The 144,179-nt window shown below is 39.1% G+C and overlaps 2 protein-coding genes and 1 long non-coding RNA gene across 6 annotated transcripts; all 3 read left to right on the forward strand.

The window, feature by feature from the left end:
• Positions 1–477: 477 nt before the first annotated feature.
• On the forward strand, positions 478–31,354 carry dicer1 (dicer 1, ribonuclease type III). Of its 2 annotated transcripts, none has more exons than XM_064322031.1 (29): positions 478–617; positions 7,245–7,301; positions 7,994–8,093; positions 8,739–8,923; positions 9,829–9,991; positions 10,471–10,601; positions 10,826–10,960; positions 11,335–11,495; positions 12,012–12,180; positions 12,560–13,032; positions 13,441–13,573; positions 13,684–13,926; positions 14,024–14,178; positions 15,694–15,826; positions 16,166–16,241; positions 16,408–16,547; positions 16,671–16,850; positions 17,141–17,354; positions 17,610–17,763; positions 17,906–18,088; positions 18,199–18,304; positions 18,471–18,646; positions 19,041–19,782; positions 20,637–20,786; positions 22,306–23,134; positions 23,382–23,650; positions 24,608–24,770; positions 24,950–25,025; positions 26,716–31,354. In XM_064322031.1, the coding sequence occupies exons 4-29, from the start codon at positions 8,810–8,812 to the stop codon at positions 26,879–26,881; spliced, it is 5,634 nt and encodes a 1,877-aa protein (XP_064178101.1). In that variant the 5' UTR covers positions 478–617; positions 7,245–7,301; positions 7,994–8,093; positions 8,739–8,809; the 3' UTR covers positions 26,882–31,354. The 2 variants fall into 2 exon arrangements, with proteins under 2 accessions (XP_064178101.1, XP_064178093.1); XM_064322023.1 differs by having other exon boundaries at positions 481–629.
• A 5,019-nt stretch (positions 31,355–36,373) lies between these two features.
• LOC135248002 (uncharacterized) lies at positions 36,374–66,097 on the forward strand. Of its 3 annotated transcripts, none has more exons than XR_010328345.1 (4): positions 36,405–37,224; positions 62,495–62,641; positions 64,033–64,105; positions 64,799–66,097. It is a non-coding gene; the product is annotated as an uncharacterized LOC135248002 (long non-coding RNA). The 3 variants fall into 3 exon arrangements; XR_010328344.1 differs by having other exon boundaries at positions 62,495–62,632; positions 64,799–66,095; XR_010328343.1 differs by lacking the exons at positions 62,495–62,641; positions 64,033–64,105; positions 64,799–66,097 and adding an exon at positions 52,210–53,244 and having other exon boundaries at positions 36,374–37,224.
• A 5,070-nt stretch (positions 66,098–71,167) lies between these two features.
• Positions 71,168–73,678, forward strand: gsc (goosecoid). Its single transcript, XM_064322044.1, has 3 exons — positions 71,168–72,045; positions 72,371–72,630; positions 72,983–73,678. Exons 1-3 carry the CDS (start codon positions 71,733–71,735, stop codon positions 73,130–73,132), a joined length of 723 nt encoding a protein of 240 aa, XP_064178114.1. The 5' UTR covers positions 71,168–71,732; the 3' UTR covers positions 73,133–73,678.
• Positions 73,679–144,179: the final 70,501 nt, after the last annotated feature.

Here is a 144,179-nt window from a genome sequence, read left to right on the forward strand (position 1 = left end):
TGTGTGTGTGTGTGTGCGCGCGTGGTACTTATTTGGTACTTCAACAAGAATAACATATTTGGGCGACATAAGAAAACGCATAAGAGTAAATAAACATCAGTAATACCGATAAATAATAAACCTTAGAATGTTTCTACTAATGACAATGGCATATTTACAGTAGTGTATTAGAAACTTAAGATGGATCGAGTGTGCCCATTAACTAGGGTACTGATACGCAAATATATAACGTCCTGAAGTAATTTATTTTGCACTCACAACTGCGCAAAATACTGATACAGTGTGTCAGCAACACGCTCTGAGATTAGTTTAAATCTTACTATTGAACTTTACCCCCATAGAAACGACCAATCGAAATCTTCGTTACATTTGCGTCAAACTAACAGTTACGACAGTTATTTATATTCTAGAAACGTTATACGTATGCTTCTGGCACTCCACGTGGTGTACATGCAGCGAAAACGGAAATCTTACGAATAGTGCGCAATGCGAAACGCATTCTCAGGCCCAGGTGAAACGAAGTATTGAGGATTAGTCTGACAGCAGCTAGAGGGAATGGAGAGAGGGGTATCAGGCGGACTTAAAAATATATATTCCTGCAAGACGGCCAATTAAAGGTAATTTATTAGGTAAGGCTATTTTTTTGTAAATCACTTGAAATGTGAGCTGCCTGAACTCGGTAGCTAGCTAGCTTGCTACCAGTCGATAGAAAGAAGATGAAGCGTGTTTTCTCTTTCCCACCATCTGCTAGCTGGATAGCCAGGTTGTGAAATAAACCATTTAAATTGACTATGAGGCTTAACTTAAAAATTAATCGATTACGTAGTCGCTGTGGCTATCTCATTGTGGTTATTATTGTATTGCCTTTGATTAATTTGGCCCTGAGATTAACGAGAAAATATAGTAATTTTTTATGTCGACATTGCCCCCCGACAAACACACGGCCATTATTCCGATCATGCTGGCTAACGCATGGTTTCAGATAGCTAACGTTAGCTATCGTAATGTTCCGTTAGTAGATATCTGGTTAGCTACGTACCCAGCTTGCTAGCTAGGAAGCGATCTAGCAACACAATAACAGCTTTCAATGCGGTCACAGAAAATCAATTTGACAGTGTTGTACTCATTTTGCACATGCGATTGTTTAATGGATATTAATAGGCTATCGCGAACTAATTTTTGCCATTATTGGTGTCAGTTTTCTACCAAACCAGCCAACGTTATATAGATGCATAGCAATTTGTTCGCTGAGTTGCACTAAACACGTTCATTTAGCTAGCTAACGTTCCAGAAATGAAGGCCAAGGTCGAAGCCACTGAGGCCTAGTTAGCTGTTTGGTAGGTATAACATAGCTAACGTTTCAACATATCTGGCTAGGTAACGTTGACAATTCTAACGTTGTTTCAGTTGTGTTCATTCTTTCTTATTGTCTGTGTCTAAGGGAGTAGTCATGTTATTTAGTGTCATTGCACATTCTGCCTTACGAACTGATCGAAGTTACTTGAATGTTATCTAGCTAGCAATGTAATATCTTGATATTCAGTGTTTGCTAGGTGGCTAACTTTTTACTTGGCAGCAGCCGCTGCACGCTTTCTTTCTGTGCAGAATCTCATCAGCATATTCTGGACATTGCGTTCTTGATTTTTTAGGGAGCTGGTAGTGTATTTGAATGGCTGTTAACGTTGTGTTAAGTAGCGCCTTGGTGGGGCATGTCACATTCAATTTTTTCCCTATACATACACATCACCGCGTTTGGCACTTCTTATGTTATTTTACATTACAACTAACATTATTTTGTCCAAGCGAGGTGCATTAGCAGAATTCGGTTGTAGACGGCAAAGTGGGACACGGGCGATGAATCGGTAGTCTTGTCTTTCATATAACCGAAAAGGTTGTGAACATGTATTTAATTCGCAAGATTCAGACAGACTGAGACATTTTATCCCGTGTAGTTTAGGAATAAATCAAATAGATAAAAGTCTCCGTGGGAAGTTATTCAAGCATGAAAGCGCAGGTCATATTCGAAGCACGGTGGAAAAATGTAGTTTCTGCAGGTTAGCTGTGAGTATGAATCAATGGACAGCCGGTAAATTGCAAGTTATGTTGATAGTATTGAAAAATGAGATAACAAACACATTACGCAGAGTCTAATAAAACATGCTATATTTTTATGCTTGTGTGTTATAATTGTTGCAGTTTTGTGGTAGGCCTCAGTGCTCTGCTGAAGATGCACAATCTGCAGTTTTTACAAACGTAATTCAGTAGTGGATAGCTTAGATCACGGCTGCACTTACATAAACATATGTACGGTAACAATGATTTTTTTAGTTTTGAAGACTACTTTGGATTTGATAGGTAACTGTTCTTCTCAATTGCATCAATTCTGAATTGGAGATCTTTCAGTACCAATACAAAAAAGACTAAGAATCTAACCCAAAAGACCGGAACAGGATATCGCAACATATGGTACCTTAAGGGGGGGGGGGGGGGGGTTGGTAGTGCACTGAAGTAGTTGCCAAAACCCAGAGAGCACCAGCACAGATTGGTTTCAGCAGCAACAACAACATATGGCCGTTGCTCAATATGTTTTTGGGACCAAGTCCATTGTACCACACGTGCTTTCCTTGCAAACTTGTGATTTTGTCTTTAAAGTGGATAGTACTCTGGTGCTCCCAAGGGAACCTGCTCGGCATGAACTCCCCCAGAGAAAAGCCTTTTTTTGTTGTTGTTGCAGTTTTCTGTTCCACGTTAACTTTTGAGGGTAAATAAAATGACACTTACTAAAATAAACCATTGTGGGATAGGAACGTTACTTTCAAGAGAACCTTTAAAAATGTTGATTTTTGTTTAAATTCTTTTTCTTCTTTGTGGTGTTAATAGAATGCCCATTTCCTGGAATGTACAGGTTTAATTGTGTTACTGCTAGATCCAGAAGACATTGCAAAATGAAATATACGTGGCCAAAAGTATGTGGGCATCCGTTCTAATTAGTGTATTCGGCTACTTCAGCCACACCCATTGATAACAGGTGCATAAAATCAAGCATACAGCCATGCAATCTCCCTAGACAAACATTGGCAGTAGAATGGGTCATACAGAGGAGCTCAGTGACTTTCAATGTGCCGCTGTCAGGATGCCACCTTTCCAATGAGTCAGTTAATCAAATTTATGACCCGCTAGATCTGCCTCGGTCAACTATAAGTGCTGTTATCATGAAGTGGAAACATCTAGGAGCAACAGCAGCTCTGCCACAAAACTGTTGGTCACACAAGCTGACTGAACCAGGCCGCCAAGTGCTGAAGCATGTCGCACATAAAAATTGTCTGTCCTCGGTTGCAACACTCGCTACCGAGTTCCAGACAGCCTGTGGAAGCAACGTTGAAGATCTGTTTGTCGGGAGCTTCATGAAATGCGTTTCCATGGCCGAGCAGCCGCACACAAGCCTAAGATCATGCGCAGTGCCAGGCGTCAGCTGCAGTGGTGTAAAGCACACCACCATTGGACTCTGGAGCAGTGGAAACATGTTGCATTCTGATGAATCACGCTTTACTATCTGGCAGTCAGACGAATAAATCTGGGTTTGGCGAATGCCAGGAGAACACCAGCTGGTCGAATGCATAGTGCCAACTGTAAAGTTTGGTGGAGGATGAATAATAGTCTAATAGGGCTCCTTTTCATGGTTTGGGCTAGGCCACTTAGTTCTAGTGAAGGGAAATCTTAATGCTGTAGCATACAGTGACATTCTATAGACTTGTGTGATTCCAACTCGTGGCAACAGTTTGGGGTAGGCCCTTTCCTGTTTCAGCATGACAATGCCCCCGTGCACTTGAAATGGTTTGCCAAGTTGTGTGTGGAAGATCTTGACTGGCCTGCACAGAGCCCTGACCTCAACCACATCAAATACCTTTGAGATTAATTGGAACACCGACTTCTAGCCTAGCCTTATCGCCCTACATCAGTACCCAACTTCACTAGTGCTCTTGTGGCTGAATAGAAGCGATTCCTGGCTGCCATGTTCCAAAATTTGGTGGAAAGCCCTCCCAGCAGAGTGAAGCATGTTATAACAGCAAGGGGGGGACCAACTCCATATTAATGCCCATGGTTTTGGAATGAGATGTTCAACAAGCGCACGTGTGTGATGTTTGGGTGTCCACATACTTTTTGCCATGTAGTGTTCAGTCAGTGGTCACTTTATTAGGAACACCTATCCACACACACATTCACGCACATTCTGAAATGCCCTTATGCACACCACTGTTGTAAATGGATGTTATTTGAGCATGCGTGGCCTTTTTGTTGACTCGAACAAGTCTGCCCGTTCTTCTCTGGCCTCTCTCATTAACAAGGTGTTTTTACCCACTAGATGCTTTTTATTGTACCTTGGCTTTCTCTAAAATCTAGAGGCCGTAGTATGTGAAAATCCCAGACAGGCAGTTGTTTCTGAGGGGCTGGAATGGCTACGTCTGGCACTAACAGTCATACCACAGTCAAAGTCGCATAGATTATAATGCCTCGAGAACAACATGATAAAAAGTAATAAAAGCCTGTAATAGCCAAACAACAGTAGGTTTATAATGTGCAAAAAATGAGAACACAACTATTGATTGATTGCATACAATTATAATGTCATACTTGAAGTAGGTCTAGGCTATGTGAAAGTCATCTGTGTCTTGTTGGAATGTTAGAACACAGTTTGAATGTCTTGATGTCCATTAGAACATTGCGAGCTTGCTGTATGTGTAGAGTATGGCCATAGGATAGTCTCTGGAGACCATCTTATTCAGAACATGCATGTATGGCTCCACTCAAAGGGTCGCTGCAGTGTCAAAATTATATATTTTTTCAAGATGGTTTCAAGATCTGTAATAGTATATTTTTAACAAAATGAGGGACATTGGTTCATTCTTCATACTTGTGGAGCTGGTTGCTTTATGGGCCCAGAACTCAATTTTCCTAGGGGTAATGAGGATACATTTTTGAATACAACTTGTGCTCGACTAGTTTTGCAGGTAAAAAACTGTAAATTGATACATGTATATGAGATGGTCGGTGCACAGCATGAGTGTATTTGCCTAAATCAGACATAAAAGCAAAACGGGGAGTAGGCCTGCGTACTGGATTTCTCATTATTGTAAGATGCTGAGTTTCGGTACGTGCGCGAGCCCCACAGTCTGTTATGGAATCCTGGCTGTGCCAACTCCCAGGAGCTCCCAGGAGCATTGCTCAGAATGGGGGGGTTCGCCCATGGTGTCATGCTGACATTGTGTGATAGGAGTACAACCAGAGGAGTAGCTCTTGTGTAGTGACACAGGGACCGCCTTGTAAACTGGTCCTCTCCCTTCCTGGGAGACAGTATGGCCAGAGACCCTATGTGCTGCCCAGTCGGGGCAGCTGACCACAGTCGGCACAGGCACATGATTGCACTGCGCACTGATGCCCAGCGATTTAACGAAGAGGGCCTCTGGGGAGCCCAGCATTTTTGGACGCTCTGTCGACTGTGTTTGAAATGTGAAGTGTGATCATGTGTGGAGCAGAAATTAGTTGTGTTCTTGGACTTATGTCTGTCTGTTTCTAATGGTAACCGTTTGCATTTTCTGGGATTGATTAGTGGTCATATTGGTCACTACACCACGAAAGTACCCTTTTCCATATGGAATTTAATTGTAAACAGCCAAGCTGTTTTAATTTTTAGAGGGAATTGTTTACACAGTGGCTTTTGAGCTTTATTTAGCGTTGGCATTATGGGATTCCTTGAGAGCCACTGGTATATTCTTGAGAGAAGACATCAGAAAGTTTACTGAGTGGGCACTTCACCTATTTCTCATAATAGATGCAGCCTAACGAGTCGTCAAATAGGCTATGTTACTCGGTTTTTAGTAAACTTGCTAAATCTCCAGCTGCAGTTGCATTTGAGGCTAATTGGTGTTCTGGATCTCCTGAGTTGCCTGTGCTAGGTGTAAAAGCATACTGTATGTAAATTGTTGTACCTTCTGAAAGTCTGTCAGGTCAACCCGCCCCCCCAGTGCTGAATGCGGTCTGTTGCCTCTTTTGGATTGTTGGGGCCTTGCATGCAGCTTCATGCTGTTTGTGTGCTTTCACACTCTGCTGTACATGTGTGTGTATGTTGTGTCACCAGCAGGGATGGTTAAATTATAAAAGCCGTTAAATTATTCTGGAACCTTCACTGAAGGGCCACATTTATCGCAGCACTAACCCTTTATCTGTGAGCACGGACGGGCAGATGAAGCTCGCTGCAAAGTCACAAATGCCTTCGGCCTCCAAATCCTCAGAACCGCTGGGCCGTGAGGCTGAAAGCCTTTGTCTGTCGCCGCACTCGTAACCATTGACATGCTAATACGGGTCGTGCTCCCTGCTTTGTTCTAGAACTTGCCTTGGTCTCTGGTATGTGGCTGTCTGGACTGAAGTGCTCCTAACGCTTCCAGACCGTCGTGTTTTCAGCCCGGGGAAAGGAAGGCAGGTGTCTGGAGCTCGTGTTTTTCGTCCCGAGACTCTGACCGAGCCTGAGGCTCGCGCCGGTCCCTCTCCCCGTGCGTTATCGCTGACGGCCGCACGCGCGCACACCCGTGTCCGAGACCGGGGACGCGCTCGGCCGGTCATTAGCGCTGCGTCGGTTTCTCGGACATTGAAACGCGGAGCCACAATGGCGTCTCTGTTGCAGCAGAGACCGAGACCGAGCGATGATCAAAGCCTCGCGCAGAAGATCACAGGCATGTGTGCTTCCGCACCCTGACGCAGGATTGCAAAACCGCGACCAGAACAGAAACTAAATCTGCATGCGTGCGTTTGCTTCTGTTGACTACCAGTTAGGCTAAATTGCGCGTATGGAATTCTCAAAACCCATCTGTCATTATACCATGCAGAAACATTCTACCGTAGCAGAAATTGGGCATGGAATTAAATTAATATTAAAATATTGTTTCCCTAAACAAAGTCAGTGATGTGTTAAAAATAAATTTTATGTATTTTAAATTGAGTTTGACAATATTACTTTCTATTTTTCATTCACAGATTTTTAACTTTGGACTGCAAGTTTGTAAAGTTTTAGGTTTACCTAAATATGTAATCTCATCTTTAAAATGACTGCTTTGCCTGTCATGCTTCAGTTCTGTATTGTGGACTTAAAGTTGATAACGAAGGAAGTTGCCACAACTAAATACCGATGCATCTGTAACATAACAGAAGAAAACTTACTATATTGCCTATGATTTTTTTTTGTCTTGCAGCGTAGGAAGAATTCACCAGTTTCTCAGGCCACAACCACGCCCAACAACTGCTTAAAGGTAAGAGCTGTACCCTTTTCTGTGGGGTTACCACTCTTACTGCACCTGTACCTTTAAACATTATTTCCCTTTCTTTAAATGGGGATTACAATTTTTTCCCCAAAATGAATGGTCATGTTTTTAATGTTCAAATATTAGAATATATTTAACTTAAGTTTGGAAACTGTTATTCAAAACCTCCACACGCCTCTAGTTTGACTTACAAGCACTGGAACACTGCCGTAACCAATCCATTTGTAATTCCAAACATTCCAAAAATCAAATATCTAATGCCTGAATCTTTCATTTGCATTCAACATGTAAGTGTCCACAATGGCTATGATGGGTATCGCTATGATCCCTAGACTCTGACTGCCTCCTTTCCAAGCCTGGCTGGGGAAACGTGAATATTTCACGTTTTTTGGATTAGACAAACTTATTCACTCAGCAGATATGTCCAGATTACCCTTTTAAACTTTAGAAGGCCATTTTCTCTCCAGAAATCACATCTGCCACTTGAACTTTGGCTTCCCAGTCTGTCCGCTTTGATGCTTGAAAGGCACTCTTTTGTGTCACTACTCCTTTAAGGCACACTAATGTTATTTTCAACATTTAATCCTTGCAAAGTGATCCAAGATATCAGTTCCTTGTAAGAGACCCAAGGTCGGCCTGCTTTCCGTGCTAATCGCCTTCTTTTCTTTGGCTCTTTTCAGAGTGATGCTGAAGAATAACGTGAGCTGAACGGGGCCCCTGAAGATGAAGACCAGAAACAGCGCTACCTGGTCACACAGCAAAGTTTCCAAAACTCAAACTGTGAGCTGACATCCACTCTGGTCTATGCTGTGTGCACAAAGCTGTGCAATTAGACAAACCGAAAATATCTTCAGACTAAAAGTATTCCCCATCTCTGTATTCTATCTCTAATTATAATTTTGTGACGTGAGAATTACAGGGTTCTATGTGAAATTCTGACGAAAATTAGTTAAATAATGCTGTATTTATCATTCTTAGTGTTTAAAAATTATAAAACCCTGTAACTCTTAAGTCTCGATTTAGCTCTGTTTGTCTGATTAATTTTGGGTTATAATGTATTCCTTAAAATTATTTCACTTAAATTTCCTAATGAACTACAAGTGCATCTACAGGATGATGAAATGCCAGCTGGGTATTTTTGTAGTTTTAATGCAGGTCTTCCTGTTATTATCATTCTTCCATTTCAGAGATTAGCAGCAGTTCAAGACAATATAATTTCTCTTATTACAAGCATCATGCACATTGTTTAGCTGGCAACATCGCATTTCAATTATTTGTTCTCTGTTATGAGACTGATTGTAGCTTTTATCACGGAACGCTATTGAAATTTCAGTGTATTTTGGATTATGTGTTTGTGTGGCTGCCCTGGACTAGGACCTCTGTAATTTAATGATAAAATGGAGACTGTTTCCCCCCCCCGTGCAGTAATCTTGCGAACAGGATGAAATGAGATAAACGCTCGAAGAGTGGAGGCCCCTGCTTTACGATCCCTAAGCATGGCAGGACTGCAGCTCGTGACCCCCGCTTCCTCGCCCATGGGACCCTTCTTTGGTCTCCCGTGGCAACAGGAGGCCATCCACGACAATATTTACACACCAAGGAAATATCAGGCAAGTTGCCATTCGTTCCGCCGCGCCCCGGAGCGATGCGTTTCATTCCGGTAAACGCGCCGACGTCGAAGTCTGAAACCGATACGCGTTTGAATGTGAATAACATCCCGCCAAATACACGCGTGTATAAGGGGGCTCAAACACGAGCGACATGTTCCAGGCAGATCAGTGTCTGGCTATTTAGCGTCCTGGTGTTGAACCAAATTAGCCTGTGCAAGTTTAAATGTGTAACAGCTAAAGCGATAAACAAGCCCACATGAGAAAATGAATTCTTCTGATTAAGTTGATGAAACGGGTCTCATGCCTTGCTTTAATAGAAGCCATAGCCTTCATTGCACACAATGTACGGAGAGAGGTCTCCTATTTACAGACTTATTAAATTCAGCACACACACACAGGGTATTATTTTTTATTAAGCATGCCTCCTGTTAAGTCTCTACTATAATTGAATTTGATTGAGTTAGTCGTGTAGATTAGTTTATAATACTGCTTGAGTGAATCTATTGATAGAAATATCAACTCCTCTGTCCATGTTACTTCTTCAGTGATACTCATTATTTTGACTGTATTTTTCAGTTTATTATGGTTTTATCAATATTTTACAGTTCTTCTAAAAGCATGATAAAACTCCAGCCCACAATATTTTATTGGGTGTGAAATAGTAGCTGTGTGTATGATATTAAAGTTACATTATTCCTTTTTTTGTACTTGTAAAAGCTATACTGTTGGTGTCATGGGAACTTTACTGAGATGTAATATCACTGTTTTATCAATTCATTATAGATTCCTTTAGTACCATGTGGGTGCAATTTCAGATTCAGCTTCTCCTTTTAGCAGATTCAACTGTCGGCTGTAGCTACAGCTTGCTTGACGCCCCATTTAAACCCATTCTTATTGCTTGACAGGTTGAACTTCTTGAAGCAGCTCTGGAACACAATACTATCGTTTGTTTAAATACTGGCTCAGGGAAGACCTTTATTGCAGTACTCCTTACAAAAGAGCTCTCCCATCAAATCCGGGGAGACTTCAGAGAATGTGGGAGGAGGACCATTTTCTTGGTGAATGCAGGTATGCTGCTTTTGATTTCTTCAGAACCGGAGATGTGTTTAGCAGTTATTTTTTGTGGGTTAAAATTTCTCTGTTGCTTAAATTCTTTAGCTGGCAATTGCCATTTAGAGGGCAGGAGAATGCACTTAGTTGGTCTCGTGCGTAAGTCTGTTAGTACAAACTTGAACTTCACCACAATATGAAATTATGTTTATTTTTCATGGTGAGTTAGCATAGGGAACCGAGGCTGAATAAGCTGACTGGAACTGTGATCAGAGGATGAGTACTACAGTATGTTGTGCTTGGGACCAGCTTGTTTCAGGGTGAAATGAATGCTTCTGTACAGCTACTCATCTGATTTACTATACTGGTTAGTTTAAGCATACGAAAGCCTTGTGGGTCTAGTTTACATGATACTGTTAGATCATGGCTGTGGTTGTGGTTTTGAATTGCTCTAAATTCAACCTTGCTTATTTAAAATAATAATAATTCTTTTCAAGCATCGTCTGTGATCCAGCAAGCAGCTACTGTTCGGACCCATTCGGACCTTCAGGTGGGAGAATATGTCAGCCTTGAGAACACACTGTCATGGACCGAAGAGAAGTGGAACCAGGAAATGATCGAGAACCAGGTGCGATTATGAGAATTCCAAAGGTCCCCAGTCAACACTGTGAAGCGTATAAAATATTCAGAAGGGGTCGGTGGGCTTTATAGTTTCATTTGCATTTCAAGCAAATATAGATGGAATCGGTCTGCGAATGTCATCTTGCAATTTTTAGGGTATATTGCTACCGTGCTGCACTTATTCTTTTTTTAATTATTATTATTTTTTAACAATCATGTCCTCTCTCACAGGTGCTTGTTATGACATGCCACCTCTTCCTGCACGTTCTGAGGAACGGAGTCTTGCCACTATCGAAAATCAACCTGCTGGTGTTTGATGAGTGTCACCTTGCAATCATGGATCATCCCTATCGGGAAATAATGAAGGTGAAATTACAGCCTATGCATTTAACTGAAATTCGATGGCCGTGTCCTTCATGGTATAGAAGTTGAAATGCATAATTTTGCTGACATATTTTTAAAATTAAAGTGTCAACCGATCTGATGGAAAGGTGTCTTAACTGTTTCTCAAATCGAATGTGCTTGTGCTAGTTGACATTGCTGCACTGAAGTGAAGGGTGATTCCATAAATGCTGATATCCCAGTGCTGCATATGATATCACTATTGGGGTGTTGTTCTGTTTCAGGATGCTTGACTCTTGAGTCGGGGGTTTAAATTTGGGGACACTGCTGCTCTGACTCTCAGTCCATGCGTTGTGCGTTGTCTGGAAGGCTGAGCTCGTCGTGTTAAACGCTTGCAGATATGCGAGGGGCGCCCGTGCAGTCCTCGAATCCTGGGTCTGACCGCTTCCATTTTAAATGGCAAATGTGACCCGTCAGAGCTGGAGGAGAAGATTCAGAACCTGGAGAGGATCTTGAAAAGCACCGCAGAAACTGCTACTGACCTCGTCGTCCTGGATAGGTACATGTGCTGCTCTTTAGAGCAGCTTCCTTTTAATGAGGGGGAAAAAATCATTCTGTGCAGTAAATCATACTGTGCAGTAATGTAATTATACGAGATGTGCATTTCAGTTTAACTTCCTGCAAGGTCACTTTGTGTGATTTTTGTCTTCTTCCAAGGCCTCTTTGTTTGCTCAGTTAAGTTTTAAAGATACAGGTTCAAGACCTATGACCTCTACAGAAATCACACTGCATTTTGGGAAATTCATCCATTTAAATGTTAAGAGCTAATTGTCTAATTAGACCAGTGCAGTAAGTGTAACTGATTGGGTCAAACCGCAGAATACACAAAACCCTTTATGAGTTTAATTTGACTGTGAAAAAGGCCTGATATAGGCCAAAAATGAACTGAACATGACCTGAAGATTTCAACAGCCAACTTGCTTGCATTAGTTAGATTAAGAGTGTGTTAGTGGGCAGGTTAAAGCGGTGTTGAGTGCGGAGGAGGAGCGCTCAGTTGTGCTCGTCTCGTGCTCAGGTACGCCTCTCAGCCCCGGGAGGTGGTGCTGGACTGCGGGCCCTACCTGGATAAGAGCGGCCTGTGCGAGCGGCTCCTGAACGAGCTGGACGAAGCGCTCGGCTTCCTCAACGACTGCAACGTATCGGCCCAGCGCGAGGACCGCGACCCCACCTTCATCTCCAAACAGGTCCGCCGCCCCCGCTTTCACTCACCTCTGCTTTCACTCGCCGGGGAAGTTCGTGTCACGGCACCTCAGAAAAGGGTGTTTCTGATTATACTTTTTTTTTAAATGTGTAATGGCAGGTTTAGCCTTTTACCACCTTCCCCATCATCCACTTATTTTTATCTGCTCCTGTTCGCAGTTTTCTTGTACTGCAACGTTGGCTTAGTAGCATGTTACTGGAGCTGATTGCAGTGAACACGAGAAACTGCCTTCGAAATGAAGTGTCCTTGCACACAGGGCACATCATTGTAATTTGTGGTCAGTTTACGGTTTAGCACAGAGAACTTAATGCGTGTGTGTGTGTGTGTGTGTTTTTCATCGGTGCTTGCTGTCCCACTGGCAGGTGCTGAGCGACTGCAGAGCGGTCCTCACCGTGCTGGGGCCCTGGTGCGCAGACAAGGTGGCGGGCATCATGGTGAGGGAGCTGCAGAAGTACATCAAGCACGAGCAGGAGGACCTGAACCGCAAGTTCCTGCTGTTCACCGACACCATCCTGCGCAAGATCCACGCGCTCTGCGAGGAGCACTTCTCCCCGGCCTCCCTGGACCTCAAGTTCGTGACGCCCAAGGTGATCCGGCTGCTGGAGATCCTGCACGAGTACAAGCCCTTCGAGAGGCAGCAGTTTGAGAGCGTGGAGTGGTACAACAACCGCAACCAAGACAACTACGTCTCCTGGAGCGACTCGGAGGACGACGACGAGGACGAGGAGATCGAGGTGAAGGAGAAGCCCGAGGCCAACTTCCCGTCGCCGTTCACGAACATACTGTGCGGGATCATTTTCGTCGAGAGACGCTACACGGCGGTCGTCTTAAACAGGTGGGACCACAAGCCACTTGGATTTTCCTCCTGTTGTGCTGTTGTACAGTTTTTTGAAATTAACTGTCTGTCAGGTAATGGCTAATTTGCTGATGGCTGCAGGCTACGCTTTTATTTTGAGAAGTCCTATCTCTTTGTAAGTTGGATTTCTGCTATTTTATGGGCGACACTGTTACCTGTGTGTAACCTGTGACCTTTAGTCACCTAAAGGTTGCAGGTTAAATTCCCCCGAAGGACACTGCTGCTGTACCCTTGAGCAAGGTACTTAACCTGCATTGCTTCAGTATATATCCAGCAATGTAAATGCTATGTAAACGTTGTGTAAGTAGCTCTGGATAAGAGCGTCTCCTAAATGCCTGTAATGTAATGTTTTTTCCTGGTCAAATTTTTTATTGTCATTTGTCTCAGGCTTATAAAGGAGGCAGGAAAACAGGACCCTGAACTTGCCTACATAAGCAGCAACTTCATTACCGGGCACAGCATTGGCAAGAACCAGCCTCGAAACAAACAGATGGAGGTTGAGTTTCGCAAACAGGAGGAGGTGAGCAAGTTTCGGCAGGTTCTGTCCCCTCACGCTGCGTACATTAGCACTGCATTCGTTCAGATTCAGCCTAGATTCGCTCCTTGACCGACCTCCCGAATCTCTCCCAGGTCCTTCGGAAGTTTCGCGCGCACGAGACCAACTTGCTGATTGCAACCAGTATTGTGGAGGAGGGAGTCGATATTCCAAAGTGCAATTTGGTGGTTCGATTTGACTTGCCAACGGAGTACCGCTCGTACGTTCAGTCCAAAGGGAGGGCTCGAGCGCCAGTGTCCAATTACATTATGCTGGCCGACACGGAGAGAACAAAAGCGTTCGAAGAGGACCTGAAAACGTACAAGGCAATCGAAAAGGTAATTCGGCTGGTTAAAAGCGCGGCGGTCGGTGATTTGGCGGAGCGGAAAGGAGTAAATGTTTTTGTTAACGCGCCGCTGTTTCTCCCGCCGTCAGATCCTGAGGAACAAATGCTCCAAGTCGCCGGAGAGCAGCGAGTTCGAGGTGGAGCCCGTGCTGGACGACGACAACATTTTACCTCCCTACGTGCTGCGCTCGGAAGACGGGGGCCCCAGGGTCACCATCAACACGGCGATTGGCCATGTCAACAGGTAACCGCCTCACTTTTTACGGCAAAGGGAGAAAACAGGCACAGCTGCCGCCTTGCTGAACAACCTCAGTGGAACCGCTGCCTGCCGGTAGTGCTTAAATATTCACAGCCAGCTATCAAACGAGCGACCAGCACAACAAGTCAAGGGTCTTTGCATTAAAAAGCAGTTTGTGGTCCCTTTGAACTTCCTTCGAGATAATATCTTACTGAAAGTATAGCCAATGAATAAAAAAGTGCATTTAAGGGACAAATTGACCCGAAAACTAAAAAAAGATATATTTTCTACTATCTGTAGATGATCCAAAAGCTCAGTGCATGTAATGCCCTGCTTTTATGATGGGGGCAGTTGGCCCGTTGTCTCCTGATAGTGTATTTGGGAAGAACTCCCTGTTTACAAAAAGTGTATTTATATTGGCATCCATCTCTCTGCTGCTTAGGATTAATTCAGATTTCCAAATCAATTATATAAACATCTGAGGGTGCCTGTCTTTATTAGTTGTGCTGGTGGAATCGTCGGTGCAGTGATCCCATCTTTTTAACAGTTGTTTGGATAAAGCATGTGCGCAGCCATTTTAGTTTCCCTGGCCTCACGCTTCCATACATACACTGCAAAGCCTTCGCCTGTGATGTCTGAGAAGTTGTTGAAAGGCTTGATGACATGTGTATGAAAATGCCAGATCAGAAGAGCAGTTTTACGTTACATGGCAGAATTGTGAAAGCATTGGATTTGACACTCATGAAAATGTATAGACTTAGTATATACTGTAGTACCACCACAGTAAACATTAGCATCTTTAGCTTTTTACGAAATGGGGTGAATGTTTCCTTTTATGCCCAGCTTTAAGCCGTTTCCAGTTTATACATGCATTGTTGTCATAAAAAGGTTTCTTTTAATGCCTTGTGGGTGTTAAACCATGTCAGTCAGCTGCTCTGATGTTTAAATGGTTGAAATGGGATCGAGTCTGTCCTCATCCTCGTGACCCAGGCCCCAGAGGGTTGAGCAGTGGTGAGGAGCTGAGCTCAAACAGTGTCAGACATTTTAGCCTAGTAGTTTTAATTTGGGTTGAAGTCATCCAGCTGTAGTTTAGTGTCGAGCGACTACATTTAAGGATGCTGTGAATTAGCGTGTCTTTTTTCAGTTAGAAAGTTTAACTTCCTTTGTCAGTCTTTGTTTTTAAGGTTGGCTATCCACTTTACTTTGGGCATTGTGGTTTGGTGGTGGTGTTTACCTCCAGATTCTTGCTAAGCAAATTAAGATGGGGCCTAAACGGAAACACATTGCGTGGAAGGCCTCATTGCGGATGTTTCATTTGAATCTAAGCGTATAATTGACGCAGATGTGTGTTCTGTAAATCTCCGTTTGAGTTCCAGACGGCTAGGGGTTAGCCGTGGCCGCCCGGGGTTTCCAGCACGCCGAATCAGGCTTGTTTACGCGTAAAAAGTCCTCTTCAGACGGCCGAGCGGCTTCAAGCGTTGCCAGACCGCGAGTGAGTGCCTTCTGCCGTTTCCATTGCAGATACTGCGCGAGACTGCCCAGCGACCCTTTCACGCACCTGGCCCCCAAGTGCAAGACTGCGCAGCTGCCGGACGGAGCTTACCGATCCACGCTCTATCTCCCCATTAACTCCCCTCTCAGGGTCCCCGTCACTGTGAGTGCCTGAGTTCATGCAGGCTGTCTGACGACAGACACTCTTTCAGTCAGAGAGCTGCAGTGTGGATGCAAAATCCGCCATTTCCTTGAAATGCGCATTTGTCTCCACACTGATGGCATTGTGTTAACAGGGCAAATGTAGCAACGTGCAACATGTAGAAGCAAAATTGTACTCGCTGCTCTTAACATTGCATTATAATATTTTCACATAATCTGTATAGGTCAGGCTGTATGTTTTCCATTTCCTTTATGCATGTTTTGTTGTTCAGGCGGCATACATAGTCGAGATGAACCTTACAGTTTGTGCTGTTGTAATGTGAGATTTCTTTCATTGCAGGGGCCCACAATGAACTGTGCAAGACTTGCTGAGAAAGCAGTTGCTCTTCTTTGCTGTGAAAAGCTACACAAAATAGGTAAAACTGTGGTGTATTTGACAATGTTAGCTGAGCAAGAATTTAGTTGGTATTAATGTTGCTACTCTCAACTACTTGAGCCTTCAACCACTGGGGGGGGGGCAGCAATAACCTGCTAAATCTTGACCAAAATCCTGCGACTAAGCACGGGCCTCTTCTTCATCAGGTGAATTAGATGATCACTTGATGCCGGTGGGGAAGGAGACTGTGAAATACGAGGAGGAGCTGGACTTGCACGACGAGGAGGAGACCAGCGTCCCGGGCAGACCAGGATCAACCAAGAGGAGGCAGTGCTACCCGAAAGCGGTGAGTACTGTCCCCTGACACGCTGGAGCCGTTTCGCTCTTCACTGCCTGCTGGGGTGTTACAACATGGCTACCCGCTGTTGTAACGTGTCGTTAAAGCCAGTTTCCTTCGTTCTCGGGACAGATCCCAGAATGTCTTCGGAACAGTTACCCTGTGCCAGAGCAGTCCTACTACCTGTATGTGATCGGGATGGTCCTGACGACCCCTCTGCCCGACGAGCTCAACTTCCGCAGGAGGAAGCTCTACCCTCCCGAAGACACCACCAGATGCTTCGGCATTCTGACGGCAAAACCAATACCTCGGGTAAGGGTCTTCGGTCTGGCATAGCGTTCTCCAACTCAGAGGTTGCAGGTTCCAATCCCAGGTGCGGGTAGTTGCCTCGAGCGAGGTGCTAAGCCTGAATAGCTGCACCCAGCTGTATTAATGAATTGTATGTTAAAAATGTAAACCAGATAAGAGCATTCGCTAGTCCAGTAAATAATGATGTGATGTCACCACCTCCACCTTCATACGAGTGGGGGTTCTATGGCTCCACTGCAGTGAGAGCGCTTCACGTGTTGCTTACGGTTCCTCTGCCATCTCTCCCCCCTCAGATTCCCCACTTCCCGGTGTACACGCGCTCGGGGGAGGTGACCATCTCCATCGAGCTGCAGAAGTCGGGGTTCACCCTGAGCGCCCCCCAGCTGGAGCTGATCACGCGCCTGCACCAGTACATCTTCTCCCACATCCTCCGCCTGGAGAAACCCGCCCTGGAGTTCAAACCCACCGAGGCCGACTCCGCCTACTGCGTTCTACCTCTTAACGTGGGTGAGTGAACCCCCCACCCCCCACAGGCTTCCGCTTTGGCCTCTCATCTCAAAAAGTAATGCGCTGTCTTATTTGGCACTTTGACTGCCAACAGCCATCGCCATTTCAGAATGTCAAAATGACAATAAAAGTTTGGCACTCTCGATTGCTTTGCTTTTAGTTTTTTTTTTTTCCTCCCTGTGATTTTATAACCCTCATTTTAAGATGACAACTTTATTGTTCCATTAACGTTGCCATGCATACCTTATATTTCAGTTGAGGATTCCAACACTTTAGACTTGGACTTTAAATTCATGGAAGATATTGAAAAATCTGAAGCACGCATAGGCATTCCGAACACCCAGTACACCAAACAGAACCCATTCACTTTCAAATTGGAGGACTACCAGGATGCAGTCATCATTCCAAGGTATGTGAAATTACAATGAAACATTTGAAGCGCACAGAAATAAAACATGGGCAGGTTTATCCTCAACATCTGCATGTATCAGTATATGGGATATGATGAACCAAAACAGATAAACCTTATTTTGGGTGCTCATTGCTTGCAGGTATCGCAACTTTGACCAGCCTCACCGCTTCTACGTAGCGGACGTCTACACTGATCTCACACCACTGAGCAAGTTCCCTTCGCCAGAATATGAAACCTTCGCCGAATACTACAAGACCAAGTACAACCTCGACCTGTCCAACCTGAACCAGCCACTGCTGGATGTGGACCACACATCCTCACGGTATGCCTTCTGCCAGTGACTTCACTGGGAAATGTTAAAGTAATTAAAAACGTAATTATGATTCAGTGGATTTATGAGTATTAGTCACAGTCCTGTTCTCCTCCCTGCAGACTGAATCTTCTGACTCCTCGACACCTTAATCAGAAAGGCAAAGCCCTTCCGCTCAGCAGTGCTGAGAAGAGGAAGGCCAAGTGGGAGAGTCTGCAAAACAAACAGGTAAGGAAAAGGATCTCACTCTCTCTAAACCGTTTTACTGCTGGTGGCTGCTGTTAAGCTTGTGCAGTGAACTCATCTTAAAAGAGAAGTGAAACCTCAGTTCTCTTTGTAAATTTTGTAATCCTCAGTGCTAACACTCCCCATTATTCCTTTGCCTCCACCTAAGATTTTGGTTCCTGAACTGTGTGCCATCCACCCGATCCCTGCCTCCTTGTGGAGAAAAGCGGTCTGCCTTCCCAGCATCCTCTACCGACTTCACTGCCTTCTGACGGCCGAGGAACTCCGGGCTCAGACAGCCATCGACGCCGGTGTGGGGGTCCGAACCCTGCCGCCAGACTTCAGGTCTGTCCGCTGATTCGCCGGTCTGCGTTCTGCCTTCAGAACCAAGAGCTGAGGGCGGGGCTTAGCCTCAAGGCTTTACTGTAAAATAGAGTTTGTCTTCTGGGGAAATTCTGGTGCCTGTGTCCTTCAGGATTTGAAGTCTGCTACCTCATTTTCTGGAGGTCTGCCTAAGTTTGCTTCCTTTCTGGAGTAACAACTGCCATTAAGCAATTTAGAGTTGAGATAAAGAAAGCCAGAAGCCCTTTTCAGCACTTAAAAACTGCTGTTCCCCACCATGTTGCAAGCACGCACTGTGCTCTAAGTTCTCCAGGCTTCTATTTCGATTTGTACTGTTTATCATTTTTAATGTCTCATTAAACAAATACGTTTTTTCCATCATATTCACGTGCATCAGATACCCAAACTTGGATTTCGGGTGGAAGAAATCCATCGACAGCAAGGCCTTCATCTCAAGCCCCAGCGCCTGCACGGAAGACGATTACTGTAAGCACAGCCCAACTGTAGCCCCTGACGATGCTGCCCATCAAGGTGTTCATCCTGAAGCCTCCTCGCCACACGGGGGCGCCATCGCGCCCGCCGAAAATCCAGAGCCCGCCCCGCCGCAGGACGAAGAGAAGCGCGACTGCGTCTGTGCCGGGAACCTCGCCAACGGCACGGCGGAGGACGGCGACGGCGGCGGCCTCGGCGGACGCCACGATTGCCAACGTTCCCCGCCAGACTCGCCCGAGGGCGAAATACCTGTACAAAGCACTACCTCAGCTCACGTGCAACACTCTCAGAGCACTGAGAGCCAGCCCCAGCCCGGCGTTGAATGTACTCCAGGGAGTAACTCAGACTTTGACGGACACACGACGATACCTACCTCAGACCGTCGCCAGGTGGTCGATGTGACAGCCGGTTCCGCAGCACCTTCGGACGCCCCCCCCTCGGCCGGCAGCGACTCCCCGAAAACCCTGGGGCCCAACCCCGGCCTCATCCTGCAGGCCTTGACCCTCTCCAACGCCAGCGACGGCTTTAACCTGGAGAGGCTGGAGATGCTGGGCGACTCCTTCCTGAAGCACGCCATCACCACCTACCTGTTCTGCACGTACCCCGATGCCCACGAGGGACGCCTCTCCTACATGCGCAGCAAGAAGGTGAGCAGCACCACAGCTATAATAAAAAAAACAACATGCACGTTTCTGATGCACGTTGAGGGCTTTTCTTTTGAGACGGTTCAGTGGGAGCCTAATTCAAACCAGACGGCCATACTAACCTGATTTCTGTTAAAGCGAACAGAAATGCTCCATTAAAGCTCCAATTAGCATTAAATGTTACGCTAGCACACACCCCATTTTATTTTGTGGCTGTAGGGCATTGTCCAATTGAGGTTTCTTTATACTGGAGAGTATAAGGTCAACAAGAATGTACTTAAAACCTGTTGCCATCTAATTAGCTATTACATTAATGCATTCACAGTCAAGTGCTTCCTGCTAATACAAGAAGCAGTTTTTCTTTTAAATGAACGGTTGAGAAATATATCCTGATGGAAGACTTTCTGATCAAAACAAATGTTCTTCTTGCCTGCTGTCTCTTCCAAATTTACATTTTTATCTTTAATCACCGACGGCCACTCAGCTGTTCTGTGCCTGTCTCATATTATATTTCATAAGCGCCATAAAGATAAGGAATGTTTCCCCTTGACGGATTGTGGGTGTGTGTCAGTCGAGGCAGAGTAATTTTTTTCTCATTAATTCTTTCCATTGCAGATCATGTTACATCCTGTGCAGTATCGTTCCCTAATAATTTATATGTAAAACCGTATGTCCATGATTTGTAAAATATTTCAGACAGTAAAAAGCCACAGAGATTAATTGTGTATTCACAGCATGTACGTGAATTGTAGATGCCTGGTTAATGTCGACGTGTTTTATTGCGGTGGTCATTCAAGTCCAGTTTTCTGTCCGGGAAACTAATGAATTGGTGTTTTTTTTACCGCCTCCCATGTCAGGTTAGCAACTGTAACCTGTATCGTCTGGGGAAGAAGAAAGGCCTGCCAAGTCGAATGGTGGTCTCCATTTTTGATCCACCCGTGAACTGGCTGCCCCCGGGGTATGTAGTTAACCAGGACAAAAGCAGTATGGACAAGTGGGACTCCGAGGTATGTAACTTTAAGCAGAGTTTTTTTTTCTTTTCCCTTTGCCATTTTGAAAATACATACTGCTATTATTTCAGCATTCACTGCGTACTGCACTCTGCAAGTGTTGTCAGATCTTCAAGTTCACCACTAGAGGGGGTGATCACCCCTTTTTGACACATTTAGCCCTGAGTTCTCATATTGTTACTGGGATACGAGCCCCCCCCCCATATAAATGAAGTAAATGCACAGTCTTCTGTGCAGATGAAATGCTTAAGACCTGTATTTTCCTGTATAAGTATTTGCGAAGTGTCCACACCATACAGCGGCTTGGACTTTGACACACCACACAGCCCCCCTCGCCCCCAATGACATTTAACATGGAAGAATCAGAGTTCGGACAAGTGATCTCAGCTTGCTGAAGTGTACTTACAGTAATATTTACCCGATTGCAGTTTTTCATTCCTCATCTCAGCATTGGGAGGGGTCGTTCCATTAACACTGCAGTAAAACTGCATTGTATTCTGATTCACGTCCTCCAAGACCTTATTTATTCTTGACCCAAAGCAGCACTGTGTATTCCACTGCACATTATAGATGTAATCAGATTGTACAGGTCAAATTGTCCTTGTGTTTGCAGGTTTGTACGGGCTAATTATGCCATGACATGCAGCAGCTCTATAGCCATTTGTTTCATAGACCATGAATTTGTAGTTGATTCTAATCAGGGTACTCACTGGTCCTATTCATTAGAAATTGCATCAGGCTGTTGAATCTCACTAGTCCTGTTCAACTCTCATTCCCCCGCACTCTCTGACATTTGAATTAATAGAAGGGTAGCAGTAATCAAATACAGACTACAAACGTTAGCAAACGCACTGCAAGACTCAGTCTACCGCCTGCTCTTTAAGATTAGACCCTGTATTACTCCATTGCTTCAGAGGTAAGGATGACCATCCAGTGTCCTCTGGAATTAATACAGTTAATTCAGCTTAAACCTTCCATACTTCAGTTTGCAAGGTGCAAAATGTATTATGGATCAGATATGAACTGCTAATTTCTGTTTCTCTGAGCTTATGATATCATTTGCTGACATTTTAATTGGGACTATGGCAGTAATTTTCTTTATCATGATCATATAATGGCTTTTATGCACACTTCCTGTGGCTTCACTCGAGTCTTTCCTTTAAGTCTCTTTATATACACTTATAGGACAGTGCAGTGGAAATGTAAGGAGAGTAATATTTAGCTTAAAAGATTTGCTTTATTTAACTAGCCATCGTAAAAGCTGATACCATACATGCTCTCATCAGTGATATTAAATTTGTAGATTTATTGTCGTCTGCATTTATCTGTGCGTGTACTTATGTATATCTCGCTTACACTGGTGATGAGGTGAAATTATGAGGCTGTTGGGTTTGTTTGAGGAATTGTCTGAAATGATATTTATTTTAAAAAAGAAAATGTATATATATATATTTTTTTTTTTTCAAGATAGTGTGCATCTTTTTCACGTTATCTTTTTTTTTTTTTGACTTTTCAGATGAAAGGGGATCCCCTGGCCAACGGAAGAGCCGAGGAGGACTACGACGAGGACGAAGACGAGGGCGACGAGGTGGAGGAGGACGAGGAGCTGATGTGGAAGGAGCCGAAGGACGAGGTGAGCGTGGAGGACGACCTGGAGTACTACCAGGAGCACATCAAGTTCATCGACAACATGCTGATCGGCTCGGGAGCCTTCGGCAAGAAGATCTCCCTGAGCAGCTTCCCTCCGGCCGAGCCCAGCTACGAGTGGAAGGCCCCCAAGAAGCCCCACCTGCCCAACGCCCACCTCGCCCCGGACGGCGACGAGTTCGACTACAGCTCCTGGGACGCCATGTGCTACCTGGACCCCAGCAAGGCGGGCGAGGAGGACGACTTCGTGGTGGGCTTCTGGAACCCGTCGGAGGAGAACTGCGGGACGGACACGGGCAAGCAGTCCATCTCCTACGACCTGCACACGGAGCAGTGCATCGCCGACAAGAGCATCGCCGACTGCGTGGAGGCCCTGCTGGGCTGCTACCTGACCAGCTGCGGGGAGCGCGCCGCCCAGATGTTCCTCTGCTCGCTGGGGCTCAAGGTGCTGCCGGCGGTGAAGAGGGGCCCTGGCGACGGCGGCGGTGGGGCCGGCGAGCGCTCCAAAGAGCTGCAGTACGGCTGGCTCAAGATCCCGCCGCGCTGCATGTTCGACCACCCGGACGCCGAGCGCACGCTCAACCACCTGATCTCCGGCTTCGAGAACTTCGAAGAGAAGATCAGCTACACTTTCCAGAACAAGGCCTACCTGCTGCAGGCTTTCACTCACGCCTCATACCATTACAACACCATAACAGGTAAACTCCTGCCTCACACACACACACCAACCAACCACTGAGAAGTCAATCAGATGCATTTTGTATTTGTATATATTTTTTGTGTGTGTGAATATTATGTTTTGGTGAAGACTTTGGTGTTTACAGAATTACAGATGTAGGTGGCTGTAAAGGTGCAGAACCTTTTTTTACATTCTTAAACTGCATGACAGCCCATTCCTCTGTGTTACTGTATGACTCAACGTACCTGCTGCTTTCTGTCTCGCAGATTGTTACCAACGGTTGGAGTTTCTCGGCGATGCAATTTTAGACTACCTCATAACAAAGCACCTTTATGAAGACCCTCGACAGCATTCGCCCGGTGTGCTGACCGACCTGCGGTCCGCCCTGGTCAACAACACCATATTCGCCTCTCTGGCCGTCAAGTACGACTACCACAAGTACTTCAAGGCGGTCTCGCCCGAGCTGTTCCACGTGATCGACGACTTTGTGCAATTTCAACTGGAAAAGAACGAAATGCAAGGGATGGACTCGGAGGTCAGTACCCTACACCACCTGGCAGCAGGACACCGGCAGCCCCGGCCAGTCGGAAATGTACCTATTCATAACATGATTTTAGGATGCCGGATCTTTGCTAATCAAGGAACCATTGCGGAGATATTATATCTCCTGCTTATTATTAACATTAAACCCGGTGCTCGAGAAATGGGCAGGGAAATATTAGGAATCTGGTTTGTATTTTTGTCATTTCGAGCACTAAACATACAGTTGGATTTAATTTATTTGAATTGGCTATCTTGGCAACGAATCGCCGTTTTTGACTGGAAAGGTTTTGTTATGCCTAAGGGATACCATTGGATACAGTAAGGGGGGAAAAACAACAAATTTGGTCAAATCAGTAAATATTTCCTATTAATGGAAAGCTGATTTGAATTTGCTTTCCTTACCTACAGACATATACTACTGAAGGCAGGCCCTTACAGTCATTTAGAACGACATGAAATCGCACAGTATAGAGATGCCCACAATCTGTCACTACAATGTTTGCATGTCCTGTGGTCAGAACAGTGGTGCCCAATAAGTCTCAAGTGGAACCTCCCCACCACCCACTGTGCATTTAAGACTCCTTACTTGAATGCATGATATAGGACAACATAGCAGCGGTGATGGACTTTCTCATTGCCCAATATGCGGTACCTGAGTAGAATGTTTGGGGGGGAGAGTATCACAGCCCAGATGTACTCATAATACATTTTTTTTTGTGGGTTTATGCTTGAAGTGAAATTTCTCTGTGATTGTATAATCTTGCTCCTAAGTAATGATATGGAAGCGTTGCTTTGTACTGCACGAGTGTGTACTTTTAAACTAGATTGTTAAATTATTTAGAGTATTGAGTACACATCGGGAAAGTAAATCACCTTTTTTTTGTCTTGAGAAAATGATTGCACGCTATTTAGTGCTAACAAAAACTTGGATTGCTTTCTATAATTTCAGCTTCGCCGCTCTGAAGAAGATGAAGAGAAAGAAGAGGACATTGAAGTTCCCAAAGCAATGGGAGATATCTTTGAATCACTTGCTGGTGCAATTTACATGGATAGCAGGATGTCACTGGAGACTGTTTGGCAAGTGTATTATCCAATGATGAGGCCACTTATAGGTAAGATACAGAGATGGGGAGAAATGATTCCACATTTTACTTTCTCTGATTGTTTGTCAGTTCATGCAGGAAAGATTTTACATTCCATAATTTTTGGATGTTCTGAATGATTTGTCCTCATGAATTTCATATTGAAAAGTTTCTGTCTCCATCTCCCCCCTCCCCCACAACCCCCCCAGAAAAATTCTCTGCTAATGTCCCTCGCTCTCCCGTTCGTGAATTGCTGGAAATGGAGCCGGAGACGGCCAAGTTCAGGTTGGTTGTGTGCTTGTTTGTTTGTTTGTGTTTGTGTGTCCGTGTGTGTGTGTGCGTCTGTCTGTCTGTGTGTGTGTGTGTGTGTGGGAGGGGGGCTGAAATACAGGCCTAACTGGAGACTTATTTTAGGTTTTATTCAATGAGATAATTCAAACGCATTAAGAATCCCATAATAAGACTAGGATCTGTCAGATATCTGTAAATATTATAACATTGTTGAGAGTTGTAATTAAGTACTTTGTATATACAGTGAGCTCCATGATGTTTGGAACAAAGGCATATTTTTTTCTTTGGCTCTATACTCCACAATTTTAGATTTGTAATCAAACAATTCACATCTGGTTGAAGTGAATAATCCCAGTTTTCAGGGCAGCATAATGTTTGGGACATATTGATGTTATTTAAATGAAAGTAGTCATGTTTAGCACTTCATTGCATATCCTTTGCATTCTGCTGAAAGTCTGTGAATGACTTGCACTGAGTATCTTCTCTGGTCATGCTCTGCCAGACCTGTACTGTAGCCATCTTCAGCTCCTGCTTTTTTGGGGGGCAGCCACATGAAACCCATGCTGAATTGGATTCAGATTGGTTGAATGACTAGCCTGGTTAAGAATATTCCTGTTTCGGGCTTTGAAAAACTCCTTTGTTGCTTTAACTGTATTTTCGGGATCATTGTCTTGCTGTAGGATGAAGCGCCTTCCAATGAGTTTGGAGGCATTCGGTTGAACTTGAGTCGATAAGATGCTTTTGTACTCAGAATTCAGAATTCATTGTGCTGCTGCTATGAGAGGGTACATCATTGGTGAAGACATGTGACACAGCACCTGTAGTAGCTATACATGCCCAAACCTTAACACCCCCATCACCATGTTTCACAGATGAGGGGATCTTGGGCAGTTTCTTTTGGCCTCCACACTTTGCTTTTGCCATCACGCTCTTGCCACACAAGTGAATCTTGGTGTCATCTGTCCACAAGACCCTTTTCCAGAACTCTGCAGGGTCTTTTAGTCTGTGGTTGCACTTCATTATTATAATGGGTTATTGCACAACAATGACTTTAATGTTTTAATATCACTACAATAGGAGTGTCACTGACAAAAAAACTAAGAAGTTTTTACTTTTTTCCTGTGAAGTCATGCCTACTTTGTTGATAGGACGCCCACTCCTTTTTGTCCGAATACAAATAATTTTGCTTTGTCAACAAATAGCGATACAAATACAGGTAGTGGCCTCTCTGAACACCCTTAATATTTTTATTTTATTTTTGTTTTGCTGCTTTTCCTCTGGATTTCTGCACTTGGCAAGATTTGGCAGTAATTGCTTGCTGTGGGTCTCCAGAAAACCTACTTAAACATGAAGGCAATAAAATGTATGCAGCAAAGCTGTTGATTTGAACTTCAGGGTATCATGACTACATGGGAGCTCTGTTGTTTCTCTCCTGACTAAGGTTGAGTCTTCATTCACCAGTATAGCATCAGCCTACTTAATGTGCTGGGCCTGCATAGTATAATGTATTCGTTTTCTTGCTTTCTTTTTTTGGCTCATGAAGCATACTGTATAATCATGATATATCTTTCAGGTGCAAAGCATCTCCAAAAAATCATGACCATAAAACAGTTGAGCGATAGCTCAAACGGAACCTGGCGATGAATCAAAATCTGACGTTTGTGTTTTTCCCGATTTCCCCCAGCCCGGCGGAGAGGACGTACGATGGCAAAGTGCGGGTGACGGTTGAGGTCGTGGGCAAGGGCAAGTTCAAAGGCGTGGGCCGCAGCTACAGGATCGCCAAGTCCGCCGCAGCACGGCGGGCCCTGCGTAGCCTCAAAGCGAATCAACCTCAGGTCCAGAACAGCTGAGCTGCACACGCCTCGGCCTGCTGCCAGGACCAGCCATCAAAGGTGACAACGTCCTAAACAACCGGAAAAACAAACCATTAAAAAAGTTTATCGCTTGAATAATGGGGGAAAAAAAAGATTGGCAAATGTTAGTAAAGTTTAAAAAAAAAAAAATAACAAAAAAAAACTTCACTTTGGGTTTTACTTTTGCGCAAACACAATCTTTTCTTCATTTCCTTCCCGGCTTTGTTTAATCACGAGAGTGCTTTATTAACATTAGCAAGTGTTACGAACGAAAGGTCAGGTCCCGCTTTGTTTTTTTCTTTTTGTTTTGATTTCTAATGAAGCTCTTTGTCGTGTTAGTGGGTAAAGAGGTTTATGCTTAAGTAGATTTAGATTGTACATAGTTAAAACAAAGGTATAAACTGAATAATAAAAACGCTAAATTCCTCAGTCTGTGCACTAGTGCCAGGTTTAAAGCAGTTTAAAACGCTGTGGCAGACGAGCTAGGAGGAGACCGGGGAGAGAGCCAGTGTTGTCCTCCATTTGACATCTGTTGTCTTGAAATGGCAAACTTAATCATTATTGCACTTGTTTTATTAGGGTCCGTTTTGTTTAGACTTGATTAGATTATGTGAGCGGTGAACATTTTGTCATATGCACACCAAATCATAAATATATATATAAATAAATAAATATATGAATATATACGTAACCAACTACTACAGGAAATGCGTTTAAACACAAAATGTGGGGTTTTTTGGCCTTAAAGAGAAAAACCCTTCTTCATATATCTCCTGTAAAATGGATTTCAACATTCCCATTCACTGTAGTGAAAATTGTTTTTACAGCACTCGAGGATGCATGTTTGTGTAGCTGTGTATTATAAGCCAACTGGATGGATTATAACTGCGTTATAGAGCTACCATATGGACAGAGAGAAAGAGATATTAAATGTCTATTATGACTTTACGTTGACACTTGGGTTTCAGTAAATGTCTTTTGATACCAAGAACAGTTGTGTTTTCAATTAATGGTCATAAAAGAGCATTAAATGTCTCCATTGACTGAACTATTTAGTTTTGATAAAATAACAATAGAAGACATATCACCTGGGAAATATGCTGCAGATTTTGTAAGAATTGGATACTTCTATAGGAAAACGGAGCACCTTTACACTCTAGTATACGCAAGATTCTTATTAATGTTCTCTGATTGCATTCATACTTCACTTACCAAAGTTGCCACCATTGCAGTGCTATAGGGTTGCATATGTGAAGTAAACTGTAAGAATTCTGATTTGTGGATCTGAAAACCAGCCTTTGTTTTAGTTCGGGCTCATTTTTGTCAGCTTCTTTTTTTTTTAGCCTAAATGTTTTTGTTTTTTTAATTTAGTATGATTAGGCTCTCTTCACTTGAATACCTCAGTTATTTGCATGCATATTCTTTTTTTTTTTTTTTTTTTGGTGCTATGTGTTATGTATTAAGCTTGAATTTCTCATCTTTTTTGCACTGTAACTATAATACCTCTTTATTTTACCTTTAAATCTGTTGGTTTGGCTGTCCTTCCCATCAGCAATCAGTCTGTAGAGGTTAGCTGCAATTATTATTATTTTTATTTTGTTTCATTTTCTGTTTGATTTATTATGCTTGAAGTTTTGGGGGAAAGCTGTGAAAGGCATTCCCTGCACATAAACCTGAGCTAGGCGCTTCTGTTCTGCTTATTTTCTCTTGCAAAGTTGTCTGTGTGATGGAAAAGGGTCGCTTAACGCTAATCTAGGAAAGCCAATTGCTCGCTGCATCTCACGAGGGCGTGTCCACGTTGAAGAAAAGCCCGACCTTCTTCTGCCACCCAAAAAGACTTAATGTTTTGCTACTTTTAAGTTCTTCCCAGATAAACACAGGGCAACACCACCCATTGCCTCAAACAAATGTGTAATTTATTGCTTCCAGAGCCAAATTGATATAAACAAGATATTGTCCTGCCATGCTCAAAATAATGACTTACAACTTTTAAGGGGCATTTTTTTTTCCTGGTGAGCTTCTTATACCTGGTATCATATTAATGCCTGGTAGGACTTTATTCTTGTCAGATATATGGCAAAGTCTAGATGTTCAAGGGTGCTGCTACCTCAGAACACACTGCACTCTGTTCATTGACTCATACTATGTCTTATTATTTAGATGTATTAATAAAATTGTGCGTATTCCTGGACAAGACTGCAAGCTGACAAATATTTATGGCAGTGTCTCAAAATACTGTAGTTTTTTTACTGTGATATCCATATTTTGACGCATTTATTACACTTTGCACTAAATCAACATTCCCACACGAGTAATTGTAATGCACTTATCGATGACATATTTTTGACAGTAGAACATAAAAAATAAAAAACAGTGCCTTTTGTCTTACTAATTCCAAGTAAAATCTCACAGCTGATGATTCTTAACGTTTTTCAGCAGTCCGTAAAGAGCCAATCAGTGTGTGTGCGCACGCGTGTGTGCGTGCGTGCACGTCTGCGAGGGCACATGGGCGAGAGCCTGTGTGTGCAAGGGAACTAATTGTTCCGGTGCCATACAAATTATTGCGTATTGGACGGCAATGTAAATAATCGCATACTAAAATGCCTGAAAAACCGATTCAGCCGATTCCCTCATTTATTTTTTTCAACCAATTATTCTTGAAAAAATAAAGCATATAAACTCAACCATGTGTGGATCATTGTTCAGGTGATCTCAGGTTGTCATTTGGCCTGTGACAAGAATTTCAGCTACTGTTTATTGAAATAAAAATAAAATAAAAAAATGAATCAAATTTTTAATCCTCAAATATCGTTGCAATCTGGTTCTGTTTCCTGGGTGTGAGTTCAGCGACCCTTCTTGCATTGTTACATGGAATCTTGTGCATTTACAACAAGGAACTATTGCTTATAACTGTGTTTGGGTTTCACTTTTCCGCTCGGTAACAGCTGATGAAATGATCCCATGTGATGACCTCAAGTCAGTGTGTGATGGAAACATCGGGAATGAATTGTTCAAACCTTGATATTCACACCATCTGTATCTGTACACTTTACCCTCAAATATAACATCAGTTTAACATTAATTTAAAAAATTTTATTTCCTTTTCCAAATCTCTCCGCTGGGAAAAAAACCCATCTTCGTGTTTATTATTTTCAGTAATAATTTTTTTTGAGGATTACGTTAAAAGAATGTGAAATCACTTTATGGTGCCACACATGCATACACGTAGTGATTTTTTTATTTTCTTTTTTTGTTCTTTTTTGTGAGAAAGAATGAAAGGACTGTATCACATTAAATTGACATTCAAGCCAGACTGAAATCCCTTGGAATGAACCTCCTCCAACATTGTTTGATAAATAACCATGATTTATCATTGTTTGATTTTAGATGTAAGGTAGTCCTCTTGTACTTGCTGCAGACTCAATTTAACAGTTTCGTACTGGCGGATAATTGTTTTGTTCTTGTTTTGTTTGCTTTTGTTTGTACATGTAGCACAAATAAGCATTGCACTTGGGCACCATGCTTTACCTCATTTCAAAAGAAAAATTATATATATGATGCCGTTACGTTTAGAGGAATGACTTGTGGTGTTGGACTTGCTGCTGTTTCAATTGCTGGTATTTTACAATTGTGTTTTTTTTTCTTTTTAAGAAAAGGTGATTGAAAAGATACAATGTGCCTGCAGGTTCTCATCTGTTGTTAAATACACTGTAGAACAGAAGTAGGTGATCTCAATAATCTGGGTCAAAATATACGCATTGTGTATTCAATGATATCCTGCCTTAATGTGATACTTTGAATATTAAATTGTAAAAAAATTCCCTCAAAATAGTCAATCCTGCCATATTAACGACGTGGATTCTGTTAAGTCATCTTCCTTTTGTCAGTGAGGGTGGGGCGTCGATTGAACTTGACTTCCACAAGTGTTAATAGAGGGTTTTTGTAGAATTCCTCCACCCTCACCCCCCCCCTCTTTTTTTGTCCTTTTTTTAGTGAAGCCATTTGTCAGCCACTACAGTTTAAAAAAAAAAAGGGCTGGTACATCAGAAAAGTGTCACCTTTTTCCTTTAGGTAAAGAACATAAGCTGAATTAGGAAGAGAAAAAAAAAGCCTCGGATCTCAGAAAATACCTTAAAAAACAAATGCACTCGTATCAGCAGCAAGTTGCTCTTTGGGGAAGCGGGTTGAAAATGTGCTTTCGGCAGCGAGTTTGTGAGAACTTTGGTCCCAGCTGATGGCGTTCCAGCAGAATGGAATGAGTTATGTGTTGATATAAATGGGGAATTGTGGGCCATCATATCCTGCAGCAATTTTTAAGGGACATGAAATTCTTCTCATTCATACTGTAACTGTGCTGCAGAGGTTTGCGGTCTGCACCTTATGGATCACAAATACCTTTAATATTCTTTTTCTTTTTTGTAACAATTGTAGCTGAATATATCTACAATAAAGTTATGGTATGGTCGTTCATCTCTGGCTCTACACGTTTTTGTGTTCATTAACTCCATTGTGTTTTAGATCTTGTACGGTGCTCTGTGATCTTTGCAACTGTTGTGGCCTGATCACTGATCAAACTCATGACCCGTGAAGTTACAGTTAAGTCAGCAGTTCAGAACTAACTGTCCCCCAGCCAGCCATTTCACTGCACGGCAGACCCAGCTGTACTCTTAACCAGGGTTTCATTTGTATTCATTCAAAATGGACGCATTATCCTGTGATCGGGTTACAAATTACTGTACGTCTTGAATTTAATATAACCCATCAAATGTTAACGACCGGGATTAACTAGGGATTGTTGGGTAAGTAGCAGATTGTTACGTCAGTGTTTTCCTAATATTATGAATTAACTAGCCACAGTTCATGAGTGTTTTGGGGCTGTAATGAGACTTTCTCTGAAAGCATGGTACACATTTGAGTCACATTACAACACAGGTCTATATAATAATATGAAGTTGGTATTAAAATATATATGTGTATATTTTTACTCTCACAGAACTTTTACGATGTGTGTGTGTGCAATTTTATGTTTGCACAATTAGTCTAGATTTCAGTTTGGCAGGCAGAAGGGGAGTAAGGAATAGGAGTGGAGTTCCTCTGAGTTGAAAAATAAATGCTGGTCTTTCTGATTTATTTTGAAATGTTGCATTTGTTCACCAATTGTGGTATAACTGTATCTCTTATAATTCTGTAAACAATAGAATACAATAAAACCAGTGGCATTAAATGGGTTTAAAGATATTCAGTGATTTGGGATAATCCCCACAATTGTCGTTCAGACTTAAATTACTAACGAAATGGAAGGTAGATGTTCTCTGGATTGCACTAATGTTATCTAAACTACAATGCATCAACCATTTCCATATGGTGCAACAGTCCATTAAAGATTCAATACTGACCCGCCTACATATGACAAACTACATGGTTGCGAATCATTTTTAGAATTTCTTGTAGCAGTTTAGTATATGCAATATATGGCCCTCTTGAATGGGACTGCGATATGCTGAAATGTGTTTTGAGTTCGTTTTTCGCACATACTGCTTTTTTTTCCTAATTTAAATTGTGTTTATCTGAATCAAAAAGATCGAGCAACTTGGATTAGCTGCTCAAAGTTAAGGACACATTGCATTAGGATCCAATTTATTCAAAGCTGTTATTGCATGAAGTTAACTCTGATTGAACCAGTCTTTATCATTGAAATTTATGGTGCACTCCTTCTGGACCTTACATTGCAAATTATTAATATGTATTTATGTACGTTGGGGCCACTCGGGGACAATAGACCAATTTATTCATATACTGATGCCAACCAGCAGACAATTCTCTATTTATAGTCACCTTCTGAACCCTGATGGTGCACAACGTGTTTAAACCTACGGCGTAAGATGAAGTAGGCAGTTTCAAGATCTTTTTCAAACGTGTTCGTTTTGAAGTTTGTCAGTGGCACCATGCGTATTGCACCGGGCATGCCTTGAAGTTTCTCCAGAGATGTCGTGTAGAAATATTTATTAGGCCCACCATTTTTTTAAGAGGAGAAAAAAAAAAGTCCTTGCTGTGCTTATGTAGGCCTATATAAAGAGAGAGAAGGTAAACGCAATTGTAGACATTGTCAGAGTAATCTTATTTAAAAGTAATAGGCCTCCCTTGATTAAATGCGCAGGGAGAACCACCTGGGATGGTTTAGAGGGATTGGGTTCTAGGAACAGCAGACACTAACCTTTACAAAGCTTTGTAAATGTGGATAACTGGCAAAGAAGTACTATTGTGGGTTAAGTTTATGTAAGTGAGGGGAAGTCGTAGGAAAGAGGATTTGATTTTTCTGACAAGCGGAATGCAAATAACGGTTCCTCTCTTTACCTTCGACTAGGTTAGTCTGATTTGTTGATGGGGCGAGTGTGGGAATGGGGGGTAATAATGACTTATTACCTGTGTTGACAATGTGCAGGCTTGCCCGGCGTCATTCAAGTCATTTATTCTCCTCGCTGTAAAAACAAAGAGATGACGAATAAATATGCAGTGGGCTCATTGTTTCTCTGCTGTTCGTTGCCAAAGCTTTTCACTGACCTTTCAAGCACGGGTCCCTTGCTAGCACTAAACTGTCTGTCACTCAGCGCACACGCTTACTCAACTTGCCCTTTTAGCCTCCGCATCTTGTTTTTCTCTCTTTCGACCCAGGGGTTGCGCACGGTGCTCGAATGGGAGCGCAGCCGCTCCCCGCCTTTCCTCTCCTCCGTTTTTCATTGGAGGATTACAGTAAATTGCAGTCTGACAATTACAATGTACAGCACACAGATGGGTTATTAATGCGCGGGTTTACTGATGGCCTTTCAGCACGAGAGAGGGTCTGCGGTTCTTCACTCGTAATTAGATCCAGTTCCGCGCCCTGACGTGGACGATACTGGGGCAGCCAAAGAAACGGCCCCATCGAAAGGAAAGAAAGTTATCGGCCGATCGGGAAAAGTCTTCTGCCCCCACGTCTGTGTTTAAATCCGCAGTCACCCAAAGAACCCGTGGTAAAGACCGACACGCCTGTGTTCACCTTAGACCGCCTTTTAGCAGACGATCAGTGACTGTACATCTGGTTTTCCTTTTTAATTGTGGAAAATTTGTTTGCTTTAACCAAAAAATAATAATATACACGTTGGTATATAACTATATATATATAATTTCTGGTCATTAGGTTTATTGCTGCATCTGAAAGGCGTATTGTAAAAAAGAAAGATTATTACCACTCCATTAAAACATTAATGGGCTGTTACAGCATTAAATCCTGTTGTCTTTACGAACTGTCTCAACAGGAAATAAATCCTGATATGCTGATAAACATCCCAGTTCCTCTCCATTTATGAAGAGATTTATGATAATCGGTTGTTTGGAGAGGTGTGTGTTTATTTGTGTTGCATGTGATAAGAATGGAGTTTAGGGTCTTCTACATGATATTGTGGTTACTGATATTATATTGATACAATAACTAATGATAGAAGCCTGCGATGGCCTATCAATAAGTGTTCACTGACATTACCTTTTACAGAGGCTAAGTAGATAAGAGCGAGAGGAAGACGTACGGGTGCAAGCGGGAAAAGTCGGGGTTTTGTTGCAGCGGGCAGTGGTGGTAGGTAAGTGAGACCCATATAAACACGTTTTGATTGTGTTTTAATAGTCACGTGTAACAACCAGTCGAAATCCTTGTGGCACAAAGTTGAGACAAACGTATTAAATGGTTGGTTGAGCATTGTGCCAAGATTATGTGTCAAATACCATTTTCCTCCCGAGTTGAGAAATGAATCGCCATACTAGGTGCAAATATACCTACGCAGTTGTACACGTCGCCCGGTATTTATACACCATGCCCTGATTAAAAGAGAGGCGATACTAGAAACGACACCGGTATAGATCACAATGTATTTAACATGAATTACTAAAATAATTATAAATACAATGACCTCATATCCCACATTCCTGTCATTGCAGAGTCTGTTGTTGTGTGGAATGTAAATGCAGTCGCACTGAAAATTTCTGTGTTTGGACAAAGGAAAAAGGAAAAGAGAGAAATCTGCAAATGAAACGGGTGTCATGTCATATTAATTTACGGTGTCATATGTCATTATTTTATCGCGCAATAGCCTACAGGCCGTCACTGTAGCCTGGCATTCCTATATGATCACACTGAAAAACTGTAAGATTATCTACAGACTCACAACCTTATTTACCTTGAAATTCGACAAATAAAATAAGTAGCCTAGATACTTTTGTACACGCATACACAAGAAGCAATTGTCTCTTTAGTTATAGTGGGCCTAATTGATCACCAGTCTAAAGGTTTCCGCAACCAGCCTCTCTTTCCCCCTGATTTCGATGTACTTTATATAAGCAACACTGGAAATATTAAAATTAATTTTGGGCAGTGGGACTTCAAACAGCGTGACAACTCGAGAACCGAGGAACCCAATAATTAAAGGGAAAAAAACATTTTGGTTTCTCTATTTTGTCCGTTTGGGGGAAGTGATTGTCTTCTGAACTGTGCCTTAACTGGCACCCACTGTTTTCGGGTCTGAATAATGACAGCGGCTTAGGGCAGTAGTCATGCCCTGCTCATTTGCCTTAAATGAGAAATATGTTGTCTGTGTGGAACTCATATACAGCCTTTAATGACAATACGCACGGGAGAACTGTAGCTCTTGAATAGAATAGAAGCAATGAAGTCGAGTAGGCCTATAGGGGGATTATTTATAACCCGAGTGATCTACATTGATTGGAGTCTCCCGCATAGCTGTGTGTTCCGCACTATGCGTGTCTTCTCGTAGGCTAATGGAAACAGACTTCTCATAAATGCTACCAACTCGTTTTTAGAGGTGCATCCACTTTAGTCAGTAGACTATGCATAAAGATTTGTAGCTTTCAAAATCTCCGGTTTGTTGCCCTAAAATTTGACCCTAAAATTGTTGCCTATGTGATTTCCTTTATTGCTTATGCTATTTTTTTTATGTATTTGAGTGCATGTCAGTATTGTGCGGGCACTTTTTTCTGTTTGCGTTTGGTTTTGTGAGTAGGCTATAGCCTACTTCGTGAACGTTTTCATTCAGACTATAAATGTCGCCTCGGGAACTATTGCTGTTTAAAATCTTCATGTGGTTAATGCATTGCTAACGTTATGTTGGTAAACGAAAAACGCTTTTGTTTTTCCAGAGAATTCAGTTTTTTTTTTTTGCATGGCACGAACGTCTTTTTCACATGCACACACACCAACTGCAAAAATATATACGTAAAGTAAACAGGTGAAACAGACAGGAAAATATAATAAGGTTCTAAAAATAATGTGCAGGTGAGGAGGAAACCCCTAGGGGCTAATAAAAACTCACCGTATATGTAGGCTACATTAGGTGACAAGTGCATATATAAACAAAATGTGCTGATGCATACTGGGAAATTGCGTAGTATATAGTGTAACTGATGTACATTCGCTTCAGCCTTTTAGAGGTTTTTTCTCTTTCTTTTCCCAGAGTTTATACTTTGGGTTGCTGAGACCCATATTGCTGATTGAATTGTGTGGGAGAACAGGAAATGAAACAGAGAAATCACTGAGGAATTAACCCACGCTGGAAACAAAAATGTATATGCATACCGGATAGTCGGTTTTCATCACACTCAAATGATAATTTAAGAAACACCGAAGGGAAATGCATTGGTTTTTCGCATCATGAGCATGCACTAGGTTGGATAAAAAGTTCCAGCCGTATGATTCATGGTTCAAAAGCTCACATCATTGACAATCGGCTGTGGAATTTAGCCTCCTATCCTATAGGCCTTCTCTCACTCTGAATTTTTATGTGACGTGCTCCTCAAACTTGGCCACACTAGTTGAGATTGTTCGGAGTATAACTTTGTCAACTGGCCTTCCTCCCTTCTCCTGTCACACTCAGTGAATATTGTTTATCTGTCTCTAACTAACTATGAGATAAACCGTGGAATTAAATATTCCCCTTTGGGTGATTCCCCATGTAGCATACGTCGGACTCGATACATAACCAGGAACAATGTGTTAGTGGAGGAGTGATACTAAGCAGCTGTGCTTGCCCCTGCCCCTGCCCAGTGTTGGCTAGCTAATTACGACGGAAAATGCCTGGAGAAGCCGTGGACGGACAGGTCCACCCAGCCTGACCGCGTGCCGGGTATTTCTCAGACAGCCTTATTTCCAGTGCGTGTTGGTTTCATTATTTCTGCCAAGTCAGACTGCAATTAAGAGATTAAAGCGCGACGACTAACGCAAAAGGAGGCAGCAGCTCAAGGCCGGAGACGGAGCATAAAGACTGACGCAATCCAGCGCGCCTGCGGCAAGCTTGAAGGTAAAAGTCTACCCCTTGGCTAGTACCAAGGGGCTTAGTCCCTCGTGGCTACTTTTACAACGGCTACGTTACACTTTTATCCCTAGTATGTGTTAAGGGACTTGTTAAATACAACATTATAAGCAGAAGACGCTTTCGTCAATTAGCGTGTGTAAAATAGGTTATTTGCGGTGAAGATAACGGCAAAAAGCGTAATCTAACAGTCTCTAAAGGACAGCTGATGTAGGCTAGTGGAGTAGAATATGTTTGTCAAAAATCAGCCCCAGTCATATTTGGTCACGGGGAGGTTGTAAAAACAAAAGCGACAACGGCATGGTTGTGCTTACAGCTGTCAACTATGGCAGAAGTGTTGATCCCCGCTTCATTTGGACCAGATGTGGTGGGTAGGGATAAAATGGAAGGACATGATTTGTTTGTGTTTAAATAAGACGTCGTGATCCTTCCTGCCTGAAAGCGTCCTCTAAGTGAGGGATGCTCTGTGGCCTTGAACTGCGTGCAAACACCACATTACCCTCAGGGGATTCCACAAACCCTGCTATCCAGAAATTACACACTGCTAAATGGACAAATGCCCCAAACTGTGGGCCCTTTACTGCATGTAGAGAAATTTGGTGACTTGGCACACATTTGGGATCTGTTTTATGTTTTTGACAATGGAACCTATTACAAAATGCATATGCCGAAGTGAAATTAGGACAAAGTAATCAAATTATTAATGAAAAGCTCATATCACTTCAACAAACTCCTTAGAGTACAACAAACAACTTGTTTAACCATTCAAGAAAATACTTTTGACATACCATCAGTGAGCAATAACGTAAATAAAAACTTGATTGTGCATATAATTATGTGCAGGCAAAACCGACATACAAAACTTTCAAAATACTGTGCAGTCAGATATGCATGATTTAAAAAAAAAAAAAAAAAATGAAATAATTGTGCACTTCAGAGATTAGGCTACAGCAATTGTGGTGTCTGTTTCAATTAAGAATTGATAACTTCACATTTTTCTGTTGCCGTATCATGTTTGCAGTGTAAATGGCGGAGAACCACAGGACTGACTATGGCAACAAGATGTCTGTGACTCTTGATTATGGGCTGTGGGGTGGGGGTGTAAATCACTGCTAGTAGTGAATCTGCAAATATGTTAATCATTAAATAAGTTGCTCTTTTATGTACTTACGCAGTCAGCAATAACAGGACAGAACTCTGCATTAACATTCAAGACAAGATGATAAAATAACTGTTTTGTTTTCTTACTGGTAATATAAATACGCAAGTCTTTGAAACTGTTCTTCTGGAATGCTTCGTGGAGCAGGACTTAGCTGTGCACTGTGTCGATGACATCAATATCTTGAAGATAAGCCACAACATCCCTTCCCTATCCTTAAAAAAAACCCACAGCTTTCTATGTATAGTTGCTGTGATTGGTAACACAATACAGCCGTGACCATGAAATCAGGACTTAGCGTAATTAGCTACTTTGAAGCAGAGATTTAATACCAAAATCTTTTGCAAAATATGGGGATCTTGCACTACTTGATGATAATCTGATATTCAAGTCTTTCATCCAAGTTACATATTTTTTATTATTTTTTTTAAAAAAACCTTTGAGGGGGAGCAGATCTGTGAGCCTGGGACAGATTTTCAATGTCTGTTCTCAGTCCAGACGTGGGTACACATTCAAATACCCCGACTCGCCATTTGTAAGGGGCACTTTACATGACACATGCGTTATTTGAAAGAAAAATAAGCCATTGTATAATATTACAGTATTATTATAGAGCTTTTTTGTAGTGTATTAAAGGAGCTCCATTTCAGTGCTGCCGAATCCAAATATTGGATTGATTTGCAACGCGTGCTGTTGTGTGAGGCCCACATATGTTGGTAGGCAGGTTAAATAAATGGACAGGCCTACAGCTAGCCAGATCATTTATCCTTCTGTAGAGATGGAGGTATGCTCAAGGTTTACCGGTTGAGATGGCTCTGGTGAAAACATGCAATAAAATGCAGTCTGACAGATGGACATCTAACAGTGTTGCTCAACAGTCACTTCATTTTTTATGTATATTTCTGAACTAACAGCATTCAAAAGTCATAATTATGCCCAAAAGAAATAAAAAGAAAATTATATGATTTTTGTCCCTGTCCTCAGCGCTAAAAAAAAAGAACCTTTTTGGACAGCTGGCCTTATTTGGATATATTTTGATCCTGAATTAATTTAGATACCTTAATCCTTCTTAGATCACAAGTGGTTGTTTATAGAATGCCCCAAAAGCACCAATGTTAATTATGGCAACCACATCTCTCGGACAACACTGTAAGCTGAACCCACAACAACTTACTGGTGATTTGAGCTGTTTAAAGTCTGAAAGGCTGCAATTTTGGGACCTCTAATAAAGTGGTTTCAGCTGCAAGGTCATCCAGACAATACTTTAAGTCCCAAAACTCCTTCATTGGTCTGACGGTCTTGAGAAAGACCGTTTAGCAAGCTTGATTTTTACAGATATGTTTCTTTGTGTGTAATTGGACAAACGTATCTGTTTTGTGGTGTGTGTTACTGTGCTGTGGGTATTTAATGAAACTGTGGGATATTTATGACCGGCCAAATCCCAGTCTAATCCCACCCTTGATAATAACTACTGAGCATTAAGCTCAGTATCTGTTTTGTTAAACATGCCTCATAGGCCAGGTTAGGACCCATGGGCCATTACACTGTATATATTACTGAATAACCCAATTTGCACCTGGTATGTAATGTATATCTATAAATAGAGAGTGGGAGTTCATTCTCCCTCCTGGTCACTGGCGAAGGAGGCTTAACAGAGTGTCACTGGGAAAAGTGAGTTTAGTTTGCGTCATGAAATGGGCACCATGGGTTTAGGGTGAGGGGGGCAACTGTGGATTATAATGAGGTGTTTTTGGACCCGCGACAAGAGTCAAATTGCACCGAGCCTCTAAACTGAATCTGGAAGGTCACAGTAAGCATGATTAATTGACATACTTTTAAGTAAGTAAGTATGACTCCTGGCTGATGTGTGGAACTTAACATGAACGTTTTTGAATATATTGTTGTTTGACCCATAGTGTAGGCAATAACATAGCATAACAAAATCCTAGGTAACCATGTAGCTGTATTAGTGCAATCACTACAAACAAGGGCTAAAGAGAATGTAGCATGGATGTTATTCTTGATGATGTGCAGGGAGTGTTTAACTAACCTTGCAGTGCACACAGTATAATAACCCTTTATTTTAGCGTACTTCCCTTAGCGTGCATTTGTGAATAATCTCTTCAAACTGTGCACGCTTGGAGGACTGTTAAAAGGGCCTGCTTTGAGCAGGAGCGAGGGTAACTTTTCCCCAAAGGTGAACCATTCACACCTGGCTTCACGAAAGAGGCCGACTCACACAGCCACACTGTTGGGAGTCGCGGGTCTGAGAAACTGCAGAGCACTCCCTGCGAATTGTTGATGCTGGTCCAGGCATGCTGTTTATTTTCACCATTTCACGCAAGAATTTTAATTTATCGAGCGTTTCTTCTCTTCTTTTTTTATTTTTATAAATCGGCAAAGGCAAAAGGATATCTTTAGATTCAGTGCTCACTCCCCTTGGCAATTATTGCGTCAGAATATTCAAGTTTAAGCATCTGCAGCTGACTGAGTCGTAGTGATTCACATCTTTAAAGATTCCCAGTTGTACACTGGGCCATGTCATCAACAGTCAACAAACCTTCTATTTAATATACAAAATTTGGGGGTGGGGGGGAGCGGAGGGGTTAACAATTTTTTTTGGACTGTTCAATCTATGAAATACTGTATAGTATTATTTATTTATTCATTTAAATTGTCAAAAAATATTAATTACGTATGTTTTTTGTTTCAGCCATGTCTCATAATTTTTCTCCTTTGATTTTCATTTATAAAAATTTTCCTATTATAAACTAAACACTAAACTTTTTTTGTATAAAAAAACAATGTTAAACAGACACAAGTTTAGTTTCTAGGTTGCACAACAATAGAAGAACCATTTTTATGGCTTTCACCCTTTGCTCAAGCACAACATAAAAACAGCTTTCTTAAATTTGGCTAAGTATATGCTTTCTATCTGAAACCGACTAAAATATTCCATTGGCTTTATTTGCAAGTAAAAGTAGAAGGGAAAATGTGGATTAGCATTCTTAGACAAGAAATGCATCTCTATTAGCCTATTATACTTTGACTATTTGGGGTAGGTCTTTGGAGTATGTCTTTGTTTAAGCTGTGTGCCGTCTATAAGACCAAGTCCGCTAAATGTATATGGCTAGTGTCAGGCATAATTAGCTTTGACAGGGGCATTTAGTGGTTGTAATTCAAATCTAATTCAGAACATCTTAACTCTCAGTCTGTCAGAGACTTGAAATGCACTGCAACAGCGAGAAGTCAAGTTATGGTCCCAATCACTGTTCTGTGTGGCAGCACACTGATGTGTCAACAAGCGTGGTTATAAAAACAGGTCTCTTCAACCATAGAAAATGAATTTACAGTACAGAGTAAAAGGCATGAAATAAGCCTTGAATGGGCAAAGAAAGTCTCAGGCTTGTAATTGCACAATACTGTTTAAAGTCACAGAAAATAACATAAATACTCGAAATCTGCTTCAGATTTGGTGTTACCCGTGTGATTACCTTTAATGTAGGATTCCCATCACTTTGTACTTGTCGTTTTAGTTACTTCTACCTTTTTGAACTGCCTTCCAATTAAAATAACATCACCTAGAATTGTGGATATAGTTATCGGAAAGAAAACACACGAAATATCCTGAAAAATAGCATGTAGCAGGTTCAAAAAGGGGCAAAGTGAATAAATCACATTGGTAATTGCCTCTAGCATAGATGACCACAAGTTGGCAAACTTGGCAGTCTTCTGCTGGTAGGCCTCTAAAGCTGTTCAGGATTATTTGAGTCTCTTTGAAATATGGATCTGTTGCTATCTATTAATTCCTTTAATATTTCTAATGAGTCACAGAGGAACATTTAATTGTCTAATTTGATTTGTGAACACAAGTCAAATACAATTGTGAATACAATTCAGCACTTTGGGTTTAAAAAAAGCACTAGGGCTTCTAATCTTGCCTTTTATCTAGTTTATATGCTTTTGGCAAGGCATATCGTGAGCATTTTACTATTTATTTAAGCTTTATGTTTCTCTTTGGAAATATCACAGATGGCTTCTTTTTAGAGGCAAGTGGTGGAATGTCACTTTTTGTTCAGGGTATTTTTGGCAACACATTTTTTGGTTTGATTCCTAAATTGGTTTGATTCCCGGGTAGGACACTGCTGTTGTACCCTTGAGCAAGGTGCTTAACCGACATTGCTTCAGTACATATCCAGCTGTAAAAATGGATGCAAATGTAAATGCTATGTAAAATTTGTGTAAGTCACTCTGGATAAGTTTCTGCTAAATTCCTGTAATGTCAGTCTTTTGAAAATGATGCAAAATGCACCCATTTTAGCAATTTAATTTTTTCATTGGTTGGAGTTTTTACTTATGTTACTGCAGCCTGCATTTCTTAAATAGGCTGCTCTTGTTTGTGATCTCCTTTTCAGTGGTCTGCTATCTTTGGCCTCTATTGCACCACTGCACTTGCCTACAAGACAGAAACACTTTTTCCTGAATAAAGGCTGACTTCAACACTAGCACCTACTGGAGGATTGGAGGACAGTAGTATCTCAGTGAGGATAATCCAGTTGTGTTTCACTGCTATGGACTCAAAGAACTGACCATGGCACATACAATCCTTTAATTGTACCTCAGCAGTAGATAGCGGTGTTTCAGGAGAGTGCTACAAATAGGAAATTTATTATATGCATACAAAAAAGGTTGGCAAATAAAAATGTATCTGTGTCTTTGTTACACAAGTGTTGCACAGGTTTCAAACTTCAAGAGCTTTTTTATACATCCAGAGTCAGGCTGTGTTCTTGGCTTGATGACACCATGCAGTGTGATTGTTGTGATTGAGCTTAGCCATTGGACTATAGCCTATATTCTGATCAGTAATGCCATGACCGTGAGACTTTTCTTTTTAGTTTTTCTGACACGTGAGAGAGAATGTCCTATTCTGCAATCGACAACCTTTCTTCATGTCTTTTTTGTTTGTCAAAATAGTACTTTCTAAGCTGGAGGAGAATTAGTGTTACTTTAAGCTACGTATTCCTAACAGATAGCAATAGTCTTGATCTACAGTATTTTCTTACTCTGTCTGTCACATTTCAGCTTTACTGCATATAAAATTCTGCATTGCATAGATATAAAAATACCCTAAGTGCAACTTTGTTTCCTTTAGAATAAAAACATAAGGGAGTCACAATGCTTGTCCTTAACGATGACATCGTCCTTTTCAATGACATTCAGTGTGAATATTATGTAATAACTTTTGTATACCACACAAATTACATCCATCATTTAATATGACAAGTCATGTGTCATAGTCCAAAGTGAGGACTACTTGTAATATCTTGCAGCGAAAAACCATTTAAAAAACTCTGAGGGAGAGAGGAAGAGCAAACAGTGAGACTGCATTCATATGAACCAGCATGTTTTTATTCCTAACATAATATAACGCTTCTGTTAAGTGACAGATGATTGATGATGCTGAGCTGAATGGCTTTTCTAACCTTTTAAGTGCTTTAAAAACAAATTAAACCTTTCATCATCGTAACATGTCTGTTACAAGATGTGGCAATAGCTCTTGTTGTATCAAATTTAGTTGCGTGTCTAAATAATTTAGAAAAATTAAACTATTAATCATGCCAGCGAAAAACTGGCACAAGAACGCACATTAAGGCCGTAAAAACGTGCTCTGCCCATTAACAACACACTTAGACTGTTTCTAGCTGATTCTGAAATAGTTTTAATTAGTTAATTGTTCTGTTGGCAGTTCCCAATTTGTGGTGAAAGTTATCAATTTCTTGGGTTTCACTTGAAATTTGCAAAAGTAATACCAAATGCTCTCTGCAGTCTGTAAGTAATCAGATTATTTGACACCCTTCTATGTTTAAGCACGTTGTTTAGTTACTGGTCTAAGCTCAGTCCTCCTGTAGGAATGGACTGGGAAAAGTCATAAAAATAAGGATAAACACGTGTGGACGTGCTTGGTTACTTTTGTTGATATTGGATCAGTGTCTAACTTCACAACCCTCCCTGTGAACGCAGTGAAATTCTGAATTAATGTTCTGTAAACCTTGTGGGTAGTCCAGTCGTGGGACACACACGTGAGAGGTTGTTCAGCTATCATAGAGAAGGTGTTCAGCAGATACCCAGCTGAAAAGAGGACCAGCCTGAGGTGTTGCATAAAAAAAAAAGAAAAAAGGAAAGTTCACACATGGAGGTAAGTTTAGGTGTCAACGGCCTGCACTATATAAACCCTCGAAACGTCCAGAGAGAAAGCACCACCCACTCGCCTATTCTTTGTTATTAAGCAGGTCCAATAAAAACACAAAGGGATACTGTTTTTTATATGAGTAATGCATTAACCTGCTAGGAAAAGTTCATGTTAAAAGTATAGACTCAGACAGCATAAGATTTATGGCGATGGCTGCAGAAATTATGCTTTTCCCCCACTAGCGCTTTAATTATGTAATTATTCCCAGCTGCTTTTAATTTGCGGTGGGTTGTTAATTAGGGCAGGGTCCCCAGTTCAAGTGCTCTGACTCTTGCGATAAGTTGAGAATTGGCTCAGGGTCTACGGACTCCAGCCCTAGGGTGATTAGCCAAATCCGCAGCAAACTCATTTGTTATTCAAGCTTATCCAGCAGCCTCCTGCTGGGCCCAGAGAAAGGCCTTGAAACACACAATTTCCTCCGAGGGTCCGTCTTTATCTCCCCCTCATCAGCAACAATTGTCCTTAAATAGGGAGCAGTGGTATCTGTGTTTGCTTTCCCTATTAGGAGCAAATGCAGTGTAAACAGATAAGAACATGGCCCAGGCACTGATAATCTTAATTAATCTTCGCATCTCGGGTTATGGAATTCCTTCAGCGTAACAGCGGGAACACCAGAGAGCAATTGCCTCTCTTAATTGTCAGATTGTGATTCAAGTCAAGGGCACACTGCCTCCACAAATCAGGAGCCGGCACATTAACCACCGTTTTCCATAATGCCTCATTTTTGATCGGCTTCAGTCAAGGCTGTGGTCCCCTAAAAAAGAAAACACATTATGGCTGAAAGGCCAGCAAATTAGCAACTTAGCACTTTGTCTGTTTGTATTGTTTTCTGCACTAATACATTACAAACCTTAAGTATGGCACGCTGCTTTATGGTCCTACTATTTGGAAGTGATAACCCAGAACAGTGCATATGGGGTTAGATGAACAATGAAAAGAAGGACATGCTGCAGAAGATACCATTAAACACATGTAAAATGTACTAAGGAAGCCCATGCCTTTTTCATGGTATTTAGCAATGACTTTTGCTCATAGGCTAGGACTGTATCTATCAACATCAATTATGAACTTAAGGCAGTTTCAGTCTGGTAGAGAGTCAAAACATCTATGAAGTTGGTATTTAAGTGAAAAATGATTGGGGACAGAATACATTTTTTAACAAACATCTGCCCCATTTGTTTTTACATAATTGTTTTGCACAAATGCTTTAGATTTATTCATAAATTCCCCTAGTGAGGTTAAGAGGGGAGCTCAGCGCTTCACAATGCATTAAACGAGTATCGTCACGTAACTGCAATGGTAATGTAATAAATTGCACCCAGACACTAGCATTACAGTTGAGGCTTTTTGAAAACTGACATCTTGTGAAATACAATCAGAGGCCATTTACCCGACTGACATGAGAGAGTTATTACAAGATTAGCTGTGTTGTCTCCCTTGTATTTCTCCAGAAATTGGTCTGGCAGCATTGTAACAGCAGCACATCTTGCTGTATTGTCTCCATAATAAAAACAAATTGAATAAAAAGAATGGAAATTTGTTTGCATGAGAGCTGGATTCCCATATGCTATACATCAATAGTAATTGCTTCCAGTGCATGTTACATTGCAACACCTTGTGAGTGAGGTGAAATTGACCATGTTTTTTCACGCCTCAAGTTCATTAAGACCTATATTGACAAATGCTGAGCTCATTATTTAGTTTGTTTGTACATAATGGACAGACGTCTTTCTATTCTCTAAAAACACCCTCCCCATGTAGTCATGCATGCATAAATACAGTACTTCTGATGCTCTGAACATTTCTACAGCAATTCCTAGGCATTAATTCATCCACAGTCAATAGATACTGCAAAATGAACACTGCCTTATTCTGGTGACAAAGCAAATGCAGCTGCTTCTTTGAGAAAACCTGTATGAAAGCCGACTCGTTGAAACATTTATCTATTATACATTTTACTGGTCCCTGTGGAAATTTCCTTTTTACTTGGAACTATGCTATGCAAATCAAAACTTTTCCATAGCTCAAAGCATGCTGAGAGCCTTTCAGAACCTCACAACAAGCTCTGAAAATCACACGTAAAAGAGCTTTGACTACAAATGGAAATTATACTGCCAGTCTGGCATATCTGTGTCACAATATTGTATCATTGAGACTTTCACCTTCCAAATTACATAGCCAGAAAGGAAAAAATAAAATATGGGGATTGTGGAAGTTTGGAGCACCTAGACCATTTAGCTGTCAATCCTCAGGTGCCAAAACGGACACGTGTCACTGCATGAACACACACATAGACACACACACACACACACACACACACACAAATATAAATTCCTTGGGAACACAGTTGTTGCAAAGCTTCACTGTTGGTGAGATCAGGTCACTTTCCAGTACAAGTGGAAAACCAAACAAGAACAACAAAGGGAAATAAAAATATGTTACCAGAAATATTTGTCTGCCCCTATCCAAATACCTGCGACCAGCCAGGTCACAGGTCACTTGATGTAGAAAATGAAGCGAGTTACGATGAAAGCCGTAGCATTGTGACCGTGGTGAAAGGTATGCTTTTATCTGGCACTTCACCGGAAAGCCCCTGCCAATCATCCCCATGCTCAGTCGGCTTTTACACCCGCAGCAGTGAACTGCAGATGGCATAAAATGGTTTGTTGTCACCGTTTACTGAGGTGCACTGGGTGTACAAAGCCCCAGTACAGTTACCAATTGGAACATCTGGTAAACAAATCATAATGCTCAATGAAAAAACACATTAGAACCAGCAACATGACCTGTGTCTGAAAATATATTGTATGTGGTGTATTTTTGTATGTCACCTTGGCTATTCCTGCAAAGAATAGTATTTATAGCAGTCCTGCAAAAAATGACAATTTATAACATGCATACACACATGGCACATATGAACAAAAAGAAAACAATAATTGTGCAAACATAATGCAAATATAAATTCCAAGGTGGTTATCATTATTATTATTATTATTATTATTATTATTGGTCAAATGAACATCATAATATATATATTATGACCCTGATGTTTAAGCATTAGTGTGAATATGTAAGGAAAAACAGAAGAGCAACACTTCCTCAGGTGACTGAGAATGTCAATGCAGGACATGATCAGACTGTCAGTAAGAACAGTCCCACGACAACTACATTGAGAGGGATATTATAGTAGGGTTACAGTACATAAACCCCTCATTACAAAGCAAATGCATATTTGGGAGTTAAGTGGTGCAAAAACCTTAGGCGCTGGTCTACAGAGATTTGAAAAAAGTGATATGGTCTGATGAGTCATCCTTCACCATATTTGCGACAAGTGGGCGAGTGCATGTGAGGTGTACACCAAGAGATCGGTACAGGCCTGAATGCTTGACCCCTACAGCGAGGCAGTCTGGTGGCTCTGTTATACTGTGGGGGGCATTTTCCTGGCATGGTTTAGGTCCACTTAGAGTGAAGGGTCACTGCAAATCAATACAAAGTTATTCTGAGTGATCACTTTTATCCTATGATGAAACATTTCTATCCTGATGGGAATGGTCTCTTCCAAGATGGTAATGCCCCCATCCACAGGGCACAATGGGTCACTGAATGGTTTTATAAGTATGAAAATGGTGTGAATCATAAGCTATGACCTTTGCAGTCACCAGATCTCAAGGCAATTGAACTCCTATGGGAGATTTTGGACCAACAAGTTCTCTCTACCACCACTATCAAAATACCAAATGAGGGAATATATTTTTGACGAATGGTGTTCCATCCCTCTAGCAGAGTTCCAGAGACATGTAGAATCTATGCCAAGGGGTATTGAAGCTGTTCTGGTGGCTTGTGGTGGCCCAGCACCTTCTTAAGACACTTTTATGTTGGTTTTTCCTGTAATTTGTCACCCGTCTGTGTGTGTGTGTGTGTGTGTGTGTGTATATACATAGTGTCTTTGAACAAGATACTATATACTAAATAAATCATAGGAAAATGTAAGCTGTATAGATCTGCCTTGGATATGTGACTGCCATCAAAATAAAATAAAAACATGATAACTGGCCAGAATGTTTTGGAGAAAGAAGGCCTTAGGTGCCTGCTACTGATACTGTTATTTCAATTGTGGCACTTTTATAATAAAATAGAACTAGTGTTGAGCCTTATGAAATCAACATATAATTGTCATATAGACAAGGCCATTGCTTTACTCACCTTCATTAGAAGCTGCCATCAAATAAAATGGGTATTTAGATATTTCATTTTGCAGTTTTGCTTTCAGTGGCAGCCAAAACTAGTTTCTGCCCGAAGGTCAATTTACTTTTACCTGTCATTATGTAGTTGTTATTATTTTTCTTGCTTTCATTTGTATCACTACACCTCAATAAACTATTTGGAAATAAATAGAAATGGAAAAATCACAGCGGTGTATTTCATTTCATCCTTGGTGAGAATTCATCTTGGCACTTTTCCTGACCTCACCCACCAAGTTTCAGACATTTGACATGAGAAAGTAAAAAGGTGGGAGGTAATTTCCCATGGACAATCCCATGGAAAATTATGATTAAGTATGTGGATAATTAAAATATTTACCCTTATATTAATTCTGAATTAAAATGTATGTTGTAGACATTTGATATAACTACACAGGCCTCCTTCTGCCCACTTAACGTGAGCATAACAAAGTTTAGTGGCTAATGGACATTATATGGTCTGTTATATCTCTTGATTATTATACTGTGAACCTGAGCTTTAAAAAAACCATTAGCTATGAACATTAATCAAATTTATGTTGACTGGTGTATGAGGGCCTTTTCCAGATACCTCATAGTGTTTCCTGGTTTTATAAATAACTTTGACTTATTCACATATGCTTTTTAAATTAGAAGGCTCTCTTGTTTTTCTTTTTAACCGCACTGTTGGTTGGAGTTTTAATTATATTTTGTTAAAAGGGGGATTCACTGAATGAAATAGTGCAAATGTGCCCATGTATGTGTTGGAGGTAGAGTTTTGAGGCAAACCTCATATACCATTATGAGTCTATATATTTAGATAAAACTCGCTTTTGCACTGTGGAATAGGGAGATTTGAATTTACAAAAAACATTTTGTGCTTATAGCATGCAAACAATGTTATAACAGGTTGTTTTGTTGATATATGTAGAGAGTTGAAATTAATTTGGAAAATTTGAGAGGTAACATGGCTTCAATATTATTTTTTATCTATTTTAGTTCTTTGAGGTTTTAAAAGTGCATAATTTTGGTATTAATGCTGCAAAGTTTAAGCCGGTGGAAAAACCTTTTCACATAGTATATTAAGGTAGTGACACATACCCATGCATTATATCCATTAGCAGGTCATCCTTCCCATTCCATTCTCAGCAGCATTACCTAATTTATACAGTGGACCAATGTCTCTGTGTGCTTCTCTGTTCATTTCCAACTCTGCTCTCACTCATATGAAAAGTACCATTGTTGGAAATTAGTGTGCAAAAACTGTACAGGGGAACCAGATCTTGATTTTTACAAAATCCAGGCACCAGAGTCAAACGTTAGGAGAAATACCCTTGATACTTAATTTTACATGTGTTTGAAGTCCCTCGTAGTATAATAACGTATAATACCTGCCTCGGTTTTCTGCAGTGAAGCCACAGCCATGACCCAGGCTATTACAGACAGGCATCAAAAAGCCCTCTTTTTAAGTAGGATTCTGGCTGAATTCTCCTGACAGTGCATATTATTCTGCTGTCAGGGCAAAGCAACCATAGGTTTAAGCCAAAGCCTATAACTTGCTAACCCTTGGCTCTTAGGGAAACTGTGAAGCCTTATAAATCTTAGCTGGAGAAACACTTCAGCTTTAAATTGTGGTATGCCTCTATTGCGCCCACTATTTAGAGTGGATTGTGGATTGGGGTTGCGTGAAGGTGTGCTTAGTAGTCTGAAATGATAACGAATACTTGGTTGTTTACGGGTGAATTTAAGTGTGCTGTTCCAATTTGTTAATTTTGGCGAACACTTCCATAGAGTGCAGTTATACTCGCATCGTGTTTTGCCGAAGGCATTGGCAACGGCCATTTTCTTAGCTATCAAAACTAGATAAATTCTCGACTTTGCATTTCTGAAATTGGAGCAGTTAAGCTTTGATATGGATCAAGGTACAGATTTCTTTTTGACGGCCAAAATGCATTACTTTCCTCTCTGCATTGCTGTCAGCTTGCGTAATACCTGCTATTCGCCAGCTATCAAAAGCGATAGCAAATGGAACTTCCTATTCAGTTTGACAGTGCTTTTTATTCTAATTCCTCTCCTTTTTAATCCAGCCATTATCCAGTGTTTATCTTCTTGCTCTTATTTCCATGTTCTTAATCACCCTGGCAGGGTCCCTTAAAGTCTTTATGGGCTTCAGCAGCTGTTTACTGCTAACAGCTGCCAGACTCTAAATAGTTTTATTACACTGTCAGAATCGTCCTCCGCAGCCTTCTTATGGGCCGAGACCAGTAATCACTTATCTGCTAAAGGTTATGCAACAGCTAATCCAAGGCAGTAACTTGTCAAATTCTATCAATTTTGCAAGACAGCATTTTTAGGATTTGTTTTACCACTTCTGAACCCATAATTTTCTACTGAAAAATGTTTCAACGCAAGGAAAGTTATTACATTTTTGACACTGCAGTGATTCATTTCAAACCCCTTACATATTATACATGTGCTCTGTAAAGGACGTTCAAATTTGAAATGCTCACTAAGCTTTCAGTCAAAGCAGTGGGGTGTAGGCAGGTAATATTGTTTAGGGAGCATGATTTTCACAAAAAAGTTGTTTGTTTCCAATTCAATTCTGAATGAGGCCCTGTTTAACAAGGATATTTAAGCTGAATTTGTTTGGTACATCTCCAGCTGTGTAATCATAATATGTAAAATGTTTGTCGCACTGAATGGGGTGTGTGATTTGCATATGCAGGATGTGGAGGCAAGTTCTCTTGTATCTGGTTTTCTTTGAGCAAAACATGTGTTTGTGTAGTTCTTTTTTCATTTTTATACCTATGCTATTGCTATATTTTTATGGTCGATGGAATTTCACGCTTAGTTTCATAGTTATGCATTGACTGCAGCTGACCAGAAAATGTTGTTTGGGTTGTGAGTGGGTAGCCCTGGTATACAATTAACTCAGCTTATTAAACCAGTATGCCTGGGGTGTCTTTTTAAATCGCGGTTAAAGTGAGAGTGCTTGTGGTTGTGTGTGAGTGCTCCAGTATTCAGCGACAAGCTAAAGATCCCCCCCAGCCCTCAGAACTGATACACACCGCCCAGCCCCTGCCGCTAACGAGAGTGCTTTTTTTCGCATAGAAATGTTTAACATGTGACACCTCCACCCCTGCCACCCCCCTCCCTCCACCCCACTGCTAAAAGAAGTCGAATCAAAGTGTTCCATTTTGAGCTTATCCTTGCTCAGGCTCCTCCCACCCCCATCCTACTGATTTGTAAGTAAATCATGGCTGTCAGTATAGTAGCAACCCTGATTAAAGTTCAGGGGTTTAATAGATCATTTTAAATAACCCCAAATTACTCCCTCTCCCCAGCCGATCCACCTGGACCCCTGCCCTGGGTGCATGGCAGTTTTCAGCCGACGCAGTCCGAGCCAAGTCCAGGCTCGTGGTTCCTGCCTATTCCCAGAGGGTCCTGCGCTGCGGGCCTACACCAACATTCTCAGCTGTATTTAATCTGCTCTGAGACAAGCTGGCTATGAGAAAATGCAAAGGAAAAGGCACATATGCGCAGACATGGAAAATCCTGGACAGTTGGTCCGCTTTGTTCACTTGGTGAGCTGGAGTGCGTCCAGGAACAGCTCCGGGCTCCCCTGACGATACGAGTCCGTTCCAATTAATCGTGTTTAACCATTCTAATCACACTTTAGCACATTAATCCTATTTTCAATCCAAAACACATCTAAAAGGAGCGGCATGTGGACCCTTTTTTATTGCCACCGCAAATCAGATGAAACCCAGAGACACCAGGTCCCAGTTTAGCTTGCACTCTCACTGAACTTGGACTTCATAAAATACGGGCCCTCGCTTGTGGCTGAATTTATTGCATGATGTTGATGCTTTGACTAAAGAAAATGGATCCCCAAAGAAACTCTAAAAATGCAACTGATGAGGGGCAGAAGAAAATGTAATTATGAAAAAGGATATAGGATTTGCGCTGACAATGTTTCATGATTGTACAATACGCAGATATCTCTTCCAGTGACAGAATATCTTATCGGCTCTACATCCTGCCCCCAAGTCACACAGTCTGCTATTGGCCGTAAACCCAATTAATCTGGAACACCCCGAGGCAGGTTATGAGATCAGCGCATTTGTACGCGTTGGCGGAAAAAAAAAAATTGGGAACTGTACCTTTTCACTAACCTCCCTCCCTAAGGGATGTGTTCTCTGAGGGACAAGAGGACTGAATGTTTCTTCAGGAGTTCAGTGCTGGCTTAAGTGAAGTGTCAAGCTTCCCCCCAGGCTTTTACTTGGAAAAATGAAAAGATTGTAGATTTTCTTGGAGCCTCTTGGTGCTTTTAAAGTTTACAACCAGGAGTCTAATAAAAGGTGGTTGTGTATTGTTAATTAAGTTCTGCAAAGCAAACAGCCAGTCAAAACGGCTGCTTAATTGCCGCTTTGAATGACTTGACAGCCATGTAATGGCACCATTACGTCTTGGTCCAAGGTTGAGTCAGAGTGAAACATGGGAACTAATTAGATGTGAGGGAGGCTTGTAAGTGGAGTTTAGCAAAATTCTGAATTAGGTAAACAAACGAAAGAACAACTCAAACAATAACATGCCGCTTTGGACGGCTTGGATGCAGAACGAAGCATTTACATCATTAGCTCGGCACATAACCTGAAAGTACAGCTCAGGATGAGGTAATGGGAATTAGAGAATAAATCAGAGCAGCATGCTGTCTGTGACTTTTTAACCCCAAGGTAGCCCTGGAATACCTTCAATGGTTTTGATGAGTTTTTGTGGGACTATAATTGCCCCTGAATTTACTTGCATTGAGTTCTTTAAAACTGTTAGGCATGTGAAAACTGCTACGATGGGATGGCACTAGGAAGGTGTTGCCACGGAGAGTTCATGCTGTGGCACTAATTGGTACTTAGCATAATGAGGTTAACAAACAGACATTAATCTGTATAAGGCTTCATGGGGAGAAGGAGAGGTGGGGTCTCACATCATTTCTGTGAAATCCTTTCCTTTCCCTTCCCCGCAGTCCAGAACATTCCCAAAGCTCTTGAACTGTGAAGTGGGGTGGGGGTGGGTTGTCAGTCTGTAATCTTTTAAGCGCTTGGTCGCTGAAGACAGGACTGCTCAGTTTTAGAAGCCAATTTCTTTATTTCTTTTTTGATATGTTCCCACAGTATTATATGAGAGAACATTCCAGAAGCAACATGTATATCCCTTTTCTTGTTGTTTTTTTTTTTTGACTCATTAGAACAACGATGAAGCCCCTCATCTATTCTAAATTGGGCTGCTTCGCTCTTTTCCAGGGTGGCTCTCTGGAGAGGACTCCAGAGGTTCTCTGGCTTTGTGGTTATGGAATCTCAGTGACCCGTTCCTACTTGAGCTTTGACTTATTATGTGATAGCGTACGAGCGACCTTGTCTCCTTGGAAGAGACATTTTCCAGCTGGTGGAGTGGTTACACACAGAAGCCTGTCGGTAATGCGACAAGACCTCTCAGAGAGGATTACCTCTCTGATGTATACCAAATTACATATTTTTCCAAAATTGTGATATATAAGTATGTTTGACTTGACCTTCGTTTAGGCAAACAGCCTATTTTTTACTTTGTGTTTCGGTTCATCAGGAATCACTTTGAGAGACCTGTGTCACATTTCATACTTTAAGCGTTTGGTTAGATGACCATTAGAAGGAAAAGGAATAAAATATAAATATACTATATCATATTAATCCAACTCAGTTTTTGTAGCTGCACTGAGCAAAAAGGAAGGCTGTTATTTGTTTGTGTCGTAGCCGACACTTTCAGATGTTCAACTTTTTACACTGATTATATGCTGGCAAAATATGACTGCCTGCTCTCTGGTTATGTTCATTTTTTAATCGATGATGTAAAATGCTCTGCATTTTCTCAAGTCCAGCTCTGAAGGAAATATGAGTTTGCTGAAAGAAAAAAAAAAGCTTTTACTCTTGACAGCGGTACACTGCTAAAAAAATATATTAACTCTACACATGGTTTCAGAATGACTCTTTGTTTCACTTTGATCCAAAGCCACCACTTAAACTGTGAAAAATAAATACGTTGGCAACACGAGGAAATATTGCGAGACAGAAAATGTATTCTTTGGAGGTGATCCACAGCCTGGTTGCCGATGTGTTCGTAAGTAGGCCGCAAGTGTGAGCAATCAGTGGAAATTATATGCTTTTAGAGGGATTTGATATAAAATATTAAGCCAGTCTAGGATGTTTGGCAGCATTTATCATGGAGAATTAGATTGAGAGCCATGATGTTCACCACAAGCATAGTTTTTGTTGGTCACATTATGGCACATTTTTTCCAGCTCTTTGTAGAGATGAATTGGATCCTGGTGGATCGAAGTAATAGGATAAATGCAGCCAGGGAGTGGGGTTACCCGGAGTGGATATCACTTGGTAGGTGGGATGGAAACTTTGCTCCTCAGCTGTCTGCTCTGAAAGGCTCCAGTAAATGCCTTGAGAAGTTTTGTCAATTCAAATTCAGATTGAAGGAATCATGGTGTATTAAAATTCCAGTGAAACTGCCGGGGACTGCGGGTGGGGGTAGTCATCCATTTTGACCGAGAGATGCTCGGCTTTAGTCGAACGCATCAACTTTAAAACTTTCATGTGCGCTACTGCAGGGGAAATTATGAGCAGGATAAATATATTCAGACGAATGATGAATGATGTCTTCTGTATTTAGCCTATAGAATGTTGCTCATTCTACCATCAACTTGTAGTGGGCCGAATTACAGTGGGCACATTGCCATACAATCAGGTCTGGACTTCAGGCCTGGTTTATTCTGATATCTGACATGGTTTCAAAGCAAACATTTAGATTATACCAGATATATATATATATATATATATATATATATATATATATATATATATAGGTTTGCTTTATCATGTGGTGATATGGACAATCAAACTGATGAAAGAAGTATGTACAGAGCAGCTGCAACTGTATCCAGCTCCATACTGCATATACTGTAAACCTCCAACGTGTGCCTGAAAATTGGATGCAGTTTTGTTTTTCACTTGATTTTTCCATCCATTAACATGTTACAGTATTCATCTTTTTTTTATTTTTAATTCATGCATTTACATTCAAGTTGTTTCTAGATCTCTTTCTTTAACACAATGCAGTTATGGAAGAAAGTATAGGAGTTAAACTGAATCCATCATCTTATCCCAAAACCCTAGCTTAAGTACCGGGCTGAAATGTACTGTAGAACAGAATGTTTTTTGTTTATCCTAGCAACATATACTGTATTTTTTTCTGGGTTATCAGAAAAAGAATTTGACATTGAAAAGATCAGTGTTGATTGCAATATATGCAAACGCATGATTCTCACACCGTTCAATTAGTGAATGTGTTACTCATGTAAATGTGTTCAGTACTGTTACAGTCTGTAACCAAATTTGAGCATTCGTAGCCCTAAAGAATTTTTGCGTAGCATTGCAGTTAAAAAGGTTAAAAAGTTTGAGGCTATGAAAATAATGAACAGAAAAAAATGGGAATAACTAAGAACATATGCGATGAGTATGAAACAAATTAGACTAGATGGCATGAGGCTACGCATTGCATTTCTATCTTCAGTATATCTTTGCGATCAATATAATCTAATCTGAGGTAAATTCTGCCAAGAATAACAGAAATAAGAAAAGCAGTTTCAAGTTTGGAAGGACAACTGCATTTGCAATTTATGGTTAATGAATTGAGTCTGAAGTTATGCATTTACTAACAAGTCATTATGATTACATTCTAATACATATTTCCAATGTGAGGCTGCTGCTAGAATATTAAAAGCAATGTATTTCTGGGGATACAGGGGATATTTTGTATATTATGTATAGATTGGGTATTGGCAATGTGCACCTTTCCACTTTTAATTAAGGATTTTAATTCACGGACCATTAATATAAAAGTTTGGCACTACCAAATACAAGTATGCTACTCTGTTTATACTTATTTATCTTATTTTTAAAAATAATATTAGTAAAAAAAAGTGTGTAGGTATTCATTTAAGGTCCAAAATGGTTAGCTCTTGGTATGTCTGCCTTTTGCCTTGATTACCTTCTTCACATTGCTTGGCACTGATTCCACCAGCTTTTGCAACACCTCATCTTCCATTTCATCTAGACACTTTCTCAGCACTTCCTATGGATGATCTGCTGATGTTTTTGATGTTTGGCCTTTTTCCTCTTCAACTGCTCCCACAGATTTTTGATTGGGATCAGTCCCAATGAATAACAATAATAGTAATAACAGTATAATTGGAGGATCGTTCATATATATATATATATATATATATATATATATATATATATATAATACACTTTCCCTTTTGAACATTTTAAAGTAGATTAGTAAATTTAATTTGCTGTTCTTTTTAAATCAAAACAACAACACATGGCCTTTGACTTTATTTATTAAAGGTTTTACTTTGCCATGGCTACGAGTGCACGTTAAAGCGAAGCTAGTGTACGCATACTCAAATTCATCAAAAACAGACAAGGGCTGACCGAATGCTGAACATCTTGAATAATCATCTCCATAGTTATTGCTATTCTCTAATCTTTTTTTCATCTCACAAACCATGATGCGCACATTCAGAATAATAGCACAAGACAGGGCCAGTGGACAATTTTCATCAACTTGTAATCTGTCATGTAAGAGTAATGGAATGGTATTTATTATATGCAGGTACACTTATACACCTTGTTGAAGCACGTGCATTAGCTGGGTTCACTGAAAGGTGATCCCTCCATCCTGTATCCCAAGATTGGATTCATCCTTTGAGTCTGTTTTTAAATTATATTGGGACCCACATCTGATAAGAAGAGTCCTTTTTTGGGGGTTCTTATACGTTTCATTCTAACAAACAGACTGTAAACTATTAAAGGGATTTGGCATCTTAGTGTTACCTTATGTTGATTTTAATCTTCAGTTTGTTCAAATGTTATGTCTATGCAACGTGGTTCTGTCTTTAATGAGGAGAAAGCATGTGCAAATTGTATATTTTTGTTGTTTTAATGTATTACTCGCTAAGGAGAAAAAAAATCCTGGACTGCACATTAGGAATATTGTCGACCCATTCTAACCACTTGTATTTCCTTTCCCCAAAAAATAATTCCAATCGTGCTTCACTGTTACGGGATCCACAATCCAAGTGTGGTGTAAAGAAGATTTCCAGATCTCTGAAACTCTGAAAAAAGGGACCACCCATCTTGATCAGATAAGCATGGGCCAAGCCTGGCCTGAATCACATTGGCATTAGAAATTACACTGATGTTTGCAAAAAAAAAAAGAAAAAAAAAGTTCCCTTTCACTCGTCCCATAACCACACTGTTCCTGGTAATAGATTTCAGCAGGTTGCTCTCATCCACGCTTGTTTATTATTGTTCCAAATGACAGAGTGCAGAGTCGCGGGGGGACATTGGAAACAATCATCGTCAAACTCGAATGGGCTGACTGTCACTCAACAGGCATGGTCTCTGGAAATGCCAGAGAAACAGCGAGAGAACATGGAGATTTATGGTGTCTTAAAAGCCACATTTGGAAGCCACAATCCATTCTGCAACCGTAGTACACTTTATTAACTGAAAACATGTTTATGAAAGGTCTGCGTTCGATGTGCTGGGATCGTTTTAGAGGACTGCACCGGTAGTTAGATTATTTACTGCAAGGGGTGGGCGAAAGGGTATCACTGCTCCATCTCCCTTGTGACATCGTGCACCTCATAGCTCTCAACAGCAACGGTTCAATAGCGTTAGCATCCATATGTACATGATTACCCTACCCTTACAGCTGGCCCCTGTCCTCAATATGAAATACTGAGCTGCTAAAGAAATAAAAAGGCTTATTATTATTATTATTATTATTATTATTATTATTATTATTAATAATAATAATAATAATAATAATAATAATAATGGTCTGTTCAGCTGTGCTGGACTGAAACACAGGTAGACAGAGCTGCAACCTTGTATGCAATCTTATGCTGACTTTTTTGTTTAATTCTGGAGGTACTTACTATTTCATGACAAAATCTAGATATTAGCATGTGCATGTGTAAATGTACATATGTGTCCTGTTTGGTGTATCGATATAAAAATAAAACTGGAAAACAACGTATAACAAAAATACTTACCATACTATGGCCATGGGCAAACATTGGATAGTTTGTGCTGTATATTCCGATCAAGTGCATAACTGCACAAATTGAAAAAACCTGATTGATTGTTTTGATAAGGAATAAAATGCAACCTTATATGCTGACTTTAGTAACAATTAAAGTTTTAAAATAGAATCACTCACCGCTATGAAGTAGATGAAGTCTCTTTAGCTAAGTACAGAAACATTATACAAAGCCCCCCCACCACCCCCCACCTCCTTAAGTAGACCTGGTGGTTGAATTTCACTGCTGATTTAATAGAAATGAAACAGGATGGATTTGGGGATATTTCATTAATCTTCCTTTCCTTTCAGTGCAGAGGAAATTAAACCAAATGGAGTTCAAAACTTTGCTCCACAATTGTGCTCTGGGCTGCCAATGACTATTCTCTCTCTGGCAAGTTAAAACCAAATTAGTCTCACAAATTCCTCCCCTTGACTTACTCACTGTAGGAAATACGTATCCTACTGTAGAGGGCAGCTTCTACCCCTGCAGGTGCAAAGATCACCGAGGCTGTGCTTTATAATAATCCTCCTTTTTTACCCTACAAAATGCTGAATATTCAGATGTTTGTTTGTTTATGTTTTTGTTTTTGCCTGATGGATTAATGTGGGTCGTTACTGGAGTCAATTTTTCATAAACATTTACTCAAAAATACCTGTTTTCCTCATGCATTTTTTTTTGTTTCATCCTAGCTCTGAATTTGCAACATTGAAGGATATTTGGAGCAGTCATTCCTGATGAATCTTCAGGAGTGTTGAGGCATAGGCCAGTAAAGCAGTTGAGCTTGCACAGACTTAATTCAGATGTACTTAATGAGCAGCTTGAGCAAGCAGACTGTGGGTCTTCAATGGCTTCTGACTGACCAGAAGTCATTGAAGAGGGATGAGGCATGGTCATCATGGCCAACTGAATCCCTTCTTCCCCGAACACTTCAGACAGTTATGCAGGCTGCCCGCTACATTTGGCACTGGCCCAATCTGTATTTGATACTCTGGGGCGCGTCCCCACACTGGAACGTGCCTTTAACCGGATGGGTTACCCCATGTGCATTTTAGAAAAACATATGAAAAGCTTGGTGAGCCTAATTCACTTATGCACAGTGTACATATCAGGGCCTCAGCCGTTCAGCATCCTATTATCTCTGCCTGTTTTAGGTGTTTCCCATCTTAAGACTTAGGTCATCATCAGCGTTTTCCCTCTGTTCATTGCGTTATATTTCTGACATTCTTAACCACACCAAGTGATTGGTGAGCACATTTTGGCTGTATTTAAGTCATGCATGGTACAGTTCCATCTTGAAAAAGCCAAGGCCCTCTTATTTGAAAAAAAAAAAAAATGATGTATGCAGAACCTCTGTGGCTTTCTTCTCCATTGATACAACATAAACAGGTAAAACAAAAATGGTTATATCCAAAATTCCGTAGTTTTTATTTGATTATTGCTGATAAAATCAAGAGGATTGTAATGCCAATAACAACATGCTGGAAGCCATCTTAATTCAATAGCTTGTGGTTCAGGGGTTATGTAAAGGTTGCTAACATTTTTATACATAATATGACTGTTTGAATAAAATGTTCCTTTCAGTTTAGGTATGGACTGACTATCAAGTAAACATGCTGGATTTCATCAACAGTAAAACAAAGAAGAGGGACCAATGTAAATGTAAGGAAATCTATAAATAAGTAAATACATTGAGCCAAGACCACATCAGTAATACTCCAGCATGACAAGGATGCAAATCTTATCTGATCATTTGGATTATCCTTAAACTTAAAACACAGCATTTTGCATGGATTCTCAAAAGCAGCCTCTCCCTTTTAAATGAATCCAAAGGAAAACAAACCGGGGAATATGACCTCCGCAGCTATAAGCTTCAGATATTCCTTTGTGCCAGGGGCGAAACGCTGACAGTTTAGGGGTACGGGGCGAATGTTAATATGTATTTCCAGGATTATTAAATTATGTGTACGATAAACCTTCCTCGGAATGTACAGTATTAGTGAAGGTTTAAAGCCGAATCCATCCCCTCCGCGCTCCAGTTACGCCTAATGAGGGTAATTATTACATGGCTTAACTGTAATACTGTATTGATTCTCAGGCTCCTGAATAGCCCTCTAGCTGGCAGGCAGCACCGCGCAGCTCAGACAAAGGGCATCTGAGCTGCTGTAAATACAGCCTGCCCAGGGTCCCGGAGCCAGCCCCTCTCCAGCCCGCGCGTGAGCACTCCCCTGGAGTTAATACACCAAACATATAAAGACCGGATTAGAAGCTGGCTTACACCACCATGGGGAAAATTGAATGTTTGGGTAGAAATATGCAGCTAATTCCATTCTGTCAACGGTGGATATTAAAGATTATTACTTGGCACATTCGGGTTATTTGTAAATCACAATGGCCGCACTGTTCGATTTCCCTTTAATTTCCACGGAGGCAAGTGGAACCAAGGTATCATCTGATATCAATGCCACATAATATCTCCATGTTTTCGTGAAGATTTATCCTCCTTTGTGTTAGGATAATATCTTAAGTATTGGCATACATCATTTTCCTTTTCAAAAAGTTAATCCTGAATTTTGTCAGATTCCTTTGATACTGACATGCCATATTATTATTATTATTATTATGTAAATAATGATCTATTTACAGCAGTCTTATCAAATTCTAGCTATAGAGAATATTTATGTAAAGGTGAAACCCAAACAATTACCGTCCTTCCCCCATAAAGTTATTTACTTGGATTGGCATAACAATTAAATCTGTTCTTGTGCATCGGTTGTACTAACAGAGTATGCTCAGGCCTAAACTATTGAAACTATTTCATACACAAGTCAGCCAATTACAGTTAAGGCATGTAAGCATATACACTAACACACACATTGAAAAAAAAATTGAGGCTTTGTTAAATTACTGTGTGTTTTGAAGTGTAATGACATTGGTGCACTCAGGTTCACTTTTCAAAATTTGCCAAATAATTTTATTTAATATGTGCAATTGAATGAAAGACATTCATTTTTGGAAACAACATTTATCAAACAATAAAACATCCTGTACAATAATCCCCCCTTTTAACCTTTGTCTACAAACCATTGTTCATCATGTAAATGCTTACAAGATACTACTGCCAGTACCTAACTAACAAATTAATTAAGAGAAATCGTTTTAAAAACAATACACTTAAGTACTTGGGTCAACAAGAGACTAAGACAGAACAAAACAGAACCAAACTGACAAAAACTCATCATGGCTGGTCTTCAGCTGGGCACAGTCTTTGGCACCTGCGAAGGATTAATGAAGACCACCAGTAGCAGAGGGAGATAATCTCTTATATTGAGTTACTGAAGGGGTTGCCCAAGTCAGGCCAGGTGTTCTGCGTAATACTTCCCAGATTACAACAATATGTTTCTGTTTTAAGGTTCCTTCCCCTCCCTCGCTTGCAGGTCCAGTGTGTTTCGCATTGTGCGCTGTTCAGAGGTTGTCCATGGCAGCCTGTCCAGGTGCCCATCTGATTGCGCTGTCCCTTGGAGGAATTCATAGAGGTCCCTCCATCTGCATAGTTTTCCCTTCACGAGATTTAAGTAAATATGGTCTGTCTAACCTCATAACCTTTCAGTAAATTCATTATTCTGCACTTCCTAATTCAATCAATTATTCATATTTGCTGAAATCTACATTTATGCTACAGCTGCAAACTCTTGATTTTTTTTTTTTTTTTGACATTCTTATTTTATAGTTAGGCTGGATTTTATTTTTATGCTAAATACTACTTGGAGAACATTGAAAAAACATTGAAAGACAGCTGGAGTTCATTTTCCCTGTATAATATGATAAGGAGGTGTTTGTTTTGAGCATATTTGTGTCCTTGTGGTACAAGTAATAAGTGTTTAACAATGTCTCAGGTGCATGAGAACACAATTGCTTAATTGGAGACGTCTTTTTAGATGACCTTTGATCTGGGCTCACTAGCCCCCTCCAATGGCAGACAAGCCAGATATGACACACCGTTGCTGTCCATGGTATTGGTAGAACTGTTGGTCAGTGAAACAATACACTCGCAAAAGTCTCACTTAACATGGTGACATGAAAAATGTCTATTTTCATTGTTTGGTATCATATGTAGCATTGTTATTGGCAAATAATAAACTGCACTTTTTTGTCATGCTATTTGTCATATCACATGCAGCATGTGTGTACATATACACAATAAAATGTATAACTTGGACAAATGACACCTAAGACACGACAGACATTCTAACAGATGACATTAATGTAAATGTATAATTTTCTTAAGGGCTTATGTGCCAATCTGGATGTAAGAACTTTAATAAAGATGCCAAAATGCTTCGATCATATATATATATATATATATATATATATAATTTCTGAATATTAAAGAAGCTGTGTTAAAATTCTAATATGCCCCTTTGGCGTCAGGGCAATTCATCTTTGAGATGTCTCCTCTGAATGTTTTGATATCATAATTTTAGGTTCCATTATGATTCTGCCATTTCATCTGCCACTGCTTTGCAATTCTTGTGATTTTAAAGTGTATTAAGTAGCACCTTTCCATAACCCTTGAAAGAGGGAGAAATGCATTTAATTCTGAAACATGTAAATGTGTCTCTGATTCATGACATGATGCATGGTCAGATAGCTGTGTCCTGTGTGCAATTCTGCCTCTCTGAAATAGCCACAAGACTAGCTGCTTTTAATCAGTAATTACTAGGATAGGTTGATGGATTCATACAATAATGAATGATTGATAACCTCTTGTATGGAGAGCAATTCCCTTGTGTCGCCTGACAGGCATTCTGGGTAAAATCTTAGAAAATTTGATGTTAGAAGTAAATGAAACCATTTAAGCAGAAAATTAGCAGAGTCCAAGCCCTCACCATTTTGAGTAACCTGAAATGTCCAGAACTTACACAAGATTCTCAGTATGCGAGATCTTTTTTTTTGCTTTGTTCTTGTTTTTCAGTCAAGGATCCTTTCACCCTGCTTTGTTCTTCTTGGAGAGAAACACTCAAAGACAAGTTTATGTTTCTGACCAGGTATTTAGTCGAGCATGAATTTAAATGCACACTGTGTCACTGTGGCCAGATTCTGTATGTGCCTTCTGCTACTTCCAAGTACACCTCAGTCTGAAAGCAAGTGCTCTCAGAACTCTTTCTGACATGAATCTCGACGTGACCAATTCCTGCAGACCAGAAGTGCGATGGAAGTCACTGCGTTGATTGAGATCATGTAGAATGAGGAACCTGAACATCTTTGTCCCGGCACTCCTACCAAATATAAGTTGTGCAGCTAAACAAATGGTTTTCTCTATTTTTAATGCATCACTCTGGGCAATATCAAAAAGTGTGGAGCAGTGCTTAAACTGCTCTGCCTGTTATCCCTAGGTAATGGTAACCTGACATTTCTTCAAGTGCATGAGAATACACAGCACTGTCGTAACTAGCAGCATTAGCACTGGGGGAGGTGCTGATTTCTGTTGTGCTCCTCAAGGGGCTACAGTCAAGGAGACTCAATGTGCAAACAGGTTTTATGCAGGCAGTTTGTGCTGTATTTCTGAATGTATTCCCGGCTAACACAAAATGTTCTCACAATGTTACTGGAATGTTTTGTCACCGTTATAACATTGCCACTATATTAAAGCGACATTGTGGTGATGTTTTGTGTTAGCTGGGTTGATATCTTTAAGGTATTGATATTACTTAACATTGTGTACTTCATTTCCTCAACAGATATAACCACACTACAATATTCTGGCAGAGCAACAGTCATATTGTCCGTTACTCAATGTGTGTCTCAGCACGTACAATGAACTGAAATTAATTATTTCATATTTAAAATAATTTCTGAAGTATTCCTGAAGTAAACCGTAAAGTAACTCTGAAGGAAATGCATAGGCTAGCGGTTGGCAGCACAGAAAGATGCTCTTCTGTTGTACTCAGTTCTGTACTCCTATGTGGCCATTAATGTGGAAAATAGTCACTGGCCCACAGGTGGGCAGGTCAAAGCGCCACACAACACATACCACAACTGCAGTGCTCCCTGCAATCCCAGCACTCCAATTCAAAATGGTGCAGTCACACAATGTGGACAAAAAGTCTGATAATAATAACAACAAGGACAACAATAATTATTATTATTATTGTTATTATTATTACTATTATTATTATTTACATTGCCCATCAATTACTTTTTTTTTTCAATTACAGTTATGTTTTTCATTATTTTAAAAAACTCAATTTGTTTGTTGTATTACTAGATAGTTTTTTGTTGTGGTTTCGCAAATGAGAAAAGTAAAGATGCTTTTACTTTCCACATGTGATTTCGCTTTCTGTCAGTTTGGTTTTTAAGCCAATTATAACAATGGCCAGATTGTGTTAAACATTAAAATGCACTTATTTTACAATACATGCCATAAATGCTTAAATCTGCTCCCACTATCATATCCCTTAGTTAAGCAAATCACAAGATTTTATCTGTAATTATTATTCTATCACAATATTGTGTGATGCATATCGACAAAAACAGCCTCAGGGGACCTTCCGGGTTACTTAGTAAGCAGAGAAATTCACCACGAGTTATAGTTGAGCCTGATAACCTCGACATTTCAAGATGAAGTCTGGAATATATCCTTAGCTGGTTTTGATTTGGAGTCCACAGCGGTAGAACACAGCTTCTTTCTTCGGCCAAGGTACGGTTAGCATAAGTCCGCTTGGGCTCCTCTTATTGCCATTGTGCCTGTTCCGGCTGGCTGCTCACCACGAGCTTGCATCTTACCAGTCGTTACCAGCGTTATCAGCGATTGCTCCTAGCCAAAATAATCACTGGCTGACAGAGCATACTGGATACGTGCATACACTTCCAGTGCTTAGCTCTCTGTGGTGGGTATGCATTGTGTAGCAGTGGCTCCAGAGCAAAGCACAATTTCTAATTCTAAAAATGTGATGATCTTAGGATAAATTACAATGTAAAAAATAGCATTTCCAAAATGGAATGTTGGTATGATGGAATGGAAAGGCTGTCTCCGCAATGACAGCTGATGTTAATGTGTTGTCTGGCTCCCGCGCTCGAAATGTGTGTTCAATCCACATTTGTAATAGGAGCTAGGAGTCAGGCAACAAATAATATACCCTTAAATCTATTTAATTCGCTTTTTCTGGTTTTAAACCAAGCACACTTTGAATGTCTGCACTTTACTATTCTGTAATTGGTCTTTAATTGAACCTACATTCAACAACAAAATTAAGTAAATATAGCCCCAAAATGCAATGGCATTCATACCACACATATGCAATAATCACTTACCTAAGAAATGTATTACTTTCTCATATATGAGATAGTAAGCATTTGTCAAAATATACAGTAGTCACATACCTGATGAAAAAAGAAACTATATTATGTCAAAAGATAATGGTGGTGGTGGTGGTCTCACCTGTCTAAGTCATATATTGCTGTAACAGTCAAACACACTTGGTTCTTTTGTTTCACAAAGTTCACCAAAAAAAAAAAAAAATAGAATTTATTTTTCAGGACACAATTGCTTTCTAAAAAGCCATGGTATTTTTATTTGGACATGGACTTTTGATTTAAATTTGGGAAAATTTTCAATTTGTGCCCATTTATGAAAAGTAAAAATATTACATTTTGAGCAGACCCCACAGCCTGAGTACAAACATGCACGCACACACACACACGCACACACACACACAGGAAGCACGTTTATACCAAAAGTAATAAGTAATTCCGAATAGGTAAATTTCTCTTTGAGTGTCATATGCATGAAAAGGTCAAATAAAATCAAAAATATTCATCTCAAAGTTAAGAACTGAGCACCCTGGAGTTACACTGAATCTAGGCCACTGTCTCTCAAAAACGTCTTGTTGCGGCCATTTACATCACTTTATTCATTTTATTGGCAATTCAGTTATATAACACTTCCAAAAACATAACTGAATAAAATGTTCTCTGTGTAATTACTCCATCTGTAATATGGGAGGCAGACAGACAATGACACATACAATAGTTTGCCAAGAAACCACTTGACAAACAAACAAAAAAAAATGTCATTGTCCCATTACATAAGGGTAATTGTTTTTCTTTTTTTTTTTTCTTTTTTTTAATGACACTTATTGTAGGGATGGTATTTTGTGTGGGGAAGTATATAATTGAGGGCCGATATTACATTTGTGGTCTGTACACGTCTCTGACTGGTAAGGATATCCTTGAACTGCTGAACTGTTCTCGCAAACACATGGATTTCATCGCTATCAAACAGGGCTTATGCGATTTAACAAAAGGCACACTGTAAAACAGGCACCCGGTATATGACAGCCTGACATGTACAATAAATACGAATTTCTCCGAGGCAGCACTCAAAAATGTTAGATTCAATTTTTAAAAGGTCTCTATCCCTGTCCCCTTTTCCATGTCCCTGCTGAAATACACAGGATATACACAGGCGGTCCGGTCTGGCACCGGGCGATACTGTGGGTCTGCCTTCGTCTGGCACCTCTCAAACAGAACTGACGTGCACTCCGGGCCAGATCACGTCTATTAAAGGCATTAGACACTTGGGACAAAGAGACAGCTAGGCAGGACGTCCTCTTGTCATTTTCACAAACTCTGACCAGAATGCTTTTGGGACAGATTGGCTTAACTGCGTTCCAACACTTACCAATCAGCGGCACCACACACTGCCCCTATTTGTATATTGAATTACTGTGGAAAGATTTGCATTAATTCACTGGTTTAAAACTTAAGTTGTCTGAGGATGCATGTGGTATATGTGCTTATGCTTTGTTACTGCTGACAAAATGGAGAATGGGATTGGCTGGACGTGATGTACATATGTAGTTTTAATATAGTTTTTTTTTTTTTTCTGTGACCAATGAGCTTTTATGCAAGAGAAAATGATTCTCTTAGTGACAATTACAAAGTTCTCAAAAGATCACTTATCCAGTAACACACACACATACACACAAATGCATGCACACACGGGTGCATGCACGCACACACACACACACACATGGATATTCGTGTCTGTATATATACAAATTGATATGCATGTATGTGTTGGTACTGCTGTTTTGTAACTGCTGACACAATGGAATATGGGATTGTATAAATGTGGTGTACATACATAGTTTAATATAGTTTTTAAAAAAAATTTCTGTAACTATTGAGCTTTCATTCGAGAGAAAATGATTCTCACTGTGGCAATGACAAAGTTCTCAAAAGATCACTTATTCAATAACACACACACACGGGTGCATGTGTGCACACACACATATACACACATACACACACACGGATATTTCTGTCCGTATATAAACAAATGGAAAATAAGGAAGAGGAAAACTATGTAAAATATGGCATTTACCCTTAAATGACATCCTCCCTTTTCTGGTACTGTTTATTCCAACTAGTATGTGGTTGCATTACAAAGTCTGTCTTTAGAGTGCTGTATTTAAACAGGTTTTACAGATCAGGCCCTTGGTATACACATAGCAGTATAAAGATGCCTCCCAGTGTGGTTTCTATTGTGGATGCCTGTCTAGGCCTGTCTGCCGAACGACCATTTACTGTCCATGATTGATGCCATCTATTCAGATTATAAGTGGCGCCTTCACACCTCTTTCGCGGCTTTTAATTCCAAATGGCCATCTCATTTTTGCAATCCTTTTTACTCTCTCCTTTTACTGCCACTTGGAAGTTGAAATGAAAAAAAAAATGCTAGGTGCCAGTTTTTTGAATTATGGTGTGACTGGAGAGCAAAGCCCAAAGTGCAAGTGCCTTTTCATAATGCATAAAAGGCTGAAATGTTTACATATCAAAAGGCTATAGGCCAATTTCTGTCAAAATTATACATGAAGTTAAGCAGTGCTAGCAATTTATTTAAACACTAGTCATTGTAGAAAAATTCAAGACCATATGCTCTTTTTGCATTTTTTCCACAAATGTATTTGACCCATAACTTGGCAAGACATGCATACTACATAATTTGCTATTCAAAATTCAAATCCTCTTGACTTTGAAATAAACGGTCTTCATCAATAAAAAATCACATTAATTGGAACACAAGTTGTTATTGTTGATGGTAAGGAGACAATATATCAATTCCCAATTTAGCCTACTTAACGCAATCCTATAATTATTATAATGTGAACATCATCAGTGAAAGAAAATTAATTGATGTATTATGACAAAAATGATTTAAGAACGATTCTTAATTTAAAAGTGGAATTAAAATCATTGTTGCAGTCTCCGGGCAGTTCAGTATGATATGAGGGTGGCAGGGGCTGACCCCTACCCGTTTGGATGCCATGAAAAATTCGTGTTATCACCATTATTAATACATATGCACGAAGAACGGTCGTGCTTATAACTGAAGCACTGAAGCGCTAATGTCCAATAATCAGATTAAAGCCTTGCTCTACCCAAATTAAAATCCTCAATCACATTTCGAATGTCGCTATAGTTGACTATGCAGCTTCATAGGACCGCACTCATTCATAAAATTCTGCATTTCTTCGCATCCTTTTATTGTCGTCACCAATGTATTCCATATTTTCTGTTCTTTCCCATAGTAATTTACAAAAAGAAAATTAAGTGTTCTTGATATTTGAAACGACACACGCAATGGCAAACGGTGCTGATATAGGTAATACATGAGAAAGTCGTGTTATTTATTTATTCACATTGTTTTTGCTCAATGTACAGGCTACCTACGTTAACTATCCTGAGTGCGTGTGTGGCGCTCGCGCGCACGCGTGCGCCTGAGTATACATTTAATAGCATTTAACAAATTGCTTACTAAAGCATCCCAGATAAGAAAAGCAAATTATTTTTTTTAAAAATTCTTCTAACAATTAGGCCAAAAGCAACTATCTGAAAAATAATCCATCTAGATTATTATTAGGCCTATTATTTATTTTTATTTATTATTATTATTATTATTATTATTATTATTAATTATTTGTTTTTTTTTCATTTTAATTCAAGCTTAAAATGAAAAATCAGAAAGTCGCACACTCAGGTTCCTCCTTGCCGTGTTTAACAACCAACGTTTCGGCAAAAGATGGTTTCGTCAGGTTGACACATTATACATATTGTGTAATTAGATCATTTTAACAGTATGGTCGGTATATTCACAATTGGTTTGCCGTTCATAACTTTATATTTTAAGTCTCAGTTGCTAACAACTTACTAACACTAAAACTGTATCTTATAATGTCAACGAATAAACGTGTCACCTAAATGTACCACAATACATGCCTCTAAACAATATTAGGCCTATAGCTTAACTGAAAATGTCATCAAGAAGCATTCTCACATTAGGCTACTGTCTTTCATTCGTAAATTTCATTTGTTCAGTCGAGTAATTGCAATACGCATTTCTTAGCATTCGAAATAGGAGCGTAAATGACTGTTATCTTATCAAAACCAGGATAACATGTTTCTTGAACACTGTCGTTAATGGAGGTGTTTAAAGTTAATACGTACAATTTCCTACCCACCGGGACGGCTTTGTTGATGGAGTAAATACACTAATCTCCTCATGTTTATCTCCCGTGGATAGTATGTGACAGTCGTGTCAGACCGCGTATTCTGCAAATAACATGTGACTCCAACAACTGGAAGATTGTTCAATCATAATACCATTAGGTCACACACGGTCCGTACAGAAATTGCATATAAACTCACTTGTTAAATGTTCAATTTGAATGACGGCGGCATCGATTCAGGGAAAATAATATTTTTGCGGCGTTCATCAGTACAATATCCGACTCGATTCAAGCTTTCTGTGAATACAATCAGAAACACCAAAATGTTTTATGGGTTGTTTGCTTATAGGCGCATAGAGCAGGAGAGCAACATTTCATCTAGGAATGGAACCTACAACCACCCGATTTAAAGTCTAGGTCCTAAATGCTTAAGGTCCTTAAGGTCCAGGCTGTACCCTGTAGTTTTTATTTTATTTTTTTATTTCCTTGACTATCGATTTATAAATATATATATATATATATATATATTGTGTACTTACTGAATGCATACGGAATATTAAAGTGCATTTCCGTATAGTTTATGCATAGAAACTGCTTAGAGCGTATGGTCAAAATAAACTATTCAAGTGAAAGACAACTTGTAAGTTATCACACTGAGAACTCATATCCCCCATCAAACAAGAAATAGCATCTCCCTTAATGAGTTAACACAGGGCTTGCCTAAAATTCCTATCTGCAATAGAATTAAATCAGATTAACACGCACAATTACCTTCTACGGCTGACATAGCATTGAGGTTGGTGATTTGTTCAAAAGTCTGCAAATAGTAAGGATTAACTTAATTGAATTAATTCTCAATACACAGATCCGTACTTTTCACACCATTGTGCGCTAACCCCTAGAAACAGCCAATCTCTGGTTTGGATTGTCATCTGCATTTTTAGACGAGGCAAAATCTCCAATGACGTCAGTCGAGTATAAAACATGGGAGAAGTTCAGATTGACCACAAACAGAAGTTCCTGTAGCTGTCGATTGTGCTGGAGGTTGGGCTGAAGACATACACCAGTAGATTCATGGTTTTCACGACTACTTCCGTTATTTAAACGGGCCTTTTTGTATTTAAGAATCGAGAAAATACATTTTATCCTTCTTTTACTTGTGATGCCCGCTGGCATGTTCAGCATCGACAGTATTTTGGCTGGGAGACCCAGTTGTAAGGACTCCGTTCTATTGCATCGGAACGCCCCGGTTGTGTTCTCTAATTTAACGGATTCTCTGTACACCGCTGATTATAACGGACTGTATTCACACCCAACTGGACCATCTACATCAAATATCCAGTCAGTAAATGGAACTAGAATTGGATATAATAATTATTATTACGGGCAACTTCATGTACAGGGGCCAACAGGTCCAGCATGTTGCGGCGCAATACCAACGTTGGGCTCGCAACAGTGTCCATGCATTCCTGCAGGTAGGCATGCACTTTACTTCTACTGATTCCTCTCTTTTACGTTTGTTTTGTTTTTTACACGATTGGTTAATGACGAATATCATTTGGAAAGTATATTCTTCATTTATTCTTTTAGTTCATAGTCGATTTAAACATTATCAAGAGTGATTTTTTTTTGTGTTATATCCAGTTTATTTATTTATTTTCTGCGTATTTTCCCGGGTGAATAATACATTATGTAACTAAATGATAGTGTGGAATTTACTGACTCACGTTGGTGTATCTCAGAGAAACCATAGGTACCCTTTTGCACTATGGTGCCCTGACAGAATTTTTTTCATTCCAGGCTACGAAAGTGCTGGCTCGATGCTTCTCTCCCCCGTCCCGCACCAGATGATGTCTTACATGAATGTGGGTACCTTGTCCAGGACGGAGCTTCAGTTGTTAAACCAATTACACTGCCGACGTAAACGGAGACACCGAACAATCTTCACCGATGAACAACTGGAGGCTTTGGAGAACCTTTTTCAGGAAACGAAATACCCAGATGTTGGCACGAGGGAACAGCTGGCAAGAAAAGTTCACCTACGTGAAGAAAAAGTCGAGGTGAATATATTAGCCGCTTTTGGGGTATAAAGACATGCTCATTTTAATTAAATGTAAAGGTTATTAATACACGTTCTCTTTTTCTTTTAAATGCATATATGTGTGTTAAATATATTTTGTTTTACTTGAATCTATTTGAATAAATAACTCCACAGTTAACCGTAGAAAACTTTGGTAATTTCACTGGGAAAATGGCGGTTGTTTGCCAAATGTTGCATTGCGGAATTTTAAAAAAAAGGTTTAACCATTTCATCGTTTGTCACTCGCTGAAAGTTTATTACACACATATCACCTTCCAAAAAACTATTTAGCCTGGCGATTTTAAGCGAATGTGTCCTTTATTTCCGCATAGGTGTGGTTCAAAAACAGACGAGCGAAGTGGCGAAGGCAGAAAAGATCCTCCTCCGAAGAATCAGAAAACTCTCAGAAATGGAACAAATCTACTAAAACAACGACAGAGAAAACAGAGGAAGGGAAAAGTGACGTGGATTCAGACAGCTGATATTTCTAACTGATCGTATGTGGATGCGCACGTCTTGCGCACGCCATACCCATATGATTTGGACAGATTGTAAATAGTGTACATTCTATGTGGAATTAAGTAATAAAACGTGTTGCCATGGTGTTGCACAGTTGTATAGTAAATATTACTTGTTATTAGTATTTGTATTTATATTTAATTTAAGACTGTTGTAATGCACACAAACTATTTGGTGTTACAACAGAATGCGTTACAAGTTTTTTTCAATTGAACATCTCTTTTAACTATTAAATGTTGAACTTGATAAATAGCTATGTTTTAACATAATTGAAACCTGTATGCTTGCGTCCCCCAGAGTTCAATATAGTGTTTTTAGTTTCCAACTAAAATAATGCAGAAGTGAACAGACGTATGTACATGATTAATGAGCTTAGAAGCATACAGACCGCGGGATAGCCTACATATATTTTTTCCTTTCACGTATTGTATTTTATTGGACGCATCTAGTCTACATCTCTTAAAACAACCCATGAACAGTGAATATACATTAAACGGAAACTGATCATAGTTATCCATGTCCATTGTTTTTCTTGCTCCGTTGATAAGAAATAATGCGATAACACTCCACTGAAATCCATGGATACTGAACACCTGCATTCGCTAATTTAAAACTGTGGGTCCAGATGTAGTTAAATGTCAAATATAGTGATTATGATAGTCTCGTTGACAATGAATCATATTGATTTTATTTGAGTAATAGACTATATTAGCCATTGAGATGGCACACAAAACAAAATAAATATTTATTTGAAGCTAAAATATGAAAATATATATTTTAAAGAGATGTATGAATATAAACTCGCTACACGCAGCATACATTCAAAACAATAAGTTGTTCACATCTAAAGCTGGCTTTTTTACCACGGGTTATGTTTGTATACTCCTGCCTTGGTGGCGCTCATGTAATACAGCCTACCTTTGAGGAATTAATAAAACTGATTATCTGACAACTGCATTCTATACCTTGTTTCAGTTATTCTCGATTAGTCAATTTACACAAGAAATGCATGTAAATTCCCGTCGTAGGCCTAAAAATTAAAATATTCAAAACGCATGCACTTGAAATGTAGGCCTTCTGCGTTGAATTTGCTGAATTAATCTCGCACACTTAAAAATTTTGAACAAACCTAACACGTTTTTGGAAAAAGGGAAAAAGGCCAGACCAACTCACAACCCGCTCTCTCGTTAACGCGTTTTTAAATAGGCCTCCTCGGTGTAAATAGGAGTGTGCTGCATACACTTCGCAGCGTAAATAACATTGGTTATTAAGTTATGTGCTTAGATTTAATACACGGCATGATGTCGTTGGAAAGTTAAGCGAACCAAAAAAGGACAGCATTTCGGAAGATTCCAGGAGTACGAAGGATTCAAGGTATCTCTGTTTTCTAGAGGTGACAGTTATCCTACTGAAGTAGCAGCGTTTAAAACGCGAGATCTCCAGTGGTTCAATTTCAAATGCAAGAACTGTTATTTATTTAATTATTTATTTAAGGAGGCTGTCAAAGCAAAATTAGACGGTGGAGTTAATTTTAACGATTTTCGACAATTATAATTGCATGCATTAAATAATCTTTTACATTAAGGCCTACTTTCCGATTTTTTTTATTTTTATTTGTATATTTATTTATTTATAAATCGCTTTTCAGGAATTATCCTCACTGGTTAACACAGGTGTCAAACAATGGAAGCAGTTCATACAGTAACATGGCTAAAGGAAGCAACAGGTTTAGCGTCTGGTCTGAATGATTACCATTCACTAATACTCCCAAATGAACAACCATTATTATGTACCATCGACCTACAAGCAGCCGATTGTCAGAACATTTGACATAGACCTAGCCAAATCATCATTATCAAACTGTTCATATCGCAGATCACAGACAAAAAATAGACGCTAGCCTGGAACCTTGCACTGTAACCACAAGATATGCCAAAGTATAAGCTGATTGGAACAATTTTGGGCTGGAGAGTGGATTTAAGTCAGTCTCACTAGTTATGTTTTTCTTCGGTTACTAAGTCAAATTCAATGACAATCCAAATGATTAAATGCCATCTGGCGAGTAAAGCAGTGGTAAATTGTGGGTGTAAAATGTGTTGTCTTTATTATGTCAAAGCCTTAACACCTTTCTGTGAGACAGTTATAACAACACCAACAGCAATAATAACAACAACAACAACAACAACAACAACCACAATAAGAATAATAATAATAACAATAATAATAATAATAATGATGAATAAAGGAATAAAGCTATATCAGTTGTTTTTTATCAATGTGAGAGAAGACTCCTTTTCATTACAGTACTATGGAACTAAACAATCTCCATGTGCCTCAATACCACTGTTATCATTCTCCTTCTCATTCTCAAATTAAATGCATACTTTCTGAATACATATTTATATAACCCATGTTTTGTAAAAAGTAATGAAATACTTAAAATTACATGTTTGTTCATACATTGGATTATGGCATGGACATTCCAGCTGCATTTTGCCATAAAATGGCAATCACAGTTTTACCTTCACTGAAACTTTGTCCTTCATTAATTTGGTTTGCCTGATAGACAATATAGTTATGACTGAATTTTCTATAAAATATAGAAACATCTTTTAATAAGTAAAATATTTGTAATGCTATCTCAAATAATGAACTAAATACTACATACTTAATACAAATGTAATATTTATGGAGAACAAGAGAATGCATTATGAATATATACAAAAAATGACATGTGTTTGTGCACAAAACAAATGTATAATGTATGATAAATATTTTGGGCGAAAAGATGCTGTAGGCTGCTTTCATGGAATATATCATCAGCTTGGCTTTAATTAACCCATAATACAGATTTATCATGTGTTGGAGTTTGGACCTTCTGTCCGAAATAGAAGATATTTTGAGAGGTATCAGCCTATATGCATTTCCTGTATGTGCAGAGACATATAGACAGAGAGATGCTGACATCCCGTTCTTTATTACTAGTAGAATGGTTTTGTTTCACAATAAATAACAAGTGATATGTTGTAGTCAGCCATGTTCTCCTATTAAAACAAGTATTCAGGATTCAAAAGCAAAACAAAACACTGATCTTCAAATATCTGAAATACAAAACTACAAAGAGCATCCTTGTCACTTATATTGATGTCACTTTTATTCAGTTGGGACGACATGCTTTGACCAATGTCTTTGCAAAACAATTATCATATGCCTCACTCTCTTACTCTTGCTTCATTCCCTCAAATAATCAAGGCGGAACAAATGAATACGCAGTTTCTTTAAATATTGCGAGTGCCCCCATGCTTCAATAGTTTTCACAGGAAATTTACATTCATTTTCTACTGAAACAAAAGCAGTGCCCAGTTTTCGGAGGACCCGGTTTTCATGCTGAGAGGAATGCCATCTCATAAATGTTTCCTTATTTCAGTTTGCAAATAAACCATTAGTTGGTAAAATGAGAAATAAGGGCAATTTTGTGGAAAGTGGCTCTGAATTTATGAATAATAATACTGTACGCGAATGTCTCCTGCCTTGGAGTATGCTAAGTCCCCAAGCATCCAAAGTTTACAGTGCTGATTGAGTGGCCATATTTGTGTATGTCAGTTTATCTCTCAGGTTGCTTTCATTTTGTGTCACTCTCCGGGGCTGCTAAGAGCAAGCACATATTTTCCCATTATATTTACATATTTAAGATATGTATGTGTGTGAGAAACCATAGAGACACAATATAACTTTCCTTTGTTAAACATAAGATGCACAATGATAACAATCACGCATGTCTTTTTACACCAATGGTGACAAATCTTTAGTCTTTTCCTTTAAATAAGTTTGTATTTGTGCCGTTTCTGAAGAATATAAATGCTATTATCAACTCTGATATTTGAACATAATCTGTTTTGTTAGCTAAGGCAAATAATGCTCATGTGATTCAAGTACAATGTACCCAAATATATAATATACTATATTTGACTTAATAATGACTTTCAATTAATCTTAAACATAATTATTATTATTATTATAACAGCTTTGCTAATGCCCATTTTAGATAGTAAAAACTGACATGTACCATATGGTATTTATAAATTAATGTGAGGGGCACTGATTGTTCAGGATTTCCCTATAACCGTGATATCAAATTAATTTTTAACATATCTAGTACTGATATTCTTAAGAATGTAAAAAATAATAATAATGATACAAAGACACTAAGGTGGCTTTGTACAAACAGATTAGAAAGGGGTGGTGCAAATGCTTTAAGATTTGGCCGTAATACAAAACACGAGAAAAAAAAACATATTACTAACAATTCTTTCTAGCTATGATATATGCAGTGTTTCAGGACTGAGGGCAAGTGATACACATAATACAGAGCCAGGAATATTAATCTTTATTTTATTTATTATTATTAATATTTTTAATATTATTTCAAATTTTTTGTCTGACCCACATTTTTTATTTCACAAATTAAATACAAAACTTATCCCTTTAACGTTTTTTCATGCATGGTTCCAGGCACTTGGAAAAACATAGGTGGAGTCCAAGAAAAATTAAGTATTGCATGAACTTCAAAAAGAGATAAATCTTTGGTCTTTGCAGCCATGGCAAGACAAGTTTGTTCATCATTCAAAGTGTCACTGTATTTGTAATACAAGGCTTTCTGGCTGTTTGTGTGCATTTCATTATTAGCTAAGTTTCCTTGCAGTTTGGTTCAGATTTATTTCAGTTTTTGCACAATATAACACAGCCACTCCAGTGCCACAGACCTCTAAATTATTTTTTATTAGAACACAGGTCCCAATGCTTAGCTTCTTGGAGGTTTGGCTTCAGGAGTGACAGCACTTGGGCGTGTTCCGGCTTCTAAAGATAGACAAGGGTGTTGGCTTGTTTGTGGTCCATTTCAAGAAATGCATAAAATGGCCTCTTCATGTAGGGAGGACATCTGAAGGAAAGCAAGGCAAATAATGCATATTTTTACAGAAGTAAACTTCCTGCTGTATTATTACCATTTCTCTCGGATGACATGTGGTTTGGTGTTTGTTTTCTTTTGTTCCATAATGACTCTCAGTAAAGACAAATTCCTTTCAAACTTTACAGCCACATTAGCCTGGTTGTATCCACCTTCACTACTGCTTGTGGTGCTAAATAATGTGTTGGGATTCATTGGTAGCTGGGTTCACCTTGGGGGATGACTACGCAACCTTAATTATTATTTTTTTTTATTTTTTTATCCCCCTCATAATTACAGTCTCCACAAAACTGTAGTGCACTAGTCATAAACTGACTTCAAATATCACTTGTCTTCCATCTGAATCATTGAAGTCTTAAAACACAAAGCTGGCAGGACACAATAATGCTACTGTCAGTGTTCGCCTACGTCAGGAAACAGGGAGGGACCATAATAAGTCAGACCAATCAGCACAGATTATATGCATTAACCATCACATCAACGAGCGTTGGCCCTTCATGGTTTGACCTGCTTCAGTGGTCCTTTTGTCCTTACGTCTTCACCTTACAGAAATAAAATGCCACTGATGTGAATAAGCCATTACTGTATGGCAAGTTTTACTGCCAGATGCTGTGTCATCAATCAGTATCTGCCGTTGGGGTGAGATTGCCTGGAGATAGGAATAAAAAAACCCGACATTACGCCTCGGACGGATTTTCACATCTGACAAATTTCGGCCTGTTTGAGGCCGGTGTTGAGAGCGCGGACCCAGGGCAGAACGTTTGGCCCCGGTTCAGCAGTGCCCTCGAGGGAGCGCCGAGTCCGGGGGACGTGGGTCTGAGGTGGGGTGAAGTGGGGGGTTGAGTAGATGCAGGGCTGCCCCCCCCCCTGGCGGATTAGCAGCCCCTCCCGTTCCTGGCCTGACGGAGTGCGTAACCCACAACGCGATGCAGAAAGCTGTGAGCCTCCGAACGCAGGCACTTAATATGTCTGTAACGAGGCCCAGATGAATATTTATGTTACTTCACAATGTAAAACATTTTCTCAAACCCGCTGGTGTAGGCCTGTTGTTGAAACCCACTGTTTCTGACCCGTAGCGCAACCCCTCACATTTAAAACTGCTGAATTCTTAATGTAAACAAAACTATGTGTGGATTAATGATTAAATCAATTGTGTTTTATTTTCTTCCAAGAACACTGAAATCATTACTCATAAACAATAAATCAAATGAATGTGCTGTGTCAACAACAAAACTATGCCACTGAAAAATGTGAAGGATAAATCATTTCCAAAAAGCAAAACCCCCAAAAGCACAGAGTCTCCACTGTCTACTTTTTAAGTCAGTGGTATTTTTATTCTTTATTTTTTTGGATTATGGTCTTTCCTGTGCTAAAATACACTAAGCACATCTCTATTTAAGCCTGTCTTCCCTGAGAGCTTTCGAGATGCATAAATAAATGCAGATAATGCCTAACATGTGTCACAACGAAATAACAATTCTAACTATAAAAGATGAATATATACAATCAAAGTATTTCTCTGCAAGATTACATAAAATTATGCAGTTTGAAAATAATAGGCTACATCCTTTGTAGAACATTTGCAGGCAATGCAACACCAGAATATTAATGATATAGAGCACTTTTACACCTTCAGGTTTTAAATGTTTTAAAATTCAATGTAGACATATCATGTCTAATGCCCTTTGACTGCTAAGTCAGCTATTATTATTATTATTATTATTATTATTCAGATTGCATTTAAAAATAAGAACAGTAGAAGTATCACATTAAAAGTTATATCCAGAACATAATTTGCAATGTGAGAGGTGCCCTCTTGTGGGCCTCATGTGTAATAGAACTAAAAAGAGAATGACCTCTCTTGTTTGTCAACCCATAACAATAATAATAATAATAATAATAATAATAATAATAATCATTATTATTATTATTGTTATTATTATAAGAAGAAGAATAAGAAGGGAACAAAACTATATCTTGAGTTTAACAACAATAATACTTTCACTATGAATACTAATACAAGTACTACTATACTAAACATAGTAATAATAAGAAGGAGGAGGAGAGCAAGAAGAAAAAGAAGAAGAAGATGCACAAAGTTCCCACATTAGTGTAGATGAAGAGAGAGAGAGAGAGAGAGAGAGAGGTGTGTATCTAAGCTGTGGGTTGGTTAGATGGCCAGATAAGCAGGCAGTACATCAGGGAACCTCTTCCTACACTTTGTTATGTGGAATTGTGGGGAAATAATTTTAATGACAGCGTGGACCACTGTTCTCAGAGAGAGAGGGAAATTGAAAAAAATAAATTGAGAGAGAGAGAGAGAGAGAGAGAGGGGTGAGTGATTGATGATTCCCAAACAAGATTCCTGCGCTGTAGAATAATATAAAAGAATATGAGTGCGACTTGTCGCTGTTCTGAATGTGAATGGTCACTGCCCTGGTGTGCAGAGCTTTGACGTTGAAGTAGTCATTTATATGCAAATCATTTCTTTCTTTATTCATCCCTCCACCGGCATACATACATACATATAAACCTACAATCAAGCCAGCGGCAGCGTTTGAGGAGTAAAGGTTCCCTTCTTGGCTGGGCCGGAGCACAGGATCGCGTGAATCATAACAAATCTCAGAACAGAACTCCTGACAGACAGTTAGTTTACAGCCTGTGTCAGGCATTAACAGATTTGATCCGTATTGGAAAATGAGGCCAGAGAGCTATGGGGAGATGTGGGTGGCTGGGGTCTCCAGCCAGGGCCTCCGGGTGATTCATGGCTTGGGACGGTTCCCGTTCTCACATTCGCTGATTTAGTGCTGCGCGCGCGGAGAGAGGGCCAAGCAGGCAATGTGGCGCGATGTGCCGGAGCGTTGAGGATGGCTTAACGCTCTCCTCGCTGCGTGCTTCTGCAACACCTCACCGGCACCGCGAGGAAAGGAAAATGTTATTTTTTGTTTTAAAACAGGATGTTTGGTGTTTAACTGAAACGCTGGATTTAGATTAAACGAGACCTTGGTTGTGGGTTTTGAAATACTTTTTTTTTGCGCAGGTTTAGAGGGCAGAGTTAGCGGTTAGCGGACTTTCAGAAGGTCGCGGTCATTGAAAAACGGTTAGGAGATGCATCGGTGGAAATGAGAAGGCTGCGGAAACTGATACAGCGCGAGCTCCGAACCCATCTGATTACAGTGATTTCAGTTGACCTCAGGAAGGCCGCAGCGTTGGCAGCCGCCGCAAACTAATCTCCCGTTGCTAAGTGAGTAATTGAATGTGAGCGCTTATGTATTTTTGTAATGAGCTGACAGCATATTTCCACTCCCTGCCCAAAAGGTTACCCTAATCAAGATGGTCACGCTGTTTCTCTTAGAATGACAGCTCCTCTGGAACGGCATGACAGAACGCTGAACTGGAAAGGCTTTTGCAGATGTCAGGATTGAGAGCTCTGTCTGTTTTGCGCTGAGGGACCCCAGCGCTGAATCAATGTCAGCACTGAGCATGTCTGTGGAAACAGAAATTAATAGTTTGTTCAAAAGCCCCCCGTTAGTCCACATGGTTTGGGGTCATTGCCAGCCTCTGCGTATCATGTGACAATGGAGCTACGTGTGCGCTTCAAGGCAAAAGAGGGACACTTTTCACTATGACAGTAATACGAGAGGGTTGTTATTACTTGTGGGATTATAGATGCTAAAACCTCAAAATGTAGCATAAAGAAAACAGATGAGTTAATGTGATTCTGTCCTTTTAATCTGAAACACAATCTGATGGCCGTGTGAGGGGTAACTCTGAGCTAAAGGCCTGGTTTAATACCTCTATCTACAGTCAATCTTCCTTTTGGTGGACTAAAACCAAAAGTTCTTCACATCAACTATTTACAGAAGAGTGCATAATAATAATAATAATAATAATAATAGAAAACAAAGTATGCCCTGTACTGTTAAAAATAAGATTAGGAAATGTTTCATTATTTTTTCCCTACACTCACAAAACTATTTCAAGAATTATTTCAACTACAGTTAATCTCAGACATGTCCAAGATATTTTATACACTGTATTATGTTGAAGAGAGAGTGATATGGTCTAACAGGGTGACTTCATATAATGGGAATAGGCTTTATTAATCAAAGCAGAACATGAGGTAAAGGAGATACTTGGTAGGGCAATGTTCCAGAACACAAAGCAATCAAATTACAATGATTGTTTTGATATCCAATATGACCTTGTAGAAAGTCATCCTTATGCGCGAAGAACATTCCGAGGTACCTCGGCTATCTGTAATGCATGATCCACACATAACACATGTAATATAATCAAAGTGTGTGCCGTGTTTTATACAACCAATCAGTCCCAATAAATCTGAGAGTGCTGGCGAAGGTCTAGAAGTGTGTTAGTCATCAGGCTCAATGTATTCAGTGTTTGGATTGCTCTGTTTGTATAAACCAGATTGGTTTGCACTTAACCCTGTAATATATGCACAACAATTCTCCAGATAATACTCTAAGCTTTACCAGTTACCATTCTGGCAGCTGCAATAAACTCGGCCTCGAAAGAAAAATGTCATGTAATAAATTATGACATGAACCAGCAGCATGTCACATGGGCACTCTGGCCTTCTCCAGGATTGACAGTCAGGATATTAAAAATGGCACCGAAATTTACAGGCACGGGTCACGGGGTCAAGGTTTTGTAAAATGAGCAGCGTCTGAAACCTTATAAAAGAGAATTTAAATAAACAGGGGTGGCCAGAGGTCCCAGCATCAGAAGTTCACTTTCTCTTGCACCCTCAGAAACAGCAACTGGGAAAAGAAAGGCTTCGGTGATGCAATTAGGCAGGTATAAAAGGGGGGAAATGTAAATGTTCCCTCATTGGTGCGATGCAAAAGGAGTAACACTGCTATTTAAATGAGCTTGAAATTACCATTTTTTTTTTGCTGTGATTGACAACTCAAAAAACTGAGGACTTTTCCTCTCTTTCTTCTTTTAGGGGTGACATTTTTTTCACCCCTAACTACTTTTCTGCATACCATTATGGTGATCTAACAACTGCAAAACAAAGGAGCTTTTTTATATTACTCTCGGACCACAGCTTGTGCTTATGCATTTGCTGTATCAATATATTATCATAATTTAAGTTCTTATGAGATCTTTCTCATTAAAAACGAGCACTGTGCAGCTATCAGCGCACCGCCGTCAGGAAGTCTCGGATTCCCTTGTGGTACCCCTGCAGATGCTCCCTTGGAACCTAGAACCATTTAAAGACTGGAAATCCATGCAAGGGAATTCATAATAAAAAGTTCAAATGTGCCTTGAAGGTAGCGCTATCAATAGCCTCAGAGTAAATTTAAAACTATTCATGTTCACACCCTGAGACTGTAATTAAGTTTTCCCCAAACTTTAGCTGACTTTATAGTTAGCTATTTCCACAGTATAACAGTTTCCTAAGAAGGGGGATGGTTGAAAGGTTGAAAATAATTGCTATAGAACAGGGCAGGTTGTTTTCAAGATAAGACTAGAATATATAACGGGTCATATGCCAATTTTCTTCCATTAATTTTTTTTAACTTGCCTTGGTAGGCAATTTAAAGGGATAGTCCACATACAATTGTTTTTTTTTTTGTTTTTTTTACTTATATGCTACATATATTTCAGTATGTGTTTTTCATTGTACTAGGTGGTTTTTGTGTACAATGATGAATATTTCTGATACTTACTGATACTTACAGAAGTTTCTGATTTCTCTGACAGTGTTCAGTCAAACAGACCCACCTTCTCACGATCTTTCCTATAGCTGATACTGTCAGATGAATTAGACAAGTAGTGATGCCAGCTCTGATTGTGCTACCTTGGCCGAAGTCTACAAGAGCCAGTATCACCACAAAAAATGATGCCTGGATGTCTAGTTTTCAAAATCAAAAAGCACAAGGCTTTTGAAAGTAAAACCTAATTTCAAAATAAATGTAAAAATGGTGCAGATTATTCTGTCATTTTTTGAGGACAAGAAAGACAGTATTTCTCCCTGAGGAAAATCTATACATTTATTGTATTTAGGACAGAAAAAGTGACCAAAACAGTATTGATCCCCAGATACAGGTGAATAAATTATGCAGAAAAAACTATTTTGTGTGAGAAACCAGTTACAAATCATGGTATGATTGATACTACGTACATTGCCTGTGGGTTGGAAATGTAATACTGTGTATTAGCCACATGATGGCAGTAGCAGATGGTAACAAACAGGCTGCTTCGGTTATTGAATCCAGTTTCATACTCCGCATTAATAGTGAAACGTTCAAAACTAAAGGAACATTGTACAGCCATGAGCCAAAAACACATCAGTCACAATTGATTAAATAAATACAAATTATTTACTACATTGATGAGAAAAGTCAATGAACAGAAACATGTGACCATAAAAACTACAAGCCCACAAATGACTCTATGTCAGCCTTTGTGAAGCTGATTGGTTGTTAGAAACTGAAAATAAAATAAAAGTGAACTCACCTTTTAACTTTTATCTTTTTTCTGTTTGTCCTCTGAAAGCAGCTGAAACTGATTGCATAACTCCCAAAAACAGACATACACAATTTCAGACACAAATACATCCAGTGGGCAGTGATTGATAGGCCTTTTCTTCATTGATTGACGGGACTTTTCTTCCTCATTCTTCAAGTATGAGAACAATGAGTTCAAGATGGCTACTGTTAAAGCTTTCCTGAAAAAAAAGACATTTAAAGTGATATATGCATTCAGGCCATATATTCTATAAGAAACAGTATGTGAATGCCCCTGTCATTCCATCACAGGGAAATGACAGCATTGTTATGCACACACGCTGAATTGATTATTGCATGCATGTATCATTCTGTACTCACGTCTTCTAGTAAGTTGCAATATTGGCCATGTGAGCCTTGGAGGTCCCCAGTCTGATCCTTAGAAATTAATTGGAACAATAAGATGTTGTACACTTTGCATTACTCCTTTTCCCTTGGGGAATGCTGCATTTCACTACTGATTTATTGGAGCTTGCACACGGGCTGCCATAAGGCCAATATGCCTGGGCAAAGAAGGCGCCTAAGGGTGTATAGTTAAGTACAGAATTTTATAATTAATAATTCATATGGAAGTGAATTTAAACCAGAAAGAAATCAAGAAAAGTTGCTACTTATATGGGAACTACAGTTCTGCTATAGTTGTTTGTAAGCTATTGTTCTTACATTCATCTGTTTGGTTATTCCTTCCTCTGGTCTTTGCCTTCTGGTCTTTTCTGTATCAGAATAGTAATCAATACTAGTCTGGTATTTTGATCATTTTGGTTAACAGAGAAAACCCTGTGGTGGAACCCACCAAGCTACTCAGTTGGCTGTGCGTGTTCTGATGGCTGGGATTTTTATTCAGTCGAACGAAGCACACAATCCCACATGACCACCGTTAAGTGAAAGTTCCCTTCTTCACAAACACAGATTAGAGATGTCATTTTACACATCGCTTCGCATTGAGGAAATGCCATACACTTGAAGACCACAAAACACAGAATAACATCAAAATTCTTTGTTAGAAAATATCAATCCTTTTCCAATTCTCTGTAGCACATACAGGCAAACCATAAAATCATAAAAACAAAACAATATTTCAGGCAGACTGATAAACATGGATGAGTGCACCCAGAGGGCAAATTGTGGGATTAAGTTAATAAATAAATAAATGCAGAGGAATTGTCTGACTTGCCTCAGTAAACAAAATCAATTTAGGACTATATCCTAGCTGACTAGTACCGTTCCAAAATTACTGTTCCTTAATCCCAGACTCCCCATGTACTTTAAGTATGAAAATTAAGACATAAGTGTTGGGCATATGCTGGCCATTTATTATTTGCGACAACAAATTTCCCTGCAGCTGGTCAATCAACCATAGGGGGCATTCTGTGCAGTAAGCCAATATATTCGCAATGATTTAAACAAGAATCAGAACGATTTGCCCAGTTTACGCCCCTGTGTTTATTACAGCGATGTCTCCAAGGTATGAATCTGAATGGTGCCAGTGCTGGCAGGCTATAGGAGCTCAGCACTGGCCCCTGCGTCAGAGAGAGAGAACGCGTTTCAGTCATGTGTCACCCTGTCTCATCACTGCTCCAGTCCTCCCGTGCAGTAACTGTGCAGCTCAGCAGGTGGATCGCTAAGTGGCTAAAGGTGCCAGCTGGCTCTGTACGTTTCAGAAGATGTGTGTGCCAGTGTGCACCCTTCACGATTTGGCGGCGGGTGTTCTATCAAATGGAGAGGCCAACAATTATTATTGCGCATTCTGAATTGTGGTGAGACATGAGAGATATAATGTTTTTCAATAAAAAAGGCAAATAAAATACTTCACAGAAGCTACCAAGACTTTGATACATTTTTTTTTTTTAGTAAATTTTTTTTTGCTACATGATCATTCCAAGATGGAAGTGTACATAATGTTGCTTTTTTCTGTATCAAAGTAGTTATGCACCGCTGTGCTCAGATTTTAAAAGGGGGTTCAGAGCATCTGAATGGAGACACTTACTCTCTCTGGCGTCTCTCTCTCAGTGTGAACCTATTGCTGCTACTGTACATGTGTAACAGAGGTGATGGTTGGTTAACAGCTTCTCCATTGCACAATAGGGGTTTGTACATAAGTACTGTGTGGAAGAAAGAGACATCACCCTCTGTTTGCTGATGGCTGTGTAGTACAGAGATAGTGGAGACCTTTTTGAACCTCCACCTGCACACACGAGAAGAGAAACTGCACACAAAAGACAAGCAAGAAGTCGATGGGATAGCTATTGATTTGCTTTTAAGAGGCGGTAAAATGCATGGCATTGCAATAATGCACTTCAGAGAGCACAGCAAAAGACATAGCTGCACCAGTCTGTGTTTTAAGTTCAGATCCCAGTGGTATTCAAGTGAATGAAGCCTGCTCTCCATGATAGCAATGGCAGGACAACAAAAGACTGGCTTTTTGGAGTCCTAGTCTACGAACTCCTCTTTCTGTATGCATTGAATAATAATATCCGCGAGGACAAAATAAACACTGGAGGGGGGGGGGAGCTAGGACACTGGCCAGGGCTTTTCAGAGCCTCACTGAATCACCTTCAACAAACCGTCCGTGCTTCTCTTGGACTGTGAACGCACAGGAAGAATATTGACGGAGAATTCATTATTTTCCATTTCAAAATTAATTAAATAAATCAAGCCCTTTAGTGTTAAGGATGTCTCAATATTTCTCTCTGCCTCAATGTATCTCATTAAAATGACTACATAATCTATTTTTGCACTTGTTTTTCCAATTATAAGAAACCTTTGAGATGTTTGTCTAGGTTACAAGGGTGGAAAATTACAGTGTGTACAATTTTGTTATACAGAACATGAAATGCTTTCTCTTCGGAAGGGGGGTTCAGGAATGGGTCAGGTGGTTCCTGAATGCTGTTCATATTATTTGCCATGCTCTTACAAGGCACAGTTGATATTTATTGTTCCTTAACCATACTGATGTGAATGTCCATTGTGCATTTTCAGCAGATTTGCTCAATGCAGCTTCAGAGCGGACAACCATTGGCTCAGACCATGAGCATTTGGGAGATTATGGAAGAGCGCCCAAGCCAGCTTTTCCCACTTCCATCAGTAGGCTAAGTGCAAATCGATGTTCGAGTTCCCTATGAAGTTACTTTTTTTTGTTCTCTATCTATGATAATTATTTATATGTCGAGCAGCCATCTGCAGTCCTTGACCCAGTTGGTCTTTCAAAAATACGAGGCAAAGTTTAAGTTGGCTGCCTTTTACATTAAATGAAATAAATAGAACGCCAAGATTCCTTCCCTTTTTTGCTTAGGAGCTGCCAGCAGTGCTTGTTGAGTTGATGCTGTGCCGCCCACGCCCCCCCATTAGGGGTGCTGCAGGAGAAGAGCATGCCCTTCACCAATGAGCTCGTTTGCAAGCAAGACTGTTTTACTCCCCGCAGGCTACATAGCATCAGAGGAGAATCATCTCTCACACTGATGACAACTGCTAGCCTGTGGGCACTTGGCACTTTTGCTGGAAGAAACAGACGCAGCTGGCATAGTGGAGGAACCCTGGCTGACATTAACATGCCCTATGCCAAGTGGGATGAGGGTGATTTTTTTTCACACCGCCGTAGACTCGCAGACAGAGTCGACTAATGGCACAGCGGCGACTCAACTCTGTGACTTTAGGTCCCTGGATGCATTTATTACGAGCACCTTAACCAGCCGAGCTGCAAAAAAAGAAATCCACGTTTATTTTTCTACCATTAACAAAATTCTGCACAGGGTGGCATGGCAGCTATCTTGAGGCAGTGACACTCACCGCACACCCCCACATATGGAAGTAGAGAGGCTAGGAATTAATTTGCAGAGGGGGAACTTGCACAATTGGATGGAAATATATGCCACTCACGACAATGGCATTCTTGCCATAGCGCTAGACAGCATTCTCGCAAGTGCGTTCGTCTCTGATCAGCACAGGTGCTGAGGCAGAAATCAATTTCAGGTGCTAAGCTGTTGTGTGCAAAGGGGTAAAGAAAATCAGGGGGGGGTTATGAGGTTAGCAACTGCAGTTTCTCTTTCTACTGTTTGACTGTACTCCCCACAAAACAACCACAAAATAGACAAAGGAAAATCACCCATTCAATCTCCATCTTAGACTGTTTCCTTATATGCTTCAAATGAGATTCGATGCTTAGGAAATACAATGGATGGATCTCCACTGGCTAAAAATGTCAGCTCGCATTAAAATTGAAACCTTGGTGCTAGCCTATCGACATCTAAAGGGACTGCTCTGTTATATCTTCACAAGGACACACCTTACAAACCAGCCAGAGCAATCTGTTCTGTCTGTCAGATTTTTGTCTGGATAATTATGCTCTTAGATTGTTCATTTTAACTTCAGTTGTCATTTGTTCAAAAATAGTCTGTATCTGTGCAACATATTCTACATATCATTTATAAAACAACATGTCAATATGATATAGTGTACATGTATGTAAACAGCATGTTATATATAGCTATCATGTAACTGATGATCATGTAACTTCCTTGCCAACGATGAAAGGGTCAATATTATATGTATGGCCCAAGGCCACCAGTGGTAGAGCCCTACCCCATTGCACTTTTAAAGAAGGCCAAAAAGGGAAAGTTTTATATTTGTTTTGTTTTAAAAAAAAGTTTATTTTGACTCTGTAGAAGTTACCATGGCAACAATGAATGAACACAATATCCATTAGAACTGTTTGGCAGAGATGCACAACATTAATTGGTTGTTTTTGTCTTCGGCGTGTTTTTTTTTTTTTGTTTTTTGTTTTTTCCAGAGGCACATTGAAGTTATTCATAAGAAACCTATGGTGAAGAAAGCCTTTCTGCTGTTTATTATGATTAAGTACAGAAGATTCTTTATTCCTACTCATACTTACTTATTTGCAATTTTTCCAGCTTTGGGGCTCCCTGCGATGCAAAGGATTGACTGAAAATAACTTACGAGATAGAAACCAATTACCCAAAGTGTTGTTTTTAGAATGCATACTTCCTAGAAGGGATGCTACAAGCATTTGACAATTTAGGTAAGTTTGACTATATCTCAGGGCCTGATTTAATTATTCAGCAACACCTTAAACAATATTTCTAACCAAAAGTGGTCTTCTAGAACCATTTTATTTTCTGAATTATTATAATTTCAACATAAATGTTCAACTTGAATGACCTTCTTGTGTATGTTTAATCATCCACATAATAATATAATATAATATAATATAATATAATATAATATAATATAATATAATATAATATAATATAATATAATATAATATAATATAATATAATATAATATAATATAATATAATATAATATAATATGGAGAAGGTGATCAGAGAAAAGGCAACATCATAGCGTGACCATGATATCTCAAATACTGCAAGAATTGGCTAGAAAGTTTGCCTCAAAGCATTCCTATAATCTGATCTCACTCCCACTCTTCCATTGTGTATACAGTCTTTTGTCATATAGATCATTATACTTTTCAAGATGCTTAGTAATCTCGCCCTGCAATCAACAATATAATTCTTTACTTTGACAATGTCGCTGGTTCATTACACTATGGCGCAATTACTGCGGTTGACTGTAAGATAAACAGGAGAAAGGTAGTAGTTCTTTATGCTTTTCAACGGCTCCATAAATACTTTGCCAAAGATACTTAAGGTCTGTTGCCACGTCCAGGGTTGGAATACCAATGGATCATTCTTAAGCTGCTTTTTCAGATGCTATTCAATTGAATCTGCTACCATAATTATAATGTAGTTACAGCACTAACTATGAATTACTCTTAATAGTTATATTCATTAATTAATAAAACTAAAATGACTAAGTAAATAAACTCAGCTTTATCAGTCGTATCTTGAAATCTGCTAAACCGTTTCACTGTGTGAAAGGTTTAGAAAATCACACTTAAACCCCGATTACATTACGTTAACCTAGAATATAAATATTTGTTCAAAGCAGCAGGATATGTACTGTAGCTGAATTTCATGCGAGGCATTGACACAGACCCAAAGAACGTTTTGATCGATTGTGTCAAGTATGCATGGAAAGCTGTCAAGATGAAAATAATGAGCATATCACTCTGGATGTGTGCAACATCATCACAAGCAATTAACATTTGTTTTTCACTTCTGCAAAGGAAAGAAAGAACATATATGATGTCATTTGATCTCCACTGTGACAAAATGTGACAGGAAGGATAAAGAAATAAACTGTATCCTGCTGTACAAAGCAACCTCTGCAAGTACCCAGAGCAAGATACTGCAAACAAATGGCTAAAAATACCTTTTCTCTGTAAGCACTGAATTCATTACGATACATGAAATGAGTACAGTAGAATTACATAAATCAGATCAGTAAAAACTGTCATTGTACTCAGTGTGCTAGCATTGCGGCTCATTATTTACGCATTGAGTGATGGCGAACACATTCAGTCACAATAACTCCTAAAAACACATTCTGGAGGTATGCGCACACACACACACACACCATGGCCTAAACGGCCTCTCATACACACACACACACAAACACACACGCACGCACGCACGTGCACACACACATACACACGCACACACACACACACAAACACACACAGTGGGCAAGAACCAAATAAAAAACCCTCAAGCAATGACATATTTACATGCTCAGAATAAAGGTTATGGTCGTCAATTCCTAAAAAATACTGATATTTATTTCATTGTTATTATTTAGAGCTTGTCTAGAAAGTTATAGTTCTATAATGTAATGCTTGTAATAGTTATGTAATGTAATATAAGTTTTCAGTTATACATAAAACTAGTATATCGAGTTTCTCTTTTTATGGTATGAAACGATATAGATAGAAACTGAAAAATTCAATTCAAACTCATACTGTCTATCAGTTATTTATATGAAAGAATGAGACACTCTTCAATGTTCTCTTCAATGTACTTTTCCCAGAGAAAAAAGCTTTATTTAATATGTAAAATGGCACACACAGTGAATAATTATAGTATACAACTTACACACCAGGTGGCACTATTGTGTTGGACTTTCACAATTATTACCCTGGCTGAATTTGGCTCCTGACACATGGTGTAAAAAAAAACAAAACAGAAAGATGCAAAATTCCCCCATCATTCCCTGGCTGAAGGGGTCTGCAGGCAGCAGGTAAAACTTTAATTTGGGTTTTGTGCCATCCCAGCTGCCCCTGCTTCATTTGGACTCCACATACATGGAGGCTAGATATTTGCATACTGGTTCTGCATGACATCGCCAATCCCTGAGTCACATGGCACAGCACAACGCCTTCCCCAATCCCCCATTCCATTCTGCTTTATTTGGTGCCGTTTCAAGGCAAGGAGAAGGAGCTGATCCGCCTTAGCCCTGTCACACTGCAGGGCTGCAAACAGACAGCAAGCATTTCCTTCACCACGCTGTTTCATTTAGATCTTTCTGTTTTATAACAGGTGAGGAGACAGGACTAACTATTTAAATTTCTAATGATCGAGTACAGCTAGAAATTAGAATGACACAGTAGCCCAGCCCACAGAGGAAGGTTTCCTTTCATCCTGCTCAGTGATCGTCTGAGATACAACTTTGATCAATAAAACAACACTAAAATGTACTTAAAGCAAAATAAATCTCCATTGTGAATTGTAGCGCATGGTGTAAAGACCCCAATTTACTATCAGCAAAAAGCACAAATCTCATTACATCACTGACTGCTAACACAAGAGAAAAAAAGCACATTTCTTTGCTGAACCATACTAAACAGTGCTGTTATAACAGTGGATAGGTTTCCTCAAATTACTGATTGCTGGGGGTCAGTATAACTCCAAAACGAAAAAAACACAATTGAGAAAACCATTAAAACTATTATTAATTTCATCAAGTTTATGATATGGAATGGAATTTTATGATGTGTATGTGTTCACTTATTTGTTATGTTATATATGAATCTGCATTGTAAAGATATGGATACATTAGAGAGAAAAGACATTATAAGAGAGAAGGTGAAGTCAGTTATTTCTATGACAGCACAACAGTCTGCTGCCATCGCCCTACAAGCTCACACCAGTCAGTGGAGAGTTCACTAGGCATATTTCCAGCAGCCAGATTTAGTGATTTGAAAAGCAGAAATCTAACTTTAGCAAGGTAGAGCTTGCCTCTCATTGACTAAGTTTGATTATGTCAGTTTGTCTATGGCATCACGAAGGGCAGTTGTTATGTATAGCTAACTAATTATAGGGGTCAATTTCTGGTCAGCCTAAATCGGAAATGTAGTTGGTCTAATTACATCTCCTGCTCAATCCAATGTTGTTCAATACGCTGTTTCCTAGTTTTCAATAAATCTTGTAGCCATTTTGATCAAAATTTTGTTCCTCCTGAGGCGTGATGTGAAACACTGTTGCTGTTGCTGCCCGATGTAATGAGCTTGGACTGTGAGCAATGAATTATGCGCCGCAAGTGTTTTTTCCTGTTTATTCACCTGACTTCATCACATAAAATTAAGTTTAGTCTAAAAAATGTGTCAGATTTCTCAAGGAAACTTAATTCATTTGAAGCCACATTGCATGCATTTACTACATGAAAATTGTAAAGTGATTTTTCTGGTCTTATTATTTTTTCAGTGCCGTATGTGCCCTTTAAAATGGCACAACCTACGCAACACATTTACATACATGTAATACAAGAAAATGTCAGCATATTTTTATCACTGTCAAAGCAAAACAGACACAGCCTGCACTCAACAACAGTTTTTTGTCCCAACGATTAGTAAACACAGTAGTTAAGGCATTGCCAGTTTGCAGTGGATGCTGCCTTAAAGTGATTCTTATTTTATTTAAACTGCCTATGCAAGTAAATGTCTTACACTATCTGCATCTACAACAACTACATTTTGGAACACAATTGAGAAAATACTACCTGCTAGATAATGGCTCATCCAGGTCAGCAGCACAGGGCCTGAGGGCTGGGTCTTAGCACCATTACAGTTTGGGCCAAATATAAGCAACCAGATTGTTGGTCCTGAAAATGACCAAATATATCATTCTAGTTTCTTTTAAAATGGATATGCATATCTTTGGCAGGTTGTTTGTGCAACCACTGTTTGAGCTTTACACAGCAACCTGCATATACCTTTTGTATGGGTTGCAAAACCCTCCATTCCACATGAAAATTAAGAAAATCCACCAGCTGCATGGCATGGGGGTTATATGTTCTTTAGGCTGTTTTAGATGAAATGAACTGGATCCCCTGTAACCGTATTATAAGATCATAAGCCACAACGAGAATTAGCTGTAGTTATGTGAAGCTTATCACCAAATCACGAACAAAAAATGACCTTTGATTACTTGCTGAGAAATTCGCCTTGAGACATGAATATTTAATTGAACTTAAGGCCCTCTTTCATCTTAATCTCAGGATTGAAAATGCCTGGAGGCAAACAGATGTTTTCAGACATTAAAATATGCAATTAATATTACATTATTCTGTTTCAATGACCACAGAAAATTACAAAGCGATTTTACACCTGAAAAAATTCATGGGAACATTACGAAAACATTACAATTTATTTCATATTGAAACATGATGGTTTGACCAATTTATTGAAGACATAATGCAATATGAATACAAAGCATGACAGTCATTTCAATTTAAAAACAGATTGCATTGATATAGCATCTTTCATTACATGATCTCTAAGAATGGTTCAGCTCAACCATCACCAATATAATTCACCAACCTGTGGGATGCAGGGCAACGCTTTTGCTCCAGGGCACCCAACATACACCAACTGTGTTGAAGACTTATATAGCAAATGATGCTCTGCAATGGCTAGATACCCATAACTGAGTGAGCAGGATTTGGAATTTGGCCCGAACTCTGCAGTTGGGATTTTTATTTATTGATTAATATTAAATTAACTGGCCCACCAACACCACTTCCAGCAGGTGTCCATGTGCAACGGCTGCTGAACCCATGCAGGACAGTTAACAAACTGCAACAAATGGGAATCTTTTGCTTTTAATTAACTGATCTTACAGAAGCAATAAACGTTCAGGCAGTTTAAATGACAAAGTGTCTGACAGCGAGATGCATTTTTTGATATGACACACTGGGAGTTTTCATGTGTGGTAATTAAGATCATGATCATATGGCACTGTTGCGTTATGGTGTTAGCAATCTGCTGAAAGTGAAGCAATCTGTGAGATTTGACAAGGTTGCTTAAGTTATCTTGGGACATAAAGAACTGCTATGACATTTGACTGATGGCATTATATAAATATTCAGTGTTTTTTTATACATAACATATTAAAAAGGAAAAAAAAAACATGTAATGTACCTATGAATGTTTAATCAAAACAAGACAGAACAACACATCTAACTAGAAGCCATGACTTCAGGGGTTGTCTTGCCAAAATATTAACTGTTAAAGCTAGTGATCAATGGGTTTCAAATCTCAAATAGCCAAATATTTTCTCATGGAAACAAGTGTACTTACACTCACACACACACACACACACACACACATATAGAGAGAGAGAGTCAGATAGGTTTTTCAAACATTAAAGGAAAAAAACAAACAAACAAACAAAGCAAAATTCCTGCTCCTTTTGAAACTACCAGTTCTTTGGAAGCCATATCTTAGAGGAGCAGTAAACAAGTAACTTTTTCTCTTTCAATAGTCACATAAAATAAGTATCATGCATGAGTTGTCTTTAATCAACGAGAACTGTATCAGACACAAGGAGCAGGAAGCTTCTACATTTCAAAACATGTTACCCTATTCTAGATGACTTCTCAGAGGCTTGTGCAATTTAAATATTAAAGTAAAGTAAAAATTAAGGTATTGATCATTGGTTAAAGGGCCGGTTCACCCAAAAATGAAGTATGAAAACATAAAATATGTTCCTACTTACCGGGAGTAATATATGCCAATCCCGATAGTTTGACTGAAATGTAATGCGGGTCAAAGTGCCAAAAATTGCCATTAAAAAAATTCAACAGTAACGCTGTAGTGTTCCCATATAAACAACCAGTAACAAATTGTTTCCAATAACAGCAATATGATAGATACATTTGTACAAACTGATTGTCTAAATAAATGAAAAAAATATATATCTTAAAGTCCTCTTACATGTCATTGAGTGGAGAACAATGTGGATTCTAAACATATTTTCATGTTAATGACCACTTTGTTCAGTACTAGTTGGCCCAAATATTCCAGTAACATAGCCAGTGAATTTGATGATACAGGCCCAAATGGACCAGATCCCATTTACTAAGACAGTTCGATGTGACTTTGATAAATGGCCTATACTTACCTTATCCTTATGGGTTCAAATTGAATGTAATCAAGACGAATGTTGCTTGCAGGCCCAATTATATCCCTGCTCTTTGCTGGTTAGGCTTCTCATGCTTTGCTATGAAAAGATCAATAAGTTATTTATTGTTTTTGTGTCTGGATCTCAAAACCTCCAAATACTCATTTGGAAACCACTTCTCTTCTGGTGGTCGTACAGTTACAGGGCGGACATTTAATTATATTTTCTGATAATCATACAGTACTTCACCAAAAAGTGCTGTGCTGAAAGTAAAACTGTGGGAATACGAAACCGCTGAAATATATATATATATATATATATATATATATATATATATAACAGGAAAGAAAATCTGCTGTTCTTTGGGGACTGCATCTATTCTGACCTTGTAAGAGTTTAAAACCATAATCATATTTTGTACAGATCAACAGTCATACTTGTGTAGGGATGTGCGGCCTTGTCTGTTCCTGAGGGAATTTCTATATGTGCTGAAAAAATCAGGACATTCTGTTCACAATGTTTTCTTGATTGTGGAAAAAAAGAAAAACATAGGAATGGAAGGGGGAAAAAACTACTCCCACTTTCACTCAAATAAAATACAATGCACACAATAGCCCTGCTCGGAAAGGGCCATGATTAGGCAAAATTCCTCACATAAGCCAATGCTTTTCTTTTTCCAGTATATACACCAATGATATAAATAAATAAATAAATAAAAATTGAAATAAGGCCTGGTACATGACATGAATCCAATTATTGGTTGAAAAAAGTTTATTAAGTTCCTCTGCCATATAGCATATATCATTCTTTGATTAAATTTAAATAAAAAAGAATACACAAGAACATGTCTGTGCCATGTGGAAAAGCAGTAAGCACTACCAATAATTTGTAAATGACAGAAAGTTGGCAGTTACAATCATGAAGTAAGCAACAGCTTATGTCAACAACAGCTTATGTCACAGCCAAACAGAAAGACATTAGGATAGGTGACATGATGCTGACACAAGTTTTTAATTTCCATTACCTCTTGTTGAGACAGAATTCACTGGCGAAATGGCGTAATATTTTGAAATGTTACGCTCTTTCGCATCCAGATGTCAGCCTGTTTCGTAAGCAAACATGCTCGGAAGGCATTAGTGGGGTCTGCCCTGGGCCATTGGGTTGGTAATGTGTTGGTAACTCTTGATAGGGTCTGGAAAAGTGAGTAATCACAGAAGCTCCTGGATTCCCCTCAAGAACCCAGAGTACAAGCACACACACACACACACACACACACACACACACACACACACACACACACACGCACATTCACACATACACACATACACACATGCACACGCACAGGAACACATGCACATGCACACACACACATATGCACGCACACACATACACAATAGTTGGGGCATTAAATACATTAAATGCCCTTGTCTTCAGGTTGGGTGGTTTCTGGCATAGTAAAAATGGGGTAGGGGTGCCAAACATTTTATATCATATTCATATGTCAGTGTCAAAATGCACCTGCCTGATTTTTCTGTACACGAAAGTCTGCAACTCAAATTAGTTTGAGATCTGAAACCCATTATTTCAGCTGGTCTACTTGACTCCTTTGTAATCTGCAAGTAGTAGAGCAATTTTGCAATGGCTGTCAGTCTGCCATAAAGCACTGCTATCAAAATAAAACTGAAAAACAGGTATCATGGAACACGAGGGATAAAGAATGAAGGCATTTACATAATTTAACCGAGGAGAGCATTTCACACAGATGTAGCAGTGAGGATATTTATTTAGTATAAATATATTGGGATTTGTCAGTAAGCAAGGTGATCTTGGGCATGGAGTCTGTGGGTACACCCGCACAGGGGAAAGCAAGTGGCACTCGGTTCTGAATGGATCGCAGCCTGGCTGAGATGGATACGGAGCTGCATTCCCTCTGGAGTATAATGTCTGCTGGAGTTTGTCAGAGAAGATGAAGAGAGGAAATCAGCAGGGATGTGGAAAGAGGGAGGCCAGTCGGAAACCTCCTGAGGCCTTGATAGGAAAGGCTGGTTGATACAACCTAAAAAAAATGTGTAGCTCATGGGATCTACAGTTGGGTGACTTCCTTGATTCCTTGAAGCTGTGTATGAAATGTTCGTGTCATTGGCTGTGGCCAAGCCTGAAAGGGACTCTGTAATGCATTCATACATTAATGCTGGGACTTTCATTATAATGTTTACCATTATTACACAGTACACCAGTTCTAAAACAGGTTTCATTGAAATGCTTAGTTCCCGTTTATTTACATAGGCTTGAATTTCATTTAGAAAATATCACTGTGCATTGTGCTTTCCCAGTTGAAGTGGTAAGGCATAGATATTTAAGTTTTCTTTCAGTAATTTGGGAAGCCAGTGATACATGGGCAGATGATGGAGCAAATGTTTTATTAATATTGTTACAATATGGATAAGCTCCCACTTCAGAGAGGTATACAGATTCATTCAACAATTTTTCACTTCATGGAAAATAGTTTCATTAGTGATCACACACAAGACAAGGCAGTAGACAAGGTACACCCACTCACGCACACACACGAACACACACACACACGCACACACTATTGCAAGCCGTTTTATCATGTAATAGACATCAGTGCGATTAAATGGCTTGTCATACACACACACACACACACACACACACACACACACAAACGTATAACAGAGTATCTGTGTGCATGCATGCGTGTGTGCATGTGTGTGTGTGTGTGTGTGTGCGCGTTTGTTTGGGCGTGTGCATGTATATGTGTGTTGTGTTTGACTGGACACCTGTGCATATCATGGGTGACCCTGGCATAACCCTCGGACAATGAACTTCCTGTTTCACTGTTTCATTTTGTGAAACCGGAACGTAACAGTGGTGGCATCTGTTCTGCCTCCATCTGCCGCTGGCCTCCTGACAGTTCCCCTCGGTGAACTTTTGCTCTATCACGGGCTTTAGACAAGCAGCTTTGCTCAGCTTCCTGTAAATGTGACATTCTTGATGTTTGAACATTGATATGTTTTTCCTTTGTAGAAATTAAACATCAGTTCCTACCAGATTTAGACTTTTCAGTATACTGCACCTTCAGGCATCAACAGTTTCTTCGTTCCACAGCCGTCATAACGACAATTCTCCAAATATACTTCAAGTAATTTTGGCAGGCTAACTGGATATTATTACATTATGAATAAGGGAACTGTTGTGAGCTAAATTAAATTTAATCCAGCTGAAATATAAAGTAATGAAATGATTAACGTCATTAAAGATTGGAAAAATAATTTACTCTTATTATAATTTTATTAGCTGTTCCTTAACGATTGTCATGCTGTTCTGTATAAAAATTTATATTAATTCACTATGGATAAAGACTTGAGACACAGAAAGATACTTCTACTGCTGGTAGGTAGCCTCTATGAGGTCATAAATTTGGCCTGTAGGTTGTCCCATACCCCGTACTGGTAATCACTGTTCTGAATTTCATCAACATCAAGTGCTGGCATTGATGTGCTTCCTTTTGTGTCAACATGCAAATACACAACTAAGAGATCTATTAGATATTGATGATTATTTTTTATCAGTCTGTAAATAAACTGACCGATGAGCCAATGCAAATATGTGGAGAGGATGGTGTTTGTCTGCAGGTAGCCCTGCCTTGTTTACTAAAAGAAAAGTATTTGTGGGGTGAAAGGTTTCTTACTCAATAGCAGTTTTATGTTTCAAACAAATTTTACAACCTATAAAATTCCAACATGTCTGTGACCTACTCTTTCGCTGCTGTGTTACCATGGTTACCGATCTCCGGAAGACCCGGGGAGCACAAATGGGGTTCTAATGGCTGTCGTGAATCTGTAATAAACACGCAGTCCTGTCTGAAATGGCTGTCAGAACAGAAGGATATTTCAAAGAGTGTGGAGAGATTGGAAGAGAATTCAAATTTATGAGTACCTGCTCAGGTTCGCTTTTCTCAGTCTACTGAGGCTGTTCTGTCTAATCAAAAATAATCACTGACATCAAAAAAAGTTTCATTTATGAGCAACAGCAATTATTGAATACATGTTATAGCACACGTCTGGGACTGCATTGTTGGAATAAATTGAGCTGATACACCATTTCCATGACCCCAAAAGACCTTTCTGTGAAATTCCAAAACAGCAGCTTCAAATAATAATAAATAGTAATAAATAGCATATGCCATGTTTCAAAACAGTGCTTTTGAACAGCAAATTCTGAATGAAACAAATCTTGGAGTATGCTGTTATTTTATTTCTTTTTATTTCTTTGTCTTTCAGGGCGTCTGTGCATATTAGGCAACACATGCAAATAAACAAAGACTATAACCTGGTGAAAACAAATATCAATAACGTTTCATTGCTAAATAAAATAAATTTGACTTGACTAACAAAATGCAAATTGGCAGAATACTTTCATACTTTTGTACCACTGTCTTTGCAACATGAAGATCCTTTGTTATCTGCAATAATTAACGCAAACTTGTTTTATCGCACATTTGTATCAATAAAATATTAAAATCTCCTCGTAACACAGTCACATATTTTACACCATGCTGTAATGTGCCTCCATTGTCAGCCATGAATAAAACATGCACAGAAGAGTAATTGCAGTCCTTCTGGAGATAGCACCAGGGATACACAGATAATATGTTTTCATAAACAATCAAAAGGTCTACTAGTTTTGTTCGTTGTGACTGCACACTTCAGTTCAAATTCCAATCATAGCTTATTAACGCAATGGAAAAATTGCTGCCACAGTTCAAATGCTTTAATTCACTTTCAATAACATTTTGGAGTTCTCTGTATGCAAGCATAGTTTAGAAAGCAAATCAACAAGAATGTGGTAATCAAAGCAAGCAAAAGGCCTTGCATTTATTACAATGGATAACTGAGCCAGAAGATATCAAAGATACTTGAATACTTGTGCCTCAGCATGTCATTGCTGCCATTAACAACCTTGCATTATACAGACTTATCATGGAATTATTTTTCAGGGAGAATTATGATCATTAGTGTTATGACTTTATATTATGCCTTACAACTGTATCTGGAGTACAACATCTGGGTATTGATGGGAATTTTATGCCTCTGTTTTTTCTGGATAGTGTTGCACCCAATCACACAAGCAAATACAATGTAAAGTCCTGGCTGGGATAGCAATCTCAGTGTCAATGAATTACTTTTGCTGACAATAAGCAAAGTTAAGACAAAGTCACTTGAATGCCATAATTAACTTTGTTTCCCGAACAAAAAAAAGAAGAGTATATTCAGAATGCCAAGGTAGGCATGTTGAATACATTGACTGGAAAACAATGTTTCACATTGATACATGGAGAGTTCTCAAAGAAAGCTGGCTCAAATATAAGTCAGCATAATAAAATCATTTTTATTAAGGACTAATCAAATGTAGTTTTGTGCATAGGTCCAGAGAAATATCAGGGGAAATATAGATTGTGGCTAATTTACAAGTGCTAAGGATTTGTTTTGAAATCTCTATGATTTCCCAGGGGAATTCATCAGTCAATGCAAATCTGGACCAAGTCTAGACCCTGCATTTAAATTGTTTGCAATTGTTTTTGTAATTATTTGAATTTTAAAATTCATTTTTTATTTCCTGAGTGATGTACATTGAATAATGAATTGTGATTCAACAGAGGTTAAATAATCACCTAAATTGTATGTTACTGTTATTAAAAATCTCTAATGCAGTAAATACTGTTGTTTTCATGCGCAATGAATTTGATGACATACAGACATATTTATGGTCATTGCTGGACCTACTGAGATGGGTTAAACATGAAATATAGATATTGATGCTTCCCTGCTTGGATGCCAGTTCAGTGCCCTTTATAATTATTAAAAGGGCATTTAGCCATTATGTGAATAGTATTGAAGATCATAATTTACAAAATATTTTAATACAGGTCAATAAAGGTCAAATATATATATTGACTAATCAAACCGGTTCAATTTGGTTTATGGGGTTAATATATTAGATTCAACACATTTATGAAGTGCATTTAGGCCTATGCCTGTCATTCTAATCAGTGGTTCGGAAAAGGAAGAAAGACAGGAGCCTGGGTCTTCATCAAAGCCTGAATTCATATGCAAAATGCTTGAATTTCAACAGTTGTCAACAAGATATTTCTGGCCAGAGCATCTGCTGGATTGAGTAAAAATGTAGGTTTTATTTCATGCTGATCAATATTCAGTTTGACTGTTGCATTGCAGACATGATAAAACCTTTCAATACACGCAGTAATTATATGGAGATATCAATAATTACTACGGGTCAGATAAAGCAGTTTTATGACGTTAAAAAAAACCTCCTTACACATGAAACAGAGATTAGACAAATTAGGCAAATTGAATTAGGCATTTAAAGCAATTTATCAGGGCAGGCCACAATTACAGGATGGCTCCTTATGTGTTTATAAATAACTAAGTAAATACACAAATAAACAAATAAATAAATATGAACTTACTATCATGTTTTCCCCCAAGTAATCCTCCATGAATTCTGAATTAGCACAGCTCTTAATAGATTTTAATAGACTTGCCAACTGCTGCTTGTTTTTGAAATGCACAGTTACGGCACAGCACTGTGAATGAGGCACCACCAGCGCAGACAGATACACCGGGGCACCCCAGTGCTGAGGAGTTTCTGCTTACTATACTATGTTAAATATTGCATAATTTGGAGTTTGATTTTTAAGCTCGTATAAAATATGATATCACCCAGGGCGCACTTCTTTTTTTGTTGTCAATTTCAGTCCATTTAAAACGTGTCTGGTGAATTGTGCTGAGGTCAAGGAGTGCTTCTACAGAGACAATTATGGTCTGAAGACAGAAGTACATCATTAGCCACGTTTCCGCCGCAGGAACTTTACCCCGGAACTAGGAACCTTTTGAGGAACTCAGTGCGTTTCCACCGCAGGAACTAGGATCTAAATTTAGTTCCGGGGGCTTTATTTTACCCCCAAAAAAGTTCCTGTTCGGGGGGGTAGTACTTTCCAAAAGTACCGGAACCTTTGGGGTGGGGCGCAAGCGCTGAAAATTTCTGATTGGTCAACTACTTGCAGTGTTATTTGTTTTATTTCAACCGCCATGTTTAAAAATCTGCAGCCGCAAACCGATTTATTTTCATAATAACTTCAAATCAAACTTGTATGTTATGCGGCGCAGTAGCCTAGTTTTGGTTATAGCCTGCCAACGTCTTGGAATTATAACGTGTGCTCTTCTGTTCTTTTCTTGCTTTAGTATTTGTTTTATAAAATGCTAAGCATTCGTGCTGGGACAGCATATTACGTACCAAAACATTCAAACGGATTAATTCGGTTGCTGAATATTTTCTTCCGGATTTTCTTTGATAGCCCGTTGTAATTGACTCAAAACGTTTGATACAGTTATGTGAGGTATGCGGTAGTTCTACGTAATTCACATTGGTGATACAGTAAAAGCAAACTGGAAATCACCTTCTGCACTTTTTGTCAGGGTAAAATAACAGGTTAATTCTAGTAATCGTCCCTTTAGCTTTTTCAGACTGCTGTAATTTTACTCTGCCATTCTTCAATTCCACAAAAAGACCAGGAAGACTATGGACTAATTTATGGTGCATGGTTCGCATCTGGAGGGCACACTTCGCTGCTCGGCTAGCAGTAACTTCGAAGGAAAGCAAACGGTGGCTGTACCACTGCTAATTTAAATTTTCACGCAAGTCCGAGTTTTCGTTCTCTTCTTGTCATTTTGCGATTAGCCTATATGGAATTGACGATGAGAAAGTAATCAAACAGCAAATTGTTTACAACGTATGCATGTTTTCTGCTGTTGCTGCCAGTTATATTGGAAATGTGAATGCATTCTGTCGCTTCGGATGTCAAGACATGAAAGTGAATGTTCGCATAAAAACATAATGAATGTGTTTGAGAGGATATATAAAACAGTTACAATCTGACTATTGGCCTGTTTTATCCTATTTGTTGCATAACAACGGTCCAAGTTCAACTACCAACGACAGTTTTGCTTGACAACGGTAAAATATGCCCAAACGGCTGCAGAAGAATATTTTAATTACACGTGATTAAATCGATAAAAATCAATAAATACAAAAACCATATATAGTCATTGTTGGTAACCCATTGTATATAAGTAGAATAAACCCCTCCGGGCTGTCCCGGTTGTTAGAAAATAATGTAGGCTACTTCGGTGGTAGTGTGGGGTTACAGAAGAAATCATAGGACAGATGGACCGACGACAACATCGCTTTTTCATACGTCAGTGGGCTAATTTGCCTAATCTTCGCGGGACTTTAGACCGCGGTGGAAACGCAGACAACAATGGGCTGAAGGAACCTTTTAGTTCCTTGAAAAGTAGTTCCTGGGACTAAAAGTTCCGGGTACTTTTGGTGGAAACGCGGCTATAGATAACTTTAACAAGTGCTCGGTGCTATGAAAAGGTCTAAAACTAACTAATATATCTCAAGGATACTGTTAAGTTGAACAGATACTGGAATGTCAATACGAGCTTGCATAATAGAGTTAAATAATGCATGTTTGATCTTGGAGCCAGTGTTTGTTCAGGGATTACTTCTCCAAGCCCAATTACCTGGCAATTTCCACTGTGCACTTATTGACCACACTATGGCAACAAACTATCAAATATATTGCTTCATTTGTACTCTGAATGAAATGAAACAATACATTCAAAGACCTCATTCAGTGACTGCTTATCAAAGCCAGGGACTCACATGGGATTTATAGAGTCTGGACTAGAATTTTACATAGGGTAAAGCGAGCTTTTTTTTCTACAAATTTAGAAATTATTTGTTTGAGGTAAGCAGAGAAGGTAAACACAAAGAGCTTATCAAGTGACATATAAACTGTTATTTTTAAACTGTTATATGGATTTATATCTGGATGTGTGGGTGCATGTGCATGTGTGTGCTGTTAATAGTGTGTACTGTATTACGACATTAAGCTAGCCTGTGTTCACTGGTTGACTTAAAGCACGTGGAATCTGCCTCTCTTGTCCCAATTGATTCTTGTGGTGTTAAATGGGTCATTATCCTCCCCAAGATGACAGAAAACTAGACCTTGGAAAGCAATACCACTAATTTACATGAATTCTTATGGGAGAAAATTCCCATCTGTACATTTTTTGCATACAACATCTTTGTTTTTGGAACATAATTGTGACGTGTAGTGAGAAGACTTTGTACATCAGCATGTGTACTAATGTGTTTGTGTGTGTATGATTCTGTGAGCAACAATGGAATTTTTGTGTGTAATGTGAACGCATTGACCCAAACGCTTCCCTCAAATACTTACATGGGTTATATTAACCCAAATCACCTAGGTATAACATTTTCTGGGCAGGGAAATCAATGGATCATTGAAAAATTGATTTCTTTCCATTGATTTCTTTCTTTCTTTATATCTGAAGTTGTTTTCGGGTCATATTGACGCAAAGACAACAGGAGGTTGAGATAATTACCTTGGGGCTGATTAGTTGCCCAGATTAAGAGACAGATTTTTACATTGGCCAGAGCACCAATTGCCCCAAATTATTTATAAGTGCCATGGGATTTTTTGATTGTAGTGAGTCAGGGCCTCCACACCTCACCTGAAAGATGGCATCTCCCATAGCACAATATTCCTATACTGAGATACTGCTGTAAATATACACAGGAAACTAAAAATCTTACTGTTTTTCCCTTATTATCTTCATGTAATTGAATTATTCTTAAGAAGACCTACAACTGTTACTAATTTTTTAAAAAAAGCCTGCGTTCATTTCTCCTCGCAATAATTGGAAAAGCTATTCAGTTACCCGCTGAAAAAAAATCAGTTAAAGATGAGGTATTACCTTTAACTCAGCTGACTTTTGTACATGGTAGTTTGATGGTGGAAAGTCATATGAGCTGCTCAAAATAGACAGAAAGAAAGATTGAGAAAGGGAAAGGCATGCAGCTTTAGCTAGATCAATGGCTGCTCAATATTAATTGACATATTGATAAATAACTGTATGGTAGAAAAAGCCTTCAGGCACCGTAAATCAGGAACTAATATTTTGTCTAGCATAACAGGCGAGGAAGAGTTATGGTCAGGGTACTTTCAAATGGCCCTCCTCGGTGAGTAATTAGGAATAAACTTCCTATAGCCAGGCAGTGCAAGTCCAGGGCAGTGTCATGGATAGAAGTTTTTCATTTTGTGTGACTATTTAAAGGAAACAATAAATTATTACCAAAATAGATCAATGTTAATGGCAATATGAATAAGTTATGATCCACTTTTTTATTCCAAATACTTTTCTTTGACTGACAGCTATCCTGGCTTACTGGATCTGGTTTTAAATCTCATATATTGTATTATTATTCAAAATGTTCCTCATTGCTTTGATCATCTGATTTATTGGTTTCTCATGGAATGAGTTTGGTATACATATGTTTTTGGTATACACCGTGATGTGCTACTATTTCATTTTTTCTTCACCACACTGGCCATACAGTCTCTTTGTCCAGATTCTTCTGTAGCTATGAGTCTCTAATGGCCTCTTCCAATTACATAAGTTATAACCAGCTATTGTATAACAGGTTACCAAGGTTTTGATGAGGGAGGGACCATTTAAGGGAACCTTTCACTTTATCTGGTTTTCAGAATCAACGGCAGCATGCTCTTCAAGAGAACAACATTTTTTTGTCAGTGGTAAGTTACAACTGTTATTTATGTGTTAAAAGTGCAAATGGATATGCTTTGAAATTGCCATGGGCTTCACACCTTTTCCAGTGTGAAATGAATTGAGGTGATGGACTCCATAAACATTTAAGCACTGTTCCTGGATGGCAGAAACAGACCTCAGCATTGCATTTTTTCGACGGTAGCAGATCAGCAGGGATTTAAATCATGGAGCATTAGTCACAGCAGAATATAATAACTAGTATAAAAATTCCAAATTGTTACTATTGTGCATTATTTGCTAATGTTATAGTCATTGTGATAGTTGCATTGGCATTTAATGCAATTCATGAAATCTGGAGCTATTTCTGCTGCGCCTGCATTTTACGGCCATTGTTAAATTCAGTAATGGGGACATGGACATTTTTGATTGATATTGTTATTATGGGCATAGATCTTCTTTATGCACTTATCAACAATTATATGTTTATGCATAACTGCCATTTTTCATTATAGCTGTCACAAGTTATATATGTCCTAAATGTAAGTTGATCATTATTTGCACACAGCTGTGTTATTTGTATCCGATTGCTGGAATATACATTTACTGCATTCCACATGACAGATGCTTCTCCCCCTATTTAACATTCTGTCCAGCCTTCTGTTTAATGCAAGCTGAAGGAAGAGCATCACATTGTGTGTTTAGTACACCAGCCAACACATATAAAATCTCTTGACATGTCACAATTATAACATGCTATTTTATCAGTTTTTCAAGTCAAACATAGCCTGACTACATCTACATCTCAACGTATTATTCATTTAACTCATATTTCACATTCATGCAACTTTCCTTTTTACTTTGTAGAAGATCAGTGACTTATGATAAAATCATAATATAATTGACACAGGATCAAAACATTTATAATGTGAAAAGGTGAAAATGAGCCCCTTCATTATTGTAGGTGTTGTGGTGACCAGCACCCAGCAAGGATGAGGCGGCAATGGCAGGTTCGCTAAGTGGCGTTTATTGACCAATGTGCACACAGGGAGAGTTTCTCATGGGCAGTCCAAGAGAACTCTTCAGAACTGTCTGATACATCCATCTTTTAACAGAACCCCCACATGTTGGGTATAGAATGTATCCACCAATTACTGCTCACCACTGTGATCTTCAAACACAACTCTCCATTGATTATCTCTGCTGGCCTTGAAGTGGCTACGCCTGTCTGCACAATTGGTCATAGAGAGAAAAGCATGATGGAAAAGACTAAGTGATGTCTCCTCCAGCCACCCGACCAGAGGGTCAGGTCAGTCTAAGGCTACCAGATGAGCAGAATGCACAGGGGGATGCTGGGAATAACAGGCCTGCTGCAGCTGTGAGTCTCCCACTTGTACTGGAAGCCCTAAACCATCCCCTCAGTATGAGAGCAACTGCGTCATGTCAGTAGGCATAAATGTAAGTCACATAAATAAATAAAAATATATTTTTTGTTTCGATATTTATTATCATATATTAATTTTGCAATCAATTTGTTTAGGTATTCATTATTATTAATGTTTTCACACATACAAGCATAACCAAAACATGTTTGTTTGATGCTACTGGGCTTTTATATTACATTAAGATTATTCTACTAATGCGTGAGTGTGGGTTTACTTTCCTTCATTATATATACTTTTGACTGTGTACTCAAATAATTTTGCACACTATTAAAACACATGCCAAGTACATTTGTTTAATCAGTGTGAAGGCCCTTTAGTAACTTGCCTAATGATCTGGCTTACTACATCTGAAACCCACATGCATTTTTTGGAGCAATATCATGAGTACAGTTCTGTTTCTTAGAGTGACATACATCCCAAAATACGCTCATGTTATAATAACATGAGGAACAACAGTTTTGATATAACTATGAAGTTCCTTGTGCTAAAAACAAAGCAAAGCTCAAAAGAAAGCTCCCCCAAAAGTAATAAACTCATTTATTATATAAATTCATACACAAAACAACGAAACTACTCAAAACTATAAAGCCGCAAAAGTCAGCTGAACATCACATTCAAAACAACCATGTGCAGTACCTCGCTCATCCTCAAACATAAAGGGGTGTGCATCAGCCACAACCTAACTCTCAGCTGGCACGGAATCAGACAGCACTGGCAACACAAGGGCCTTCAACTCAACCAGCCTCCCCAACACAACAGGCTTAATCTCCGCCTTTACAGTACATGTTGAAACTGGGACATTGAAAATCAAAAGAGGCCATTCTGACGCATACTACAACACCTACACACTATAACAAGTTTTGTTTGTTGCGGATATGACACCAGCTCACCAACAATTGTTAATTGATGTAATGATCCCGGACGAGAGCCAATTATGCTATGACTAAAAATGGTCTAGGGAATAGGGACCATAAAATAAGGTAAAAAATGTGTAAAGTAGTAAGAGTGGGCAGGGAACAGAAAAACAGGATGTAACCAAACGAATGCAGTTTATTTACAAAAACAAAATATATATAGGTGCTGAACAACAAATGAAAATACACAATAACTGAAGACACACATAAAAGGGGGAAAGGAAAGAGAGTACCAAAGAAATGAACTAAATAAGACTAAAGCTTTTCTAAATACCCCACTACCCAGATTATGCTCTAATTGGCTAATAAAAATAAAAGATCAATGAATACACAAAAGAAACAAAACTGAAAATACAGGGAGTAGCACACACTCCTAACCTAGTGTGTGTAATACAATACATTTGAGCATGTGCTGAGATATGGAGGTAGTGCAATACGTTAGCATACCTGTTCACGTTTCCCCACAACAGAGTCATTGACAAAATGTACATTAACAGAGTGATATGAAGTGACAGACTAACCGGATAAAACACAGCAACCACGGAACAGAACAGACGGCAAATACAACCAAATACAAAATGATCAATGGCAACTGTGGCATGAAGCCCTGAGTTGAAGACATTGGAGGATATAAAGTGTTGGTCGGCTTCTGGTTGGCTGGCTAGAGGGAATTCTCTCTCAGATACATTGACTGCAGACCAATGGGAGGGTGAAAGGGTGTAACAGGATAGCAAAAGGGGAGTGGAACAAAGGAAAACACAAAAAAAAGCTACACACAAGTGTGCACTGCTGCACGGGACAGAATGAGACAGCATTGTAAAAAAAAAAAAAATTAGTAGTTACAGATAAACTGGCTTATTGGATGGCTACATTAAAGCTAACTTATTCAAATAGGAGAAAAAAGACTGACAAAATACAGCTTATTTTTATTTACTAAAAATGTATGTATCTATACCTTAATGCTAATCAGTATTCTGAAGAGTATTGAAGAGATTTTTTAATTTTTCATTGATAAAATTCAATGCTCCACATAGAAAATTTAACTGCAAAAAAAAAAAAAAAAAAATTCAGCGCATGGAAAAAAAAAGACTTGGCTACATAAGGCTAAACTATGTCGGGAAGATCCAGATGCAATGAAAAGTCTAGCACTGCCGGGAGCAATGGTGACCTCCCAGGAAAGCCAGCGACCAACGGTAATAACCCGCCATTTATTGCAGAACCGCGGCTGTTGAAAGGAATGATAGAGAGGCTTATTGCAAATCAAGAAAGCCTCTCCGAGACCAGAAGCCTGCCAGCGGCGACAGAGCTGCTGGCTGTTGATCTGTTCCGTCACTCTGACACTTCAACCAACCTTGCTCCTGCAGAGCCGTCAGCAAGTGTTTGTGATCTTGGCCCTTTGGGTTTTATCAGCAGCCACTGCACACAGTTCGGTGTTCATTTTAACGTAGTGCTGTACTTCCCACAAAAGCCAGAAGACAGGACCAAATGCACACATATGCTGCGCTGTGATTTAGTCTACTTTAGTTACTAAGCTCTGGATCTCAATACAAAAGGATTACTCTGACATCTACCTTGGTATCTCCATAGCAATCACTAAAGCAGGGAGATTACGAATAAGATAATACTAGGTGTTCTATCACAGCTAAAACTAAACATATGCACCCCAGCAAGATGTTCTGCTGTACTAATTGCCAAGTGAGGGGACTGTGCATTGTTTTGAGACTGGCACTGTGTAGCTTCTTTCTTTCTTTCTTTCTTTCCTTATTTCTTTCATCTCAAAGTGCAGACAAGTGATTTAAGACACCAGGTAATTTGTGCCGCAATACATGACACTGAGGTCCTCTACCAGCAATATGAAAATGCTATTCATACATTTCATATAGCTCTCCTTTGCAGAGGTATACACTTTTATTACTGTAGGCCACCACACGCTGCACAAATAAACCAACAGTATCATATTTATATAAAAATAAACAGCAACTTATACGGTTTTAGTAGTAAATGATATTGAATTGATACAGGGCTATTACATGATTGATGTTAACTACTGGAGTACGGGACGTGATATATAAATGAGGTAGCAGTTTCTGAATCTGAGGAAAGCAGCAAATACTCACAATGGAGCAGTTAATGGTTAATGGTAGATAATGATTTTTAATGAGGTATCAATGGTGTTGACAAGTCTCAGAACAGCATAATTGCATAGTTTTAAAGATGAAGCTGAAGTACCTGTCTACTTTGTTAGTCTGAAGAATAAACAATGCAATTAAGCACAGAAAAATAGTTGAGTAACTGCAGACATCTTTATGCACTATTTCCTTGATGAGGATTTTAAGATAATTTCAGATGTTTAGAACACCCAGGTGAATAGTTTGACCCCCCTCATTTCTCAAGAACCAGTGTTCCTGATTATTCTGCGTATGAAGCAACTTGGGAAAGAGTGATATCCTCAGTATCATTACCAGACAACACTTTCTCGTCTACTAAAACTTCACTTGATTTAGAAAAAGGCCAAGGGACATAACCTGGCCTACTTCTCCTGATTTATGATAAGATGTCAAAATAACTTCCACAGGCTTTTCCCTTGTTGACTTAACTATGCAGTTTTTGTTTAATTAGCAGGCATTCCATATTGGTATAAAAAAAAAATATGGCAATGCGTCGAGTCATTTATGGGAAATGTGTCATGACCCAGGAGATCAAACCGCAAGCCCATGTCAGGGATGAATTAACTGCCACACTTGAGACAGGAACCACAGAGCTACTACTAATGTGAGTTCCTAGAAACGTTTGCCCAAAGCATCTGAAGAATAAAATTATCTACATACATAATGACTTATATGAACGTGGACATAGTAAAATTTTTCGGGCCTTTTTTCCAGAAAACAGGATGTTGACTGATTTGTGTCATAAAGCCAGATTATTCAGTTAACCTGGAGGAACTGAAAGAGATGCTTCAGTTTGTTCACGTCATTCAGTTGGACCATTCATGACCAACCACAGTCATAAGGAGGTAGTGAAACACAATGTTAAGGGGACTGAGTTTGCAACTGCAAGGTTATATGTTTAATTCCCTAAGGGGGGCACTGCTGTTGTATCCTTGAACAGGCTACTAAACCTGAATGGCTCCAGTAAAGGTTTGGCTGTATAAATGGAATGAACGTGAAAAGACTCCAAGCTGTGTAAGTTAAATCTGTTAAATCCCATACAGCTTAAAAATGAATAAATAAAAAGATGTGTCAGTTCTCACAATGCTGTTAAACATATGCAATTGGACATAATGCATAAAATTGCACATCTGTTTAAACATGCAACATCTGGTCTATGCAGTGTTATTCTGGCAATGCCACAGTAAATTACCACAGTGGGATCTCATGTTTCTATATTGTTTTTTGCTTATGAAAGTACCATAGATTACTCCCTAATAATGCTTTTATCTCCAGATCCACCTGTATGGCTGGGTCAGTTTGACTCTATATTAATGGCCAGCACTGGTACACATTTGGATGTACCTAAGACTCACATTTGCCCTGGCATTGCAGGAGCTGAAACCTTGATTTCCCAGGTCCAATAAGAACGTGTGATTGGTGTAAATTTGAATTACGGTGAAAATAGTTTAACATTATGAATTTTAAATTAGCACAGTGACATTGAAGCCTGGGGTGGTGGTATTAAAAATAAAGCTTTGTCTGCCATCACTTATAAAGCAGTAAATACTGTAACAGAACAGAATCAGCTTATCCCTGGAAACAGCATATCCCTGGGAACATAGACAATAACTTTTAAAACAACTCTGTTTTGTTTTCTAGAGCATCTAGCACTGCTTTCATGACGACTTCCATTTTCTCAGAGAGACAGGCACTTGTATTGACAAAGCACCTCTGGCCCTATCAAAGTCAACCAAATCCTTGGGGTTGCTTGTGTGTCTGTGGCCAAGGATTGAATTCAGCTTTATCTGAAGAGCTGCTAGACAAGCACGCCTTATCCTGAGTGTGTCTGTTCTTCACACGTACAGTCTTCATCTGAGTTGAGCATTGTTTCTGTTTCATAAGCTCATAAGCTGTTCTTTTTTTACCTCCCATAATTAGTGAAAATGTCTACATTTAGGTTATGATTTGTGATTTTAATAAGCTCACTTCCAGTTTCTATTTCCTGCCTTCCATTTCATGTAAAGTTTTAAATCTTCTGAACAACATGAAATGCGCCCCTACTACTGTTTTCAGTTTTGGAATACATAGGCCTTCTTCTCATGCAATACAACCAAACCCAGAGCAGCTTGTTTGATAATAATAATAATAATAATAATAAAGGTAGTGGCCACAATACTCTGTACCCTATTAAATGATTATTTTAGTGGTGCTTCTAATATTGTGTTCACTACCTCTTAGTAGCTTGTCCAAAAATCAGATAGTGGGTCTATTAGCCAGTGGACTTCTTTACAGAGGGCAAAATTAACTTTAATGAGCTGTGGGGCCTGCATAGCTGCTTCTGTGGGGCCATGATTTAGACGTGATAAGGGTGTAGAAGGATAAGGAAGTGGTCCTTATGATACATTCATCTACCAATCAGAATGAAGCATGTATCAAAGTCATGGAAAAAGTGCCTTATATAAACACACGGTAGTTCAATCTAAACCAAAAAGCAACCACAGAAAACAAGCCAATGTAGTATTCAAATCTAAAAACAATGGTTAGTTCTCACATGAATTTGTGCTTCATTCTTTTATTTCAGATTACAAATACTTCAAGTTAAAACTGAAGAAAGAAAGGAATTCTGCACAGCCGAGAGCACAAAAGGCTTTTAACGAGGCAATGCAAAAATGTGCATCTATCTATCTATCTATCTATCTATCTATCTATCTATCTATCTATCTATCTATCTATCTATCTATCTATCTATCTATCTATCTAATCTCTGTGTGTGTGTATGTGCATGTATAGGTGATATCAATTTGAAAACCAATCACTTCATGAAATCAAAAAAAGGAAGACCTCGACAAACAAGAGCAACAGCTTTCATATTGAAAAGCAAACACACACTGAATGGACAGAATAAATGTGAAACCCTCTGCTGAGCTCTTTGCTGCTTCACTGCATCTAAACTGGGTGAAGATGATGAATGGCAGTACATGCAGTACATGGTAAAAGTGTAATTTGGTAAGGAAGGATCATAGATAAACTAATATTCTGAGCTGCACACGAGTTACCCACACAGCTGTCCTTGTATTACAAATTCCTTTTATTATGAGTGCTACTCACACACCTGCTACTATTATAAAGGCCATCTCTCTCTCTCTCTCTCTCTCTCTCTCACAAACCAATACAAACCAATAGTTTCTTACAGTTTCAGGCTTTACTAAAGCACCAACAAAGCAATGGAGGGACGTTGGGCAAAAATAGCTGATCGTGTAAATTTGCTAGTTAATACCTTACTTCTCTTACCACTCGTAATGAATAAATTCACACTCACAAATTGTCCTACAGTTTATTTCTAATATGGGAGTTGCACATTCTAGTGCTCTGAAATTTTAAACTTGATGGAAGTCAGGCCCATCACTGTCCCACAATTGAGAGATAATTGGATATGGACACATAGGGCTCAAGAAGCTTGCATATGTACTGTATTCTCTGTTTAGAAAATCCATTTGTTTTATATAGCATAGCCTGTCCTGAGAGAAATCAAGCGGATTTATTTGGTCTCTAAGTAATCTCCGCCCTGTGTAGAGACCCCCGAGCTCTACGGGATCCTCCAGGTATGGAAACGTCTTTTTCCCAGGCAGCTGATTGGTCAAAGGGTGGTGCCGCAGACCAGGTGAGCTTTGCAGCGTAAATTACCATGACAAGGGAAACCCAGGGTTAAAGTTAGCTCGTTAACCCCATAATCTCACTTCGTAGTACACTCTGCACTCTCTCTCTCTCTCTCTCTCACACACACCGATGTAATTGGGTCACTTTTTTCTCCCTGCTTGTACAGTAAGAGCTATGAAAGCCAATAAATAGATAAACCAAAAAACAAACAAATGAGAGGCTTGTGCTAGCCAGTGAATGGGTGTTTGTCAAGACTTCGGCCTCTGTCCTCCACTGGCCAGAAAACTAAACTCAGTGGGTTAAAACATGACCTACAAGGTAAAATGGAAGTGTTAGTGTAATAAGAAGATGCTAATTATGTTACAGTGTACCTAAAAGCAGCTACAGCCACAGCCACAAGAGATGCTGAATCCTATGAGAAAACTGCTCTACTGAGACAGCTGGAACTGCACTGTCAGGCAAGGTTACAGCACTGATACAAGCGCAAATGTTTCTGCAGTCTAATTTAATTCTACAAGAGAAATAAAGCATCAAATCTCCAATTGGATAAAATCCTCTTTAGTTATTTAATTACTCTATGCAATGCAGTCCAGGAACACTTCACCCTCTACTTCAGTAATAAAAAAAAACAACCAAATATTATTTTGCTGGTGTTTTAAACCCTTCTCACAGGGGAAGATAAAAGCTTTGAGAAAAGTACAAGCAATTATCAGCTTAACCAGGTGCAATAAATCATCCAGGGACTACGCATCAAAATAATTAGCCGGTGTTGTGGAAGCATGTTTCCTCTTCTGCATTTGTAGGGAGGCAAAGCGATAAACCTTGGAAGACCGTAAATCTCACAGCATCATTACCATGATATTGCATATTCTGCACGGATATCGGTATTTCGCTTCAGATACTTTAATGATACCCCGAAGCTTAGATTTTGACCCCTGTCACAATGGCCACTCTTCCTACGTGAAAATACGGGGGGCCTCGGTTGTCAAACGGACAGGTTTTGCACAATATTTGGAAAATTAACTCCATATGTAATGCCACCGTCAGTGTGATTATGCCTGCCGCCTAGCAGGCAGAAGCAAGGGCTGCTGAACCATTACCAAGCCCACTGAAAATGTTGGCTGTGTCCCAATATGAAGGCAGCTGCCTAGCTGCCTGCATCCTTAGAAGTGAGAATGACGTCACAGAGAGTCCACGTACCCATCCGAGATCAGTGTTTACTGTTGCAGCTGATGGCTTTAACTTTCCAACTGACAGACCCAACATAAACAATGCAAAACTAACTAACTACTAACAGCTAACTACACAACTAGTCACTAGTTCAGCCACACTTTTTGTTTTAACCAGATTATCATGATTTCAATATGTTTGCTGTATGTAAGCCAAGTTAACGCTAGCTACGTTAGCTTGTTCTATTGGAAAGTAATGTGATCACTTGGATGTTAGCTGGCTAGTTGAGGGAAAACTAGTATTTAAAAACATTAAATACATTATTCCAGTGTATTAAATAATTAAAATGTGCTATTAGATATGACTAAAACAAATTATCGAGTTCACTGTATGTTCACATTTCCACTACTGGTTTAAGCTGCCATTCATTTAATGGAAGCGAGAATAATGAAATAGATGGCGTTATGGACTGTCACTCTCCTACTTCAGGATTTAATATTTCATAAACTTGATTTACTGGGACTTATTTAACATCAGTGACCACCTAAACACTGTGACTATTGGTTATTACCAACCTAACTTCTATATTTGTAAGTCCATTAAAGTGATTTAGAAAATGAAGGGTTGTGGGTTTGTACCACTGGTTTGGTTAATTTATATGCATTTATAAGAGTAGGGAAACAAAACACAGTTACATTTTCACTATTTGCACAATAAATTACCTATGTCTATCATCTATCATCCAGTTTTAATGTTAGCCATAATTCCTAGGTCTTATTTTAGCTGTTTACTCATTTATAGTGTCAGCTCATCTTTCTCTGCACTCATTACACTGAATCCCTGAAACACTTCACACACACACACACACACACACACATAGGGACTTGAGATACTTGCATAAATATTTTACAAACAGTGCAAGTAAGTTTAAGTGCTGCTGAGTTCAGTGATTACAGATTTGTATCTTCTCAGGCGCTGCCGGATTACCATTTAAAATAATGATTTATCATACAGAGACTTTCGAGGTGAAATTAATACGCCCTTCATCTTGCAGAAGGACATAAAAACATTAAGCAGCCAGCCATCATGTGTGAATTAAGTCCTTTCTGCAGGGCAAAGAGGCAGACCCAATGAACCATTAGAAACTCATTATTACAGCAATAAATGATTGATCCTTTAAAAAAATATCCATCTCAGTACACCTTAACAATTAACCCACAAGCAATTAAACATTGCTGGCAGAGGGTACTGCCAAATAAATTACAAAATTGCAGACCTTGGAATATCAGATGGGCATGAATGGAAATGCTGTAGCATATGGACGCAATATAAAACAGATAATATTGCACAAGTTCTCCACATACCTCAAGCAACATGGCTTACATGTTCATAACCAGCACAGCAAACAGCAATATGTTCAGTCTTAAAGGGAACCTCTTATGTGAAAAAAAGCAGACACAAAATGCAGAAAATGGCAAAAAATGAACATCACTCATTCGGTTCCCATTTCAAAGGCTATTGATTAGTCTGAAAAAAGGCATTCAGTTGCACGTGAATGGAAAAATATAAAGCAATGACAATTATTCACACAATAATGAATGAAGGCAACATTAATGGTGCATGCTCTGTTCTATTTACAACAGCACCAGTTCATGTCATTGTTTCATGCTGCAGTTTGGCTACTGCTGCAGCCTTCAGCAGCCGACACAACAGAAAGTCAAACATGCTGAGGAAATGATCGGCAGTAGTAAATGGCTTAGGGAATATTAGTACGTAGCAATGCCTGTCAATGTGACTCGGCTCTGAGAAAGTCATGCTTCTTTGGCAGGTTTAGGATCTATTGAGTATTGTATAAAAATATTCTATGAGGCCAATTCTATAATGGAACTAAATTTGGGACCGGTGTCATTAACTGACTTTTTTTGTATAAATGTATGTTTGTACACCTTGCATTTGTACCATGGGTGCTGGAGAGAAAATGTAGTGTAATAGTTAAAAAAAGGCTCCCGCACACTGTCTCTTGCCAAATCTCGAATGTTATTTGAATATTTGTATTATTATTGTCGGGCTAACAAATTCATTGTACTGCAGTTTGAGCTTGGCAGGGAATTTCTTATAGGCAGGTTCAGAGGCATTTGATGAAATAGCCCAAGAATTGTGTGCCCAAAGCATATTAAAACTGAGGTACTGGTTATATGATGTCACAGTAATATTACTTCAATAATAAGAGGAAAAGGCTTCAATATATAAAAATCCCAGAGGGGTATCCAGGAATATGTTGCCTACGTTGTGTTCTGTATGATATAAATGTGTGTGCTTTTTAGAAATGTAGCACAAAAACCTAAAATAATATTATATCCCTGAAGACATTTCAAAAGGATACCAAAAAAAGACCATGTCACCATGATATCCTGGTTGACATATTCCAAAAGTAATTGGTTTGGCTGCTATGGAAACTATAGATGCATATAGAATACATTCCATTGTAATAAATAAAGTGCAATCTGCGACTTTGGATAGGTACTGTTGCCTTCAGCCAAAGATAATTACACTTGCTCAGGGAGCATGGGCTTAAAAATGGCATCTTTAGAGTATAAGGTAAGCTTGTTCTAGATGCAAGCCAGCACTCCATCGTGCTTCTAGAATTACATATCATGTTTATCTTCAAGGTTTAAGCCTTTGGGGTTGGAAGATACTAATTCTATTCTTCTGTAAAGATGAGCACGATGTATTGTTCTCAATGGATAATTAAAGATGAACTATTAGCCTTTGGGTTTTCAGATTGTGTGCATAATTATGCATTTTCTTCCCATGCATGAAAAGCAGAAGAGTTGGGGTGGGGGGTGGGGGGGTGGGGGGGGGGAAGTGATCATGAACAAGGAACTTATTGCTGCAGACACATAAATAACAATAATGTACATTTAAAAATTATTACAAGAAAAATAAATAAAAATAACTTTTGACTTGAATTCTGTGGCCCAGGGACGGTTTTGACCCTAAACGACTGCATAGAACATTTATCCCGGCAGCTTGCTTATCATGATGTATACAAGCAAATCTACAAACAGTTTGTGTCATTTTTTTATTGTAAAATGAGGTTTTGATATTTTGGGCAATCATAAACAGCTTGGCACAACAGTTGTTTGTTACTTAATTCATTTCATCAGTCTGGTTTCCCTTAATCATGAATTATATGAAAGACTGAAAGATATATCATTTTTAAGCTAGGAATGCTCCTCTTGGTTTTAACGGTCTCAAATGTGCTACCATAAGTGAAAACCTAAGGAAAACAATTTAATTTCCCTCTTTTAAAAAATGTACAAAAGCAATGCAGTTTCACACCATTGAATGTGCACTGAATTTCCTAATTATATCATGCCAAACCATTCTATGGTTTTCAGAATGTTACATTACTTCTCACAACTTAGCTTTTCAATTATTTCCAACTTAAGTGTTGAACTGATTTGCTGTGTATTGCTGTGAATAAACTTATAATGTACAACAGTTTTCTTCTTCAGAACACATGGACTATCAGTGCAAATGACTGCATTAGAGTCAGCCCTGTTATCGTTACAAATGGAAATTTCAAGAAGGTCAAACTCTAAATTGAATCTTGACCATGTGATTAAAAATAGACAACATATTAGTCAGCAAAGTCATGCCCAGCCAAGGTAATGCTTTACTGAATAAGCCATCGTCAATATATCTGTGCACTTTTCATGGCCGCCCTAGCATTGCTCTATCTCTGATAGAAAATAGCATGACTACACAACTCATTACAAAACAAAGGAGGGGATCAGACATCTTTGTACGGCAATAAGATGAATTCCCAGCACCCATGGACTGAAGGCACACTTTCCAATGTGAAGACCTGAAAATAATTGCTTTTGTGCAAGTCTTATTATAGAGGCCAATCCCATCTGAACTAAGCATTTTGAGGTCCTCTATTAAAATGTGATTTTAGCTGGTTATTATATTCAGTGCTTTGCATTAGAGCTATTTGATCTATAATAATTTTTAGAATATCACAATGTACCTTTATTTTTCACATTATGAGCTGCTGTTGAATGTACCCAATCAGTTACCCAGAGCTGTCATCCTAAATACACATCATTTCACACAGATCATGCTGGATAACACACTGTCAACAGGCTCCGTGTCTGATATTACCAAGTATATTTGAGATTGAGATGTAATGGTATTGCGCACTGGAGGAGAGAAATGATAATAAGTCGGTGTATATGTAGGGATGTAAGAGTATGGGTGAAGCATGCTAAATGAGACACTGCTGCTGAATCATTTAAGCCGCTCTGAGTTCAATTGACCACCATGGCATATTGATGTCTGTATCCATCTAATAATGCACTCATCTGGTCCTTTGGGAAACAGTCATGCAAAGGCAAGATAACAGGAATGCTAAGCTCTGAATCTGCCTGAAATAGGACTCTGCTACCAAGCAACAGATCAAGGAATCACAGCAATGTGGAAATGCATGGATGCATATCATATGTTCAGACAGAGAGAGCTACTGTCAACCTCCCCCCCCTCCCCTCCCCCCAAAACCAAACTAGGAGACCATGTTTTCGGAGAGCATAGTACTGTGGCTAGATTGATTTGCTTGAGTTTTTAACCATTTGTCACCTGTCTTCACCTCCAGTATGACGAAGCACATGCTTCCTTCTTGGGACCAAGCGCTAAGCAGCTGCAGCTTTTCCCAAGTTCTGATGTTTCTACTTCCTGACTGGCCAGCTGTGGACAGCACTTCAAAGGGAAGTGTTGCTTTCTGCGGCCAAGGAATGTAGCAGAAGTGGCTTACAGATTGGAAAGATAATGCCTAGCTGTGTATTCTGCCTTTAAACGGGAAAATTATACGCACATGGTCTTTTCAGCAAATAAGAGGTATACCATTCAAGCAATGCTATGTTTCCATTGAATATGAAAGAATATGGCTCCCTTCATATCAAGAAAATGAAATGATTTTCGTTTGAACGAGAAAACTGTAACTGGCGTTAAAGAAATAATATGGCTGACATTTTTTCTTTTTGACAGAAGCGTTGCACTGAAATTCTTCTTCATTTTTTATTTGTTTATTTTTCCTCTAAATATGAGGCAAGAGGGATGTTTAATAAACAGTAAAAACAAAACAGTTAAATAAATTTCAAAAACATGAAAAGCTATGCAAAGAAAGTGTGTTATATCAATTGAGTGTAATTAAACAGAATCCCGAAAATAAGAATTTTCACTCCTGCCAAACCTGCCAAATGATTTGTTTTGGTATGTAGCAGAGCAACAGGATGAACTCAGAAGTCTAATTAATTTTCTACCAACAAGCATTAATTGGTTGGCAGTGTACTCAATTTTAATGATTGTTCCCTGTGTTGTGGGTGAGAAACGTGGTTTATGTTGATTAACAGGCACATCCGTGCACGTATCCACATGCATCTGAGAAAACAAGATATATCTGTGCCAATATTTATCAGGGCTTGTGGAGGCTTACCGTCGTTACATTATTATAGCTTGCAAATATTTATTAGATTTGTATGTGAGCAGTTTTGCTTATATACCGTGAATAGATGAATGGTAAGTTTTTAATTTTGGGTTGGCAGTGGGTTTCCCTTATGTCTTCACCAGTAGGGGGCAGTAAATGCTAGTGCATAAAGCAGCAATCCTGAAATAACGTTAGGGAAAAGTTAAACATATATGTGCACACAATACATAAATGTGACACTGTTCGGAAATGTGTGACATTCCTCTGTAAGTGATACTTGCTGTTGCTTCCTCTGAACTCACACAGCACACTGATGTGTGCTACGGTGTTGCTGGGTTATGCATCCTGCTGAAACTGCATATGAAAATGAAATCCCTTAATACAATAGGGAAAATCCTCGACAAGACGTACTCTTGAAACATACTGTTGTTATTAACAAACGACTTGCAAGGCTTGCATAAAGCATCCACACATCACATTGCAGGCTTGTAATGTAATGTTTTATTTACACTGATTTTATTTTTCCACTTGAATTAAAATATTGTAAAATAGTATGGGGAATATGTTAGTCTGGAATGTACTGGTGTCAGTTCTGCACTCACGCAGATATACAAATGCACTGTAAAGCAATAACAAAGAATTCAAACAGCAATGTGTTCAGAAAGAAGTCTCTAATGGACAACGCATTACAGATAATACATATGGAATGTGGAAGAAAATCTCTTTGAACTAAATTGCATATCTCTTCTGAAATGAAAGATTTCTTCTGCAACCTCTGAAGTATTCAACACTATTTCTTCTCTGTCATTTCCAGCAGTCATTAGTATGCTTGCATACATGCACAGACAAGCCATGCGCCACCAACTGTCTTCATGCTGACTTCCTTTCAATCTTTGTTTTGGTCTGACATCCTTGTCTGAAAGAATAAGGCAATAAAAATGGATTCATGAAAAAAAATGTATTTCTGAAAAATATATTTATTTCTAAAAAAATATTTATTTATTTTATTTTTAGTCAGATTAAATCACCTCAAATCTCTGGCTTATTTAATCAAAGGAGCAGTTTATTGGTGGTAGTACATGGTGATGCCCATTATTAGAGCCTGGATGAAGGATCAATTCGCCCACCTCTGGTCCAAACTAAACTCATCTAGAGTAAATTTACAAATTTGAATTTCAAACAGGGCATGTAAGTAAGAGTCCCGGTACCTTTCACAACCTGTTCTCATGCCAATTTTAAAATTCTCACACCAATGTACTAATTGTTAGTATCTCAACAAACTACTGACATGCCACATAAAGAAGGAAGGAACATCTTTGTGCCATGTCAAATTTTGCTAGCTTGAGACAGAGGAATAATGAGGTACATGGGGAAATAAAAACAAGTCAAATATTGATAATATTTAATTTGTCCTTGATTTCTATCAGTTTAGTTTCACAACCCTAAAATGTATACTTATCCTAAGAATGAAGGACACCTCAGATCACATGACTTAATGAGTTTCTCTGGATCAATTCAAAACACAGTGAACATATGCTATTTATTTTCACGCGTGAATCAATAAAGGTAAGCCAATATTATATATCAAACATATATTTATAGGAAACCTTTCTTATGTATTATTTGAATGATTGCTTGTCTTTATCTGTGGGTGGCTGTCTCTGTCCCAAGTGTCTTGTATTACTGCTATCTTAGCGAGATACCCAGCTGTATCCAGCTGTACACCAAACCGTATTCCCAGGTTGACCTTTCTGCTATGCTGTCATTATTTGCTTCCTGCTTGGAGGCATGTGCTACTCAGGTGTTTCAAAGATGCATGAGGGATTATGCATGTGTGGGGAAACAGAATAATGGTCTTTGGAAAATAAATCAGACTAAAACAATGTTTCTGAGTATAATTAGAATTAAAAATGGTTTAATTAATACTTGATTTAAAATGACTATTTCTTCAGTATGACACTTTTAAAAGGTATTGGCATGTTTCTCCATCCTTACGCATCCTTACATAAAACAAACTAAACTATTATAGCATTCTTGGGCCTGACATCACCATGCAAATGATTTTCATTGCTTGATGGGTCTCTATTTATGGTAACCTAGTGTCAGAGAACTGGTGCTAACACAAAAGAACCCTTTTTTCTCCTCTCACTATGGGTAGCATTTATCTGACTCATACTCAAGGAAATGATCCTGGTGCACACCCATGCCCCCCCCCCCCTCTCTCTCTCTCACACACACACACACACACACTCACACACTTGCACACAAGAACTCATATGCACAAAACAGGCAAATCAAGGCACATGAGGCAAGATGATAATCCATACAATCCTGCTCCGATCAAGACAGATAGCCTGTTAGATAGTAGAGCATATCTAACATCTTAACTGGCCATGGAGAAAATAACTGATCAAATCGGAGAGAGAAAATGAACATGGACAGAGAAAGATGCATCTCATATCTTGAATATAATTCCACAAATCTGTCTGTCGATGGTGTGCAACAGATTCCCATAACAAAAGGACCTAGAGGGATCTTGCTAAAGCCACCAGAAATAAATTGGTCAGATTAGTTCAAGGGTCCATACAGAGAGGCAGTTTCACCCAGTCTTTTTCTGTTTGGCACACTAATGTGAGTGATTTAATTGGTTCTGAATAGTAGCCTACTGCAGCTAGACTAAGACAGAGGTCTCATTATCTGCAGCACAATCTCATCCACCCACAGATTGAAAACATTTAAAGCACTGATAGTAGTAAACTGGTATAACATTGACTAACTCAGCATTGACAATAATGCATAATTTGACTAGAGGTGCAACACGATGGCCATTTCGCAATAAAAAACCTTGTCTTGCTAGTGTTTGTACTCCACGTTCTACCATTGCTAAAGTTTGTTTGTTCGTGAATGGCGGCTACAGGGAAATTGTTTCCCTGATGATTTGCCTAAGGCCTTATTTTATTTTTTTGTCTACGGTAGTCTGGAACTTTGGAAGATCTATTTTTTCCCCTTTGAGCCACATACATTCTGTTCTTCCCCTGGTGGCGATATTGGATTTCTTGGATTTTCATGTTTTCTTGAATCAACTACGGATCTCAAAAGATGAACACTCACCCACGCTGTCAATATGTGATGTGTCAGTTCACATGTTCAATTCGAATATTCAACCTGGGGGATTAAAAATTAAAAAGCATTATTGCAGAGCAGCAATACAATCTGCGGAAAATACCATGGGATACAATTCTAGTCATTTTAATCTGCACTTAAACTGATTTTGACAGTTTGGTCTGACAGACAAATTTACAACATTAAAACTTGATGCATGAATTTGACAGTAGTTGCTAATGGAACATGCTGTTTTCCAGTGTCGCCAATTTTACTGTAACAGACATCACCTTGTTGGTCATTAAGGGCCCTGTTAAATTACAATTGAAGTGGCAATAGCATTTGGCAAATTAATGCATTAGGTATCATCTTTAATTTGTGCCTTGACATTGAAAGGCTTCTGTTAAACCGTCTGATGGCCAAAGAAAGGGCAAGAGCTGCACCAATTTGAAGCCTGGTTGAGTTGTTATTAATATAGTCATTTTCCATATGCAACACTAGAGCTGAGTACCTGCTTTTCTCCCTTAGTTAATGTTAATATAATATCATATCCCTTCATTACTAGCAACTTTTGTGCCTTACAGTAATACCAATATATTTAATAAAGCATGGCTTGAGGAAATCATAGTGATGCACCTCAAAAATATTTTATATGCATGCAATTAATCATATATTTTTTCAGTTAAATTAAATGGTATATATGTATGCAGTATATGCCATTAATTTACAGTACCATATACTGTAATAATTACAGACCACATATTTTTAGGGCACAAATGCATTTTACAAATACATGTGCAAGCACTATAGCAGACCAAAAAGAGGCATTTCTCCAAAAATACTATTCTACACTTGTGAAAGCCTTGTTCTCACTTGCGCCAGAACTTTTTCACCATCAAAAGGGGCACAAAGTAGGGTGAACAGACGTCTCATTTTTCGCGTGGGACAGCCCCATTTTTCAACCTCTTTCCATGTGTCCCCACTTTCTCAGAAAATCTTGATTTGTCCTGTATTTCAGTCGTTCAATATTTCAATGGGGTTTCTGACTATAATTGCATTATGTACACAGTCCTCTAGGAAATCTGGTCGCCCTAGCACAATGTCATTTAGGTTGGTGGCGTAGTGGATAGCGCTGTTCTCTCTATGTCTACGTGGGTTTCCTCTGGGTACTCCGGTTTCCTGCATAGTCCAAAGCATGCAAGTTAGGCTATTTGGAGACTCTAAATTCCCCATAGGTGTGAGTGAATGGCGTATGTGCCCTGAGATGGATTGGCGATCTGCCCAGGGTGTATTTCTGCTCCCCCCTCCTCCCACGTGACCCTGACCAGGAATAAGCTTAGATGATGAATGAATGTCATTTACCTACATTCAGTCAATTGCATAGTGTTTTTTTCCTGTCAGATAACAGAGCATATAAGAATGAAGAGCTCTTTCTTTTTTGTCGAATTCTTGACAGGAATTTGCAAGTTCGTTGTTCCCCTTGCAATCTGTCAACTGTGTCATCGCTTCTACATTACAGCACACGACGTTTGGCTACATCAGGGAATAATTAGCAGAGAAGAGGAAACTCTCAACAATGATGCATTATTCTCTCATTTGCGCACGTCGTTAATCTTTAGTAATGTGGTAGCATTCATCGGGCTGACTAAGATGCAAAACTGTCAAAGTTGCTGACAAAGTTACAAACTTGGATGACAAAGGACAATCATTAGAATGCACTTAGGAAGGCACACAAACTTAGTCAGTGCCACGGCTTTCACATAACTACCAGATGGGGTGAGTGGAGAAATCCGGTTTACAGACAAGCAACCCTGCTCTCTGGTCTGTTACCCTAGACTGGGAATTGTAGTTCTTTCGTAAAAAAATGGCTTTTTTCAAATTCCTGCAAAATTGCGTTCTTCATTTTACTTTTGCACTTTTTTTGACAGTAAGGAAACTTATTTGCAGTGGATTATATTCAGCTTGTAATGATAATAGAGGAATAAAATGCATGTGCTTTTTCTCCACATACACATTCATGTTGGCGTGTCTCTGTTCATACTTGATGATACATGCTGCTTATACTCCTTTTACATTTACATGGTTCAAAACTCGCTGTTACATGGAATAGTGTTCCAAACCAAGGTCAGGTGAAGATTATTCCCATTTATATTTGAGAAAAACCTAGGCAAAATAAATAAACCTGTGTTTATCTAAAATTCATCCACATAGTGTTTCAACTGCTTTTTATTAGATGCATATTAAGGAAAACATCCGTTACAGTTGATTTCTTTCTGAGCCCTCACCAAGACTAATTCAAAAGTAATTGCACAGTGAGAAATGCAAACCTGGATAGTCAAAGAACCACTGCTCTTCTCAAATCTTCAGTTTGACGAAGAGAAAAAATGAATTTGACAAATTATATATGACAGACATAATTGCTGAAGCCTGATTGCAGCACCTTATGCAGGAACAGCGGAGACAATTACAGACATGTCACGTGTGTGGACCATAAAATACTCTAAACTTGAGCGGAATTGTAGATGTAAGATAAAATATGTGCACTTCATAGTTTGTGTGCAATATACATTTTTTGCATTTCATAATTCCTATCAGATACCATCAGTTATTTTTAAGAAACAGAAATACACGTCAGAAGGCAATGATGTGAACATTAAATGGAAGGAGATGCAAATAATTAAAGTAGAATTTGCATGCATGACTTGAGCTTGAGCAGACTAGTTAAGTCAGAGTAATTAATAGACGATGTTCTTGGGCCACTGGAGACCTCTTTTTATTGGGAGATTTATTGGAAAGGGAAGAGAGCTCACAAAGAGAGCACATTATTTCCACAGGCTTCTTCTCTTCCATGTGTGTGCTGTTCCTTTCTGCGTGCCGTTCCCTTCTGTCTCCTAGCAACCCCTAGTCGGTTACAATCCTCAGACGTAGACTAGGATAGCAAATGGGACTCTGTGGGTATACACGGGGAGTGGATTGCATGGGTGTATAACTGCTGATATTAGGTTACGAGGAATTAACTGAAGTCAGACACATCTGGAGTATGTTTGTGCATGTATCTAGATACTTGGACAAAGTCATAGTCAATCCACCTGCACATGAATACAGCTTGAATATTACAGTTAGCACAGAGGTACAAAGAGCAAAGAGCAGCAATGCAATGGGTATCAAGTATATTTATTGAAAATGAAACAACCAAAATCAAATGAAAAAAGCATTTCGCTGACATGATCTCCTGGGGAACCACATCTACATTTGTGGCATTCAGTAGATACTTTTATTCAAAGCAACTTACACAGGTTCCTCTGCTCGGAATTAAAGCTGAAAACTTTGACTTAAGCCCAATTCCTTACACATCCATTACACTGTACTATCACCCTAGTTTGACGTCCCTGGAACTTATTTGGTGGTAGAAACTAAAAAGGAGACGTTCATGCTTATACAATTGGACATTCATAGATATGGGAAGCATTCTGTGTAATAGATGCTTTATTTGAAAACATAAAACCAGATCGAATGTTTACAAAAAAAAAGATAAAACGAGGTTGCAGTCTCCCCAGGCAATCTAATTTATTTTAGTCAAGATTTATATTATCGCTAGTAAGGTTTTGCTTTAAGCATTGAGGTTTAATCTCTAATTATTGCCTTGCTGTTATTCAGGTTTAGTAATGATGTCTCATTATTCTCCAAGTGTACTGCACTTGTGAAAGTGTTAATTGTTCCATCATTACAAAAGCTAATCTATTGGGGCTCAGGAGATTGCTTGCTGTTGGATGAGTGCTGTCAATAAAGATCAACATATTCCACCAGTGGCTGGTACTGCTACATAATAGAGACATACACGACATGGCCAAAAGTATGTGGACACCTGACATCCAAAATCTCATCCAAAATGATGGCCATTAATATTGAGTTGGTCCACCCTTTGCTGCTATAACAACCCCCACTCTTCCGGGAATATATACTAGATGTTGGAGCATTACTGCAGGGATTTGCATCAATTCAGCCAGAAGAACATTAGTGAGGTCATGCACTGATTAGGCGATTAGGCCTGGCTCACAGTTGGCTTTCCAATTGATCCCAAAGGTGTTGCATGGGGTTGAGGTCAGGGTAGTCAAGTTCTTCCACACCATTCTTGACAAAACCATTTATATATGGACCTTGCTGTGACCCTGGGGACATTGTGATGCTGAATCAGGAAAGGGCCTTCCCCAAACTATTGGGGAAGCACAGAATTGTCTGGAATGCGATTATATACTGTAGCATTAATATTTTCCTTCACTGGAACTAAGGGGCCTAGCCCAAACCATGAAAACAGCTCCAGATCAAAGGATGTCCAGACACTTTTAGTCATTTAATGTTGCTTGAAAAAATGAAATCTCTGGGAAGTTGCAGGAGCCTATGATGACATTTAGGTGATGGTGTTTGCAGTAGTTGCTATCTCATTGGCCAACAATGCCCAGGATTCCACACCAACTGGACGGAAATAGTTTGCACCCAAAAGACAAGTATTGACTGAAATCCCCCAAACCCAGGTGACATCAAGTGAACTTCTAATCCTACATACAAACTTGAGCAAGTTAGTCAGAATTGTATTATATGTGAATGAACTGAGTATGCGTGTGAAAAGAACAAGCATAATAAAAGTCAATATATAATCTTTAGAATATACATTCCCTCTAAACAGATTTTACCTGGGCTGAAACCTATGATTACAGTGTGTGCCAATGGTATGAATCTTTATCAGACAGGAGATTTTATTGAATAATCAGAAAAATCAGAATAATTCTGAATATTTAGGAAATTAACCATTTATATTGCAGAATTATCAGCATTAATACATTTGTCCCTGACAAGCCACTGGTTGGTCGAAAAGGATTGTTAGTAAATTGTAAACTGTTTTGACAACAGCAGTCTTTTGTATAAATAACCACAGTTTGGTATGAATGTAATGTCCAGTTCTGACAATATGCCAATATTCCTGTCGCAAGAACTTAGCTCGTATTCTCTCAGTCTGTTGCTTGCCCTGGTGCATTGGTGCGTGGGGGCCGACTGTAATGAGAAAAACACATTCCTGTGGCCTGAGCTGCTTTAAGTGCGAAAGTTTGACGATATCCATTTATTTCAAGATCTATCCTGTATCATTATAAAATATGCATTTTGTCTTCCAATTCTGCATGGGCAGCCTAGGTGCAGGGAGAGAATATTTGACAGTTTAACCCCCTCTGGTTAAAAAAAAGACCTAATGTACATTTCCTTTCTGTAAGTCTGTTCTTATTTTATTCAGAGGGATTTGTGGCCTGACATCCCTCCCTCGACTCCTTAGATATTAACCATTGAACCCTTGCCGTTGAAATACTTAACATTTGATGGCAAACGGCAGGGAATCAAAGCCAATATTTTCAGAATCAATATTTTTCTCATATTCTCCCTATCTTTCCTCATCTGCATGCTTGTCTCTCACTTTAAACTGCCTGAAAACACATAATCAAATAGTCATAGTGATTACTTCTTATTTTCAAAGAAAATTGTATTAACTTACTTTTTTTCAGCATTCAACCTGCAAATAAAATAAAATCGAAGGGTCATATAAGTCAAAAATTCTTGCCACTATTAGCAGTTCATGTCCTGTGGGAGTTTCCCCCAGCATTCCCATTCCTATTACTGCATTTATGTAGTCATTTGCGTTAATGTGTTGCTTAATTGCTCAATCATTAAAACCGTCTCTGGTCCAATTAGGATTACCTCAAAAATGGATGGCAATATAGGTGATTTGTAGAAACTCTTCCTGTGAGATATTCAGCTCTGCTCCACCTTAAGGAATTGCACATTCCATTCTGCCAACCAGTCTGAGTACATGTTATTTGTGGCTGTGGTCTAATGAGAAATGTCATTTTACCCCAGACCTTATTTATTTATTTATTTATTTATTTATTTAAACTACTGCTATATGGCAGTTCCCCTGTTGGTCTACATACTGTATACAACTGCTCAATAAAAAGCTTACCCCCAGCAAGCTTTATAAAAATCCATTCTATTGTGCAGAATGGCGTTTTGGCTTGTTATTTCAGCAATCGGGCCATCAGGCTATTGGCTATCGGCTTTGGGCGTCAAATTTGGGTAGAGCTTGTTGGGCTGGTGCGGGTCAGGCCATAAAGACATTGGGCTTGGGTGGGCTTGGTCCTCATTTCTTGCCTGATGCAGACCTCTACAACTAATAGTAGTTATAAATACCATATACAATAATATACCATAATGAATGTGTTGATGCATTACATCTTTTTTTAGGTGTATATCCTCTTATAGTCTGATGCCATATGAGGCATAGATGGATATATAAAGAAAATCATCAAAATCAATCATCAAAAATTATCATGTAGTAATTTGCCATCCACGCACATTGACCAGGCATGTTGCCTAATATACAACCACCAGCCTGTTTCCTTAAAACTTTCACAAAGTGACTTTACTCTTCCCTTTCTCTTCAACACCTATTGCCTTTGCTCTAACTGTTATTGATAGCCCTGCTTTAATTTTGCCTCAGACAGCATACTTGCCTCTGACCTTGCTGTTAGTAATATACATATTTTTAGTGATTAGGATGCTCGTCTATCCGTGTTGAGGAAACAGTACTTAAAACAAGTATTATACATGCATAAGCCTTTATCTTTTTTTAAAAGTGGAAAGAATATTCAGATATCCAGGATTTATATGTTTTTGTTTAATTTACTCATCAATGACCACATATCTTCTGAAAAACAGGTTTGTATAAAACAGTGGCTGTATGCTCAGAACTTAAATACAGCATTTTACAAAAAGGAGAATTGTATGAGGTTGTAGGATTCTTCATTTCTTTAAGGTTCATTGGAGTTGTAGAATCACATCCTCAGTAGAGAATTACATCTGTATAAGTGATGGATGCAGTTATAAAGGTTGACACTTCCCTATAATGGATCACATTTCCGATAGCCAGGCAATTCAATTAATTTGCTCATCAGCAAAAAAAAAAAAAAACGGAGAGACCAAAGATACTGTATTCCGATCAATTCTAGGAGCCATGGACAGTGCTACAGATCCAGGGCTGAACTATCAACCCCTGCGTGGTCTTTTGACAACTCTGAAGCGCCAGCTACTAAATAAATCATTGAGACAATTCTGGTGAGATGCTCACGGAGTCATAAAAGAAAACTACTTTCTGGGAGCAGCCTTTCACCAGACAGTTAGTTCACATGAGCTGACTTTCCTCAAAACAAACAAACAAACAAATAAATAAATAAATAAATAAGCAATCTCCACAAACGATGCTGGAGAGTGCAGACAAGCACACGCTCTTCTCCAAAGCACGTCGCCAGCTGTTATTTTCACAGCACAGACCATGAGCCAAACTTGCACGGACATAAGTTGGAGAAAGACACTTCCTGCAACAGCTTTAGCAAGCAGCCTTAGCAAACAGATCACAGGTGTCTGATCAACCGGCGGCTCTCCGAATCCTCCCTAACCCCGGGTTGCCGCTGCCACCAATTATACGATCACCCAGAGGGGCTACCAGCCGCAGCCGGCACTGGCATGGTGAGGACACGGCACTCGAACAGTGTCTTAACAGGATGATTCACAAGGCAGCCCAATCTTAAAACTTCAGCCTCAGAATAACTCATGAAAATACTGGAGAGGAGAGTTCACTCAGTGTTTTTTAAAAATAAATTTTTTTTTTGCCACAGTAACTCTAGCACAGCTTATACCACTGAGTCTGCATAGCTGCATAAATTAGCAGCTTTCAAGAATATCAGTTCTGTCCACAGATGTTATCCATAAGTGTACTTTAATCTTTGGAGAAGGTTCAGTTCTGTTCTTTTGAGATGCAGAAATACCTATGCGGAGCAAAAGCTTATTTTTTCACTCATGAAAATAAAAAGAAAGACCAGCTCAAGACAAGGAGATCACATTAAACATGAACTTCATTTGTAATTGTTCAGCCACGAAGATTAATAAATGGAAATAAACTGCATGACAAAACCTTTATATTTGAAGCTTTGTCGATTTTATTACAAACACTTCCGTTCTAAGATAATTAAATTTAATGTGCACTGTCAAATGGTTGTAAATTAGTACGTTGTTTATAATAACTGATAAGTGATCTTTTACTGTATTCCAGAAAAGTTCAATATTTTGCACAATAGAGGTGTCAGCACATTATGTTAGAGAGCATTTGGCTTATACAAAGCTCTTCAAGCTTCTTTATGCAATAGCTAAGTAGCTATCAGAATAGGGATGCACAATATTGGCATTTTAAAAAGTAACTCATCAAAGAATTGTAAGCTGTCAACCTTTTGAATTATAAGGGGTACAGTATAGTGTCAGTGGGAAAGCAGATTGCACATCATGGTTAGTGATAAATATATCATAAGATCCTTTGTATGATAACCTTGGCAGATTGTAAACAGAATAATTTAGTTTCACATGCTTTGAGATGGCTTTGATATCCGTTGTATTTTCAGCTATTGCCAAACGTCTTATGTGCCTAGCTTTGGATACTGTTGAGATGGGGCTCAGCCTTACTGTGATGGGCCATTTGTGATTTTATCTTTTAATCCCAACTTTGTTCATCAGCAGAAAATAATGCCTTCATTGAATATTGGCATAATGTAGGCTTTTATCACATGCCAAAAGAATGGACAGTTCATTAAATCCTAATTTATTTTTTGGGATATACTTTTTGGAATTAATTCATTTTTTTGGGGAAATACAGTGAGAAACAGTGCCAGAATGACCCTGGGCGAAAGGCAAAAAGAAGGGCACAGTTCTGAAAAGTTTTTAAAACTGGTCATATTACAGGCAATCCATAACTTAAAGTATAAAAAAAATTAGAGAGAAAATCAAATTAAAAGGAAAATTCTATAGACAGAAGTAACACATAATTAAACAGAGCCCAGTTCAGTTTTTCTTCAGCAGGATATCAATGACAGCCAAAAGAAAAGCTAAAGGCACAAATAAATTATAAAGAATGGAAGAGACTTAGTATTAGATTTTTCAAATGTTTGACCAATAGATTATGACTACTGGACCAGTATTAGAAAAGTCCATTCTGAGTTTTTGCTACTACTCAGATGACTGCTGTGAGTATAATTTTTCATTACTCTGTGAAGATGTGTGCATAACTTGTGTATATACAAAAATCAATGTAGTGCAGCCTAACTCTAGTTTGCCTTTGCACTGGAGAATGCATGCTGCTCCTCCCTGGTCTTACATTCTGCTTGAGATCCCTCTCGTGTCTCACGTGTGAAAGACAATATCTTATTTTTCCCACAGTGATCTCAGTGGACTCAGACCTTTCAGTTGAACGAACCTGAGATGAAGATGACCTTTGATGTAAGGCTTATATAGTGTATCTGATGCAATCAAAAATAGGCTAATACTATAGACCTTAAGGTAACCTTATGGTAACCTTATAGTACAAGTTAACAGAGATCACAGAGATCAATTCAGTTTTCAACAGCTGTTAACTGTCATCCTTAGTCAATAGAATGATTGTTACATTCATAATCTACATTATATTATTTAACAATCAATGGCAAAATTGATGAAAGACAACCCATTTCGTGTTTAAAAATTTGGATTCACATGGATCTGCCTGATTGCCAGTAGAAAAAATGTTGGGCCATTCAGTTTTGTAGGCCATAGTGCAAAATACTTTTAAATTCTCATTCTACAGTCCGAATTCCTCAGCTAAAGCCTCACTTTGCATTATGATGCCCTTGTCAGAGCTTTAACTAAAATGACTGAAACTTCTGTATAAACCCCATAACACAGGAAATGAAATGAGTCCTTGGGAATGTTCTGGGCAGGCCACAGTAACTTCTCCCATAAGGACATTCATCAGCAGTCTGACACAACATAAATCCGGTCATCTTACATGCCTGTTTTCGGCAGGTTAATTATGTAAGTGAAAAGAATGTTAAATGGAATGATTCAAAGTAGATTAACTATACAGATTAACCAGAAAAGGTAAAATATAAGTAGATGTATAAATATGAAGATGTATACATGTTTTGCCAATATACAGAGACATTAACCTATTAAGTGGAAGATGACCAATGCATGATCAGAAGCATGTATCAAAATAAAAATATATTCCAACAAATGTTGGTTGGCAGAAACCTTTAGAAGTCCATTGCATTGTTTTGCTAGAAGCTGAAATGTGTACAAATTTAATTAGGATTTTTGACAAAACCAAAGGCAAAACCTCAAATGTTTTGTGGTTTTAAAAAATATTTTCTTTTATTTTATCAACAGTACTACTTTAAATGCTTGTTGACAACCATGGAGTAAACAGTGATTGTGAAAACACATGAATTGCAAATGCAGTGTAAATTCGACCTGCACGTGGACACCTACTAATCCCACATTGATGCAATGGTTTTGAGAATCGAATGACCACACCACATTAATACCCTCTGAGTGTGTATGCATGCCATCGGGCGATTATGAGTGATTGTGTTCAATGTATGAGCTAACATTGAACTCATGATGACTGCATCGTTGCAAGATGAGGATCTGACTGAGAACGCAACGAGTGTTTGCTATTACATGAATGAAGTGTAATAACCAGCAGTCCTGAATTATGTGTAATGGCAGAGAAATGTACCAGTTTTGCTAAATAAGTAAATGCACAGTGGTGGAGTGGGTAGCACTGTCACCTCACAGCAAGAAGGTCCTGGGTTCGAATCTGTTATCTGTAGCTGCAATATGAATGACGGACAACCGTGGCATTCACTGTTCCCAAACAATGTGCCTCTTTGGGTTCGATTGTAATAATTGAACATCCCACAAAAGGGGCTGGACATTGTAATCTGTAGCATTTGGATGATGGACAACCGCCCCCAAGATAATTCCCAAAGACTGAATTTCTGGGGGTTAGACTGTAGTAACCGAACATCTCACATATGGAACTGAACATTGCGATCCCATCCGAATGTTTACAGTATGTTGCTTACATCCTTCTGCAAGCACACAACAGTCAGAAAGAAAGGGGAGATAGCGGCAGCATGCATATTATCATTAATATGATGTGGCACAATATCATAGGGAGTCACTGCATGGGCTGCAAAAACTCAAACATCAGGTGAAGGGAAGAATGGCCTGTGGCTGTTTTTTATGGTTTCAGAGAGGCTGAACCAAAAAACAGTAGCTGAAGGAAACTATAAAATGAGCTATATAACAGAAAAAATAAGACTGAGGGTTAGGCTCTAGCAGAATGTTCTCTTTGGACTCTCCCCCAAAAGCCCATCTTGGCAAGTTCAATGTGCAACATCTGGCTAGGTTACCAGCCAAACACAGGTGTACATGCCTGCATGTGTAACCACAGCTGTCAGGGGTCCTGCAGATCTCACAGGCTTTGAGAGGTAACAGGGACAGCTGACAGTGACCAGAAAACTTCAGCCTCCCTTCCACCCTACCCAGTGTCACACAGACTTTGCAAACAATGCAAGGGTGTGTTAATGTACCTTGAAGGGGAAATGCACCTTGAAGGACAAAAATGTCCATAAAAAGGGCGAACACGCAGTGAAGGGTTTTATGGAGACATACTGTTCAATGCATTTGAAGCATTTGGACGTGGATCAAACTGTGAGGCCATGGCGATGTTGATGCCCTTATTTGTATACCAATGCCAAAGGGAAATAATAAAAAATTAAACTGTGAAAGAAGGAAAGAGAGAGAGAGAGTGAAAAAAAACTTCTCTCAATACTCAAATGAAATTAAAGGACATCAGAGCAGCAATCCATGCAGAAGCCATTGCCCCCATTCTCCAAAGCCATACAGCAAGTCACTGGAGCACAGAAGGGAAACTTCTGCCAAGCCTGATATAAAGGCTTTGCAATTAGTATTGTTTTGCACTGAATACTACTGCCACTCACACATTCTCTCTGTGGACATTTCACAGCTTGTGGCAACAGCCAGTTCTCTTTGTGCAACCAAGTGCCCTTCCACTAAGCCTTGGCAGTACTGTCAGCAGAGGGTTTTAAAATTTCCTCGTCAGGCCAATCTCCCTGACTAAAAATAAATAAATATGTGAATAAAAAATAAATAAATAACTGATGTGCATGGAAAAGAATAACACCTGTGATGATAAACCATGGAGTGCTGAATGTAGTGAAAGGGGGCCCACAAAACGTGAAGCACACACAGCCGCATCTGCAGTTTGAATAGAGAAATGCATTGCAAATGTGCCGTAGGAGTTGTCCACCAAGTACATTTTCAATCAAATCCCTTGTAACCTGGACCTGTCAATTTCCAGTGTCAGTCCAATGAATCTGCTGGATGATTTCAGAACCAACGATGGCTGCTTTACTCACATGGCCTTGTGCTGGTGCAATTTTCCCCCCATGCACAAAACTATTGGCTATAAACCTGACATTGTCTTCAGGTGAAACTACACTACTGGCACAATCTTGCAGTGAATTCATTTTCGTCTCACAGGCTCTCTGAACACCTCCTACTGGTGTCTTCTAGCACCATCGATTATGTAACTGATTGTTTTGTCACCTTCACTTCAAGGGCAAAGACCACTGGTTGGTCATCTCTTGTGCTGCACCACATGCTGTACATCTGAGTTTCTGTACCACTTATGTCAATCCCTGTGCACCATCCTTCTTCCAGGTCTGTACTGCTGTCATATAGGACATAGTTGACTGATGGAGTGTATGAAATCCCATGATCTGAAAACAACTGAAATTATACTAATAACATATTACTTTCAAATTGTAGGCCATCCAATTATCTGCTAAAAATATGGACCTTTTCTCAACCCACTCTTTCCCGAAATCTGCTTTGAATGGAACACTTTAAGATGTCAGCAAGCTTTCTCCCCCACTGGACTATCGTAAACACATGCTCGACTCCCTGCATGTGCCACCAGACCTTTCCCACCTTTACAGTATACTGCAGCTTCGCTTGTAAACAACCTGCAAATAATCCCAAGTCTGAACTCAGCGCATGACTCTGCATTGGCCCTTGGTACCCAACAGATCGCAAAACTGTAATCGTACCCTCCAGCGATCGACGGGGAAGGCTCTCCTTTAATTTGGGGTGAAAATATTACATCTGGCATTACTGCTCTCGAACTCCTCTTGCACTCTCATTATTTTGAAAATGTACGTTCTGCCATTCATTGATTGCAAAAGCTGTCCAAAAGCAAGAAAAATAAAGTAACTGTAATTCACAAATGTAATTGAAATGTATTTTGTTTTAGTTTAACTATTTAGTCAGTCCAGATAATTGAAGCTTTGGCAGTAGCTGTGGTTTTTTTTTTTTTTAAAGTTCAAATGACCAATTTTTCATCGTGCAAAATGGTTCTGAGATTACCGCACAACCAGAAAAACAGTACACACTGATTGCAAGGAGAAAAGCAGTATAGTAACTTGCAAAATTTGCTTGTAAACTGTCAGCAATGCAGCAGCACAGCCTGATTGCGCAGTCAGCAATCACACCTTCATCACAAAGCCAGACTATGTCTTCCCTTTAATTCCAGCCCCTTTCCAGGATACACATTTGATTAACGCAGGCATTCGTTATGTTGAAAATTGCGGTTGTGCCCCAGTTCCACCACATGTGCTGTGAATTTATGAACTGCTCCGGACTGCCTGTGGACGTACACAGTGAAAGGACAGATGAGAGACCCGTTTGCATGGAGAAATTTAAAGGTACCCATCTTAAAAATATGTTTAAACACCACTTATTTTATACATATACCCCTGCTAATATTAAACTCTGTTCCTGGAATAATAACCTAAGGTGTGTCATGGGTGCGGTGATCAATCAATCTCTGATTTCCCTGGGCTTCACAGAGGTGGAAATGAGTTAATTATTGGGTTAGAAAATGTCATGCAACCATGATTTTATAGCTTATTTTCTCCCTCTCTTTCCAAGGACCTTTGACCTTTCTGTGGTCTAGTGTAATTTCACCTTTGTAATCAATCACTTCTGATTAAATGCTTCAGTGATTGAAGCTTTTGTCTTGTGTTTCACCTAACAAAGGCGCAAGTGTATGTTGAGCAGATGGTCTAATCAAATCACTCCCCACACCTGTCTTCAGCTTAAGCAAACATCTTGCTTCAGTTAACCTCATTTTAGAAAATCTTCATAACAGCACAGCAAAAAGAACCACACAAAATGGATTAAAATGGATTTTCACCCTGCTCTGGCTGTGAACTTGTCTGGATGCCATTTCCAATATTACCTGACTTGTATTTTTCCTGTGTTTCTTTTTGATCAAGGGTTCCCTCAACAGCAAGCTGAGCAAAGTCATTTATTGGTTTCTGATGTAACTTCAGTCAGTTGACCATTTAATGTATCTCAGTATACACTTCATATCTGAAAAATTATGAAATACTCTGTTTCATGTTGTCAACCTTCATTCATTTGAACTTAAATATGAATTAAATTGGATCTCTAAGATTGCAATTCCATCAATAATTTCCACATTTAAATGTTCTCTCTTTTACAGTGATGAGTGATCAGTTGGGCAGGTCTTTAGCAACGTCAGTTTATGGAAATTGAACTGGGTCAGGTTTACACCCCTGCTCTTTCCGAATGTACCATGGAATCTTTAATAAGAGTCGGTACCTTCGTTTAATGTCAAAATATCTTCTCGCAGCTTATTCAGCATGCCCAGTTCTTCACTTAAAGAAATAGCGCAGCTCAACCCTGCTTATCTTCGGAAGCTTGCTATCAGAAGGGTCCTGGGTGCCATGGCCAGCTGACTACTTTTACTTCTGGCCATAGTGGAAGCAGAATGTTGAAAGTACTTGCACGTGAATAGTCTGCTCAGTGAACAGGTTCAGTGGTGTGTAATATAATTCATAAATGTGCTTCAACTGGCATGGATCGAATGGCAATAGCATTTCATCATGATAACACAATACTACAGTATTAATTGTACCTATGCTGTTATTTCCTAAATTAGTTAACCCCATGAGCATAGTTCAAAATTCTTCACTGAAAACATGCTCAAAAGCCACAGTAAAACTCTTACAATCAGTGACTATAGAGTTTGGCCTAAAACTTTTTGGGTCAGTTAGGGACACTGCATCAATTCTTGAATTTCAGAACAAAGTGGCTTGAACATTTAAAAAGCTAGAGATTCTAAAGCTGTACCTGCTGTATGCTAACTTGAAAAATAAAAGAAGGCTAGTGATGCATCATTCAACCCGGGCTCACCATAGGATTGTGAGTGCCTTATTACAAACAATGCAGATGCAAAGTCTTTTTAAATTGGATACATACACTGAGACAAGAGAGTCTGAGGCAGTCACACTTGTATTTCTTTCTAAGAAAACCTCACAATCACTGTCCCTGAAGTGGGGGAAGAAGCAATTCATTATAAATCTTGACTCATGCAGAATTTACTAAGTCCAACGCATTATGCTTGCACACAGAAAAATGTTATTCCTCAAAAGATTTGGCTAGGTTCTGTGGATCCGTACCTCTTGTCTCCTGTCTCCCAGTAGCAGTAGATGTGACAAATGCATTGAGATTTTAGCCAGTAATCAGTTCGTTCAGCGTTGTCTTTTAATAAAACACACAGAGACAAAACAAAATTGCCTGTTTCATTTGATGCAGTACTCTGTCTCTTAGGAGACGAGTCATGTGACAAGTATCATGTTGCTTTGCTTCTCTACATCTTTCTATCGGTTGGCAGCAGTCAAATATGATGGACTGCATGGGCAGGTTGGTAGAAGAAAAGAAAAGAATTCAGCTGTGTACCCTCCCAGGAAAAGTAAAATGTGAGTCAGGCACTGACAGAATGTTTCAAAATTATGTACCTTTTTATATTTTCACAATTCCATTCATTTTCAGATGCAAACAGATTTAGCAAAAGTTATGAACTGCCCTCAGGGACTCATCCTACTGGTAATCACACACATGGATGATATTGACAAATATTAAATGAGCAGTTAAATAAAAAATGAATCAGTGAATCAGTGATACCAAAACTATGACCTGGGGGCCACATTTTGGCCAGAAAGGCCTTTGGTGTAGCCATCAAAAGGGATGATAGTACAAAATAAATACGTACAAACATCAATAATAATAATAATAATAATAATAATAACAATACGATACATACTTCTGAGAAATTATATAATAATTATATAATAATTATATATAATTATATACTGATGTTTGCATTCAGACATTTATATATTTTGCCCTATAGTTTATTGCGTATTCTTATCTCAAACTTTGGGCATGCCTAATTTAAAATGCAACTACGTATACAAAACAAACTATCAGAAAGTGAGTTTACAAAAAAAAAAAAAAGCCATTAGATAACTCATCAGCCAGCTGCATGTGTTCATTCCTATTGAGCCGAAGATGTCTCACTTTGTGCTGGCAGCCTTATCACAATGTGAATAGGAAACAGTGTCTTGTATTCTGCTCTTGTCCATTTCTGGATTTGTCCTGACATTTGCAACTTGCTCTATTAATAGATTTGGGCGTTCTAGAAGTAGTGTGATGGAGTAGTTGCAGATGGTGTTACTAATGTTTTCTAGCAGCTGTCTGTTTCCCTGCAGAACATGTTAATAATGATAGGCACGTAGGACATTAGTATGGACCAAACTGGTAAATGTATAGGTCTTGTTTGACATACACAGAAAGGAATAATTCAAGGAAATTGAAAGCACAAACACCCAGATGGTTTCAAGCTTTTCAACAGCTGTTTCCAGGCATGGAGGAGGCAGAAGACTAAAATAACACATTGCCTTGTCTTAGAATTTTGAGACTAGCTATATTCTCTGTATAGCATTAGGGATTAGGGGTGCATCCGGGCGCAGGTACCCTATGCATAAATGAACAGATAATGTGCTGTTTACAAATATTTGATCTTCCCAAAGTTTAGAATGATATTTGGAAATCATTCGGAAAATGAGATTATTGGAAAAGGGATTATTAAACAGAAAATAAATCAATGGTAACTTGTGCACAATAACAGATGCATTTAAATTAAATATTGTGTCAATAATGTAAACCATATAAGAAACCAGAAATAACTTAAGCATGCATAATTTTTAAGTATTCAAGTTAAATGGTGAACAGGTCTTATAGGCTTTTGACCAGTAGTACTTGATCATTTGTTTTATTAGTTGAAGTTCTATGGTTTCAGAAACAGAGAAGAAAAATAATGCTTTCCATATCCACTTTTCAGGGCTCGTGGCCTGATTAAGTGTAGATCAGGCTTTTCAAGGCCAGTGTACCGGCAGCACTGGACCATAAAAATCGAAATGCCACAGCAAGTGTGGATCACTGAAAAAGCAGCCTGTACATTCCAAGTAGGAACGGACATTTCTAGAACAAACAAAATCGTGCCCTTGTGCATAAGAAAACATGGAAAATACAGCCCATGAGTACAGCCCAGAGTGAAATGATTTGAACACTGCAACGAAATTCCTCAACAGTTGGCCTTATGTTCAGTATCTTGCTGCTAGAGAACTGGATTTCAGGTTATGAAACCTGGAAGCCAAAAATTCAGAAGACATGCTCAATTATGAGAAGTCGCATTATCAATCCATGAAAATTACTATTCAGGCTGCAAGGATTTAGGGATATAAAACATATTCATCATTCATAAATGCAGAGCTTTCCCTTTAAAAGTTTTTTTTATTTTTATTTAATATTTTCTTGAGTTTTGCAGAGATATCCTATTATTATATTTCCATGAGAAAGGCTTAAGAGAACAGCAATACAAATCACTGATAAGGCACAGTTTTTGTACAATGTAATACAGTTGAAATGCCATGTTGCCGACATTTAATGGTGAATTACCTACTGTATATATACTTGGTTTGTAAGATTAATGTCAAAGAGTCACCACTTAGTACATTATGCATATTTAATTGTCAGATTTACAGAGTGATTATGTGGCTACATCTAGAGTGAGGTCAGTTCATGGAAACTGGACTGGAACACCAGGGTTACACCCATGCTCTTTCAGAAAGTGTCATGTGATCTTTAATGAGAATTAGTGAGTCAGTACCATGGTTTAATGTTTCATTCAAAAGACATCACCTTGCAAATCATCAAATACATGGGCATTTACTTTTGATAACTTAACAGTTATCAAACAGTTCATTGATGGGTGCAATTCTCAGTGTAGTATCAGGGAAGTAAAAAAAAAAAATTCTGAACATCAAAACCTTGCTAACAGGGTCCATTGGGAAGATGTATGGTGCCCATCAAAGATGATCAGACTGATCTCAATTTGTTTGATGTGAGAAAAAAAAAAAAAGTTTCTTCATTAAACACAAACAGCTGTCAGAACAGCTCATGCAACCAGAGCTTCAAGACCTGGGCGGAGATGACAACTCTGATTCATAGCTCTCCCTTTTTTGAAATAAATAATTATGCTAATTCTGATTACTCTGGCAACATTGCATATTTGATCTGTAATACCTTTCACTGTGAAAACAGCAGTTCAACAAGCAATTAAAACAGTGGGTGAAAGCTTTTATGATGTGCAGTTAAGCAATTGTATTACTTTCATAATATTTAGGGTGAGGGCATAATTTAGAATTTATATGAAGCGAGAGAAAATAAAAGAACAGTTAGACGTGGCGATTACTGCAATGGAACCACTGAAAATGAAAGCGATGTCTGGAACTCATGTCTGGATCCCTAATTTCCTGTCAAAATAGCATATATTATCAAATGGTGACAAAATGTCTACCATGACAAGGAAGTCACTTCTGTGCTTTGACTGAAAAATGGTAAATACAGTAGCATATGTAAACTAGATAAATAAATAGCAAAAATAGAGACATGGAAATTCCATATTGGTTAACTGCAAGACTCTGTTTTGGCATCATGGTTCATTGACCGTCTCTTGAACCTCACAAACTGTGTTCAAAAGCACACACCTATAGTAGTCTGTGTATTTATTTATTTATTTATTTATGTTTATGCTGTGTTTTTATAAAAACTGATTGTATATTCTGTGAATGAGAGTGGGAAATGGCAGTCATCTCCTAATATGAATTATTACAATCCTGGCAAGAGTGACAATAGTATGTCCATAAGAAGCCATGCGAATGCTGAGGAATGAATTTGTCAATACATGGAAAGAATTACATGTAAGCTGTTTCAGTTACATGAATGAGGTCATATTCATATGGCTTCTAGCAATGGGAATACATTGAATCCTTGCCTTAATTTGTTATGGCGCTCAGAAATACCTCTCTTATATTACAAACGCACACCATTAATTACAACTCCAGGCTACTGGCAACATGAAGACCAATAACTAAAATCAGAAGGGGGGGGGGGGGGGGGGGGGGAGGGGGAAATGAGTTTGCCTGAGCATGAAACCAGTATGCATTTTCGGGTCAGGCTGAATTAAAAAATTACACATCCCTTTCTCCAAATGCACAGCTCCTCATTCCCATTATAACATGTGTCAGGACGTTCTTTGATTTAATAAAGAGTCAATTGGTTTCATTTCCCATCTGCTGATTAGAATGCAAGAGTATATTAAGCTTCTAAAGCTATTTGCATAAAGACTTTTGCTAATGTAATTT

This window comes from Anguilla rostrata, chromosome 1, assembly GCF_018555375.3.
Source record: "Anguilla rostrata isolate EN2019 chromosome 1, ASM1855537v3, whole genome shotgun sequence".
NCBI lineage: Eukaryota > Metazoa > Chordata > Actinopteri > Anguilliformes > Anguillidae > Anguilla > Anguilla rostrata.

Excerpts from the sequence above, each read along its gene's own strand:
- dicer1 (XM_064322031.1), top strand. The coding sequence starts at position 8,810 with ATGGCAGGACTGCAGCTCGTGACCCCCGCTTCCTCGCCCATGGGACCC. Across the intron at positions 8,924-9,828 it reads ACACACCAAGGAAATATCAG|GTTGAACTTCTTGAAGCAGC; the intron begins GCAAGTTGCCAT and ends ATTGCTTGACAG. Across the intron at positions 19,783-20,636 it reads CCTACATGCGCAGCAAGAAG|GTTAGCAACTGTAACCTGTA; the intron begins GTGAGCAGCACC and ends CTCCCATGTCAG.
- gsc (XM_064322044.1), top strand. The coding sequence starts at position 71,733 with ATGCCCGCTGGCATGTTCAGCATCGACAGTATTTTGGCTGGGAGACCC. Across the intron at positions 72,046-72,370 it reads GTGTCCATGCATTCCTGCAG|GCTACGAAAGTGCTGGCTCG; the intron begins GTAGGCATGCAC and ends TTTTCATTCCAG. Across the intron at positions 72,631-72,982 it reads TACGTGAAGAAAAAGTCGAG|GTGTGGTTCAAAAACAGACG; the intron begins GTGAATATATTA and ends ATTTCCGCATAG.